Here is a 144,179-nt window from a genome sequence, read left to right on the forward strand (position 1 = left end):
AAGGGCAATATGAAGAAAGCCCAAGAGGTTTAAAGGCTAATGCAGATGAGCATAAGCATGATGTTAATATTTAAGAAGGAGATTATATACTCTTTAACCTACCAAAGAGCTACCACAACACTTTCAAGGGTTCCACTAGTCCCAAGTTTGCTCATAGTACTATGGTCTATACTTGGTACACAAAAGGGTTGGTGATTTTTCCTGCAAGCTTAGCCTCCCTCATTCTACAATAATCCATGATGTATTTCATTCATATAATCCCAAGAAGTATATAGGTTCAATCCCTGGATAAGTGGCAGAGTTTCCACCTATGGGTGAAGAGGGAGAAAACATTTATGAGCCAGAGAGGATTGTGGGGAAGAAGGACAAGAGAGTTAAGGAATAGAAGCATAGAGGAGTCCCTCATCAAATGAAAGTATTTTTCCTTGGGGATGATGTCATCATTGGTCACACCACTCATCTTATCATGTCGCATGTTTAGATATTCAGTGTTGTGCTCGATATGACATCATTTAGAAAATGAGTGCCACGATCTGAAACCAACTCAGAGGGAGTTTTAAAACTACAAATTGTTTTCTCAATTAAAAAATAAGTTGTTGTTTGGGCATTATCCTTTCTTACGGCACAAGCCTTATACTATTCTCAGTAAAATAATCAGTTGCAACTATAATGTAATTCGTTTGCCTACAAGCTTTCCTATGTGCGATAACAAGGTCTATCTATGGAGGATGTTTCTTGACCATGTCGTATGATTGATTGAAGGTTCACTCAATAATTTCTTTGGAGGCTTTATTCATGGGACCGTATGGAAATCAAGGATATTTATTTTCTCACACTTGGAGGATCTAGTTCTATATCGAGTATGAGCATGGTTATTTTTGGAGATCTTCCTATCTTTTTTCTGGTCTAATGGATATGATAAAAGCTTCACTTCTCATTGATGTATTTTACGATGGTATGAGTGGATGAGATTTTGGTAAGAACTAAATAAAATTCTTGGTATCCATTTAATATTTTTAATAGGATGATTCTTGAAAGTCACAAGATACTTGACATAAGTGCTGCATATGTGTGTGTAGTGATGGTCTCATGGTCAATGATAGACTCAGGCACAAGATGTTTTTCTTCATCTACTAACTCAGCAGGCTCTTCTAATATTGGATGAGAAGGGTAGATGTCCTCAAAATGGTCTCAAAAACATGAAAAGAATTGGAAGGTAGCTCCAACTTAAATGCACTATCATTGATCTTGGCAATAACCATCTTGAAAGGTACATAAAATCTAGGAGCTAACTTTACCATAGGGTTGGTCTCTATGGACTTAAGTCTCATTTTCTCAATATGAATAAGCAAATAGTTGCCTTCATTGAAGATAATATGTTTATGTTTACTATTTGCATACTTCATGTACTTCTGTCGAGCTTTTTGAATGTTCAATTTCACTAACTCGTGAATTTGGTCAAAGTCTCTACACAAAAGAATTTGTAGCCTCTATAGAATGTGAAAGACGAGCCGTAGGGGTCGGCAAAGCCTTACCATAGACTATCTTAAATGGTGTTGTCTTAGTAGTAGCCGTATGGACGGTTATTATATGCAAATTGCAAAATATGTAAATACTTATCCCACTGCTTTAGGCTGAGATGAAAGATAAGAAATAATAATAATTTACATAACTTTCTGAGTAAGGTCTCCCTTTTGGAGGGTAGATGTGATTGGCCATCTCATAGACTAAGTTTGAATCCCTTATATAGGGTTGCCCAAGGATCATCTTATATGATCCTACTGAAAGGCTCATCACCACAAAAGATAGGCACAAAATCAAGCCAAGGTTTTGATTTTCGCATTACATAATAGGACACCAAGTGACGTAGCATTGTTTTCATCAGTTAAACTTCACCGAGAGATTGGTATTATCTAGGTGAGGGTTTCCCCAAGTTTCCTGACAACTCCGTTGCTAATAATTCCAACTACAATGCCACCATCTAAGATTGCAATGAGTTGTTTGCCTTTGTAAGCAACATTGTGTTCATTTTCTCACTCTCAAAGTAGTGTCTTAACTTGTTTATGGAAACCTTGGGTAATCTTCATTTGGATTTTATCTTTCTCTAGCACCTCAAGGATTGATTGAATGGGCCTTAGAGATATGCTCTATTTTTTTTCTCTCTATGTGGGCTCTTAAAATTCCTTCCAGTTGTGTAAGATCTTGCTATAAAGTGGAATTATTTACAACAAAAGCTTATGGGCACTTGGACTTCATAGGATAGAAAAGCAATGAGATTAGTGATGTCTATCACTTACTAGTCATATCCACTAGGTGATGGGCTAGGACGTGGTATGGTAGGGACTCAAATTTTCCTTGTTCCAACAATTAGTAATAACAACACATCGAGTATGCAAAGGTGCAATGGCTGTTGGAGGTGATTGTTGGAAATGGGCTAGACTAGTTCAGCGTCTGTTGATGTTGGTAGCTATTATTAGAAATTTAGCAACCTATTGGCAGCCTTAGCAATGGAAGCATTGTATATGTAAGATCCCTGTTCCCACCGAGCAACGGATTTGGGGTACTGGCAGCGGAAGTAGCGCTTCTCGCGCGGGACAGGGGTCCCACACTCGGGGCCTCGCCCACGGATATCCGGATAAGAGACTAATCCGTCGGTTGTTCCAAAACCGAACTCGGAAAAACTTTCTTAACCGGAAGCACGGGCGATTCCACCAGGATAACTTTTTACTCTAACGTAGTCAAGATCATTTCTGATCGAGATGATCCAATTACATCTATAAGATACTTAGTCAGTTCAAGGAAGGAACTTGCACTTGGATCATTGGGATCAACGCTTTTTTCCCCATTCAAGAGGCACAGCCGTTGATTCCTATCCATAGAACAGTTACTGTCCGGGATTTTTTTTTTTTCCTATCGTAAAAACAAAAGTTTGAGTCTCGATTTACGGATCCATCAGTCCAGCCTAACCCCATCCGATCCCATGGGTTAGCCAACCGCCCAACCACTGTAGTGATGGGATCCAATTAAAAATTTGGTTAGGTTTTGTCCCGGGTACCAAGGAAAAGAGTTCCAAGGCCCCCTAGCCGGATGTTCATGCAAAATAAAACTAGTCACACCACTCACACACCCAATATGAAATTGCCTTTTTCAACCAGATTCAACCAGTTTAAAACAATCCTTTAATAAAACCATAGTATCATTGATCACCATCTTCCAATTTATCCAATTGATTCTTAATTCCCATCATTCCTTCATCAGAGTATCTATGGCATCATTGGCAACTAGAACGCTCAGGAGCCGTTTCGATAGTTCCTAGCCCATAATACTTGGCAATATAATCACTTAACAAGATGGACTCTCATTGAAGATCAGCAAGATCAACCAACAGATCCATATAAGGAGCCATGGACTCATCCATTGAAGACCAGCAAGGTCAATCAACCAAATCCATGCTCGATTTCAGAAAACAACTCCAACTCTGTTCCAATATCTTCCTCGACGCACGCGTGGGTATCCTAGGCGACCCAGAGCCCGAGCACCGTATGGTCAGCACCCTCTAGGATCCTTCGCAGGTAACCTAGCGCTTCACGCATAGGCCGCTTCCTTGGCCCCTCATCCACCGTACCGGAAGCTCACCATTTTAATCGCACCGAGGCTGGTCAAGACCTCGGCCGACCTTGCTACGCGAGACGTCCTTCATTGACTCCCCGTCAGCAGTTGCAACTTTCTCATCACGACCTTAATCACAAGACGGTCAAAATGCTCCCCCCAGCATTCTTGACATAAAACAATCATTTACAAACAGCATTTACAAACAGCTTACAATACAATTTCTATTTTAACTTTCATTTTTCCACATTATCCCTCCTCAATCTACATTACTTATTCCATATTCCATTTATATGTATACTCATCCCATCACATCATTTCCATCTCATCACTTCAGATTCCCTCACATCACAATCGTATATTCACATCCATACATCCACAACTATATGCGTACATTCACATCTACATGCATACATCTACATCCCTATGCATACATCCACATCCACATTCACATTCACCTCCATACATCTATATCTACATGCATACATCCACTCCACATTCACATCCACATCTATACATCTACATCTACATGCATACATCCACCTCTACATCCACATCTACGTCTATACACCTACATCTACATGCATACATCCACATCTCCATTCACATCTACATCTACATGTATACATCCACATCTCCATTCCCATCTACATCTATACATCTACATCTACATGTATACATCCACATCTCTATTCACATCTACATCTATACATCTACATCTACATGTATACATCCACATCTCCATTCTCACCTACACCTATACATCTACATCTACATGCATCCACCCACCTCCACATCCACATCTACATCTATACATCTACATCTACATGCATACATCCACCTCCACATCCACATCTACATCTATACATCTACATCTACCTGTATACATCCACCTCCACATTCACACTCACATCCATACCTCTACATCTACATGCAAACATCCATATCTCCATGCATAATAATATTCTTTTAATTAATCTAGGATGATAGTTCCTAGGATATGGTAGGAAGTCCTCTTTTTATGCTTTGAATGAATTTATTTTATGCGTGATTTCTATAAAAATTTTGCCATAGCTCCGCTACTATGACTGATAAATCTCAATTTTTTTTCTAAGGGATAAAGCTTATCATTAAGAAAATAATTAGAATGGTCTCTAATTGGATCATCAATCCGTAATGGTCTCTAATTGGATCATTAATAAAATAATTAGAATGGTCTCTAATTGGATCATCAATCCATAATGGTCTCTAATTGGATCATTAAGAAAATAATTAGAATGGTCTCTAATTGGATCATCAATCCCTAATAGATTGAATCATCAACTTACATAAACTAAAAGCATAGAAAAAAGCCATTAATTTGGCCTCAAGCATAGCTTAATCTTGGATTAAGGAAAAGCTTTATGAAAAGCTTCATTTGGACTGAGAATGGGTCATGAGTATGACCATTTCTTGAGTGAGAGAGAGAAATTACATAAAAACCATTAGAATTTAAATATAAATGAAAATTAACTTCTATAGCATTTATTAAATTATGTAACTCTTCACTACTATTCACCAATTAACTTCAATAGCATTTAAAAAACCATACCAATTAAACTTCTCAAGCTTGAGAGGGGTTGAGAAGAGAGAATCATTGAGAAATTATAGAAAAGATCAAAATTCAATATACTTACCTTATGATTTGCTTGATTCTTTATTCACGGTAGAGGCCCCCAACCAATCAATTGGTTTAGTGTGTTGATGGCGCCACCAATGGGGATTGAAGAAAGAGAGAAGTATCAAAAACTAGTGAATTATTAAAGAATTCACAGTTCTTGGCTTAGGTAGAGTAGAGTAACAATGCCTAAGACACTCTATATTTTGGCTTAGGTGGAGTAGAGTAATAAAGCATAAGACACTCTATATTTTGGCTTAGGTGGAGTAGAGTAACAAGGCATAAGACACTATATATTTTGGCTTAGGAGGAGTAGAGTAACAAGGCATAAGACACTATCTAATTTGGCTTAGGTGGAGTAGAGTAACAAAGCATAAGACACTATCTAATTTGGCTTAGGTGGAGTAGAGTAACAAAGCATAAGACTCTATCTAATTTGGCTTAGGTGGAGTAGAGTAACAAGCATAAGAGACTATATATTTTGGCTTAGGTGGAGTAGAGTAACAAAGCATAAGAGACTATCTAATTTGGCTTAGGTGGAGTAGAGTAACAAAGCATAAGAGACTATATATTTTGGCTTAGGTAGAGTAGAGTAACAAGGCATAAGAGACTATGTTTTTTTCAACAAGGAGAGGCTTCTATTTATAGGAAAATTTGAGCTCCTAACCAAACAAACTGATTCTAGAATTTTCCAAGTCAGTTTGGTCACTTTTTGACCATTTTTAGGTCAGTTAAGCTAACTTTTTGGAACTAGACTTGAATGAGGAGAGAGGAGAGATGAAATATCTCAATTTTTATGAGTTTAAAACTCATTCAAGCATGTGAAATATGCACCTCCTTTAAAGAATTCCCCTTCCTTACATATGTGTCAAAATTGTATTGCTCATAGTTTTTTACTAATAAACCTTGTACATTTTCAACTCTTCATCTTATGTGAAATATGCACCTCCTTTAAAGAACTCCTCTTCCTTACACATGTGTCATAGTTTTTTTTTACTAATAAGCCTTGTACATTTTCAACTCTTCATCTTATGTGAAATATGCACCTCCTTTAAAGAACTCCCCTTCCTTACATATGTGTTTATTTACTAATAAACCTTGTACATTTTCAACTCTTCATCTTATGTGAAATATGCACCTCCTTTAAAGAACTCCCCTTCCTTACATATGTGTTTATTTAGTAATAAACCTTGTACATTTTCAACTCTTCATCTTATGTGAAATATGCACCTCCTTTAAAGAACTCCCCTTCCTTACATATGTGTTTATTTACTAATAAACCTTGTACATTTTCAACTCTTCATCTTATGTGAGCATTTACTCATTTTTGGGTATCTTCTTTTACAATTTGGATTTATCTCCTCCCTACACATGGATTGATGCTATTGGCCCATAGGAACCTTAATTGGACCATAGTCTAAAGTTTTCTAAAAATCTAGACCCTTAGACTAAGGTTCTTTATACCTATTTCCAATTAATTCCAATTGCACATTGGAAAATTCTTTTTAAATTTCTGTTTCAGGGGAACTCATCTGAATTATAAGAGATATTTTTCTATCCAAAAATATTCAAAATCTGAATATTCTCTCTCTAGAATATTTTTCTCTCTCTAAGCTAAAACAGTTAGAAACAAGGTCTTTATATTTCTGAAGAGGGATTGATTACAGGGGAAGATACTAGACATCAAAAAGGGGTTGGGGGAGGAATCTTACATTCTACCCCACTTAAAAAACGCGAGATGTCCTCATCTCGCAGCTTGGAATAATTTCGCAAGATGCACGAATATGAGACTTAGAGAAAAATTTTAATCACGATTAACCACCAAGAAAAGTCTTAAAGAGAGCAAGATTCAAAATAAGAACAAGATTTAAACTTTATTCATTCACGGGACTTATACAGTAAAGATAGAAGAACTCTTTACACTTCCATAAGCCCGTCCATCATATGGTCACAAAAGCAGTCCTCACAAGCTGCACAAGTATAGGGTAACTCATCTATGGGAATGATTCTGCTGGTTATTTCCGCACCTATCTCAGTGGTATGAGGTGATCTAACAAAAGGACCTCTGAGAGGCAAGCCAAAAACGGGGTAAAGGCATATCTTCTCATGAGGAAGAAAACATGCCAGTAAGAAGACCCGCTCAAAAAACCCAAGATGCCTTGATCTCATGACACAGTAGTATCGGGGACCCAAACCCAAAGCTTCAATAACCATGGCCAAGCGGACATTGTTACGAAAGTGTTGCTGACCCCAGGGTGTTACCCTAGTTATGTTTTGATAGGTCCGCCATTTGGTCTGCGCTACAGAAGTTCCTAGGTGAGGAAAAAGTGAGCGCTCATACTGTTCTATAAAGTCTTTCTTCACAGACTCTCTTGCGTCTTGAAGGTGAGAAATCATCAGGGATAAAACTAGTTCTTGTTGCCAAGCCATGAAGGAGATTAAGAAAGAAAGGAGATTGATGGGAGTAAGATTACTGTGAGCGACAAGTAAAAGTTACGACTTATATAAAGGAAGGAGCTAGCGTAACCTAGAAGCCAACGGTAACTTGCCACTGAAGTTTTACCGTCTTTCCATGATTTGAGTTTGACACATTTTTCTATAGAAGGCATTAAGAATTTTGAGATGAGGAGATAAAAGAAACTTGTAGGCTAAGTCACCTACTTTCATTGAATTCAGATATAAGGATCACAATATCTGGGGGATAACTTCTTATACTCCCCAAGAGATAAAGAACTTCTTTTGGGCCATACTCGAATGAAAACCAAAACCTTGGTATCCAAAACACCGATTCTCACTTCTAAACTCATTGTTCTAAATCCTTAAAATAGGCGTGACTCCTGAGAAGTATTTTAGGAAAAGGGTATTCCTTTTTTAAACAGAAACTTTCTTTTATTTTAGAGAGGGAATAATTATAAGATCAGAAAGGGAGATTCTTACTCCTGTATACCTCGAAGGCTGGGGAAGAATCTTACATTCTACCCCACTTAAAAAGTGCGAGATGTCCTCATCTCGCAAGGTAGAGGACGGCTCTTTTTCTTAAGATCCAAATTTTATTCTGGGGTTCCTTATATTCTGGTCAACCCAACAGAACACTGGGATAATTATCCCTTATATAGAACTCATCATTAAATAACAATTTATTTAACATGATAATGGTCCATTAGACCGAAAAATTTCCTTCGGAACATTCCTCCACGGAAACTTCAGTCAAGCAAGTTCTCAATTTGACATCCCTTAACTTGATCTACCGGTCAAGTATTAATAGCAGCAATCTGACAGCACAACCCACTAATCTCATAGTGATTTGCTGAATTCATTATCATCATTCTAGTTATGAATATCATCACAGGGACTCGTCCCATACCCCCTCATTGTGGTTTCATTATATTTCAACTAATTTTTAAAAATCAACATTTTTCAATCAGCATTTTCAATCAGAATCCAAATCAATTCATTCATTCTCAAACAGAATTAAAAATCATATCAATCACATTCGAAATCATCATCTAGATAGCATTAACGCTTATAATTTCAAGTCTTAGATTTACTCGTATATACTGTCAGTAAAGAGCTGCAGTATACTCTCGGTATATACGGGTAGTCACGGCCCTTGGAATTATAAGGTAAATACTATCATGTCTAGGCCTCAAGCAAGTCAGGGTTTCTATATAATTGCGGTACTTCCATCTGAAGAACCAATTACCAAATTATGAATTTCAGTTTGAATATCAAATTGTATGAAGTATATCACACAATTATAACCTTTTTGTGTTTCTTGATAAATTTTTGACATATTTATCTTCTCAGTTGATCTTTATTAACCAAATGCTCTGATACCAACTGTAAGATCCCTGTTCCCACCGAGCAACGGATTTGGGGTACTGGCAGCGGAAGTAGCGCTTCTCGCGCGGGACAGGGGTCCCACACTCGGGGCCTCGCCCACGGATATCCGGATAAGAGACTAATCCGTCGGTTGTTCCAAAACCGAACCCGGAAAAACTTTCTTAACCGGAAGCACGGGCGATTCCACCAGGATAACTTTTTACTCTAACGTAGTCAAGATCATTTCTGATCGAGATGATCCAATTACATCTATAAGATACTTAGTCAGTTCAAGGAAGGAACTTGCACTTGGATCATTGGGATCAACGCTTTTTTCCCCATTCAAGAGGCACAGCCGTTGATTCCTATCCATAGAACAGTTACTGTCCGGGATTTTTTTTTTTTCCTATCGTAAAAACAAAAGTTTGAGTCTCGATTTACGGATCCATCAGTCCAGCCTAACCCCATCCGATCCCATGGGTTAGCCAACCGCCCAACCACTGTAGTGATGGGATCCAATTAAAAATTTGGTTAGGTTTTGTCCCGGGTACCAAGGAAAAGAGTTCCAAGGCCCCCTAGCCGGATGTTCATGCAAAATAAAACTAGTCACACCACTCACACACCCAATATGAAATTGCCTTTTTCAACCAGATTCAACCAGTTTAAAACAATCCTTTAATAAAACCATAGTATCATTGATCACCATCTTCCAATTTATCCAATTGATTCTTAATTCCCATCATTCCTTCATCAGAGTATCTATGGCATCATTGGCAACTAGAACGCTCAGGAGCCGTTTCGATAGTTCCTAGCCCATAATACTTGGCAATATAATCACTTAACAAGATGGACTCTCATTGAAGATCAGCAAGATCAACCAACAGATCCATATAAGGAGCCATGGACTCATCCATTGAAGACCAGCAAGGTCAATCAACCAAATCCATGCTCGATTTCAGAAAACAACTCCAACTCTGTTCCAATATCTTCCTCGACGCACGCGTGGGTATCCTAGGCGACCCAGAGCCCGAGCACCGTATGGTCAGCACCCTCTAGGATCCTTCGCAGGTAACCTAGCGCTTCACGCATAGGCCGCTTCCTTGGCCCCTCATCCACCGTACCGGAAGCTCACCATTTTAATCGCACCGAGGCTGGTCAAGACCTCGGCCGACCTTGCTACGCGAGACGTCCTTCATTGACTCCCCGTCAGCAGTTGCAACTTTCTCATCACGACCTTAATCACAAGACGGTCAAAATGCTCCCCCCAGCATTCTTGACATAAAACAATCATTTACAAACAGCATTTACAAACAGCTTACAATACAATTTCTATTTTAACTTTCATTTTTCCACATTATCCCTCCTCAATCTACATTACTTATTCCATATTCCATTTATATGTATACTCATCCCATCACATCATTTCCATCTCATCACTTCAGATTCCCTCACATCACAATCGTATATTCACATCCATACATCCACAACTATATGCGTACATTCACATCTACATGCATACATCTACATCCCTATGCATACATCCACATCCACATTCACATTCACCTCCATACATCTATATCTACATGCATACATCCACTCCACATTCACATCCACATCTATACATCTACATCTACATGCATACATCCACCTCTACATCCACATCTACGTCTATACACCTACATCTACATGCATACATCCACATCTCCATTCACATCTACATCTACATGTATACATCCACATCTCCATTCCCATCTACATCTATACATCTACATCTACATGTATACATCCACATCTCTATTCACATCTACATCTATACATCTACATCTACATGTATACATCCACATCTCCATTCTCACCTACACCTATACATCTACATCTACATGCATCCACCCACCTCCACATCCACATCTACATCTATACATCTACATCTACATGCATACATCCACCTCCACATCCACATCTACATCTATACATCTACATCTACCTGTATACATCCACCTCCACATTCACACTCACATCCATACCTCTACATCTACATGCAAACATCCATATCTCCATGCATAATAATATTCTTTTAATTAATCTAGGATGATAGTTCCTAGGATATGGTAGGAAGTCCTCTTTTTATGCTTTGAATGAATTTATTTTATGCGTGATTTCTATAAAAATTTTGCCATAGCTCCGCTACTATGACTGATAAATCTCAATTTTTTTTCTAAGGGATAAAGCTTATCATTAAGGAAATAATTAGAATGGTCTCTAATTGGATCATCAATCCGTAATGGTCTCTAATTGGATCATTAATAAAATAATTAGAATGGTCTCTAATTGGATCATCAATCCATAATGGTCTCTAATTGGATCATTAAGAAAATAATTAGAATGGTCTCTAATTGGATCATCAATCCCTAATAGATTGAATCATCAACTTACATAAACTAAAAGCATAGAAAAAAGCCATTAATTTGGCCTCAAGCATAGCTTAATCTTGGATTAAGGAAAAGCTTTATGAAAAGCTTCATTTGGACTGAGAATGGGTCATGAGTATGACCATTTCTTGAGTGAGAGAGAGAAATTACATAAAAACCATTAGAATTTAAATATAAATGAAAATTAACTTCTATAGCATTTATTAAATTATGTAACTCTTCACTACTATTCACCAATTAACTTCAATAGCATTTAAAAAACCATACCAATTAAACTTCTCAAGCTTGAGAGGGGTTGAGAAGAGAGAATCATTGAGAAATTATAGAAAAGATCAAAATTCAATATACTTACCTTATGATTTGCTTGATTCTTTATTCACGGTAGAGGCCCCCAACCAATCAATTGGTTTAGTGTGTTGATGGCGCCACCAATGGGGATTGAAGAAAGAGAGAAGTATCAAAAACTAGTGAATTATTAAAGAATTCACAGTTCTTGGCTTAGGTAGAGTAGAGTAACAATGCCTAAGACACTCTATATTTTGGCTTAGGTGGAGTAGAGTAATAAAGCATAAGACACTCTATATTTTGGCTTAGGTGGAGTAGAGTAACAAGGCATAAGACACTATATATTTTGGCTTAGGAGGAGTAGAGTAACAAGGCATAAGACACTATCTAATTTGGCTTAGGTGGAGTAGAGTAACAAAGCATAAGACACTATCTAATTTGGCTTAGGTGGAGTAGAGTAACAAAGCATAAGACTCTATCTAATTTGGCTTAGGTGGAGTAGAGTAACAAGCATAAGAGACTATATATTTTGGCTTAGGTGGAGTAGAGTAACAAAGCATAAGAGACTATCTAATTTGGCTTAGGTGGAGTAGAGTAACAAAGCATAAGAGACTATATATTTTGGCTTAGGTAGAGTAGAGTAACAAGGCATAAGAGACTATGTTTTTTTCAACAAGGAGAGGCTTCTATTTATAGGAAAATTTGAGCTCCTAACCAAACAAACTGATTCTAGAATTTTCCAAGTCAGTTTGGTCACTTTTTGACCATTTTTAGGTCAGTTAAGCTAACTTTTTGGAACTAGACTTGAATGAGGAGAGAGGAGAGATGAAATATCTCAATTTTTATGAGTTTAAAACTCATTCAAGCATGTGAAATATGCACCTCCTTTAAAGAATTCCCCTTCCTTACATATGTGTCAAAATTGTATTGCTCATAGTTTTTTACTAATAAACCTTGTACATTTTCAACTCTTCATCTTATGTGAAATATGCACCTCCTTTAAAGAACTCCTCTTCCTTACACATGTGTCATAGTTTTTTTTTACTAATAAGCCTTGTACATTTTCAACTCTTCATCTTATGTGAAATATGCACCTCCTTTAAAGAACTCCCCTTCCTTACATATGTGTTTATTTACTAATAAACCTTGTACATTTTCAACTCTTCATCTTATGTGAAATATGCACCTCCTTTAAAGAACTCCCCTTCCTTACATATGTGTTTATTTAGTAATAAACCTTGTACATTTTCAACTCTTCATCTTATGTGAAATATGCACCTCCTTTAAAGAACTCCCCTTCCTTACATATGTGTTTATTTACTAATAAACCTTGTACATTTTCAACTCTTCATCTTATGTGAGCATTTACTCATTTTTGGGTATCTTCTTTTACAATTTGGATTTATCTCCTCCCTACACATGGATTGATGCTATTGGCCCATAGGAACCTTAATTGGACCATAGTCTAAAGTTTTCTAAAAATCTAGACCCTTAGACTAAGGTTCTTTATACCTATTTCCAATTAATTCCAATTGCACATTGGAAAATTCTTTTTAAATTTCTGTTTCAGGGGAACTCATCTGAATTATAAGAGATATTTTTCTATCCAAAAATATTCAAAATCTGAATATTCTCTCTCTAGAATATTTTTCTCTCTCTAAGCTAAAACAGTTAGAAACAAGGTCTTTATATTTCTGAAGAGGGATTGATTACAGGGGAAGATACTAGACATCAAAAAGGGGTTGGGGGAGGAATCTTACAGTATAGGGCCTGTTGTTGTAGCTGGGGTTATTTATGTCTTGAGCCTTGAGCCTTTGGTATGTTGGCTATTATAGCTTAGGGTTATTTATTTCTTGAGCCTTTGTGGTATAGCTATACATGGTTATTCATGTCTTGATCCTTTGGTATGTTGGCTATTATAGCTTAGGGTTATTTATTTCTTGAGGCTTTGGTATAGCTATACATGGTTATTCATGTCTTGATCCTTTGGTATAGCTACATAAGTTTGGTAATAAATGGTTATTTATGTCTTGATCCTTTGGTATAGCCATACATGGTATTTATGTCTTCATCCTTTATAGTATAGCTACATAAGTTTGGTAATAAATTGTGATGGGCTCAAACTCAAACTCCACACATACTTGCATACAGTGTAGTAGTAGCTAATGGCTCACCATCTAACAGCTCTTTAATTGTAAAACAATAGGGTTCAAGGGGGCTATTCTTGAAACAAAGGGGTTAAGAAGGTACAAGGGTAGGTTCGGAGCTTAGTACTATTGGAGAGGCATTTGATCAATGCTCCACCCTTGGATGTGCTCTATTTTGTAAGGCCCCTTTATGAGGAGTAGCCATTGTGGTGGGGTGAGCACCCGAGCACCTCGAACAATTCCCACTTTAGACACTAGATGGTGGCCAAATGGTTAGGAGATGACATAGGTAGGCTTAACACTCTGCCACGTAGGATGCATGCTTGTAAGGTCTATGCGATTGCATTATTAGTGAGTGCTCATATATTAAGTTCCTATTAGGCTTAGTTGTAATCTAATATGGTCCTACTCAAATGATATGGTCAGTTGGTCCTTGTGGACAAAGTTCCCATGACATGGCCAACCTACGTCCATGACCTACGTCCATACTGACCTTGGGTACTATATATAGACTAGTTTGGCAACCTTAGTTTATTATCAAGCTCATTGTGTTTGAGGACTCTTTTGAGAAATGACATCCTCCTTAAAAGCTCCTTATCTAGCACATGGGTGGATGGATGTCATCAGCTTGTAATCAAGTTTGCAAGCCAAAATATTATTTACTCCCCACTTCTTCTTGTACTTCAGTGTTTTGTATTGTGTTGATGGCTTTACTTTCAATATTGTGCATTCTTCTATAGACACGCCCTTGAGGATTGGATTTGGAGCTCCTTGAGTTGTATTGTCAACTTGGGGTTGAGTGTTAGGTGGTATAGGTAGCACTAAGGCTACTTTCACGGGGGAAGAAGAAAGTGATGCTACCTAGGATTAGATGCTTGGTTGTTTCTTTAGCAATCATGATTAACATATTTTAGGAAATGGGCACAATATAAGAGAACACATGGTTATGAGTGGGGACACCACAAACCAAACCATATTTCTTTGAGAGGATATAGATGTCGGTATCTAATGGGGGGGGTTGTTAAGTATTATCATGCTCTGCCGAGTATTAGCTAAGTTTATTCAATGAGATTTTTAACGATTGAGGGTATAACAAGATTCTACTACTATGGCAGAGGGCCACTGTATAAAACTAGCATCGTTTCCCATTTTTGCTAAGGCACACTTGGGGATTCGTTGGCTTGCATGGTGCTATTATGGGCTTTTGTTCCCAAACGAGGTACTAAAAGTTGCTTTAACACTTGCATCACATGGATCAAACACGAAGCTTATCATAGATTTGCTTCATGTATTAATTGACGCCAAGAATAGATCTCTTCAATCGGGAATAGATTATTATAGATATGCCTCATGCGTAGTAGTTGAGGCCAATAATAGATCTGTTCGATTGGGAAGCAAGTGATAGTGTGTAAGTGGTTGAGGTGGCCTCATAAGTTTGCTTCTTTCATGGATTATTTAGAATAGCATATAAGTGTGTCTCCTTGGTCACTTTCACACAAGCACAATTTGCGATGTATGCACACAAAAACTGCAATGCTATTTTCAAGCACTACTTAATAAAAAAGCATGGATGTATAGTGAGCCACATGGTACTAGATTTCTCGTTCTTTGATAACACATTCAGTGAAATCTTGTGATAAGTAAGCTCCTTTAAGCCCTTATTTTTTTTGCATAATCCACACATATTTTGATTGGTGAATGAAACCCTTTACTAATGATAGCTTTATGCTATGTGTAGTGACCCAATAAAGCTGTCATCGGTTCCTATGGTCATGTTAGTATACATAGGAAATGTTCTCAGCATGTCAAATACAATTATTTCCTTGAGACTCTGTATTTTCTTTGGGTTTAACATCTCCAACATTTGCTACTAGTCTCCCCATGGCAATATTCGGCTCCTATTATATCTGAAAATTTTTTAAGGTTTTTAGGCTTTGTGGCTTCACATATAGTTTTTTTTTTCTTGTAATGATTCACCCGGAGGATAGAAACTTATTTGGTAAACATTTTCCTCTGCATGTTGAAGATGGGCTTGGAGAGCATTGGTTGATAGAGGTAGTGCATAGAGTTTCGCTATTCTAGCCCAAAAGCTTCAAATAACTAGAGATCATGCCCTGTTTATGTTCTTGAATGCCATCATTGACTCCCATTTTGTCGTCTTGTTTTCATGGATCTAATGGTCTCTTTCCTTTAGTGCCATATGGAGGAAACTTGTTGTAAGGCAACCTTAGGAATTTTGTATGTATTTTTGAACATGTACATAAGGAGGATTATCTTAACTTTTCCCTCTTATTTAGAGACCTACATTCTTCTTCTTCAAACTAGGTCTTGCTGAAACGATCAGAATAGCTTTCAAGCTTTTTATAGCTTTAATATATTCCCTTTATAGAGGTTATAATTCTTATCCTCAATTCCACACATTAATTATTAAAGTTTTGAAGTTCTCTTTTTATGTAGGAGTTGGATTTTATGGTTTTTGCCTTGTTTGATGTCATTTTTTTAGAAGACGCATCATAATTTGGTATATATTTTTCACACAAAACCTCACAAATAAACCCTTGCCTTTCAATCATATGTTGTTTCCCTTTTCATATGTAGGAGTTGGTGGATTTTATGGTTTTGCCTTGTTTAAGAGAGGTGTCTTCATCTGTGACATATTTTGCGCACCAAAAAGTAGAGATTTTCCTCTCCCTTTGGATCATCTACTGTAAAAATGAGCCCCTACTTAGGTCCCTTTTCTTAAGGAAAAAAATAAAAGCTCACTTACTCATCACTTGGTTGTTCTGATCTTTGAATGCTACAATGATGATACATGTGTTATTGTTGAAGAAGCAGGTGAAACCTACTAAAAAGTATGGTGTCATAATGTTTGAGGCCTTTGGATGTACTTACGTCGAAGTTTGCAAGGTCTGGATGGAACCTACTAAAAAGAGTGGTGTCATAATGCGTCGAAGTTTGCAAGGTCTGGATGGATTTTTACGAGTTTAGAGGAAAATTCTTTTTGAAGCAAAAAATGAGTCACACTTGGTCAAGAGTTGGTGATTTTCACATGCCAATTTTTTTATAATTATGAACTCTAGTCTTAGTGTGTTAGAATTGTTAGAATTGCAACATGTTGTTACTACTTTCTTCAAGGGTGGCTTTACCAAGAGGCTACAACAGTTAGTCATATTAAAACAACAAGTGTGAGCCTACCACAACAAGCTCAGTATCCTCACGAGTTAAAGGTCAACAATGACTACTTTGAAAAGCTGTCCCTCCAAATTGCTCTCCTTATTTACACCGCTAGGACGTTCACATGCACCCACAAGGACTCTCACTCTTGCTCACTCTCACATAATAAACAAGAGGCACATTCACCAAGAATCCTACAGTTTACTCTCAACTCTCTCTCTCTCTCTCTCTCTCTCTCTCTCTCTCTCTCTCTAACACACAAGAAACTCAAATTGGCACAAAGTGGGACTGTTCCTTAGATGCGAAAAAATCACTTATATACGATTGGCCCTTATTCACCCGATAACCTTATTGTAAGCTTGGTTATTGGCCACCAAGAATCCTACGTCTCTCTAACATATTTGGCCCCTTGATCACCAAAAAACCTACATCTTGCTAAATTTTACCGTAATTCTAGTAAGCATTTAAGCATTGAGATATCTCCCTTTGAGGCTCTTTATGGGTATCAAGTGCTTGTGTGTTTAATAGCTTTCCAAGAAGACAAGGTGGTAAACCCATTAGCTAAAAGAAGAGTTGGAAAAAATGAAACAACTTCTTCAACTTATGCAAGGGCAATATGAAGAAAGCCCAAGAGGTTTAAAGGCTAATGCAGATGAGCATAAGCATGATGTTAATATTTAAGAAGGAGATTATATACTCTTTAACCTACCAAAGAGCTACCACAACACTTTCAAGGGTTCCACTAGTCCCAAGTTTGCTCATAGTACTATGGTCTATACTTGGTACACAAAAGGGTTGGTGATTTTTCCTGCAAGCTTAGCCTCCCTCATTCTACAATAATCCATGATGTATTTCATTCATATAATCCCAAGAAGTATATAGGTTCAATCCCTGGATAAGTGGCAGAGTTTCCACCTATGGGTGAAGAGGGAGAAAACATTTATGAGCCAGAGAGGATTGTGGGGAAGAAGGACAAGAGAGTTAAGGAATAGAAGCATAGAGGAGTCCCTCATCAAATGAAAGTATTTTTCCTTGGGGATGATGTCATCATTGGTCACACCACTCATCTTATCATGTCGTATGTTTAGATATTCAGTGTTGTGCTCGATATGACATCATTTAGAAAATGAGTGCCACGATCTGAAACCAACTCAGAGGGAGTTTTAAAACTACAAATTGTTTTCTCAATTAAAAAATAAGTTGTTGTTTGGGCATTATCCTTTCTTACGGCACAAGCCTTATACTATTCTCAGTAAAATAATCAGTTGCAACTATAATGTAATTCGTTTGCCTACAAGCTTTCCTATGTGCGATAACAAGGTCTATCTATGGAGGATGTTTCTTGACCATGTCGTATGATTGATTGAAGGTTCACTCAATAATTTCTTTGGAGGCTTTATTCATGGGACCGTATGGAAATCAAGGATATTTATTTTCTCACACTTGGAGGATCTAGTTCTATATCGAGTATGAGCATGGTTATTTTTGGAGATCTTCCTATCTTTTTTCTGGTCTAATGGATATGATAAAAGCTTCACTTCTCATTGATGTATTTTACGATGGTATGAGTGGATGAGATTTTGGTAAGAACTAAATAAAATTCTTGGTATCCATTTAATATTTTTAATAGGATGATTCTTGAAAGTCACAAGATACTTGACATAAGTGCTGCATATGTGTGTGTAGTGATGGTCTCATGGTCAATGATAGACTCAGGCACAAGATGTTTTTCTTCATCTACTAACTCAGCAGGCTCTTCTAATATTGGATGAGAAGGGTAGATGTCCTCAAAATGGTCTCAAAAACATGAAAAGAATTGGAAGGTAGCTCCAACTTAAATGCACTATCATTGATCTTGGCAATAACCATCTTGAAAGGTACATAAAATCTAGGAGCTAACTTTACCATAGGGTTGGTCTCTATGGACTTAAGTCTCATTTTCTCAATATGAATAAGCAAATAGTTGCCTTCATTGAAGATAATATGTTTATGTTTACTATTTGCATACTTCATGTACTTCTGTCGAGCTTTTTGAATGTTCAATTTCACTAACTCGTGAATTTGGTCAAAGTCTCTACACAAAAGAATTTGTAGCCTCTATAGAATGTGAAAGACGAGCCGTAGGGGTCGGCAAAGCCTTACCATAGACTATCTTAAATGGTGTTGTCTTAGTAGTAGCCGTATGGACGGTTATTATATGCAAATTGCAAAATATGTAAATACTTATCCCACTGCTTTAGGCTGAGATGAAAGATAAGAAATAATAATAATTTACATAACTTTCTGAGTAAGGTCTCCCTTTTGGAGGGTAGATGTGATTGGCCATCTCATAGACTAAGTTTGAATCCCTTATATAGGGTTGCCCAAGGATCATCTTATATGATCCTATTGAAAGGCTCATCACCACAAAAGATAGGCAAAAAATCAAGCCAAGGTTTTGATTTTCGCATTACATAATAGGACACCAAGTGACGTAGCATTGTTTTCATCAGTTAAACTTCACCGAGAGATTGGTATTATCTAGGTGAGGGTTTCCCCAAGTTTCCTGACAACTCCGTTGCTAATAATTCCAACTACAATGCCACCATCTAAGATTGCAATGAGTTGTTTGCCTTTGTAAGCAACATTGTGTTCATTTTCTCACTCTCAAAGTAGTGTCTTAACTTGTTTATGGAAACCTTGGGTAATCTTCATTTGGATTTTATCTTTCTCTAGCACCTCAAGGATTGATTGAATGGGCCTTAGAGATATGCTCTATTTTTTTTCTCTCTATGTGGGCTCTTAAAATTCCTTCCAGTTGTGTAAGATCTTGCTATAAAGTGGAATTATTTACAACAAAAGCTTATGGGCACTTGGACTTCATAGGATAGAAAAGCAATGAGATTAGTGATGTCTATCACTTACTAGTCATATCCACTAGGTGATGGGCTAGGACGCGGTATGGTAGGGACTCAAATTTTCCTTGTTCCAACAATTAGTAATAACAACACATCGAGTATGCAAAGGTGCAATGGCTGTTGGAGGTGATTGTTGGAAATGGGCTAGACTAGTTCAGCGTCTGTTGATGTTGGTAGCTATTATTAGAAATTTAGCAACCTATTGGCAGCCTTAGCAATGGAAGCATTGTATAGGGCCTGTTGTTGTAGCTGGGGTTATTTATGTCTTGAGCCTTGAGCCTTTGGTATGTTGGCTATTATAGCTTAGGGTTATTTATTTCTTGAGCCTTTGTGGTATAGCTATACATGGTTATTCATGTCTTGATCCTTTGGTATGTTGGCTATTATAGCTTAGGGTTATTTATTTCTTGAGGCTTTGGTATAGCTATACATGGTTATTCATGTCTTGATCCTTTGGTATAGCTACATAAGTTTGGTAATAAATGGTTATTTATGTCTTGATCCTTTGGTATAGCCATACATGGTATTTATGTCTTCATCCTTTATAGTATAGCTACATAAGTTTGGTAATAAATTGTGATGGGCTCAAACTCAAACTCCACACATACTTGCATACAGTGTAGTAGTAGCTAATGGCTCACCATCTAACAGCTCTTTAATTGTAAAACAATAGGGTTCAAGGGGGCTATTCTTGAAACAAAGGGGTTAAGAAGGTACAAGGGTAGGTTCGGAGCTTAGTACTATTGGAGAGGCATTTGATCAATGCTCCACCCTTGGATGTGCTCTATTTTGTAAGGCCCCTTTATGAGGAGTAGCCATTGTGGTGGGGTGAGCACCCGAGCACCTCGAACAATTCCCACTTTAGACACTAGATGGTGGCCAAATGGTTAGGAGATGACATAGGTAGGCTTAACACTCTGCCACGTAGGATGCATGCTTGTAAGGTCTATGCGATTGCATTATTAGTGAGTGCTCATATATTAAGTTCCTATTAGGCTTAGTTGTAATCTAATATGGTCCTACTCAAATGATATGGTCAGTTGGTCCTTGTGGACAAAGTTCCCATGACATGGCCAACCTACGTCCATGACCTACGTCCATACTGACCTTGGGTACTATATATAGACTAGTTTGGCAACCTTAGTTTATTATCAAGCTCATTGTGTTTGAGGACTCTTTTGAGAAATGACATCCTCCTTAAAAGCTCCTTATCTAGCACATGGGTGGATGGATGTCATCAGCTTGTAATCAAGTTTGCAAGCCAAAATATTATTTACTCCCCACTTCTTCTTGTACTTCAGTGTTTTGTATTGTGTTGATGGCTTTACTTTCAATATTGTGCATTCTTCTATAGACACGCCCTTGAGGATTGGATTTGGAGCTCCTTGAGTTGTATTGTCAACTTGGGGTTGAGTGTTAGGTGGTATAGGTAGCACTAAGGCTACTTTCACGGGGAAGAAGAAAGTGATGCTACCTAGGATTAGATGCTTGGTTGTTTCTTTAGCAATCATGATTAACATATTTTAGGAAATGGGCACAATATAAGAGAACACATGGTTATGAGTGGGGACACCACAAACCAAACCATATTTCTTTGAGAGGATATAGATGTCGGTATCTAATGGGGGGGGTTGTTAAGTATTATCATGCTCTGCCGAGTATTAGCTAAGTTTATTCAATGAGATTTTTAACGATTGAGGGTATAACAAGATTCTACTACTATGGCAGAGGGCCACTGTATAAAACTAGCATCGTTTCCCATTTTTGCTAAGGCACACTTGGGGATTCGTTGGCTTGCATGGTGCTATTATGGGCTTTTGTTCCCAAACGAGGTACTAAAAGTTGCTTTAACACTTGCATCACATGGATCAAACACGAAGCTTATCATAGATTTGCTTCATGTATTAATTGACGCCAAGAATAGATCTCTTCAATCGGGAATAGATTATTATAGATATGCCTCATGCGTAGTAGTTGAGGCCAATAATAGATCTGTTCGATTGGGAAGCAAGTGATAGTGTGTAAGTGGTTGAGGTGGCCTCATAAGTTTGCTTCTTTCATGGATTATTTAGAATAGCATATAAGTGTGTCTCCTTGGTCACTTTCACACAAGCACAATTTGCGATGTATGCACACAAAAACTGCAATGCTATTTTCAAGCACTACTTAATAAAAAAGCATGGATGTATAGTGAGCCACATGGTACTAGATTTCTCGTTCTTTGATAACACATTCAGTGAAATCTTGTGATAAGTAAGCTCCTTTAAGCCCTTATTTTTTTTGCATAATCCACACATATTTTGATTGGTGAATGAAACCCTTTACTAATGATAGCTTTATGCTATGTGTAGTGACCCAATAAAGCTGTCATCGGTTCCTATGGTCATGTTAGTATACATAGGAAATGTTCTCAGCATGTCAAATACAATTATTTCCTTGAGACTCTGTATTTTCTTTGGGTTTAACATCTCCAACATTTGCTACTAGTCTCCCCATGGCAATATTCGGCTCCTATTATATCTGAAAATTTTTTAAGGTTTTTAGGCTTTGTGGCTTCACATATAGTTTTTTTTTTCTTGTAATGATTCACCCGGAGGATAGAAACTTATTTGGTAAACATTTTCCTCTGCATGTTGAAGATGGGCTTGGAGAGCATTGGTTGATAGAGGTAGTGCATAGAGTTTCGCTATTCTAGCCCAAAAGCTTCAAATAACTAGAGATCATGCCCTGTTTATGTTCTTGAATGCCATCATTGACTCCCATTTTGTCGTCTTGTTTTCATGGATCTAATGGTCTCTTTCCTTTAGTGCCATATGGAGGAAACTTGTTGTAAGGCAACCTTAGGAATTTTGTATGTATTTTTGAACATGTACATAAGGAGGATTATCTTAACTTTTCCCTCTTATTTAGAGACCTACATTCTTCTTCTTCAAACTAGGTCTTGCTGAAACGATCAGAATAGCTTTCAAGCTTTTTATAGCTTTAATATATTCCCTTTATAGAGGTTATAATTCTTATCCTCAATTCCACACATTAATTATTAAAGTTTTGAAGTTCTCTTTTTATGTAGGAGTTGGATTTTATGGTTTTTGCCTTGTTTGATGTCATTTTTTTAGAAGACGCATCATAATTTGGTGTATATTTTTCACACAAAACCTCACAAATAAACCCTTGCCTTTCAATCATATGTTGTTTCCCTTTTCATATGTAGGAGTTGGTGGATTTTATGGTTTTGCCTTGTTTAAGAGAGGTGTCTTCATCTGTGACATATTTTGCGCACCAAAAAGTAGAGATTTTCCTCTCCCTTTGGATCATCTACTGTAAAAATGAGCCCCTACTTAGGTCCCTTTTCTTAAGGAAAAAAATAAAAGCTCACTTACTCATCACTTGGTTGTTCTGATCTTTGAATGCTACAATGATGATACATGTGTTATTGTTGAAGAAGCAGGTGAAACCTACTAAAAAGTATGGTGTCATAATGTTTGAGGCCTTTGGATGTACTTACGTCGAAGTTTGCAAGGTCTGGATGGAACCTACTAAAAAGAGTGGTGTCATAATGCGTCGAAGTTTGCAAGGTCTGGATGGATTTTTACGAGTTTAGAGGAAAATTCTTTTTGAAGCAAAAAATGAGTCACACTTGGTCAAGAGTTGGTGATTTTCACATGCCAATTTTTTTATAATTATGAACTCTAGTCTTAGTGTGTTAGAATTGTTAGAATTGCAACATGTTGTTACTACTTTCTTCAAGGGTGGCTTTACCAAGAGGCTACAACAGTTAGTCATATTAAAACAACAAGTGTGAGCCTACCACAACAAGCTCAGTATCCTCACGAGTTAAAGGTCAACAATGACTACTTTGAAAAGCTGTCCCTCCAAATTGCTCTCCTTATTTACACCGCTAGGAGGTTCACATGCACCCACAAGGACTCTCACTCTTGCTCACTCTCACATAATAAACAAGAGGCACATTCACCAAGAATCCTACAGTTTACTCTCAACTCTCTCTCTCTCTCTCTCTCTCTCTCTCTCTCTAACACACAAGAAACTCAAATTGGCACAAAGTGGGACTGTTCCTTAGATGCGAAAAAGTCACTTATATACGATTGGCCCTTATTCACCCGATAACCTTATTGTAAGCTTGGTTATTGGCCACCAAGAATCCTACGTCTCTCTAACATATTTGGCCCCTTGATCACCAAAAAACCTACATCTTGCTAAATTTTACCGTAATTCTAGTAAGCATTTAAGCATTGAGATATCTCCCTTTGAGGCTCTTTATGGGTATCAAGTGCTTGTGTGTTTAATAGCTTTCCAAGAAGACAAGGTGGTAAACCCATTAGCTAAAAGAAGAGTTGGAAAAAATGAAACAACTTCTTCAACTTATGCAAGGGCAATATGAAGAAAGCCCAAGAGGTTTAAAGGCTAATGCAGATGAGCATAAGCATGATGTTAATATTTAAGAAGGAGATTATATACTCTTTAACCTACCAAAGAGCTACCACAACACTTTCAAGGGTTCCACTAGTCCCAAGTTTGCTCATAGTACTATGGTCTATACTTGGTACACAAAAGGGTTGGTGATTTTTCCTGCAAGCTTAGCCTCCCTCATTCTACAATAATCCATGATGTATTTCATTCATATAATCCCAAGAAGTATATAGGTTCAATCCCTGGATAAGTGGCAGAGTTTCCACCTATGGGTGAAGAGGGAGAAAACATTTATGAGCCAGAGAGGATTGTGGGGAAGAAGGACAAGAGAGTTAAGGAATAGAAGCATAGAGGAGTCCCTCATCAAATGAAAGTATTTTTCCTTGGGGATGATGTCATCATTGGTCACACCACTCATCTTATCATGTCGTATGTTTAGATATTCAGTGTTGTGCTCGATATGACATCATTTAGAAAATGAGTGCCACGATCTGAAACCAACTCAGAGGGAGTTTTAAAACTACAAATTGTTTTCTCAATTAAAAAATAAGTTGTTGTTTGGGCATTATCCTTTCTTACGGCACAAGCCTTATACTATTCTCAGTAAAATAATCAGTTGCAACTATAATGTAATTCGTTTGCCTACAAGCTTTCCTATGTGCGATAACAAGGTCTATCTATGGAGGATGTTTCTTGACCATGTCGTATGATTGATTGAAGGTTCACTCAATAATTTCTTTGGAGGCTTTATTCATGGGACCGTATGGAAATCAAGGATATTTATTTTCTCACACTTGGAGGATCTAGTTCTATATCGAGTATGAGCATGGTTATTTTTGGAGATCTTCCTATCTTTTTTCTGGTCTAATGGATATGATAAAAGCTTCACTTCTCATTGATGTATTTTACGATGGTATGAGTGGATGAGATTTTGGTAAGAACTAAATAAAATTCTTGGTATCCATTTAATATTTTTAATAGGATGATTCTTGAAAGTCACAAGATACTTGACATAAGTGCTGCATATGTATGTGTAGTGATGGTCTCATGGTCAATGATAGACTCAGGCACAAGATGTTTTTCTTCATCTACTAACTCAGCAGGCTCTTCTAATATTGGATGAGAAGGGTAGATGTCCTCAAAATGGTCTCAAAAACATGAAAAGAATTGGAAGGTAGCTCCAACTTAAATGCACTATCATTGATCTTGGCAATAACCATCTTGAAAGGTACATAAAATCTAGGAGCTAACTTTACCATAGGGTTGGTCTCTATGGACTTAAGTCTCATTTTCTCAATATGAATAAGCAAATAGTTGCCTTCATTGAAGATAATATGTTTATGTTTACTATTTGCATACTTCATGTACTTCTGTCGAGCTTTTTGAATGTTCAATTTCACTAACTCGTGAATTTGGTCAAAGTCTCTACACAAAAGAATTTGTAGCCTCTATAGAATGTGAAAGACGAGCCGTAGGGGTCGGTAAAGCCTTACCATAGACTATCTTAAATGGTGTTGTCTTAGTAGTAGCCGTATGGACGGTTATTATATGCAAATTGCAAAATATGTAAATACTTATCCCACTGCTTTAGGCTGAGAAGAAATAATAATAATTTACATAACTTTCTGAGTAAGGTCTCCCTTTTGGAGGGTAGATGTGATTGGCCATCTCATAGACTAAGTTTGAATCCCTTATATAGGGTTGCCCAAGGATCATCTTATATGATCCTATTGAAAGGCTCATCACCACAAAAGATAGGCAAAAAATCAAGCCAAGGTTTTGATTTTCGCATTACATAATAGGACACCAAGTGACGTAGCATTGTTTTCATCAGTTAAACTTCATCGAGAGATTGGTATTATCTAGGTGAGGGTTTCCCCAAGTTTCCTGACAACTCCGTTGCTAATAATTCCAACTACAATGCCACCATCTAAGATTGCAATGAGTTGTTTGCCTTTGTAAGCAACATTGTGTTCATTTTCTCACTCTCAAAGTAGTGTCTTAACTTGTTTATGGAAACCTTGGGTAATCTTCATTTGGATTTTATCTTTCTCTAGCACCTCAAGGATTGATTGAATGGGCCTTAGAGATATGCTCTATTTTTTTTCTCTCTATGTGGGCTCTTAAAATTCCTTCCAGTTGTGTAAGATCTTGCTATAAAGTGGAATTATTTACAACAAAAGCTTATGGGCACTTGGACTTCATAGGATAGAAAAGCAATGAGATTAGTGATGTCTATCACTTACTAGTCATATCCACTAGGTGATGGGCTAGGACGCGGTATGGTAGGGACTCAAATTTTCCTTGTTCCAACAATTAGTAATAACAACACATCGAGTATGCAAAGGTGCAATGGCTGTTGGAGGTGATTGTTGGAAATGGGCTAGACTAGTTCAGCGTCTGTTGATGTTGGTAGCTATTATTAGAAATTTAGCAACCTATTGGCAGCCTTAGCAATGGAAGCATTGTATAGGGCCTGTTGTTGTAGCTGGGGTTATTTATGTCTTGAGCCTTGAGCCTTTGGTATGTTGGCTATTATAGCTTAGGGTTATTTATTTCTTGAGCCTTTGTGGTATAGCTATACATGGTTATTCATGTCTTGATCCTTTGGTATGTTGGCTATTATAGCTTAGGGTTATTTATTTCTTGAGGCTTTGGTATAGCTATACATGGTTATTCATGTCTTGATCCTTTGGTATAGCTACATAAGTTTGGTAATAAATGGTTATTTATGTCTTGATCCTTTGGTATAGCCATACATGGTATTTATGTCTTCATCCTTTATAGTATAGCTACATAAGTTTGGTAATAAATTGTGATGGGCTCAAACTCAAACTCCACACATACTTGCATACAGTGTAGTAGTAGCTAATGGCTCACCATCTAACAGCTCTTTAATTGTAAAACAATAGGGTTCAAGGGGGCTATTCTTGAAACAAAGGGGTTAAGAAGGTACAAGGGTAGGTTCGGAGCTTAGTACTATTGGAGAGGCATTTGATCAATGCTCCACCCTTGGATGTGCTCTATTTTGTAAGGCCCCTTTATGAGGAGTAGCCATTGTGGTGGGGTGAGCACCCGAGCACCTCGAACAATTCCCACTTTAGACACTAGATGGTGGCCAAATGGTTAGGAGATGACATAGGTAGGCTTAACACTCTGCCACGTAGGATGCATGCTTGTAAGGTCTATGCGATTGCATTATTAGTGAGTGCTCATATATTAAGTTCCTATTAGGCTTAGTTGTAATCTAATATGGTCCTACTCAAATGATATGGTCAGTTGGTCCTTGTGGACAAAGTTCCCATGACATGGCCAACCTACGTCCATGACCTACGTCCATACTGACCTTGGGTACTATATATAGACTAGTTTGGCAACCTTAGTTTATTATCAAGCTCATTGTGTTTGAGGACTCTTTTGAGAAATGACATCCTCCTTAAAAGCTCCTTATCTAGCACATGGGTGGATGGATGTCATCAGCTTGTAATCAAGTTTGCAAGCCAAAATATTATTTACTCCCCACTTCTTCTTGTACTTCAGTGTTTTGTATTGTGTTGATGGCTTTACTTTCAATATTGTGCATTCTTCTATAGACACGCCCTTGAGGATTGGATTTGGAGCTCCTTGAGTTGTATTGTTAACTTGGGGTTGAGTGTTAGGTGGTATAGGTAGCACTAAGGCTACTTTCACGGGGGAAGAAGAAAGTGATGCTACCTAGGATTAGATGCTTGGTTGTTTCTTTAGCAATCATGATTAACATATTTTAGGAAATGGGCACAATATAAGAGAACACATGGTTATGAGTGGGGACACCACAAACCAAACCATATTTCTTTGAGAGGATATAGATGTCGGTATCTAATGGGGGGGGTTGTTAAGTATTATCATGCTCTGCCGAGTATTAGCTAAGTTTATTCAATGAGATTTTTAACGATTGAGGGTATAACAAGATTCTACTACTATGGCAGAGGGCCACTGTATAAAACTAGCATCGTTTCCCATTTTTGCTAAGGCACACTTGGGGATTCGTTGGCTTGCATGGTGCTATTATGGGCTTTTGTTCCCAAACGAGGTACTAAAAGTTGCTTTAACACTTGCATCACATGGATCAAACACGAAGCTTATCATAGATTTGCTTCATGTATTAATTGACGCCAAGAATAGATCTCTTCAATCGGGAATAGATTATTATAGATATGCCTCATGCGTAGTAGTTGAGGCCAATAATAGATCTGTTCGATTGGGAAGCAAGTGATAGTGTGTAAGTGGTTGAGGTGGCCTCATAAGTTTGCTTCTTTCATGGATTATTTAGAATAGCATATAAGTGTGTCTCCTTGGTCACTTTCACACAAGCACAATTTGCGATGTATGCACACAAAAACTGCAATGCTATTTTCAAGCACTACTTAATAAAAAAGCATGGATGTATAGTGAGCCACATGGTACTAGATTTCTCGTTCTTTGATAACACATTCAGTGAAATCTTGTGATAAGTAAGCTCCTTTAAGCCCTTATTTTTTTTGCATAATCCACACATATTTTGATTGGTGAATGAAACCCTTTACTAATGATAGCTTTATGCTATGTGTAGTGACCCAATAAAGCTGTCATCGGTTCCTATGGTCATGTTAGTATACATAGGAAATGTTCTCAGCATGTCAAATACAATTATTTCCTTGAGACTCTGTATTTTCTTTGGGTTTAACATCTCCAACATTTGCTACTAGTCTCCCCATGGCAATATTCGGCTCCTATTATATCTGAAAATTTTTTAAGGTTTTTAGGCTTTGTGGCTTCACATATAGTTTTTTTTTTCTTGTAATGATTCACCCGGAGGATAGAAACTTATTTGGTAAACATTTTCCTCTGCATGTTGAAGATGGGCTTGGAGAGCATTGGTTGATAGAGGTAGTGCATAGAGTTTCGCTATTCTAGCCCAAAAGCTTCAAATAACTAGAGATCATGCCCTGTTTATGTTCTTGAATGCCATCATTGACTCCCATTTTGTCGTCTTGTTTTCATGGATCTAATGGTCTCTTTCCTTTAGTGCCATATGGAGGAAACTTGTTGTAAGGCAACCTTAGGAATTTTGTATATATTTTTGAACATGTACATAAGGAGGATTATCTTAACTTTTCCCTCTTATTTAGAGACCTACATTCTTCTTCTTCAAACTAGGTCTTGCTGAAACGATCAGAATAGCTTTCAAGCTTTTTATAGCTTTAATATATTCCCTTTATAGAGGTTATAATTCTTATCCTCAATTCCACACATTAATTATTAAAGTTTTGAAGTTCTCTTTTTATGTAGGAGTTGGATTTTATGGTTTTTGCCTTGTTTGATGTCATTTTTTTAGAAGACGCATCATAATTTGGTATATATTTTTCACACAAAACCTCACAAATAAACCCTTGCCTTTCAATCATATGTTGTTTCCCTTTTCATATGTAGGAGTTGGTGGATTTTATGGTTTTGCCTTGTTTAAGAGAGGTGTCTTCATCTGTGACATATTTTGCGCACCAAAAAGTAGAGATTTTCCTCTCCCTTTGGATCATCTACTGTAAAAATGAGCCCCTACTTAGGTCCCTTTTCTTAAGGAAAAAAATAAAAGCTCACTTACTCATCACTTGGTTGTTCTGATCTTTGAATGCTACAATGATGATACATGTGTTATTGTTGAAGAAGCAGGTGAAACCTACTAAAAAGTATGGTGTCATAATGTTTGAGGCCTTTGGATGTACTTACGTCGAAGTTTGCAAGGTCTGGATGGAACCTACTAAAAAGAGTGGTGTCATAATGCGTCGAAGTTTGCAAGGTCTGGATGGATTTTTACGAGTTTAGAGGAAAATTCTTTTTGAAGCAAAAAATGAGTCACACTTGGTCAAGAGTTGGTGATTTTCACATGCCAATTTTTTTATAATTATGAACTCTAGTCTTAGTGTGTTAGAATTGTTAGAATTGCAACATGTTGTTACTACTTTCTTCAAGGGTGGCTTTACCAAGAGGCTACAACAGTTAGTCATATTAAAACAACAAGTGTGAGCCTACCACAACAAGCTCAGTATCCTCACGAGTTAAAGGTCAACAATGACTACTTTGAAAAGCTGTCCCTCCAAATTGCTCTCCTTATTTACACCGCTAGGAGGTTCACATGCACCCACAAGGACTCTCACTCTTGCTCACTCTCACATAATAAACAAGAGGCACATTCACCAAGAATCCTACAGTTTACTCTCAACTCTCTCTCTCTCTCTCTCTCTCTCTCTCTCTCTCACACACACAAGAAACTCAAATTGGCACAAAGTGGGACTGTTCCTTAGATGCGAAAAAGTCACTTATATACGATTGGCCCTTATTCACCCGATAACCTTATTGTAAGCTTGGTTATTGGCCACCAAGAATCCTACGTCTCTCTAACATATTTGGCCCCTTGATCACCAAAAAACCTACATCTTGCTACATTTTACCGTAATTCTAGTAAGCATTTAAGCATTGAGATATCTCCCTTTGAGGCTCTTTATGGGTATCAAGTGCTTGTGTGTTTAATAGCTTTCCAAGAAGACAAGGTGGTAAACCCATTAGCTAAAAGAAGAGTTGGAAAAAATGAAACAACTTCTTCAACTTATGCAAGGGCAATATGAAGAAAGCCCAAGAGGTTTAAAGGCTAATGCAGATGAGCATAAGCATGATGTTAATATTTAAGAAGGAGATTATATACTCTTTAACCTACCAAAGAGCTACCACAACACTTTCAAGGGTTCCACTAGTCCCAAGTTTGCTCATAGTACTATGGTCTATACTTGGTACACAAAAGGGTTGGTGATTTTTCCTGCAAGCTTAGCCTCCCTCATTCTACAATAATCCATGATGTATTTCATTCATATAATCCCAAGAAGAATATAGGTTCAATCCCTGGATAAGTGGCAGAGTTTCCACCTATGGGTGAAGAGGGAGAAAACATTTATGAGCCAGAGAGGATTGTGGGGAAGAAGGACAAGAGAGTTAAGGAATAGAAGCATAGAGGAGTCCCTCATCAAATGAAAGTATTTACCCTTGGGGATGATGTCATCATCGGTCACACCACTCATCTTATCTGTAGGATCCCTGTTTCCACCGAGCAACGGACTCAGGGTACTGGCAGCGGAAGTAGCACTTCTCGCGCGGGACAGGGGTCCCACACTCGGGGCCTCGCCCACGGATATCCGGATAAGAGACTAATCCGTCGGTTGTTCCAAAACCGAACCCGGAAAAACTTCCTTAACCGGAAAGTACGGGCGATTCCACCAGGATAACTTTTTACTCTAACGTAGTCAAGATCATTTCTGATCGAGATGATCCAATTACATCTATAAGATACTTAGTCAGTTCAAGGAAGAAACTTGCACTTGGATCATTGGGATCAACGCTTTTTTCCCCATTCAAGAGGCACAGCCGTTGATTCCTATCCATAGAACAGTTACTGTCCGGGATTTATTTTTTTTTTCTATCGTAAAAACAAAAGTTTGAGTCTCGATTTACGGATCCATCAGTCCAGCCTAACCCCATCCAATCCCATGGGTTAGCCAACCGCCCAACCACTGTAGTGATGGGATCCAATTAAAAATTTGGTTAGGTTTGTCCCGGGTACCAAGGAAAAGAGTTCCAAGGCCCCCTAGCCGGATGTTCATGCAAAATAAAACTAGTCACACCACTCACACACCCAATATGAAATTGCCTTTTTCAACCAGATTCAACCAGTTTAAAACAATCCTTTAATAAAACCATAGTATCATTGATCACCATCTTCCAATTTATCCAATTGATTCTTAATTTCCCATCATTCCTTCATCAGAGTATCTATGGCATCATTGGCAACTAGAACGCTCAGGAGCCGTTTCGATAGTTCCTAGCCCATAATACTTGGCAATATAATCACTTAACATGATGGACTCTCGTTGAAGATCAGCAAGATCAACCAACAGATCCATATAAGGAGCCATGGACTCATCCATTGAAGACCAGCAAGGTCAATCAACCAGATCCATGCTCGATTTCAGAAAACAACTCCAACTCTGTTCCAATATCTTCCTCGACGCACGCGTGGGTATCCTAGGCAACCCAGAGCCCGAGCACCGTATGGTCAGCACCCTCTAGGATCCTTCGCAGGTAACCTAGCGCTTCACGCATAGGCCGCTTCCTTGGCCCCTCATCCATCGTACCGGAAGCTCACCATTTTAATCGCACCGAGGCTGGTCAAGACCTCGGTCGACCTTGCTACGCGAGACGTCCTTCATTGACTCCCCGTCAGCAGTTGCAACTTTACCATCACGACTTTAATCACAAGACGGTCAAAATGCTCCCCCCAGCATTCTTGACATAAAACAATCATTTACAAACAGCATTTACAAACAGTATTTACAAACAGTTTACAACACAATTTCTATTTTAACTTTCATTTTTCCACATTATCCTTCATCAATCTACATTACCTATTCCATATTCCATTTATATGTATACTCATCCCATCACATCATTTCCATCTCATCACTTCAGATTCCCTCACATCACAATCGTATATTCACATCCATACATCCACAACTATATGCGTACATTCACATCTACATGCATACATCTACATCCCTATGCATACATCCACATCCACATTCACATTCACCTCCATACATCTACATCTACATCTACATGCATACATCCACCTCCACATTCACATCCACATCTATACATCTACATCTACATGCATACATCCACCTCTACATCTACATCTACATCTATACACCTACATCTACATGCATACATCCACATCTCCATTCACATCTACATCTATACATCTACATCTACATGTATATATCCACATCTCCATTCCCATCTACATCTATACATCTACATCTACATGTATACATCCACATCTCTATTCACATCTACATCTATACATCTACATCTACATATATACATCCACATCTCCATTCTCATCTACATCCATACATCTACATCTTCATGCATCCACCCACCTCCACATCCACATCTACATCTATACATCTACATCTACATGTATACATCCACATCTCTATTCACATCTACATCTATACATCTACATCTACATGTATACATCCACATCTCCATTGTCACCTACATCTATACATCTACATCTACATGCATCCACCCACCTCCACATCCACATCTACATCTATACATCTACATCTACATGCATACATCCACCTCCACATTCACACTCACATCCATACCTCTACATCTACATGCAAACATCCATATCTCCATGCATAATAATATTCTTTTAATTAATCTAGGATGATAGTTCCTAGAATATGGTAGGAATTCCTCTTTTTATACTTTGAATGAATTTATTTTATGCGTAATTTCTATAAAAATTTTGCCATAGCTCCGCTACTATGACTGATAAATCTCAATTTTTTTCTAAGGGATAAAGCTCATTATTAAAGAAATAATTAGAATGGTCTCTAATTGGATCATCAATCCATAATGGTCTCTAATTGGATCATCAATCCATAATGGTCTCTAATTGGATCATTAAGAAAACAATTAGAATGGTCTCTAATTGGGTCATCAATCCATAATGGATTGAATCATCAATGTGCATAAACTAAAAGCATAGCAAAAAGCCATTAATTTGGCCTCAAGCATAGCTTAATCTTGGATTAAGGAAAGGCTTTATGAAAAGCTTCATTTGGATTGAGAATGGTTCATGAGTATGACCATTTCTTGAGTGAGAGAGAGAAATTACATAAAAACCATTAGAATTTAAACATAAATGGAAATTAACTTCAATAACATTTATTAAATTATGTAACTCTTCACTACTATTCACCAATTAACTTCAATAGCATTTAAAAAACCATACCAATTAAACTTCTCAAGCTTGAGAGGGGTTGAGAAGAGAGAATCATTGGGTAATTATAGAAAAGATCAAAATTCAATATACTTACCTTATGATTTGCTTGATTCTTTATTCACGGTAGAGGCCCCCAACCAATCAATTGGTTTAGTATGTTGATGGAGCCACCAATGGGGATTGAAGAAAGAGAGAAGTATCAAAAACTAGTGAATTATTAAAGAATTCACAGCTCTTGGCTTAGGTAGAGTAGAGTAACAAGGCATAAGAGACTATATATTTTGGCTTAGGTAGAGTAGAGTAACAAGGCATAAGAGACTATATATTTTGGCTTAGGTAGAGTAGAGTAACAAGGCATAAGAGACTATATATTTTGGCTTAGGTAGAGTAGAGTAACAAGGCATAAGAGACTATATATTTTGGCTTAGGTGGAGTAGAGTAACAAAGCATAAGAGATTATATTTTGGCTTAGGTGGAGTAGAGTAACAAAGCATAAGAGACTATATTTTGGCTTAGGTGGAGTAGAGTAACAATGCATAAGACATTATATTTTGGCTTAGGTGGAGTAGAGTAACAAAGCATAAGAGACTATATTTTGGCTTAGGTGGAGTAGAGTAACAATGCATAAGACATTATATTTTTTTCAACAAGGGGAGGCTTCTATTTATAGGAAAATTTGAGCTCCTAACCAAACAACTGATTCTAGAATTTTCCAAGTCAGTTTGGTTGAATTTGGACTAGATTTGGACCTAGTTTGGTTACTTTTTGATTCGGTTTGGTTCCATTTTGATTTGGTTTGGTTCAAGAGAGATGAGAGATAAAAATATCACATTATTTTTGAGTTTAAAACTCATTCAAGCATGTGAAATATGCACCTCCTTTAAAGAATTCCCCTTCCTTACATATGTGTCAAAATTTTATTGCTCATAGTTTTTTTACTAATAAACCTTGTACATTTTCAACTCTTCATCTTATGTGAAATGTGCACCTCCTTTAAAGAACTCCTCTTCCTTACATATGTGTCATAGTTTTTTTACTAATAAACCTTGTACATTTTCAACTCTTCATCTTATGTGAAATATGCACCTCCTTTAAAGAACTCCCCTTCCTTACATATGTGTTTATTTACTAATAAACCTTGTACATTTTCAACTCTTCATCTTATGTGAAATATGCACCTCCTTTAAAGAACTCCCCTTCCTTACATATGTGTTTATTTACTAATAAACCTTGTACATTTTCAACTCTTCATCTTATGTGAGCATTTACTCATTTTTGGATACCCAAAATATCTCATATTTTTAATATTGCTCATAGTTTTTTTTACTAATAAATCTTGTACATTTTCAGCTCTTCATCTTATGTGAGCATTTACTCCATTTTGGGTATCTTCTTTTACAAATTGGATTTATCTCCTCCCTACACATGGATTGATGCTATTGGCCCATAGGAACCTTAATTGGACCATAATCTAAAAATTTCTGAAAATCTAGACCCTTAGACTAAGGTTCTTTATACCTATTTCCAATTAATTCCAATTGCACATTGGAAAATTCTTTTTGAATTTCTGTTTCAGGGGAACTTATTTTAATAAGATGAGTTATTTTTCTATCCAAAAATATTCATAATCTGAATATTCTCTCTCTAGAATAATTTTCTCTCTCTAGGTTAAAACAGTTAGAAGCAAGGTCTTTATATTTCTGAAGAGTGATTGATTACAGGGGAAGATACTAGACATAAAAAAAAAAGGGGTTGGGGGGAGGAATCTTACATTCTACCCCACTTAAAAAACGCGAGATGTCCTCATCTCGCAACTTGGGATAATTTCGCAAGATGCACGAATATGAGACTTAGAGGAAAATTTTAATCAAGATTAACCACCAAGAAAAGTCTTAAAGAGGGCAAGATAAGAACAAGATTTAAACTTTATTCATTCTCGGAACTTATACAGTAAAGATAGAAGAACTCTTTACACTTCCATAAGCCCGTCCATCATATGGTCACCAAAAGCAATCCTCACAAGCTGCACAAGTATAGGGTAACTCATCTATGGGAATGATTCTACTGGTTATTGCCGCACCTATCTCAGTGGTATGAGATGATCCAACAAAAGGACCTCTGAGAGGCAAGCCAAAAACGGGGTAAAGGCATATCTTCTCATGAGGAAGAAAACACGCCAGTAAGAAGACCCGCTCAGAAAACCCAAGATGCCTTGATCTCATGACGCAGTAGTATCGGGGACCCAAACCCAAGGCTTCGATAACCATGGCCAAGCGGACATTGTTACGAAAGTGCTGCTGACCCCAGGGTGTTACCCTAGTTATGTTTTGATAGGTCCGCCATTTGGTATGCGCTACAGAAGTTCCTAGGTGAGGAAAAAGTGAGCGCTCATACTGTTCTATAAAGTCTTTCTTCACAGACTCTCTTGCATCTTGAAGGTGAGAAATCATCATGGATAAAACTAGTTCTTGTTGCCAAGCCATGAAGGAGATTAAGAAAGAAAGGAGATTGATGGGAGTAAGATTACTGTGAGCGACAAGTAAAAGTTACGACTTATATAAAGGAAGGAGCTAGCGTAACCTAGAAGCCAACGGTAACTTGCCACTGAAGCTTTACCGTCTTTCCATGATTTGAGTTTGACACATTTTTCTATAGAAGGCATTAAGAATTTTGAGATGAGGAGATAAAAGAATCTTGTAGGCTAAGTCACCTACTTTCATTGAATTCAGATATAAGGGTCACAATATCTGGGGGATAACTTCTTATACTCCCCAAGAGATAAAGAACTTCTTTTGGGCCGTACTCAAATGAAAACCAAAACCTTGGTATCCAAAACACCGGTTCTCACTTCTGAACTCATTGTTCTAAATCCTTAAAACAGGTGGGACACCTGAGAAGTATTCTAGGGAAAGGGTCTTCCTTTTTTTAAACAGAATCATTCTTTTATTTTAGAGAGGGAATAATTATAAGATCAAAAAGGGAGATTCTTACTCCTGTATACCTTGAAGGCTGGGGAGGAATCTTACATCCTACCCCACTTAAAAAGTGCGAGATGTCCTCATCTCGCAAGGTAGAGGACAACTCTTTTTCTTAAAATCCAATTTTATTCTGGGGTTGCTTATATTCTGGTCAACCCAACAGAACACTGGGATAAATATCCCTTATATCGAACTCATCATTAAATAACAATTCATTCAGATCATATCATTCATATCTTTAACATGATAATGGTCCATTAGACCAAAAGTTTCCTTCGGAACATTCCTCCATGGAAATTTCAGTTAAGCAAGTTCTCAATTTGACATCCCTTAACTTGATCTACCGGTCAAGTATTAACAGTAGTAATCTGACAGCACAACCCACTAATCTCATAGTGATTTGCTGAATTCGTTATCATCATTCTAGTTATGAATATCATCACAGGGACTCGTCCCATTCCCCCTCATTGTGGTTTCATTATATTTCAACTAATTTTTTAAAAATCAACATTTTTCAATCAACATTTTCAATCAGCATTTTCAATCAGAATCCAAATCAATTCATCAATTCTCAAACAGAATTAAAAATCATATCAATCACATTCGAAATCATCATCTAGATAGCATTAACGCTTATAATTTCAAGTCTTAGATTTACTCGTATATACTGTCAGTAAAGAGCTGCAGTATACTCTCGGTATATATGAGTAGTCACGGCCCTTAGAATTATAAGGTAAATACCATCATGTCTAGGCCTCAAGCAAGTCAGGGATTCTATATAATTGCGGTACTTCCATCTGAAGACCCAATTACCAAATTACGAATTTCAGTTTGAATATCAAATTGTATGAATTATCTCACACAATTATAACCTTTTTGTGTTTCTTGATAAATTTTTGATATATTTGTCTTCTCAGTTGATCTTTATTAACCAAATGCTCTGATACCAACTGTAGGATCCCTGTTTCCACCGAGCAACGGACTCAGGGTACTGGCAGCGGAAGTAGCACTTCTCGCGCGGGACAGGGGTCCCACACTCGGGGCCTCGCCCACGGATATCCGGATAAGAGACTAATCCGTCGGTTGTTCCAAAACCGAACCCGGAAAAACTTCCTTAACCGGAAAGTACGGGCGATTCCACCAGGATAACTTTTTACTCTAACGTAGTCAAGATCATTTCTGATCGAGATGATCCAATTACATCTATAAGATACTTAGTCAGTTCAAGGAAGAAACTTGCACTTGGATCATTGGGATCAACGCTTTTTTCCCCATTCAAGAGGCACAGCCGTTGATTCCTATCCATAGAACAGTTACTGTCCGGGATTTATTTTTTTTTTCTATCGTAAAAACAAAAGTTTGAGTCTCGATTTACGGATCCATCAGTCCAGCCTAACCCCATCCAATCCCATGGGTTAGCCAACCGCCCAACCACTGTAGTGATGGGACCCAATTAAAAATTTGGTTAGGTTTGTCCCGGGTACCAAGGAAAAGAGTTCCAAGGCCCCCTAGCCGGATGTTCATGCAAAATAAAACTAGTCACACCACTCACACACCCAATATGAAATTGCCTTTTTCAACCAGATTCAACCAGTTTAAAACAATCCTTTAATAAAACCATAGTATCATTGATCACCATCTTCCAATTTATCCAATTGATTCTTAATTTCCCATCATTCCTTCATCAGAGTATCTATGGCATCATTGGCAACTAGAACGCTCAGGAGCCGTTTCGATAGTTCCTAGCCCATAATACTTGGCAATATAATCACTTAACATGATGGACTCTCGTTGAAGATCAGCAAGATCAACCAACAGATCCATATAAGGAGCCATGGACTCATCCATTGAAGACCAGCAAGGTCAATCAACCAGATCCATGCTCGATTTCAGAAAACAACTCCAACTCTGTTCCAATATCTTCCTCGACGCACGCGTGGGTATCCTAGGCAACCCAGAGCCCGAGCACCGTATGGTCAGCACCCTCTAGGATCCTTCGCAGGTAACCTAGCGCTTCACGCATAGGCCGCTTCCTTGGCCCCTCATCCATCGTACCGGAAGCTCACCATTTTAATCGCACCGAGGCTGGTCAAGACCTCGGTCGACCTTGCTACGCGAGACGTCCTTCATTGACTCCCCGTCAGCAGTTGCAACTTTACCATCACGACTTTAATCACAAGACGGTCAAAATGCTCCCCCCAGCATTCTTGACATAAAACAATCATTTACAAACAGCATTTACAAACAGTATTTACAAACAGTTTACAACACAATTTCTATTTTAACTTTCATTTTTCCACATTATCCTTCATCAATCTACATTACCTATTCCATATTCCATTTATATGTATACTCATCCCATCACATCATTTCCATCTCATCACTTCAGATTCCCTCACATCACAATCGTATATTCACATCCATACATCCACAACTATATGCGTACATTCACATCTACATGCATACATCTACATCCCTATGCATACATCCACATCCACATTCACATTCACCTCCATACATCTACATCTACATGCATACATCCACCTCCACATTCACATCCACATCTATACATCTACATCTACATGCATACATCCACCTCTACATCTACATCTACATCTATACACCTACATCTACATGCATACATCCACATCTCCATTCACATCTACATCTATACATCTACATCTACATGTATATATCCACATCTCCATTCCCATCTACATCTATACATCTACATCTACATGTATACATCCACATCTCTATTCACATCTACATCTATACATCTACATCTACATATATACATCCACATCTCCATTCTCATCTACATCCATACATCTACATCTTCATGCATCCACCCACCTCCACATCCACATCTACATCTATACATCTACATCTACATGTATACATCCACATCTCTATTCACATCTACATCTATACATCTACATCTACATGTATACATCCACATCTCCATTGTCACCTACATCTATACATCTACATCTACATGCATCCACCCACCTCCACATCCACATCTACATCTATACATCTACATCTACATGCATACATCCACCTCCACATTCACACTCACATCCATACCTCTACATCTACATGCAAACATCCATATCTCCATGCATAATAATATTCTTTTAATTAATCTAGGATGATAGTTCCTAGAATATGGTAGGAATTCCTCTTTTTATACTTTGAATGAATTTATTTTATGCGTAATTTCTATAAAAATTTTGCCATAGCTCCGCTACTATGACTGATAAATCTCAATTTTTTTCTAAGGGATAAAGCTCATTATTAAAGAAATAATTAGAATGGTCTCTAATTGGATCATCAATCCATAATGGTCTCTAATTGGATCATCAATCCATAATGGTCTCTAATTGGATCATTAAGAAAACAATTAGAATGGTCTCTAATTGGGTCATCAATCCATAATGGATTGAATCATCAATGTGCATAAACTAAAAGCATAGCAAAAAGCCATTAATTTGGCCTCAAGCATAGCTTAATCTTGGATTAAGGAAAGGCTTTATGAAAAGCTTCATTTGGATTGAGAATGGTTCATGAGTATGACCATTTCTTGAGTGAGAGAGAGAAATTACATAAAAACCATTAGAATTTAAACATAAATGGAAATTAACTTCAATAACATTTATTAAATTATGTAACTCTTCACTACTATTCACCAATTAACTTCAATAGCATTTAAAAAACCATACCAATTAAACTTCTCAAGCTTGAGAGGGGTTGAGAAGAGAGAATCATTGGGTAATTATAGAAAAGATCAAAATTCAATATACTTACCTTATGATTTGCTTGATTCTTTATTCACGGTAGAGGCCCCCAACCAATCAATTGGTTTAGTATGTTGATGGAGCCACCAATGGGGATTGAAGAAAGAGAGAAGTATCAAAAACTAGTGAATTATTAAAGAATTCACAGCTCTTGGCTTAGGTAGAGTAGAGTAACAAGGCATAAGAGACTATATATTTTGGCTTAGGTAGAGTAGAGTAACAAGGCATAAGAGACTATATATTTTGGCTTAGGTAGAGTAGAGTAACAAGGCATAAGAGACTATATATTTTGGCTTAGGTGGAGTAGAGTAACAAAGCATAAGAGATTATATTTTGGCTTAGGTGGAGTAGAGTAACAAAGCATAAGAGACTATATTTTGGCTTAGGTGGAGTAGAGTAACAATGCATAAGACATTATATTTTGGCTTAGGTGGAGTAGAGTAACAAAGCATAAGAGACTATATTTTGGCTTAGGTGGAGTAGAGTAACAATGCATAAGACATTATATTTTTTTCAACAAGGGGAGGCTTCTATTTATAGGAAAATTTGAGCTCCTAACCAAACAACTGATTCTAGAATTTTCCAAGTCAGTTTGGTTGAATTTGGACTAGATTTGGACCTAGTTTGGTTACTTTTTGATTCGGTTTGGTTCCATTTTGATTTGGTTTGGTTCAAGAGAGATGAGAGATAAAAATATCACATTATTTTTGAGTTTAAAACTCATTCAAGCATGTGAAATATGCACCTCCTTTAAAGAATTCCCCTTCCTTACATATGTGTCAAAATTTTATTGCTCATAGTTTTTTTACTAATAAACCTTGTACATTTTCAACTCTTCATCTTATGTGAAATGTGCACCTCCTTTAAAGAACTCCTCTTCCTTACATATGTGTCATAGTTTTTTTACTAATAAACCTTGTACATTTTCAACTCTTCATCTTATGTGAAATATGCACCTCCTTTAAAGAACTCCCCTTCCTTACATATGTGTTTATTTACTAATAAACCTTGTACATTTTCAACTCTTCATCTTATGTGAAATATGCACCTCCTTTAAAGAACTCCCCTTCCTTACATATGTGTTTATTTACTAATAAACCTTGTACATTTTCAACTCTTCATCTTATGTGAGCATTTACTCATTTTTGGATACCCAAAATATCTCATATTTTTAATATTGCTCATAGTTTTTTTTACTAATAAATCTTGTACATTTTCAGCTCTTCATCTTATGTGAGCATTTACTCCATTTTGGGTATCTTCTTTTACAAATTGGATTTATCTCCTCCCTACACATGGATTGATGCTATTGGCCCATAGGAACCTTAATTGGACCATAATCTAAAAATTTCTGAAAATCTAGACCCTTAGACTAAGGTTCTTTATACCTATTTCCAATTAATTCCAATTGCACATTGGAAAATTCTTTTTGAATTTCTGTTTCAGGGGAACTTATTTTAATAAGATGAGTTATTTTTCTATCCAAAAATATTCATAATCTGAATATTCTCTCTCTAGAATAATTTTCTCTCTCTAGGTTAAAACAGTTAGAAGCAAGGTCTTTATATTTCTGAAGAGTGATTGATTACAGGGGAAGATACTAGACATAAAAAAAAAAGGGGTTGGGGGGAGGAATCTTACATTATCATGTCGTATGTTTAGATATTCAGTGTTGTGCTCGATATGACATCATTTAGAAAATGAGTGCCACGATCTGAAACCAACTCAGAGGGAGTTTTAAAACTACAAATTGTTTTCTCAATTAAAAAATAAGTTGTTGTTTGGGCATTATCCTTTCTTACGGCACAAGCCTTATACTATTCTCAGTAAAATAATCAGTTGCAACTATAATGTAATTCGTTTGCCTACAAGCTTTCCTATGTGCGATAACAAGGTCTATCTATGGAGGATGTTTCTTGACCATGTCGTATGATTGATTGAAGGTTCACTCAATAATTTCTTTGGAGGCTTTATTCATGGGACCGTATGGAAATCAAGGATATTTATTTTCTCACACTTGGAGGATCTAGTTCTATATCGAGTATGAGCATGGTTATTTTTGGAGATCTTCCTATCTTTTTTCTGGTCTAATGGATATGATAAAAGCTTCACTTCTCATTGATGTATTTTACGATGGTATGAGTGGATGAGATTTTGGTAAGAACTAAATAAAATTCTTGGTATCCATTTAATATTTTTAATAGGATGATTCTTGAAAGTCACAAGATACTTGACATAAGTGCTGCATATGTGTGTGTAGTGATGGTCTCATGGTCAATGATAGACTCAGGCACAAGATGTTTTTCTTCATCTACTAACTCAGCAGGCTCTTCTAATATTGGATGAGAAGGGTAGATGTCCTCAAAATGGTCTCAAAAACATGAAAAGAATTGGAAGGTAGCTCCAACTTAAATGCACTATCATTGATCTTGGCAATAACCATCTTGAAAGGTACATAAAATCTAGGAGCTAACTTTACCATAGGGTTGGTCTCTATGGACTTAAGTCTCATTTTCTCAATATGAATAAGCAAATAGTTGCCTTCATTGAAGATAATATGTTTATGTTTACTATTTGCATACTTCATGTACTTCTGTCGAGCTTTTTGAATGTTCAATTTCACTAACTCGTGAATTTGGTCAAAGTCTCTACACAAAAGAATTTGTAGCCTCTATAGAATGTGAAAGACGAGCCGTAGGGGTCGGCAAAGCCTTACCATAGACTATCTTAAATGGTGTTGTCTTAGTAGTAGCCGTATGGACGGTTATTATATGCAAATTGCAAAATATGTAAATACTTATCCCACTGCTTTAGGCTGAGATGAAAGATAAGAAATAATAATAATTTACATAACTTTCTGAGTAAGGTCTCCCTTTTGGAGGGTAGATGTGATTGGCCATCTCATAGACTAAGTTTGAATCCCTTATATAGGGTTGCCCAAGGATCATCTTATATGATCCTATTGAAAGGCTCATCACCACAAAAGATAGGCAAAAAATCAAGCCAAGGTTTTGATTTTCGCATTACATAATAGGACACCAAGTGACGTAGCATTGTTTTCATCAGTTAAACTTCACCGAGAGATTGGTATTATCTAGGTGAGGGTTTCCCCAAGTTTCCTGACAACTCCGTTGCTAATAATTCCAACTACAATGCCACCATCTAAGATTGCAATGAGTTGTTTGCCTTTGTAAGCAACATTGTGTTCATTTTCTCACTCTCAAAGTAGTGTCTTAACTTGTTTATGGAAACCTTGGGTAATCTTCATTTGGATTTTATCTTTCTCTAGCACCTCAAGGATTGATTGAATGGGCCTTAGAGATATGCTCTATTTTTTTTCTCTCTATGTGGGCTCTTAAAATTCCTTCCAGTTGTGTAAGATCTTGCTATAAAGTGGAATTATTGACAACAAAAGCTTATGGGCACTTGGACTTCATAGGATAGAAAAGCAATGAGATTAGTGATGTCTATCACTTACTAGTCATATCCACTAGGTGATGGGCTAGGACGCGGTATGGTAGGGACTCAAATTTTCCTTGTTCCAACAATTAGTAATGACAACACATCGAGTATGCAAAGGTGCAATGGCTGTTGGAGGTGATTGTTGGAAATGGGCTAGACTAGTTCAGCGTCTCCTGATGTTGGTAGCTATTATTAGAAATTTAGCAACCTATTGGCAGCCTTAGCAATGGAAGCATTGTATAGGGCCTGTTGTTGTAGCTGGGGTTATTTATGTCTTGAGCCTTGGTCCTTTGGTATGTTGGCTATTATAGCTTAGGGATATTTGTTTCTTGAGCCTTTGTGGTATAGCTATACATGGTTATTCATGTCTTGATCCTTTGGTATGTTGGCTATTATAGCTTAGGGTTATTTATTTCTTGAGGCCTTGGTATAGCTACACATGGTTATTCATGTCTTGATCCTTTGGTATAGCTACATAAGTTTGGTAATAAATGGTTATTTATGTCTTGATCCTTTGGTATAGCCATACATGGTATTTATGTCTTCATCCTTTATAGTATAGCTACATAAGTTTGGTAATAAATTGTGATGGGCTCAAACTCAAACTCCACACATACTTGCATACAGTGTAGTAGTAGCTAATGGCTCACCATCTAACAGCTCTTTAATTGTAAAACAATAGGGTTCAAGGGGGCTATTCTTGAAACAAAGGGGTTAAGAAGGTACAAGGGTAGGTTCGGAGCTTAGTACTATTGGAGAGGCATTTGATCAATGCTCCACCCTTGGATGTGCTCTATTTTGTAAGGCCCCTTTATGAGGAGTAGCCATTGTGGTGGGGTGAGCACCCGAGCACCTCGAACAATTCCCACTTTAGACACTAGATGGTGGCCAAATGGTTAGGAGATGACATAGGTAGGCTTAACACTCTGCCACGTAGGATGCATGCTTGTAAGGTCTATGCGATTGCATTATTAGTGAGTGCTCATATGTTAAGTTCCTATTAGGCTTAGTTGTAATCTAATATGGTCCTACTCAAATGATATGGTCAGTTGGTCCTTGTGGACAAAGTTCCCATGACATGGCCAACCTACGTCCATGACCTACGTCCATACTGACCTTGGGTACTATATATAGACTAGTTTGGCAACCTTAGTTTATTATCAAGCTCATTGTGTTTGAGGACTCTTTTGAGAAATGACATCCTCCTTAAAAGCTCCTTATCTAGCACATGGGTGGATGGATGTCATCAGCTTGTAATCAAGTTTGCAAGCCAAAATATTATTTACTCCCCACTTCTTCTTGTACTTCAGTGTTTTGTATTGTGTTGATGGCTTTACTTTCAATATTGTGCATTCTTCTATAGACACGCCCTTGAGGATTGGATTTGGAGCTCCTTGAGTTGTATTGTCAACTTGGGGTTGAGTGTTAGGTGGTATAGGTAGCACTAAGGCTACTTTCACGGGGGAAGAAGAAAGTGATGCTACCTAGGATTAGATGCTTGGTTGTTTCTTTAGCAATCATGATTAACATATTTTAGGAAATGGGCACAATATAAGAGAACACATGGTTATGAGTGGGGACACCACAAACCAAACCATATTTCTTTGAGAGGATATAGATGTCGGTATCTAATGGGGGGGGTTGTTAAGTATTATCATGCTCTGCCGAGTATTAGCTAAGTTTATTCAATGAGATTTTTAACGATTGAGGGTATAACAAGATTCTACTACTATGGCAGAGGGCCACTGTATAAAACTAGCATCGTTTCCCATTTTTGCTAAGGCACACTTGGGGATTCGTTGGCTTGCATGGTGCTATTATGGGCTTTTGTTCCCAAACGAGGTACTAAAAGTTGCTTTAACACTTGCATCACATGGATCAAACACGAAGCTTATCATAGATTTGCTTCATGTATTAATTGACGCCAAGAATAGATCTCTTCAATCGGGAATAGATTATTATAGATATGCCTCATGCGTAGTAGTTGAGGCCAATAATAGATCTGTTCGATTGGGAAGCAAGTGATAGTGTGTAAGTGGTTGAGGTGGCCTCATAAGTTTGCTTCTTTCATGGATTATTTAGAATAGCATATAAGTGTGTCTCCTTGGTCACTTTCACACAAGCACAATTTGCGATGTATGCACACAAAAACTGCAATGCTATTTTCAAGCACTACTTAATAAAAAAGCATGGATGTATAGTGAGCCACATGGTACTAGATTTCTCGTTCTTTGATAACACATTCAGTGAAATCTTGTGATAAGTAAGCTCCTTTAAGCCCTTATTTTTTTTGCATAATCCACACATATTTTGATTGGTGAATGAAACCCTTTACTAATGATAGCTTTATGCTATGTGTAGTGACCCAATAAAGCTGTCATCGGTTCCTATGGTCATGTTAGTATACATAGGAAATGTTCTCAGCATGTCAAATACAATTATTTCCTTGAGACTCTGTATTTTCTTTGGGTTTAACATCTCCAACATTTGCTACTAGTCTCCCCATGGCAATATTCGGCTCCTATTATATCTGAAAATTTTTTAAGGTTTTTAGGCTTTGTGGCTTCACATATAGTTTTTTTTTTCTTGTAATGATTCACCCGGAGGATAGAAACTTATTTGGTAAACATTTTCCTCTGCATGTTGAAGATGGGCTTGGAGAGCATTGGTTGATAGAGGTAGTGCATAGAGTTTCGCTATTCTAGCCCAAAAGCTTCAAATAACTAGAGATCATGCCCTGTTTATGTTCTTGAATGCCATCATTGACTCCCATTTTGTCGTCTTGTTTTCATGGATCTAATGGTCTCTTTCCTTTAGTGCCATATGGAGGAAACTTGTTGTAAGGCAACCTTAGGAATTTTGTATGTATTTTTGAACATGTACATAAGGAGGATTATCTTAACTTTTCCCTCTTATTTAGAGACCTACATTCTTCTTCTTCAAACTAGGTCTTGCTGAAACGATCAGAATAGCTTTCAAGCTTTTTATAGCTTTAATATATTCCCTTTATAGAGGTTATAATTCTTATCCTCAATTCCACACATTAATTATTAAAGTTTTGAAGTTCTCTTTTTATGTAGGAGTTGGATTTTATGGTTTTTGCCTTGTTTGATGTCATTTTTTTAGAAGACGCATCATAATTTGGTATATATTTTTCACACAAAACCTCACAAATAAACCCTTGCCTTTCAATCATATGTTGTTTCCCTTTTCATATGTAGGAGTTGGTGGATTTTATGGTTTTGCCTTGTTTAAGAGAGGTGTCTTCATCTGTGACATATTTTGCGCACCAAAAAGTAGAGATTTTCCTCTCCCTTTGGATCATCTACTGTAAAAATGAGCCCCTACTTAGGTCCCTTTTCTTAAGGAAAAAAATAAAAGCTCACTTACTCATCACTTGGTTGTTCTGATCTTTGAATGCTACAATGATGATACATGTGTTATTGTTGAAGAAGCAGGTGAAACCTACTAAAAAGTATGGTGTCATAATGTTTGAGGCCTTTGGATGTACTTACGTCGAAGTTTGCAAGGTCTGGATGGAACCTACTAAAAAGAGTGGTGTCATAATGCGTCGAAGTTTGCAAGGTCTGGATGGATTTTTACGAGTTTAGAGGAAAATTCTTTTTGAAGCAAAAAATGAGTCACACTTGGTCAAGAGTTGGTGATTTTCACATGCCAATTTTTTTATAATTATGAACTCTAGTCTTAGTGTGTTAGAATTGTTAGAATTGCAACATGTTGTTACTACTTTCTTCAAGGGTGGCTTTACCAAGAGGCTACAACAGTTAGTCATATTAAAACAACAAGTGTGAGCCTACCACAACAAGCTCAGTATCCTCACGAGTTAAAGGTCAACAATGACTACTTTGAAAAGCTGTCCCTCCAAATTGCTCTCCTTATTTACACCGCTAGGAGGTTCACATGCACCCACAAGGACTCTCACTCTTGCTCACTCTCACATAATAAACAAGAGGCACATTCACCAAGAATCCTACAGTTTACTCTCAACTCTCTCTCTCTCTCTCTCTCTCTCTCTCTCTCTCTCTCTCTCTCTCTCTAACACACAAGAAACTCAAATTGGCACAAAGTGGGACTGTTCCTTAGATGCGAAAAAGTCACTTATATACGATTGGCCCTTATTCACCCGATAACCTTATTGTAAGCTTGGTTATTGGCCACCAAGAATCCTACGTCTCTCTAACATATTTGGCCCCTTGATCACCAAAAAACCTACATCTTGCTAAATTTTACCGTAATTCTAGTAAGCATTTAAGCATTGAGATATCTCCCTTTGAGGCTCTTTATGGGTATCAAGTGCTTGTGTGTTTAATAGCTTTCCAAGAAGACAAGGTGGTAAACCCATTAGCTAAAAGAAGAGTTGGAAAAAATGAAACAACTTCTTCAACTTATGCAAGGGCAATATGAAGAAAGCCCAAGAGGTTTAAAGGCTAATGCAGATGAGCATAAGCATGATGTTAATATTTAAGAAGGAGATTATATACTCTTTAACCTACCAAAGAGCTACCACAACACTTTCAAGGGTTCCACTAGTCCCAAGTTTGCTCATAGTACTATGGTCTATACTTGGTACACAAAAGGGTTGGTGATTTTTCCTGCAAGCTTAGCCTCCCTCATTCTACAATAATCCATGATGTATTTCATTCATATAATCCCAAGAAGTATATAGGTTCAATCCCTGGATAAGTGGCAGAGTTTCCACCTATGGGTGAAGAGGGAGAAAACATTTATGAGCCAGAGAGGATTGTGGGGAAGAAGGACAAGAGAGTTAAGGAATAGAAGCATAGAGGAGTCCCTCATCAAATGAAAGTATTTTTCCTTGGGGATGATGTCATCATTGGTCACACCACTCATCTTATCATGTCGTATGTTTAGATATTCAGTGTTGTGCTCGATATGACATCATTTAGAAAATGAGTGCCACGATCTGAAACCAACTCAAAGGGAGTTTTGAAACTACAAATTGTTTTCTCAATTAAAAAATAAGTTGTTGTTTGGGCATTATCCTTTCTTACGGCACAAGCCTTATACTATTCTCAGTAAAATAATCAGTTGCAACTATAATGTAATTCGTTTGCCTACAAGCTTTCCTATGTGCGATAACAAGGTCTATCTATGGAGGATGTTTCTTGACCATGTCGTATGATTGATTGAAGGTTCACTCAATAATTTCTTTGGAGGCTTTATTCATGGGACCGTATGGAAATCAAGGATATTTATTTTCTCACACTTGGAGGATCTAGTTCTATATCGAGTATGAGCATGGTTATTTTTGGAGATCTTCCTATCTTTTTTCTGGTCTAATGGATATGATAAAAGCTTCACTTCTCATTGATGTATTTTACGATGGTATGAGTGGATGAGATTTTGGTAAGAACTAAATAAAATTCTTGGTATCCATTTAATATTTTTAATAGGATGATTCTTGAAAGTCACAAGATACTTGACATAAGTGCTGCATATGTGTGTGTAGTGATGGTCTCATGGTCAATGATAGACTCAGGCACAAGATGTTTTTCTTCATCTACTAACTCAACAGGCTCTTCTAATATTGGATGAGAAGGGTAGAGGTCCTCAAAATGGTCTCAAAAACATGAAAAGAATTGGAAGGTAGCTCCAACTTAAATGCACTATCATTGATCTTGGCAATAACCATCTTGAAAGGTACATAAAATCTAGGAGCTAACTTTACCATAGGGTTGGTCTCTATGGACTTAAGTCTCATTTTCTCAATATGAATAAGCAAATAGTTGCCTTCATTGAAGATAATATGTTTATGTTTACTATTTGCATACTTCATGTACTTCTGTCGAGCTTTTTGAATGTTCAATTTCACTAACTCGTGAATTTGGTCAAAGTCTCTACACAAAAGAATTTGTAGCCTCTATAGAATGTGAAAGACGAGCCGTAGGGGTCGGCAAAGCCTTACCATAGACTATCTTAAATGGTGTTGTCTTAGTAGTAGCCGTATGGACGGTTATTATATGCAAATTGCAAAATATGTAAATACTTATCCCACTGCTTTAGGCTGAGATGAAAGATAAGAAATAATAATAATTTACATAACTTTCTGAGTAAGGTCTCCCTTTTGGAGGGTAGATGTGATTGGCCATCTCATAGACTAAGTTTGAATCCCTTATATAGGGTTGCCCAAGGATCATCTTATATGATCCTATTGAAAGGCTCATCACCACAAAAGATAGGCAAAAAATCAAGCCAAGGTTTTGATTTTCGCATTACATAATAGGACACCAAGTGACGTAGCATTGTTTTCATCAGTTAAACTTCACCGAGAGACTGGTATTATCTAGGTGAGGGTTTCCCCAAGTTTCCTGACAACTCCGTTGCTAATAATTCCAACTACAATGCCACCATCTAAGATTGCAATGAGTTGTTTGCCTTTGTAAGCAACATTGTGTTCATTTTCTCACTCTCAAAGTAGTGTCTTAACTTGTTTATGGAAACCTTGGGTAATCCTCATTTGGATTTTATCTTTCTCTAGCACCTCAAGGATTGATTGAATGGGCCTTAGAGATATGCTCTATTTTTTTTCTCTCTATGTGGGCTCTTAAAATTCCTTCCAGGTGTGTAAGATCTTGCTATAAAGTGGAATTATTTACAACAAAAGCTTATGGGCACTTGGACTTCATAGGATAGAAAAGCAATGAGATTAGTGATGTCTATCACTTACTAGTCATATCCACTAGGTGATGGGCTAGGACGCGGTATGGTAGGGACTCAAATTTTCCTTGTTCCAACAATTAGTAATGACAACACATCGAGTATGCAAAGGTGCAATGGCTGTTGGAGGTGATTGTTGGAAATGGGCTAGACTAGTTCAGCGTCTCCTGATGTTGGTAGCTATTATTAGAAATTTAGCAACCTATTGGCAGCCTTAGCAATGGAAGCATTGTATAGGGCCTGTTGTTGTAGCTGGGGTTATTTATGTCTTGAGCCTTGGTCCTTTGGTATGTTGGCTATTATAGCTTAGGGATATTTGTTTCTTGAGCCTTTGTGGTATAGCTATACATGGTTATTCATGTCTTGATCCTTTGGTATGTTGGCTATTATAGCTTAGGGTTATTTATTTCTTGAGGCCTTGGTATAGCTACACATGGTTATTCATGTCTTGATCCTTTGGTATAGCTACATAAGTTTGGTAATAAATGGTTATTTATGTCTTGATCCTTTGGTATAGCCATACATGGTATTTATGTCTTCATCCTTTATAGTATAGCTACATAAGTTTGGTAATAAATTGTGATGGGCTCAAACTCAAACTCCACACATACTTGCATACAGTGTAGTAGTAGCTAATGGCTCACCATCTAACAGCTCTTTAATTGTAAAACAATAGGGTTCAAGGGGGCTATTCTTGAAACAAAGGGGTTAAGAAGGTACAAGGGTAGGTTTGGAGCTTAGTACTATTGGAGAGGCATTTGATCAATGCTCCACCCTTGGATGTGCTCTATTTTGTAAGGCCCCTTTATGAGGAGTAGCCATTGTGGTGGGGTGAGCACCCGAGCACCTCGAACAATTCCCACTTTAGACACTAGATGGTGGCCAGATGGTTAGGAGATGACATAGGTAGGCTTAACACTCTGCCACGTAGGATGCATGCTTGTAAGGTCTATGCGATTGCATTATTAGTGAGTGCTCTTATGTTAAGTTCCTATTAGGCTTAGTTGTAATCTAATATGGTCCTACTTAAATGATATGGTCAGTTGGTCCTTGTGGACAAAGTTCCCATGACATGGCCGACCTACGTCCATGACCTACGTCCATACCGACCTTGGGTACTATATATAGACTAGTTTGGCAACCTTAGTTTATTATCAAGCTCATTGTGTTTGAGGACTCTTTTGAGAAATGACATCCTCCTTAAAAGCTCCTTATCTAGCACATGGGTGCAAAGTTTGCAAGCCAAAATATTATTTACTCCCCATTTCTTCTTGTACTTCAGTGTTTTGTATTGTGTTGATGGCTTTACTTTCAATATTGTGCATTCTTCTATAGACACGCCCTTGAGGATTGGATTTGGAGCTCCTTGAGTTGTATTGTCAACTTGGGGTTAAGTGTTAGGTGGTATAGGTAGCACTAAGGCTACTTTCACGGGGGAAGAAGAAAGTGATGCTACCTAGGATTAGATGCTTGGTTGTTTCTTTAGCAATCACGATTAACATATTTTAGGAAATGGGCACAATATAAGAGAACACATGGTTATGAGTGGGGACACCACAAACCAAACCATATTTCTTTGAGAGGATATAGATGTCGGTATCTAATGGGGGGGGTTGTTAAGTATTATCCTGCTCTGCTGAGTATTAGCTAAGTTTATTCAATGAGATTTTTAACGATTGAGGGTATAACAAGATTCTACTACTATGGCAGAGGGCCATTGTATAAAACTAGCATCGTTTCCCATTTTGGCCAAGGCACACTTGGGGATTCGCTGGCTTGCATGGTGCTATTATGGGCTTTTGTTCCCAAAGGAGGTACTAAAAGTTGCTTTAACACTTGCATCACATGGATCAAACACGAAGCTTATCATAGATTTGCTTCATGTATTAGTTGACGCCAAGAATAGATCTCTTCAATCGGGAATAGATTATTATAGATATGCCTCATGCGTAGTAGTTGAGGCCAATAATAGATCTGTTCGATTGGGAAGCAAGTGATAGTGTGTAAGTGGTTGAGGTGGCCTCATAAGTTTGCTTCTTTCATGGATTATTTAGAATAGCATATAAGTGTGTCTCCTTGGTCACTTTCACACAAGCACAATTTGCGATGTATGCACACAAAAACTGCAATGCTATTTTCAAGCACTACTTAATAAAAAAGCATGGACGTATAGTGAGCCACATGGTACTAGATTTCTCGTTCTTTGATAACACATTCAGTGAAATCTTGTGATAAGTAAGCTCCTTTAAGCCCTTATTTTTTTGCATAATCCACACATATTTTGATTGGTGAATGAAACCCTTTACTAATGATAGCTTTATGCTATGTGTAGTGACCCAATAAAGCTGTCATCGGTTCCTATGGTCATGTTAGTATACATAGGAAATGTTCTCAGCATATCAAATACAATTATTTCCTTGAGACTCTGTATTTTCTTTGGGTTTAACATCTCCAACATTTGCTACTAGTCTCCCCATGGCAATATTCGGCTCCTATTATATCTGAAAATTTTTTAAGGTTTTTAGGCTTTGTGGCTTCACATATAGTTTTTTTTTTCTTGTAATGATTCACCTGGAGGATAGAAACTTATTTGGTAAACATTTTCCTCTGCATGTTGAAGATGGGCTTGGAGAGCATTGGTTGATAGAGGTAGTGCATAGAGTTTCGCTATTCTAGCCCAAAAGCTTCAAATAACTAGAGATCATGCCCTGTTTATGTTCTTGAATGCCATCATTGACTCCCATTTTGTCGTCTTGTTTTCATGGATCTAATGGTCTCTTTCCTTTAGTGCCATATGGAGGAAACTTGTTGTAAGGCAACCTTAGGAATTTTGTATGTATTTTTGAACATGTACATAAGGAGGATTATCTTAACTTTTCCCTCTTATTTAGAGACCTACATTCTTCTTCTTCAAACTAGGTCTTGCTGAAACGATCAGAATAGCTTTCAAGCTTTTTATAGCTTTAATATATTCCCTTTATAGAGGTTATAATTCTTATCCTCAATTCCACACATTAATTATTAAAGTTTTGAAGTTCTCTTTTTATGTAGGAGTTGGATTTTATGGTTTTTGCCTTGTTTGATGTCATTTTTTTAGAAGACGCATCATAATTTGGTATATATTTTTCACACAAAACCTCACAAATAAACCCTTGCCTTTCAATCATATGTTGTTTCCCTTTTCATATGTAGGAGTTGGTGGATTTTATGGTTTTGCCTTGTTTAAGAGAGGTGTCTTCATCTGTGACATATTTTGCATACCAAAAAGTAGAGATTTTCCTCTCCCTTTGGATCATCTACTGTAAAAATGAGCCCCTACTTAGGTCCCTTTTCTTAAGGAAAAAAAAAAAAGCTCACTTACTCATCACTTGGTTGTTCTGATCTTTGAATGCTACAATGATGATACATGTGTTATTGTTGAAGAAGCAGGTGAAACCTACTAAAAAGTATGGTGTCATAATGTTTGAAGCCTTTGGATGTGCTTACGTCGAAGTTTGCAAGGTCTGGATGGAACCTACTAAAAAGAGTGGTGTCATAATGCGTCGAAGTTTGCAAGGTCTGGATGGATTTTTAAGAGTTTAGAGGAAAATTCTTTTTGAAGCAAAAAATGAGTCACACTTGGTCAAGAGTTGGTGATTTTCACATGCCAATTTTTTTATAATTATGAACTCTAGTCTTAGTGTGTTAGAATTGTTAGAATTGCAACATGTTGTTACTACTTTCTTCAAGGGTGGCTTTACCAAGAGGCTACAACAGTTAGTCATATTAAAACAACAAGTGTGAGCCTACCACAACAAGCTCAGTATCCTCACGAGTTAAAGGTCAACAATGACTACTTTGAAAAGCTGTCCCTCCAAATTGCTCTCCTTATTTACACCGCTAGGACGTTCACATGCACCCACAAGGACTCTCACTCTTGCTCACTCTCACATAATAAACAAGAGGCACATTCACCAAGAATCCTACAGTTTACTCTCAACTCTCTCTCTCTCTCTCTCTCTCTCTCTCTCTCTCTCTAACACACAAGAAACTCAAATTGGCACAAAGTGGGACTGTTCCTTAGATGAGAAAAAGTCACTTATATACGATTGGCCCTTATTCACCCGATAACCTTATTGTAAGCTTGGTTATTGGCCACCAAGAATCCTACATCTCTCTAACATATTTGGCCCCTTGATCACCAAAAAACCTACATCTTGCTAAATTTTACCGTAATTCTAGTAAGCATTTAAGCATTGAGATATCTCCCTTTGAGGCTCTTTATGGGTATCAAGTGCTTGTGTGTTTAATAGCTTTCCAAGAAGACAAGGTGGTAAACCCATTAGCTAAAAGAAGAGTTGGAAAAAATGAAACAACTTCTTCAACTTATGCAAGGGCAATATGAAGAAAGCCCAAGAGGTTTAAAGGCTAATGCAGATGAGCATAAGCATGATGTTAATATTTAAGAAGGAGATTATATACTCTTTAACCTACCAAAGAGCTACCACAACACTTTCAAGGGTTCCACTAGTCCCAAGTTTGCTCATAGTACTATGGTCTATACTTGGTACACAAAAGGGTTGGTGATTTTTCCTGCAAGCTTAGCCTCCCTCATTCTACAATAATCCATGATGTATTTCATTCATATAATCCCAAGAAGTATATAGGTTCAATCCCTGGATAAGTGGCAGAGTTTCCACCTATGGGTGAAGAGGGAGAAAACATTTATGAGCCAGAGAGGATTGTGGGGAAGAAGGACAAGAGAGTTAAGGAATAGAAGCATAGAGGAGTCCCTCATCAAATGAAAGTATTTACCCTTGGGGATGATGTCATCATCGGTCACACCACTCATCTTATCATGTCGTATGTTTAGATATTCAGTGTTGTGCTCGATATGACATCATTTAGAAAATGAGTGCCACGATCTGAAACCAACTCAGAGGGAGTTTTAAAACTACAAATTGTTTTCTCAATTAAAAAATAAGTTGTTGTTTGGGCATTATCCTTTCTTACGGCACAAGCCTTATACTATTCTCAGTAAAATAATCAGTTGCAACTATAATGTAATTCGTTTGCCTACAAGCTTTCCTATGTGCGATAACAAGGTCTATCTATGGAGGATGTTTCTTGACCATGTCGTATGATTGATTGAAGGTTCACTCAATAATTTCTTTGGAGGCTTTATTCATGGGACCGTATGGAAATCAAGGATATTTATTTTCTCACACTTGGAGGATCTAGTTCTATATCGAGTATGAGCATGGTTATTTTTGGAGATCTTCCTATCTTTTTTCTGGTCTAATGGATATGATAAAAGCTTCACTTCTCATTGATGTATAATTATATATATAAATATATATATATTAGATTTTGAGGATAAAATCTTTGGCAGGGATGGCTCGTAATGAAGTAACAACTTCATTAGTTAGATTTACGATGGTATGAGTGGATGAGATTTTGGTAAGAACTAAATAAAATTCTTGGTATCCATTTAATATTTTTAATAGGATGATTCTTGAAAGTCACAAGATACTTGACATAAGTGCTGCATATGTGTGTGTAGTGATGGTCTCATGGTCAATGATAGACTCAGGCACAAGATGTTTTTCTTCATCTACTAACTCAGCAGGCTCTTCTAATATTGGATGAGAAGGGTAGATGTCCTCAAAATGGTCTCAAAAACATGAAAAGAATTGGAAGGTAGCTCCAACTTAAATGCACTATCATTGATCTTGGCAATAACCATCTTGAAAGGTACATAAAATCTAGGAGCTAACTTTACCATAGGGTTGGTCTCTATGGACTTAAGTCTCATTTTCTCAATATGAATAAGCAAATAGTTGCCTTCATTGAAGATAATATGTTTATGTTTACTATTTGCATACTTCATGTACTTCTGTCGAGCTTTTTGAATGTTCAATTTCACTAACTCGTGAATTTGGTCAAAGTCTCTACACAAAAGAATTTGTAGCCTCTATAGAATGTGAAAGACGAGCCGTAGGGGTCGGCAAAGCCTTACCATAGACTATCTTAAATGGTGTTGTCTTAGTAGTAGCCGTATGGACGGTTATTATATGCAAATTGCAAAATATGTAAATACTTATCCCACTGCTTTAGGCTGAGATGAAAGATAAGAAATAATAATAATTTACATAACTTTCTGAGTAAGGTCTCCCTTTTGGAGGGTAGATGTGATTGGCCATCTCATAGACTAAGTTTAAATCCCTTATATAGGGTTGCCCAAGGATCATCTTATATGATCCTATTGAAAGGCTCATCACCACAAAAGATAGGCAAAAAATCAAGCCAAGGTTTTGATTTTCGCATTACATAATAGGACACCAAGTGACGTAGCATTGTTTTCATCAGTTAAACTTCACCGAGAGACTGGTATTATCTAGGTGAGGGTTTCCCCAAGTTTCCTGACAACTCCGTTGCTAATAATTCCAACTACAATGCCACCATCTAAGATTGCAATGAGTTGTTTGCCTTTGTAAGCAACATTGTGTTCATTTTCTCACTCTCAAAGTAGTGTCTTAACTTGTTTATGGAAACCTTGGGTAATCCTCATTTGGATTTTATCTTTCTCTAGCACCTCAAGGATTGATTGAATGGGCCTTAGAGATATGCTCTATTTTTTTTCTCTCTATGTGGGCTCTTAAAATTCCTTCCAGGTGTGTAAGATCTTGCTATAAAGTGGAATTATTTACAACAAAAGCTTATGGGCACTTGGACTTCATAGGATAGAAAAGCAATGAGATTAGTGATGTCTATCACTTACTAGTCATATCCACTAGGTGATGGGCTAGGACGCGGTATGGTAGGGACTTAAATTTTCCTTGTTCCAACAATTAGTAATAACAACACATCGAGTATGCAAAGGTGCAATGGCTGTTGGAGGTGATTGTTGAAAATGGGCTAGACTAGTTCAGCGTCTGTTGATGTTGGTAGCTATTATTAGAAATTTAGCAACCTATTGGCAGCCTTAGCAATGGAAGCATTGTATAGGGCCTGTTGTTGTAGCTGGGGTTATTTATGTCTTGAGCCTTGAGCCTTTGGTATGTTGGCTATTATAGCTTAGGGTTATTTATTTCTTGAGCCTTTGTGGTATAGCTATACATGGTTATTCATGTCTTGATCCTTTGGTATGTTGGCTATTATAGCTTAGGGTTATTTATTTCTTGAGGCTTTGGTATAGCTATACATGGTTATTCATGTCTTGATCCTTTGGTATAGCTACATAAGTTTGGTAATAAATGGTTATTTATGTCTTGATCCTTTGGTATAGCCATACATGGTATTTATGTCTTCATCCTTTATAGTATAGCTACATAAGTTTGGTAATAAATTGTGATGGGCTCAAACTCAAACTCCACACATACTTGCATACAGTGTAGTAGTAGCTAATGGCTCACCATCTAACAGCTCTTTAATTGTAAAACAATAGGGTTCAAGGGGGCTATTCTTGAAACAAAGGGGTTAAGAAGGTACAAGGGTAGGTTCGGAGCTTAGTACTATTGGAGAGGCATTTGATCAATGCTCCACCCTTGGATGTGCTCTATTTTGTAAGGCCCCTTTATGAGGAGTAGCCATTGTGGTGGGGTGAGCGCCCGAGCACCTCGAACAATTCCCACTTTAGACACTAGATGGTGGCCAAATGGTTAGGAGATGACATAGGTAGGCTTAACACTCTGCCACGTAGGATGCATGCTTGTAAGGTCTATGCGATTGCATTATTAGTGAGTGCTCATATATTAAGTTCCTATTAGGCTTAGTTGTAATCTAATATGGTCCTACTCAAATGATATGGTCAGTTGGTCCTTGTGGACAAAGTTCCCATGACATGGCCAACCTGTTGAGATTCAAGCTCGATGTCAGTGTGAGCCAGCTATGCTATGTGCTGGCAGATTAGGTAGGAACATGTGTGAGACATAAATGACCGCGTGTCCAGCTGGTCATAGTGTGTGTGGACATTACATTAGGTTTACTTTGTAGTGTGGACATAACACTATGTTGTGTTCCCTTTTGTGTGTGAGAGAGATGGTGACTATGGCTTCTCTCCTTCTTTATGGTTGATGATTATGGATTAGGGTTTGCTTCTCTTGTGTGTGTTACATCCTGCTTCTGTTTTTTATCATGGTATCAGAGCCAAGAGCTCATTAGCTGAGTTGTGAGAGTGAGTGAGAGAAGAGGGAAGAAGAAGAAAAAGCTGTGAAGGAAGCCATTGGAGCTTGGAGCAAAGGAGAAGCTGTGGAGCACACATCAGCATCAGATCTGAGAGCTAAGGACCATTGGTGAGTGTAGCAAGACCCCCTCTGCGGATTGCAGGTATCAAAGAGCAAGTTCAGTGAAGATTGAAGTGCATAGAGCAAGTGAAAAATTCTGGTTTTTTCTCAAAGCTTCCATGGAAAGCTTGAAGTGAATGTATACTCTTGGCAAATGTATACACAAAGGCACATGTATTCGGGCTTGCAAATGTATTAACAAAGTGGACACAAACAACATACAGAATCTTGAAGCAGATTGATGCATACAGATTTGAGCAAAATCAAGTGAAAGTGAGTTTATGCAAAAATTTCTGGTTTTTCACAAAAACAGAAAACATACCCCCCGTGGAGGATCAATTGCAGGAGCTAGAGGCAAAATTGAGCTAAACCCTTCATACCCAAGGTAGATTAGGTCATTGCTAAGAGGCCTATCTATTCAATTGTGATTTCCCCTCTCTCTACAGCCCTCTGGAGCAGGCGGTGCATGAAGATGCAGAATTCTGGACAGTTTTCAAAGATTTCATCCTAATTCACTCATTTGGACACCAAATTGAATGCTTTAAAGCTTGGGGAGTTTAGCAAAGACATTGCTAAGGACTTATGATGCTTGGTTTCAGCTCATTTCATGGATTAGGAGCTCATTGAAGTGATTTATCAGAGGTGTGCAGGTTTACAGAAATTCTGTCCAGAAACAGAGCATTTTTAATCAAGGCATTAATCTTTGCCTATATCAAATTGGCCAAATTCCTCTGGTACAAGTAGAGTCCTATGAGTTGCTAAACTTTTGAATCAAAAAGTTTTGGATTTGGAGAAGATTTGAAGGAGATAGAGCAATTTTAGTGAGAGGTGGTACCTGACAGGTGCAGAAAAATTCAAACCAGAGGTTACAAAAATTGGTGGTTCTCATTCCCCTTGAAGAATTGGATCAAACCCTTCTAGGATATGTTGGAGCAATGTGTTGGGAAGCTAATGCAAGTTGAATCATTGCATTTGGACAAGATTTGAAGGATTTAGAGCATAATCTTCTCTGGTTACTGGCGAGAATTTACTGGCGAGAAAAAAAACCAGAAAATTTTTTGTGAAGGAGTTTCATTTGATTTCAACTTTGATCGAGTGTACATTGTTGGTGAACCATTGTGGGATGTTAATGCACACAATTTGCAAGCATTTGATGTGATTTGAAGAGATTTGGAGCATTACAGGTACTTCGTACATTGTGATCGAAAGGGTACATCTACTCTATTTTTTTTGCAACAATGGGAGATGGTCCGATACAGATTGTTGGAGAGAAGCTTGATCGCACTAACTTTCAAGTATGGAAGTTTCGAATGAAGAGTTTTTTGAAAGGAAAAGGGTTGTGGAGTCTTGTCTCGGAGGAAGACCCGGAGCCATACCTACCTCCTCAACCAAATAATGCTCAGTTACTGGCTCACAAGCAGTGGGTAGAGCGGTCCTCGAAGGTGTTGCATTATTTCTCAATATGTGTAACCGATGCCTTGCTTATTCACATCCAAGATGCAGATACACCGAAAGAAGCATGGGGTATCTTGTGCAGAATGTATGAGACAGACACTGGTGCCAGGAAGATACAACTAAAGCAACAGATTCACAGTGTAACACGAAGGAATCGGAGTATACATGAGTATGTTCAGGAAATCAAGGGTTATGCTGATTCCTTGTCATCAATCCATGCCCCAATGGATGATGATGATTTGGTTGCACTCACGTTGCGTGGTTTAGGCAAAGAATACAAATCTTTTGACACTTCCATCTCAGTAAGGTTGGGAGGAATGCCAGACTTTAATGAGCTTGTGTCATTGCTCATTGTGGAAGAATTGAAGCTTGGCCTTGGTGGTATGAGTGTTACAGGTGTTGCATCCTCGTCAAGCAATGATGAACATGCAAGAAATCAAGCTTTTTACTCATCTAGAGGCTTTCGAGGCAGGGGGAGATTCGCATCACGTGGACGTGGTGGTAATGGTCGTGGATGGCAGGATAGGCCTCCACAGCAGAATTTTCAGCCTTCATATGGTGCTCGAGGTGGTCGTGGTTATGCACCTCAGCGAGGCAGAGGTAACCCCCGTGGACGAGGACGTTGGCAAGGCCAACAAAATTCTATGCAAGATGTGGAATGCCATTATTGTGGCAAATATGGTCATATGGCGAGAGATTGCTTTCGCAAACAGAATGATTTGAGAGGGGGAAGAGCACAACGTGGTGGTCATTATGGTGGAAACTATGCACAACATGGTGGCAACTATGCATCAAGTAGCAATGATGGCACTGCAAATCATTTGTTTGCCATGAAGCATGTTGTGGGTTCTATGACAACAAATGCTGAGAATGATGATACATGGTACATGGACTCAGGAGCATCAAACCATATGACATGTCATGGAGAATGGTTTGAGCACATGAAGCCAATGGATGTGAAGGGCTATGTGGAAACAGGTGATGATACCCAGCATGTCATTACACATGTTGGAAGTGTACCATTGGTCATGCATAATGGTCAGACAAAGTCTATGTCAGATGTGCTGTATGTGCCTTCGATCACTAAAAGCTTGGCCTCAGTTGGTCAAATGGTAGAACAGGGATTACAGGTTAGATTCAATGAGCATGGATGCTTCGTTGAAGACTTTAAACATGGATGTAGAGTGATTGCTAAAGGCAAGAAAGAAGGAAGACTGTTTAAGCTGGATGCTGGAATTCCTGAACTAAAATCAGCCATGTTCTCAAAGAGCAGGAATGTGGTACAGGATATTGATATGTGGCACAAGAGGATTGGCCATGTAAATATACAGAGATTAAAGAACATGCAAACAAGAGGCATTGTCAATGGATTGCCTAGGTTCAAATATGATGGACATATGCATGTTTGTGAAGCCTGTCAGTTTGGGAAGCAGGCAAGATTGAGATTTCCTAGAGAAGGAAATATGAGTAACAGGCCACTTGAGATCGTGCACAGTGATGTATGGGGTCCTGCACAAAACCCATCTATCAAAGGCAGCTTATACTATGTTACATTCATTGATGACTTTAGCAGGATGACATGGATATATTTTCTCAGGGAGAAGAGTGAAGTATTGGAAAAATTCATGGATTTCAAAGCTTTTGCAGAAAAGCAATATGGCTGTTGGATTAAATGTCTGAGGACAGATGGAGGTGGTGAATACACCTCAAAGGCCTTTGAGCATTTCTTGAGGAAGCATGGAATAAGGAGACAATTGACATGCAGGTATACACCTCAGCAGAATGGTGTGGCTGAGAGGAAGAATAGAGTTATATGTGAAGTGGCAAGGGCGATGCTTAATGAAAAGAGCATGCCAGATTACTATTGGGCAGAAGCATGTGCTACTGCAGTTTATATATTGAACAAAACACCTACAGCAGCCATTCATGGAAGCACGCCAGAGATGCGGCTCACAGGTTATAGGCCAGACATTGGACATCTTAAAGTCTTTGGATGTGTAGCTTATGTTCATGTGCCTGATGAAAGAAGACGGAAATTGGATCCTAAGGCAGAGAAATGTGTATTTGTTGGATATGCACAGGATCGCAAAGCTTACAAATGCTATAACCCTCAAACTAGACAAGTAGTCATCTCACGAGATGTTGTATTCGATGAGCTTGCTAGTTGGTATAAAGCCAAAGATGAGGGAGTCATTGACACACTTGAGGCAAATGTGCCTGTGAACTTGCCATCACAAGCAAGTTCTAGTTCTACTACTATGTCTGGGCCAGCAGAAGCTGAGAGTAGTAGCAGTGTACGTCCATGGTCAGGATGTCTGAGACATGAGAGTGTGAGCACTGGGAGTAGTGCTATGGATAAAGGCAAGAAGAAAGTCGAAGGAATTGGGATCACAGGTTATGAGTCCTCTAGTTCTGAGAGTTTGGATGAGGAGCTCGGGATACCTGTTGTACGCACACCTGGTGTTAGGCAGGACAGATATGTGCCACCACATGCTCGTGTTACAGGTGTACAGAGTGACCCGCATGCATTGCGGAGATCCCAGAGAGTCAGATATCCTGTTGACAGGTTGACATACAGAGATTTTGCTATGCACTATGCATACATGACATCTATGGTGAAGCATGTGGAACCTACATGCTATACAGAGGCTGTTGGAGAGCATGTATGGGAAAAAGCAATGGATGTGGAAATGGACGCATTGGTCCATAATGATACATGGGACTTGGTTGCACTACCAAAGGATAAGAATGTTATTGGATGTAAATGGGTTTACAAAGTGAAGTGCAAATCTGATGGGTCTATTGAGAGACATAAGGCAAGATTGGTAGCAAAGGGTTATGCACAGACCCAAGGATTGGATTATGATGAGACGTTTAGCCCAGTGGCTAAGATGGGCACAGTGAGAGCAGTCATTGCTATGGCTGCAGCTAATGGCTGGGAAATGCATCAGATGGATGTTAAGAATGCATTTCTGAATGGAGATTTACAAGAGGAAGTATACATGGCACAGCCAGAAGGGTATGTACACCCTAGATATCCCACTCACGTATGCAGGTTGAAAAAGGCATTGTATGGTCTAAAGCAAGCACCTCGTGCTTGGAGTGATAAGATGAGCAGATATCTTATCTCACTTGGTTTTCAGACTTCTACAGCAGATTCTTCACTGTATGTGAAGAAGACACAGCATGGGATTGTTTTACTAGTCATCTATGTGGATGACTTGATTATCACAGGTGATCATAGTGCAGATGTGATGCATGTCAAGAAAGCTTTGAGTGGGCAATTTGACATGAAAGATCTTGGTGAATTGAGATACTTCCTTGGCATTGAAGTGGTGAAAGATCATGGAGGTACTTGGTTAGTACAGCGCCAATATGCCTTGGATATGTTGGCAAAGTATGGCATGACAGGGTGTAAGCCTATGAGTACACCATTGGAGCAAAATGTGAAATTGCGGGCTGATTATGGCGAGGAATTGGATGATCCTTCTATGTACAGGAAGATGGTTGGTAGTCTCATATACATGACTATCACACGCCCAGATTTGAGTTATGCAGTGGGGCTAGTGAGCCAGTTTATGCAGAGCCCCAGGAAACCACATTTGGATGCAGTGAGACGCATCATGAGATATGTGAAAACCACAGCACATTATGGTTTATTCTATGAGAGTGGTAAAAGCTTGGACATACATGGCTACACAGATGCTGATTGGGCAGGTAGCGCATATGACAGGAGGTCTACTAGTGGATATGCTTTTACACTTGGCAGTGCTGTGGTGAGTTGGAGTAGCAAAAAGCAACCTACAGTTGCTTTATCCAGTACAGAGGCTGAGTACAGAGGTGCAGCCATTGCTACTTGTGAGGCTATATGGTTAAAGAGTCTCTTGGCAGATTTATGTGAGCCTCTTGATGGCAAAGTTGTCATACATTGTGACAACATGAGCAGTATGCAGTTGGCAAAGAATCCAGTATTTCATGCGAGGACCAAACACATAGAGGTCCATTATCACTTTGTCAGAGAAAAGGTGCTGGATGGTACAGTTGATCTTCACTATGTGAAGACTGATGAGCAGGTGGCTGATATCTTCACGAAGCCACTTAGCAGGGAGAAGTTTGAGTACTTCCGGACTATGTTGGGAGTACATGGGATGAGCTTGACGGGGAGTGTTGAGAGTGTTGATATCCCAAGCTCATCTACATCTTCATCGGCAGTACATCATGAGCTTGAGAGGGGCTGTTGAGATTCAAGCTCGATGTCAGTGTGAGCCAGCTATGCTATGTGCTGGCAGATTAGGTAGGAACATGTGTGAGACATAAATGACCGCGTGTCCAGCTGGTCATAGTGTGTGTGGACATTACATTAGGTTTACTTTGTAGTGTGGACATAACACTATGTTGTGTTCCCTTTTGTGTGTGAGAGAGATGGTGACTATGGCTTCTCTCCTTCTTTATGGTTGATGATTATGGATTAGGGTTTGCTTCTCTTGTGTGTGTTACATCCTGCTTCTGTTTTTTATCACAACCTACGTCCATGACCCACGTCCATACTGACCTTGGGTACTATATATAGACTAGTTTGGCAACCTTAGTTTATTATCAAGCTCATTGTGTTTGAGGACTCTTTTGAGAAATGACATCCTCCTTAAAAGCTCCTTATCTAGCACATGGGTGGATGGATGTCATCAGCTTGTAATCAAGTTTGCAAGCCAAAATATTATTTACTCCCCACTTCTTCTTGTACTTCAGTGTTTTGTATTGTGTTGATGGCTTTACTTTCAATATTGTGCATTCTTCTATAGACACGCCCTTGAGGATTGGATTTGGAGCTCCTTGAGTTGTATTGTCAACTTGGGGTTGAGTGTTAGGTGGTATAGGTAGCACTAAGGCTACTTTCACGGGGAAGAAGAAAGTGATGCTACCTAGGATTAGATGCTTGGTTGTTTCTTTAGCAATCATGATTAACATATTTTAGGAAATGGGCACAATATAAGAGAACACATGGTTATGAGTGGGGACACCACAAACCAAACCATATTTCTTTGAGAGGATATAGATGTCGGTATCTAATGGGGGGGGTTGTTAAGTATTATCATGCTCTGCCGAGTATTAGCTAAGTTTATTCAATGAGATTTTTAACGATTGAGGGTATAACAAGATTCTACTACTATGGCAGAGGGCCACTGTATAAAACTAGCATCGTTTCCCATTTTTGCTAAGGCACACTTGGGGATTCGTTGGCTTGCATGGTGCTATTATGGGCTTTTGTTCCCAAACGAGGTACTAAAAGTTGCTTTAACACTTGCATCACATGGATCAAACACGAAGCTTATCATAGATTTGCTTCATGTATTAATTGACGCCAAGAATAGATCTCTTCAATCGGGAATAGATTATTATAGATATGCCTCATGCGTAGTAGTTGAGGCCAATAATAGATCTGTTCGATTGGGAAGCAAGTGATAGTGTGTAAGTGGTTGAGGTGGCCTCATAAGTTTGCTTCTTTCATGGATTATTTAGAATAGCATATAAGTGTGTCTCCTTGGTCACTTTCACACAAGCACAATTTGCGATGTATGCACACAAAAACTGCAATGCTATTTTCAAGCACTACTTAATAAAAAAGCATGGATGTATAGTGAGCCACATGGTACTAGATTTCTCGTTCTTTGATAACACATTCAGTGAAATCTTGTGATAAGTAAGCTCCTTTAAGCCCTTATTTTTTTTGCATAATCCACACATATTTTGATTGGTGAATGAAACCCTTTACTAATGATAGCTTTATGCTATGTGTAGTGACCCAATAAAGCTGTCATCGGTTCCTATGGTCATGTTAGTATACATAGGAAATGTTCTCAGCATGTCAAATACAATTATTTCCTTGAGACTCTGTATTTTCTTTGGGTTTAACATCTCCAACATTTGCTACTAGTCTCCCCATGGCAATATTCGGCTCCTATTATATCTGAAAATTTTTTAAGGTTTTTAGGCTTTGTGGCTTCACATATAGTTTTTTTTTTCTTGTAATGATTCACCCGGAGGATAGAAACTTATTTGGTAAACATTTTCCTCTGCATGTTGAAGATGGGCTTGGAGAGCATTGGTTGATAGAGGTAGTGCATAGAGTTTCGCTATTCTAGCCCAAAAGCTTCAAATAACTAGAGATCATGCCCTGTTTATGTTCTTGAATGCCATCATTGACTCCCATTTTGTCGTCTTGTTTTCATGGATCTAATGGTCTCTTTCCTTTAGTGCCATATGGAGGAAACTTGTTGTAAGGCAACCTTAGGAATTTTGTATGTATTTTTGAACATGTACATAAGGAGGATTATCTTAACTTTTCCCTCTTATTTAGAGACCTACATTCTTCTTCTTCAAACTAGGTCTTGCTGAAACGATCAGAATAGCTTTCAAGCTTTTTATAGCTTTAATATATTCCCTTTATAGAGGTTATAATTCTTATCCTCAATTCCACACATTAATTATTAAAGTTTTGAAGTTCTCTTTTTATGTAGGAGTTGGATTTTATGGTTTTTGCCTTGTTTGATGTCATTTTTTTAGAAGACGCATCATAATTTGGTATATATTTTTCACACAAAACCTCACAAATAAACCCTTGCCTTTCAATCATATGTTGTTTCCCTTTTCATATGTAGGAGTTGGTGGATTTTATGGTTTTGCCTTGTTTAAGAGAGGTGTCTTCATCTGTGACATATTTTGCGCACCAAAAAGTAGAGATTTTCCTCTCCCTTTGGATCATCTACTGTAAAAATGAGCCCCTACTTAGGTCCCTTTTCTTAAGGCAAAAAATAAAAGCTCACTTACTCATCACTTGGTTGTTCTGATCTTTGAATGCTACAATGATGATACATGTGTTATTGTTGAAGAAGCAGGTGAAACCTACTAAAAAGTATGGTGTCATAATGTTTGAGGCCTTTGGATGTACTTACGTCGAAGTTTGCAAGGTCTGGATGGAACCTACTAAAAAGAGTGGTGTCATAATGCGTCGAAGTTTGCAAGGTCTGGATGGATTTTTACGAGTTTAGAGGAAAATTCTTTTTGAAGCAAAAAATGAGTCACACTTGGTCAAGAGTTGGTGATTTTCACATGCCAATTTTTTTATAATTATGAACTCTAGTCTTAGTGTGTTAGAATTGTTAGAATTGCAACATGTTGTTACTACTTTCTTCAAGGGTGGCTTTACCAAGAGGCTACAACAGTTAGTCATATTAAAACAACAAGTGTGAGCCTACCACAACAAGCTCAGTATCCTCACGAGTTAAAGGTCAACAATGACTACTTTGAAAAGCTGTCCCTCCAAATTGCTCTCCTTATTTACACCGCTAGGACGTTCACATGCACCCACAAGGACTCTCACTCTTGCTCACTCTCACATAATAAACAAGAGGCACATTCACCAAGAATCCTACAGTTTACCCTCAACTCTCTCTCTCTCTCTCTCTCTCTCTCTCTCTCTCTCTCTCTCTAACACACAAGAAACTCAAATTGGCACAAAGTGGGACTGTTCCTTAGATGCGAAAAAGTCACTTATATACGATTGGCCCTTATTCACCCGATAACCTTATTGTAAGCTTGGTTATTGGCCACCAAGAATCCTACGTCTCTCTAACATATTTGGCCCCTTGATCACCAAAAAACCTACATCTTGCTAAATTTTACCGTAATTCTAGTAAGCATTTAAGCATTGAGATATCTCCCTTTGAGGCTCTTTATGGGTATCAAGTGCTTGTGTGTTTAATAGCTTTCCAAGAAGACAAGGTGGTAAACCCATTAGCTAAAAGAAGAGTTGGAAAAAATGAAACAACTTCTTCAACTTATGCAAGGGCAATATGAAGAAAGCCCAAGAGGTTTAAAGGCTAATGCAGATGAGCATAAGCATGATGTTAATATTTAAGAAGGAGATTATATACTCTTTAACCTACCAAAGAGCTACCACAACACTTTCAAGGGTTCCACTAGTCCCAAGTTTGCTCATAGTACTATGGTCTATACTTGGTACACAAAAGGGTTGGTGATTTTTCCTGCAAGCTTAGCCTCCCTCATTCTACAATAATCCATGATGTATTTCATTCATATAATCCCAAGAAGTATATAGGTTCAATCCCTGGATAAGTGGCAGAGTTTCCACCTATGGGTGAAGAGGGAGAAAACATTTATGAGCCAGAGAGGATTGTGGGGAAGAAGGACAAGAGAGTTAAGGAATAGAAGCATAGAGGAGTCCCTCATCAAATGAAAGTATTTTTCCTTGGGGATGATGTCATCATTGGTCACACCACTCATCTTATCATGTCGTATGTTTAGATATTCAGTGTTGTGCTCGATATGACATCATTTAGAAAATGAGTGCCACGATCTGAAACCAACTCAGAGGGAGTTTTAAAACTACAAATTGTTTTCTCAATTAAAAAATAAGTTGTTGTTTGGGCATTATCCTTTCTTACGGCACAAGCCTTATACTATTCTCAGTAAAATAATCAGTTGCAACTATAATGTAATTCGTTTGCCTACAAGCTTTCCTATGTGCGATAACAAGGTCTATCTATGGAGGATGTTTCTTGACCATGTCGTATGATTGATTGAAGGTTCACTCAATAATTTCTTTGGAGGCTTTATTCATGGGACCGTATGGAAATCAAGGATATTTATTTTCTCACACTTGGAGGATCTAGTTCTATATCGAGTATGAGCATGGTTATTTTTGGAGATCTTCCTATCTTTTTTCTGGTCTAATGGATATGATAAAAGCTTCACTTCTCATTGATGTATTTTACGATGGTATGAGTGGATGAGATTTTGGTAAGAACTAAATAAAATTCTTGGTATCCATTTAATATTTTTAATAGGATGATTCTTGAAAGTCACAAGATACTTGACATAAGTGCTGCATATGTGTGTGTAGTGATGGTCTCATGGTCAATGATAGACTCAGGCACAAGATGTTTTTCTTCATCTACTAACTCAGCAGGCTCTTCTAATATTGGATGAGAAGGGTAGAGGTCCTCAAAATGGTCTCAAAAACATGAAAAGAATTGGAAGGTAGCTCCAACTTAAATGCACTATCATTGATCTTGGCAATAACCATCTTGAAAGGTACATAAAATCTAGGAGCTAACTTTACCATAGGGTTGGTCTCTATGGACTTAAGTCTCATTTTCTCAATATGAATAAGCAAATAGTTGCCTTCATTGAAGATAATATGTTTATGTTTACTATTTGCATACTTCATGTACTTCTGTCGAGCTTTTTGAATGTTCAATTTCACTAACTCGTGAATTTGGTCAAAGTCTCTACACAAAAGAATTTGTAGCCTCTATAGAATGTGAAAGACGAGCCGTAGGGGTCGGCAAAGCCTTACCATAGACTATCTTAAATGGTGTTGTCTTAGTAGTAGCCGTATGGACGGTTATTATATGCAAATTGCAAAATATGTAAATACTTATCCCACTGCTTTAGGCTGAGATGAAAGATAAGAAATAATAATAATTTACATAACTTTCTGAGTAAGGTCTCCCTTTTGGAGGGTAGATGTGATTGGCCATCTCATAGACTAAGTTTGAATCCCTTATATAGGGTTGCCCAAGGATCATCTTATATGATCCTATTGAAAGGCTCATCACCACAAAAGATAGGCAAAAAATCAAGCCAAGGTTTTGATTTTCGCATTACATAATAGGACACCAAGTGACGTAGCATTGTTTTCATCAGTTAAACTTCACCGAGAGACTGGTATTATCTAGGTGAGGGTTTCCCCAAGTTTCCTGACAACTCCGTTGCTAATAATTCCAACTACAATGCCACCATCTAAGATTGCAATGAGTTGTTTGCCTTTGTAAGCAACATTGTGTTCATTTTCTCACTCTCAAAGTAGTGTCTTAACTTGTTTATGGAAACCTTGGGTAATCCTCATTTGGATTTTATCTTTCTCTAGCACCTCAAGGATTGATTGAATGGGCCTTAGAGATATGCTCTATTTTTTTTCTCTCTATGTGGGCTCTTAAAATTCCTTCCAGTTGTGTAAGATCTTGCTATAAAGTGGAATTATTTACAACAAAAGCTTATGGGCACTTGGACTTCATAGGATAGAAAAGCAATGAGATTAGTGATGTCTATCACTTACTAGTCATATCCACTAGGTGATGGGCTAGGACGCGGTATGGTAGGGACTCAAATTTTCCTTGTTCCAACAATTAGTAATAACAACACATCGAGTATGCAAAGGTGCAATGGCTGTTGGAGGTGATTGTTGAAAATGGGCTAGACTAGTTCAGCGTCTGTTGATGTTGGTAGCTATTATTAGAAATTTAGCAACCTATTGGCAGCCTTAGCAATGGAAGCATTGTATAGGGCCTGTTGTTGTAGCTGGGGTTATTTATGTCTTGAGCCTTGAGCCTTTGGTATGTTGGCTATTATAGCTTAGGGTTATTTATTTCTTGAGCCTTTGTGGTATAGCTATACATGGTTATTCATGTCTTGATCCTTTGGTATGTTGGCTATTATAGCTTAGGGTTATTTATTTCTTGAGGCTTTGGTATAGCTATACATGGTTATTCATGTCTTGATCCTTTGGTATAGCTACATAAGTTTGGTAATAAATGGTTATTTATGTCTTGATCCTTTGGTATAGCCATACATGGTATTTATGTCTTCATCCTTTATAGTATAGCTACATAAGTTTGGTAATAAATTGTGATGGGCTCAAACTCAAACTCCACACATACTTGCATACAGTGTAGTAGTAGCTAATGGCTCACCATCTAACAGCTCTTTAATTGTAAAACAATAGGGTTCAAGGGGGCTATTCTTGAAACAAAGGGGTTAAGAAGGTACAAGGGTAGGTTCGGAGCTTAGTACTATTGGAGAGGCATTTGATCAATGCTCCACCCTTGGATGTGCTCTATTTTGTAAGGCCCCTTTATGAGGAGTAGCCATTGTGGTGGGGTGAGCACCCGAGCACCTCGAACAATTCCCACTTTAGACACTAGATGGTGGCCAAATGGTTAGGAGATGACATAGGTAGGCTTAACACTCTGCCACGTAGGATGCATGCTTGTAAGGTCTATGCGATTGCATTATTAGTGAGTGCTCTTATGTTAAGTTCCTATTAGGCTTAGTTGTGATCTAATATGGTCCTACTCAAATGATATGGTCAGTTGGTCCTTGTGGACAAAGTTCCCATGACATGGCCAACCTACGTCCATGACCTACGTCCATACTGACCTTGGGTACTATATATAGACTAGTTTGGCAACCTTAGTTTATTATCAAGCTCATTGTGTTTGAGGACTCTTTTGAGAAATGACATCCTCCTTAAAAGCTCCTTATCTAGCACATGGGTGGATGGATGTCATCAGCTTGTAATCAAGTTTGCAAGCCAAAATATTATTTACTCCCCAATTCTTCTTGTACTTCAGTGTTTTGTATTGTGTTGATGGCTTTACTTTCAATATTGTGCATTCTTCTATAGACACGCCCTTGAGGATTGGATTTGGAGCTCCTTGAGTTGTATTGTCAACTTGGGGTTGAGTGTTAGGTGGTATAGGTAGCACTAAGGCTACTTTCACGGGGGAAGAAGAAAGTGATGCTACCTAGGATTAGATGCTTGGTTGTTTCTTTAGCAATCATGATTAACATATTTTAGGAAATGGGCACAATATAAGAGAACACATGGTTATGAGTGGGGACACCACAAACCAAACCATATTTCTTTGAGAGGATATAGATGTCGGTATCTAATGGGGGGGGTTGTTAAGTATTATCATGCTCTGCCGAGTATTAGCTAAGTTTATTCAATGAGATTTTTAACGATTGAGGGTATAACAAGATTCTACTACTATGGCAGAGGGCCACTGTATAAAACTAGCATCGTTTCCCATTTTTGCTAAGGCACACTTGGGGATTCGTTGGCTTGCATGGTGCTATTATGGGCTTTTGTTCCCAAACGAGGTACTAAAAGTTGCTTTAACACTTGCATCACATGGATCAAACACGAAGCTTATCATAGATTTGCTTCATGTATTAATTGACGCCAAGAATAGATCTCTTCAATCGGGAATAGATTATTATAGATATGCCTCATGCGTAGTAGTTGAGGCCAATAATAGATCTGTTCGATTGGGAAGCAAGTGATAGTGTGTAAGTGGTTGAGGTGGCCTCATAAGTTTGCTTCTTTCATGGATTATTTAGAATAGCATATAAGTGTGTCTCCTTGGTCACTTTCACACAAGCACAATTTGCGATGTATGCACACAAAAACTGCAATGCTATTTTCAAGCACTACTTAATAAAAAAGCATGGATGTATAGTGAGCCACATGGTACTAGATTTCTCGTTCTTTGATAACACATTCAGTGAAATCTTGTGATAAGTAAGCTCCTTTAAGCCCTTATTTTTTTTGCATAATCCACACATATTTTGATTGGTGAATGAAACCCTTTACTAATGATAGCTTTATGCTATGTGTAGTGACCCAATAAAGCTGTCATCGGTTCCTATGGTCATGTTAGTATACATAGGAAATGTTCTCAGCATGTCAAATACAATTATTTCCTTGAGACTCTGTATTTTCTTTGGGTTTAACATCTCCAACATTTGCTACTAGTCTCCCCATGGCAATATTCGGCTCCTATTATATCTGAAAATTTTTTAAGGTTTTTAGGCTTTGTGGCTTCACATATAGTTTTTTTTTTCTTGTAATGATTCACCCGGAGGATAGAAACTTATTTGGTAAACATTTTCCTCTGCATGTTGAAGATGGGCTTGGAGAGCATTGGTTGATAGAGGTAGTGCATAGAGTTTCGCTATTCTAGCCCAAAAGCTTCAAATAACTAGAGATCATGCCCTGTTTATGTTCTTGAATGCCATCATTGACTCCCATTTTGTCGTCTTGTTTTCATGGATCTAATGGTCTCTTTCCTTTAGTGCCATATGGAGGAAACTTGTTGTAAGGCAACCTTAGGAATTTTGTATGTATTTTTGAACATGTACATAAGGAGGATTATCTTAACTTTTCCCTCTTATTTAGAGACCTACATTCTTCTTCTTCAAACTAGGTCTTGCTGAAACGATCAGAATAGCTTTCAAGCTTTTTATAGCTTTAATATATTCCCTTTATAGAGGTTATAATTCTTATCCTCAATTCCACACATTAATTATTAAAGTTTTGAAGTTCTCTTTTTATGTAGGAGTTGGATTTTATGGTTTTTGCCTTGTTTGATGTCATTTTTTTAGAAGACGCATCATAATTTGGTATATATTTTTCACACAAAACCTCACAAATAAACCCTTGCCTTTCAATCATATGTTGTTTCCCTTTTCATATGTAGGAGTTGGTGGATTTTATGGTTTTGCCTTGTTTAAGAGAGGTGTCTTCATCTGTGACATATTTTGCGCACCAAAAAGTAGAGATTTTCCTCTCCCTTTGGATCATCTACTGTAAAAATGAGCCCCTACTTAGGTCCCTTTTCTTAAGGAAAAAAATAAAAGCTCACTTACTCATCACTTGGTTGTTCTGATCTTTGAATGCTACAATGATGATACATGTGTTATTGTTGAAGAAGCAGGTGAAACCTACTAAAAAGTATGGTGTCATAATGTTTGAGGCCTTTGGATGTACTTACGTCGAAGTTTGCAAGGTCTGGATGGAACCTACTAAAAAGAGTGGTGTCATAATGCGTCGAAGTTTGCAAGGTCTGGATGGATTTTTACGAGTTTAGAGGAAAATTCTTTTTGAAGCAAAAAATGAGTCACACTTGGTCAAGAGTTGGTGATTTTCACATGCCAATTTTTTTATAATTATGAACTCTAGTCTTAGTGTGTTAGAATTGTTAGAATTGCAACATGTTGTTACTACTTTCTTCAAGGGTGGCTTTACCAAGAGGCTACAACAGTTAGTCATATTAAAACAACAAGTGTGAGCCTACCACAACAAGCTCAGTATCCTCACGAGTTAAAGGTCAACAATGACTACTTTGAAAAGCTGTCCCTCCAAATTGCTCTCCTTATTTACACCGCTAGGACGTTCACATGCACCCACAAGGACTCTCACTCTTGCTCACTCTCACATAATAAACAAGAGGCACATTCACCAAGAATCCTACAGTTTACTCTCAACTCTCTCTCTCTCTCTCTCTCTCTCTCTCTCTCTCTCTCTCTCTCTCTAACACACAAGAAACTCAAATTGGCACAAAGTGGGACTGTTCCTTAGATGCGAAAAAGTCACTTATATACGATTGGCCCTTATTCACCCGATAACCTTATTGTAAGCTTGGTTATTGGCCACCAAGAATCCTACGTCTCTCTAACATATTTGGCCCCTTGATCACCAAAAAACCTACATCTTGCTAAATTTTACCGTAATTCTAGTAAGCATTTAAGCATTGAGATATCTCCCTTTGAGGCTCTTTATGGGTATCAAGTGCTTGTGTGTTTAATAGCTTTCCAAGAAGACAAGGTGGTAAACCCATTAGCTAAAAGAAGAGTTGGAAAAAATGAAACAACTTCTTCAACTTATGCAAGGGCAATATGAAGAAAGCCCAAGAGGTTTAAAGGCTAATGCAGATGAGCATAAGCATGATGTTAATATTTAAGAAGGAGATTATATACTCTTTAACCTACCAAAGAGCTACCACAACACTTTCAAGGGTTCCACTAGTCCCAAGTTTGCTCATAGTACTATGGTCTATACTTGGTACACAAAAGGGTTGGTGATTTTTCCTGCAAGCTTAGCCTCCCTCATTCTACAATAATCCATGATGTATTTCATTCATATAATCCCAAGAAGTATATAGGTTCAATCCCTGGATAAGTGGCAGAGTTTCCACCTATGGGTGAAGAGGGAGAAAACATTTATGAGCCAGAGAGGATTGTGGGGAAGAAGGACAAGAGAGTTAAGGAATAGAAGCATAGAGGAGTCCCTCATCAAATGAAAGTATTTTTCCTTGGGGATGATGTCATCATTGGTCACACCACTCATCTTATCATGTCGTATGTTTAGATATTCAGTGTTGTGCTCGATATGACATCATTTAGAAAATGAGTGCCACGATCTGAAACCAACTCAGAGGGAGTTTTAAAACTACAAATTGTTTTCTCAATTAAAAAATAAGTTGTTGTTTGGGCATTATCCTTTCTTACGGCACAAGCCTTATACTATTCTCAGTAAAATAATCAGTTGCAACTATAATGTAATTCGTTTGCCTACAAGCTTTCCTATGTGCGATAACAAGGTCTATCTATGGAGGATGTTTCTTGACCATGTCGTATGATTGATTGAAGGTTCACTCAATAATTTCTTTGGAGGCTTTATTCATGGGACCGTATGGAAATCAAGGATATTTATTTTCTCACACTTGGAGGATCTAGTTCTATATCGAGTATGAGCATGGTTATTTTTGGAGATCTTCCTATCTTTTTTCTGGTCTAATGGATATGATAAAAGCTTCACTTCTCATTGATGTATTTTACGATGGTATGAGTGGATGAGATTTTGGTAAGAACTAAATAAAATTCTTGGTATCCATTTAATATTTTTAATAGGATGATTCTTGAAAGTCACAAGATACTTGACATAAGTGCTGCATATGTGTGTGTAGTGATGGTCTCATGGTCAATGATAGACTCAGGCACAAGATGTTTTTCTTCATCTACTAACTCAACAGGCTCTTCTAATATTGGATGAGAAGGGTAGAGGTCCTCAAAATGGTCTCAAAAACATGAAAAGAATTGGAAGGTAGCTCCAACTTAAATGCACTATCATTGATCTTGGCAATAACCATCTTGAAAGGTACATAAAATCTAGGAGCTAACTTTACCATAGGGTTGGTCTCTATGGACTTAAGTCTCATTTTCTCAATATGAATAAGCAAATAGTTGCCTTCATTGAAGATAATATGTTTATGTTTACTATTTGCATACTTCATGTACTTCTGTCGAGCTTTTTGAATGTTCAATTTCACTAACTCCTGAATTTGGTCAAAGTCTCTACACAAAAGAATTTGTAGCCTCTATAGAATGTGAAAGACGAGCCGTAGGGGTCGGTAAAGCCTTACCATAGACTATCTTAAATGGTGTTGTCTTAGTAGTAGCCGTATGGACGGTTATTATATGCAAATTGCAAAATATGTAAATACTTATCCCACTGCTTTAGGCTGAGATGAAAGATAAGAAATAATAATAATTTACATAACTTTCTGAGTAAGGTCTCCCTTTTGGAGGGTAGATGTGATTGGCCATCTCATAGACTAAGTTTGAATCCCTTATATAGGGTTGCCCAAGGATCATCTTATATGATCCTATTGAAAGGCTCATCACCACAAAAGATAGGCAAAAAATCAAGCCAAGGTTTTGATTTTCGCATTACATAATAGGACACCAAGTGACGTAGCATTATTTTCATCAGTTAAACTTCACCGAGAGATTGGTATTATCTAGGTGAGGGTTTCCCCAAGTTTCCTGACAACTCCGTTGCTAATAATTCCAACTACAATGCCACCATCTAAGATTGCAACGAGTTGTTTGCCTTTGTAAGCAACATTGTGTTCATTTTCTCACTCTCAAAGTAGTGTCTTAACTTGTTTATGGAAACCTTGGGTGATCCTCATTTGGATTTTATCTTTCTCTAGCACCTCAAGGATTGATTGAATGGGCCTTAGAGATATGCTCTATTTTTTTTCTCTCTATGTGGGCTCTTAAAATTCCTTCCAGGTGTGTAAGATCTTGCTATAAAGTGGAATTATTTACAACAAAAGCTTATGGGCACTCGGACTTCATAGGATAAAAGCAATGAGATTAGTGATGTCTATCACTTACTAGTCATATCCACTAGGTGATGGGCTAGGACGCGGTATGGTAGGGACTCAAATTTTCCTTGTTCCAACAATTAGTAATGACAACACATGGAGTATGCAAAGGTGCAATGGCTTTGGAGGTGATTGTTGGAAATGGGCTAGACTAGTTCAGCGTCTGCTGATGTTGGTCGCTATTATTAGAAATTTAGCAACCTATTGGCAGCCTTAGCAATGGAAGCATTGTATAGGGCCTGTTGTTGTAGCTGGGGTTATTTATGTCTTGAGCCTTGAGCCTTTGGTATGTTGGCTATTATAGCTTAGGGTTATTTATTTCTTGAGCCTTTGCGGTATAGCTATACATGGTTATTCATGTCTTGATCCTTTGGTATGTTGGCTATTATAGCTTAGGGTTATTTATTTCTTGAGGCTTTGGTATAGCTACACATGGTTATTCATGTCTTGATCCTTTGGTATAGCTACATAAGTTTGGTAATAAATGGTTATTTATGTCTTGATCCTTTGGTATAGCCATACACGGTATTTATGTGTTCATCCTTTATAGTATAGCTACATAAGTTTGGTAATAAATTGTGATGGGCTCAAACTCAAACTCCACACATACTTGCATACAGTGTAGTAGTAGCTAATGGATCACCATCTAACAGCTCTTTAATTGTAAAACAATAGGGTTCAAGGGGGCTATTCTTGAAACAAAGGGGTTAAGAAGGTACAAGGGTAGGTTCGGAGCTTAGTACTATTGGAGAGGCATTTGATCAATGCTCCACCCCTGGATGTGCTCTATTTTGTAAGGCCCCTTTATGAGGAGTAGCCATTGTGGTGGGGTGAGCACCCGAGCACCTCGAACAATTCCCACTTTAGACACTAGATGGTGGCCAGATGGTTAGGAGATGACATAGGTAGGCTTAACACTCTGCCACGTAGGATGCATGCTTGTAAGGTCTATGCGATTGCATTATTAGTGAGTGCTCTTATGTTAAGTTCCTATTAGGCTTAGTTGTAATCTAATATGGTCCTACTCAAATGATATGGTCAGTTGATCCTTGTGGACAAAGTTCCCATGACATGGCGGACCTACGTCCATGACCTACGTCCATACCGACCTTGGGTACTATATATAGACTAGTTTGGAAACCTTAGTTTATTATCAAGCTTATTGTGTTTGAGGACTCTTTTGAGAAATGACATCCTCCTTAAAAGCTCCTTATCTAGCACATGGGTGCAGAGTTTGCAAGCCAAAATATTATTTACTCCCCATTTCTTCTTGTACTTCAGTGTTTTGTATTGTGTTGACGGCTTTACTTTCAATATTGTGCATTCTTCTATAGACACGCCCTTGAGGATTGGATTTGGAGCTCCTTGAGTTGTATTGTCAACTTGGGGTTAAGTGTTAGGTGGTATAGGTAGCACTAAGGCTACTTTCACGGGGGAAGAAGAAAGTGATGCTACCTAGGATTAGATGCTTGGTTGTTTCTTTAGCAATCACGATTAACATATTTTAGGAAATGGGCACAATATAAGAGAACACATGGTTACGAGTGGGGACACCACAAACCAAACCATATTTCTTTGAGAGGATATAGATGTCGGTATCTAATGGGGGGGGGTTGTTAAGTATTATCCTGCTCTGCCGAGTATTAGCTACGTTTATTCAATGAGATTTTTAACGATTGAGGGTATAACAAGATTCTACTACTATGGCAGAGGGCCACTGTATAAAACTAGCATCGTTTCCCATTTTTGCCAAGGCACACTTGGGGATTCGCTGGCTTGCATGGTGCTATTATGGGCTTTTGTTCCCAAAGGAGGTACTAAAAGTTGCTTTAACACTTGCATCACATGGATCAAACATGAAGCTTATCATAGATTTGCTTCATGTATTAGTTGACGCCAAGAATAGATCTCTTCAATCGGGAATAGATTATTATAGATATGCCTCATGCGTAGTAGTTGAGGCCAATAATAGATCTGTTCGATTGGGAAGCAAGTGATAGTGTGTAAGTGGTTGAGGTGGCCTCATAAGTTTGCTTCTTTCATGGATTATTTAGAATAGCATATAAGTGTGTCTCCTTGGTCACTTTTACACAAGCACAATTTGCGATGTATGCACACAAAAATTGCAATGCTATTTTCAAGCACTACTTAATAAAAAAGCATGGACGTATAGTGAGCCACATGGTACTAGATTTCTGGTTCTTTGATAACACATTCAGTGAAATCTTGTGATAAGTAAGCTCCTTTAAGCCCTTATTTTTTTGCATAATCCACACATATTTTGATTGGTGAATGAAACCCTCTACTAATGATAGCTTTATGCTATGTGTAGTGACCCAATAAAGGTTTTTAGGCTTTGTGGCCTCACATATAGTTTTTTTTTTCTTGTAATGATTCACCCGGAGGATAGAAACTTATTTGGTAAACATTTTCCTCTGCATGTTGAAGATGGGCTTGGAGAGCATTGGTTGATAGAGGTAGTGCATAGAGTTTCGCTATTCTAGCCCAAAAGCTTCAAATAACTAGAGATCATGCCCTGTTTATGTTCTTGAATGCCATCATTGACTCCCATTTTGTCGTCTTGTTTTCATGGATCTAATGGTCTCTTTCCTTTAGTGCCATATGGAGGAAACTTGTTGTAAGGCAACCTTAGGAATTTTGTATGTATTTTTGAACATGTACATAAGGAGGATTATCTTAACTTTTCCCTCTTATTTAGAGACCTACATTCTTCTTCTTCAAACTAGGTCTTGCTGAAACGATCAGAATAGCTTTCAAGCTTTTTATAGCTTTAATATATTCCCTTTATAGAGGTTATAATTCTTATCCTCAATTCCACACATTAATTATTAAAGTTTTGAAGTTCTCTTTTTATGTAGGAGTTGGATTTTATGGTTTTTGCCTTGTTTGATATCATTTTTTTAGAAGACGCATCATAATTTGGTATATATTTTTCACACAAAACCTCACAAATAAACCCTTGCCTTTCAATCATATGTTGTTTCCCTTTTCATATGTAGGAGTTGGTGGATTTTATGGTTTTGCCTTGTTTAAGAGAGGTGTCTTCATCTGTGACATATTTTGCGCACCAAAAAGTAGAGATTTTCCTCTCCCTTTGGATCATCTACTGTAAAAATGATCCCCTACTTAGGTCCCTTTTCTTAAGGAAAAAAATAAAAGCTCACTTACTCATCACTTGGTTGTTCTGATCTTTGAATGCTACAATGATGATACATGTGTTATTGTTGAAGAAGCAGGTGAAACCTACTAAAAAGTATGGTGTCATAATGTTTGAAGCCTTTGGATGTACTTACGTCGAAGTTTGCAAGGTCTGGATGGAACCTACTAAAAAGAGTGGTGTCATAATGCGTCGAAGTTTGCAAGGTCTGGATGGATTTTTAAGAGTTTAGAGGAAAATTCTTTTTGAAGCAAAAAATGAGTCACACTTGGTCAAGAGTTGGTGATTTTCACATGCCAATTTTTTTATAATTATGAACTCTAGTCTTAGTGTGTTAGAATTGTTAGAATTGCAACATGTTGTTACTACTTTCTTCAAGGGTGGCTTTACCAAGAGGCTACAACAGTTAGTCATATTAAAACAACAAGTGTGAGCCTACCACAACAAGCTCAGTATCCTCACGAGTTAAAGGTCAACAATGACTACTTTGAAAAGCTGTCCCTCCAAATTGCTCTCCTTATTTACACCGCTAGGAGGTTCACATGCACCCACAAGGACTCTCACTCTTGCTCACTCTCACATAATAAACAAGAGGCACATTCACCAAGAATCCTACAGTTTACTCTCAACTCTCTCTCTCTCTCTCTCTCTCTAACACACAAGAAACTCAAATTGGCACAAAGTGGGACTGTTCCTTAGATGAGAAAAAGTCACTTATATACGATTGGCCCTTATTCACCCGATAACCTTATTGTAAGCTTGGTTATTGGCCACCAAGAATCCTACGTCTCTCTAATATATTTGGCCCCTTGATCACCAAAAAACCTACATCTTGCTAAATTTTACCGTAATTCTAGTAAGCATTTAAGCATTGAGATATCTCCCTTTGAGGCTCTTTATGGGTATCAAGTGCTTGTGTGTTTAATAGCTTTCCAAGAAGACAAGGTGGTAAACCCATTAGCTAAAAGAAGAGTTGGAAAAAATGAAACAACTTCTTCAACTTATGCAAGGGCAATATGAAGAAAGCCCAAGAGGTTTAAAGGCTAATGCAGATGAGCATAAGCATGATGTTAATATTTAAGAAGGAGATTATATACTCTTTAACCTACCAAAGAGCTACCACAACACTTTCAAGGGTTCCACTAGTCCCAAGTTTGCTCATAGTACTATGGTCTATACTTGGTACACAAAAGGGTTGGTGATTTTTCCTGCAAGCTTAGCCTCCCTCATTCTACAATAATCCATGATGTATTTCATTCGTATAATCCCAAGAAGTATATAGGTTCAATCCCTGGATAAGTGGCAGAGTTTCCACCTATGGGTGAAGAGGGAGAAAACATTTATGAGCCAGAGAGGATTGTGGGGAAGAAGGACAAGAGAGTTAAGGAATAGAAGCATAGAGAAGTCCCTCATCAAATGAAAGTATTTACCCTTGGGGATGATGTCATCATCGGTCACACCACTCATCTTATCATGTCGTATGTTTAGATATTCAGTGTTGTGCTCGATATGACATCATTTAGAAAATGAGTGCCACGATTTGAAACCAACTCAGAGGGAGTTTTAAAACTACAAATTGTTTTCTCAATTAAAAAATAAGTTGTTGTTTGGGCATTATCCTTTCTTACGGCACAAGCCTTATACTATTCTCAGTAAAATAATCAGTTGCAACTATAATGTAATTCGTTTGCCTACAAGCTTTCCTATGTGCGATAACAAGGTCTATCTATGGAGGATGTTTCTTGACCATGTCGTATGATTGATTGAAGGTTCACTCAATAATTTCTTTGGAGGCTTTATTCATGGGACCGTATGGAAATCAAGGATATTTATTTTCTCACACTTGGAGGATCTAGTTCTATATCGAGTATGAGCATGGTTATTTTTGGAGATCTTCCTATCTTTTTTCTGGTCTAATGGATATGATAAAAGATTCACTTCTCATTGATGTATAATTATATATATAAATATATATATACTAGATTTTGAGGATAAAATCTTTGGGAAGGGATGGCTCGTAATGAAGTAACAACTTCATTAGTTAGATTTACGATGGTATGAGTGGATGAGATTTTGGTAAGAACTAAATAAAATTCTTGGTATCCATTTAATATTTTTAATAGGATGATTCTTGAAAGTCACAAGATACTTGACATAAGTGCTGCATATGTGTGTGTAGTGATGGTCTCATGGTCAATGATAGACTCAGGCACAAGATGTTTTTCTTCATCTACTAACTCAGCAGGCTCTTCTAATATTGGATGAGAAGGGTAGAGGTCCTCAAAATGGTCTCAAAAACATGAAAAGAATTGGAAGGTAGCTCCAACTTAAATGCACTATCATTGATCTTGGCAATAACCATCTTGAAAGGTACATACAATCTAGGAGCTAACTTTACCATAGGGTTGGTCTCTATGGACTTAAGTTTCATTTTCTTAATATGAATAAGCAAATAGTTGCCTTCATTGAAGATAATATGTTTATGTTTACTATTTGCATACTTCATGTACTTCTGTCGAGCTTTTTGAATGTTCAATTTCACTAACTCGTGAATTTGGTCAAAGTCTCTACACAAAAGAATTTGTAGCCTCTATAGAATGTGAAAGACGAGCCGTAGGGGTCGGCAAAGCCTTACCATAGACTATCTTAAATGGTGTTGTCTTAGTAGTAGCCGTATGGACGGTTATTATATGCAAATTGCAAAATATGTAAATACTTATCCCACTGCTTTAGGCTGAGATGAAAGATAAGAAATAATAATAATTTACATAACTTTCTGAGTAAGGTCTCCCTTTTGGAGGGTAGATGTGATTGGCCATCTCATAGACTAAGTTTGAATCCCTTATATAGGGTTGCCCAAGGATCATCTTATATGATCCTATTGAAAGGCTCATCACCACAAAAGATAGGCAAAAAATCAAGCCAAGGTTTTGATTTTCGCATTACATAATAGGACACCAAGTGACGTAGCATTATTTTCATCAGTTAAACTTCACCGAGAGATTGGTATTATCTAGGTGAGGGATTCCCCAAGTTTCCTGACAACTCCGTTGCTAATAATTCCAACTACAATGCCACCATCTAAGATTGCAATGAGTTGTTTGCCTTTGTAAGCAACATTGTGTTCATTTTCTCACTCTCAAAGTAGTGTCTTAACTTGTTTATGGAAACCTTGGGTAATCTTCATTTGGATTTTATCTTTCTCTAGCACCTCAAGGATTGATTGAATGGGCCTTAGAGATATGCTCTATTTTTTTCTCTCTATGTGGGCTCTTAAAATTCCTTCCAGGTGTGTAAGATCTTGCTATAAAGTGGAATTATTTACAACAAAAGCTTATGGACACTTGGACTTCATAGGATAGAAAAGCAATGAGATTAGTGATGTCTATCACTTACTAGTCATATCCACTAGGTGATGGGCTAGGACGCGGTATGGTAGGGACTCAAATTTTCCTTGTTCCAACAATTAGTAATAACAACACATCGAGTATGCAAAGGTGCAATGGCTGTTGGAGGTGATTGTTGGAAATGGGCTAGACTAGTTCAGCGTCTGTTGATGTTGGTAGCTATTATTAGAAATTTAGCAACCTATTGGCAGCCTTAGCAATGGAAGCATTGTATAGGGCCTGTTGTTGTAGCTGGGGTTATTTATGTCTTGAGCCTTGAGCCTTTGGTATGTTGGCTATTATAGCTTAGGGTTATTTATTTCTTGAGCCTTTGTGGTATAGCTATACATGGTTATTCATGTCTTGATCCTTTGGTATGTTGGCTATTATAGCTTAGGGTTATTTATTTCTTGAGGCTTTGGTATAGCTATACATGGTTATTCATGTCTTGATCCTTTGGTATAGCTACATAAGTTTGGTAATAAATGGTTATTTATGTCTTGATCCTTTGGTATAGCCATACATGGTATTTATGTCTTCATCCTTTATAGTATAGCTACATAAGTTTGGTAATAAATTGTGATGGGCTCAAACTCAAACTCCACACATACTTGCATACAGTGTAGTAGTAGCTAATGGCTCACCATCTAACAGCTCTTTAATTGTAAAACAATAGGGTTCAAGGGGGCTATTCTTGAAACAAAGGGGTTAAGAAGGTACAAGGGTAGGTTCGGAGCTTAGTACTATTGGAGAGGCATTTGATCAATGCTCCACCCTTGGATGTGCTCTATTTTGTAAGGCCCCTTTATGAGGAGTAGCCATTGTGGTGGGGTGAGCACCCGAGCACCTCGAACAATTCCCACTTTAGACACTAGATGGTGGCCAAATGGTTAGGAGATGACATAGGTAGGCTTAACACTCTGCCACGTAGGATGCATGCTTGTAAGGTCTATGCGATTGCATTATTAGTGAGTGCTCTTATGTTAAGTTCCTATTAGGCTTAGTTGTGATCTAATATGGTCCTACTCAAATGATATGGTCAGTTGGTCCTTGTGGACAAAGTTCCCATGACATGGCCAACCTACGTCCATGACCTACGTCCATACTGACCTTGGGTACTATATATAGACTAGTTTGGCAACCTTAGTTTATTATCAAGCTCATTGTGTTTGAGGACTCTTTTGAGAAATGACATCCTCCTTAAAAGCTCCTTATCTAGCACATGGGTGGATGGATGTCATCAGCTTGTAATCAAGTTTGCAAGCCAAAATATTATTTACTCCCCACTTCTTCTTGTACTTCAGTGTTTTGTATTGTGTTGATGGCTTTACTTTCAATATTGTGCATTCTTCTATAGACACGCCCTTGAGGATTGGATTTGGAGCTCCTTGAGTTGTATTGTCAACTTGGGGTTAAGTGTTACGTGGTATAGGTAGCACTAAGGCTACTTTCACGGGGGAAGAAGAAAGTGATGCTACCTAGGATTAGATGCTTGGTTGTTTCTTTAGCAATCACGATTAACATATTTTAGGAAATGGGCACAATATAAGAGAACACATGGTTATGAGTGGGGACACCACAAACCAAACCATATTTCTTTGAGAGGATATAGATGTCGGTATCTAATGGGGGGGGTTGTTAAGTATTATCATGCTCTGCCGAGTATTAGCTAAGTTTATTCAATGAGATTTTTAACGATTGAGGGTATAACAAGATTCTACTACTATGGCAGAGGGCCACTGTATAAAACTAGCATCGTTTCCCATTTTTGCTAAGGCACACTTGGGGATTCGCTAGCTTGCATGGTGCTATTATGGGCTTTTGTTCCCAAAGGAGGTACTAAAAGTTGCTTTAACACTTGCATCACATGGATCAAACACGAAGCTTATCATAGATTTGCTTCATGTATTAATTGACGCCAAGAATAGATCTCTTCAATCGGGAATAGATTATTATAGATATGCCTCATGCGTAGTAGTTGAGGCCAATAATAGATCTGTTCGATTGGGAAGCAAGTGATAGTGTGTAAGTGGTTGAGGTGGCCTCATAAGTTTGCTTCTTTCATGGATTATTTAGAATAGCATATAAGTGTGTCTCCTTGGTCACTTTCACACAAGCACAATTTGCGATGTATGCACACAAAAACTGCAATGCTATTTTCAAGCACTACTTAATGAAAAAGCATGGATGTATAGTGAGCCACATGGTACTAGATTTCTCGTTCTTTGATAACACATTCAGTGAAATCTTGTGATAAGTAAGCTCCTTTAAGCCCTTATTTTTTTTGCATAATCCACACATATTTTGATTGGTGAATGAAACCCTTTACTAATGATAGCTTTATGCTATGTGTAGAGACCCAATAAAGCTGTCATCGGTTCCTATGGTCATGTTAGTATACATAGGAAATGTTCTCAGCATGTCAAATACAATTATTTCCTTGAGACTCTGTATTTCCTTTGGGTTTAACATCTCCAACATTTGCTACTAGTCTCCCCATGGCAATATTCGGCTCCTATTATATCTGAAAATTTTTTAAGGTTTTTAGGCTTTGTGGCTTCACATATAGTTTTTTTTTTCTTGTAATGATTCACCCGGAGGATAGAAACTTATTTGGTAAACATTTTCCTCTGCATGTTGAAGATGGGCTTGGAGAGCATTGGTTGATAGAGGTAGTGCATAGAGTTTCGCTATTCTAGCCCAAAAGCTTCAAATAACTAGAGATCATGCCCTGTTTATGTTCTTGAATGCCATCATTGACTCCCATTTTGTCGTATTGTTTTCATGGATCTAATGGTCTCTTTCCTTTAGTGCCATATGGAGGAAACTTGTTGTAAGGCAACCTTAGGAATTTTGTATGTATTTTTGAACATGTACATAAGGAGGATTATCTTAACTTTTCCCTCTTATTTAGAGACCTACATTCTTCTTCTTCAAACTAGGTCTTGCTGAAACGATCAGAATAGCTTTCAAGCTTTTTATAGCTTTAATATATTCCCTTTATAGAGGTTATAATTCTTATCCTCAATTCCACACATCAATTATTAAAGTTTTGAAGTTCTCTTTTTATGTAGGAGTTGGATTTTATGGTTTTTGCCTTGTTTGATGTCATTTTTTTAGAAGACGCATCATAATTTGGTATATATTTTTCACACAAAACCTCACAAATAAACCCTTGCCTTTCAATCATATGTTGTTTCCCTTTTCATATGTAGGAGTTGGTGGATTTTATGGTTTTGCCTTGTTTAAGAGAGGTGTCTTCATCTGTGACATATTTTGCGCACCAAAAAGTAGAGATTTTCCTCTCCCTTTGGATCATCTACTGTAAAAATGATCCCCTACTTAGGTCCCTTTTCTTAAGGAAAAAAATAAAAGCTCACTTACTCATCACTTGGTTGTTCTGATCTTTGAATGCTACAATGATGATACATGTGTTATTGTTGAAGAAGCAGGTGAAACCTACTAAAAAGTATGGTGTCATAATGTTTGAAGCCTTTGGATGTACTTACGTCGAAGTTTGCAAGGTCTGGATGGAACCTACTAAAAAGAGTGGTGTCATAATGCGTCGAAGTTTGCAAGGTCTGGATGGATTTTTAAGAGTTTAGAGGAAAATTCTTTTTGAAGCAAAAAATGAGTCACACTTGGTCAAGAGTTGGTGATTTTCACATGCCAATTTTTTTATAATTATGAACTCTAGTCTTAGTGTGTTAGAATTGTTAGAATTGCAACATGTTGTTACTACTTTCTTCAAGGGTGGCTTTACCAAGAGGCTACAACAGTTAGTCATATTAAAACAACAAGTGTGAGCCTACCACAACAAGCTCAGTATCCTCACGAGTTAAAGGTCAACAATGACTACTTTGAAAAGCTGTCCCTCCAAATTGCTCTCCTTATTTACACCGCTAGGAGGTTCACATGCACCCACAAGGACTCTCACTCTTGCTCACTCTCACATAATAAACAAGAGGCACATTCACCAAGAATCCTACAGTTTACTCTCAACTCTCTCTCTCTCTCTCTCTCTCTCTCTCTAACACACAAGAAACTCAAATTGGCACAAAGGGGGACTATTCCTTAGATTAAAAAAAGGCACTTATATACGATTGGCCCTTATTCACCCGATAACCTTATTGTAAGCTTGGTTATTGGCCACCAAGAATCCTACGTCTCTCTAACATATTTGGCCCCTTGAGCACCAAAAAACCTACATCTTGCTAAATTTTACCGTAATTCTAGTAAGCATTTAAGCATTGAGATATCTCCCTTTGAGGCTCTTTATGGGTATCAAGTGCTTGTGTGTTTAATAGCTTTCCAAGAAGACAAGGTGGTAAACCCATTAGCTAAAAGAAGAGTTGGAAGAAATGAAACAACTTCTTCAACTTATGCAAGGGCAATATGAAGAAAGCCCAAGAGGTTTAAAGGCTAATGCAGATGAGCATAAGCATGATGTTAATATTTAAGAAGGAGATTATATACTCTTTAACCTACCAAAGAGCTACCACAACACTTTCAAGGGTTCCACTAGTCCCAAGTTTGCTCATAGTACTATGGTCTATACTTGGTACACAAAAGGGTTGGTGATTTTTCCTGCAAGCTTAGCCTCCCTCATTCTACAATAATCCATGATGTATTTCATTCGTATAATCCCAAGAAGTATATGGGTTCAATCCCTGGAGAAGTGGTAGAGTTTCCACCTATGGATGAAGAGGGAGAAAACATTTATGAGCCAGAGAGGATTGTGGGGAAGAAGGACAAGAGAGTTAAGGAATAGAAGCATAGAGGAGTCCCTCATCAAATGAAAGTATTTACCCTTGGGGATGATGTCATCATCGATCACACCACTCATCTTATCATGTCGTATGTTTAGATATTCAATGTTGTGTTCGATATGACATCATTTAGAAAATGAGTGCCACGATCTGAAACCAACTCAAAGGGAGTTTTGAAACTACAAATTGTTTTCTCAATTAAAAAATAAGTTGTTGTTTGGGCATTATCCTTTCTTACGGCACAAGCCTTATACTATTCTCAGTAAAATAATCAGTTGCAACTATAATGTAATTCGTTTGCCTACAAGCTTTCCTATGTGCGATAACAAGGTCTATCTATGGAGGATGTTTCTTGACCATGTCGTATGATTGATTGAAGGTTCACTCAATAATTTCTTTGGAGGCTTTATTCATGGGACCGTATGGAAATCAAGGATATTTATTTTCTCACACTTGGAGGATCTAGTTCTATATCGAGTATGAGCATGGTTATTTTTGGAGATCTTCCTATCTTTTTTTTGGTCTAATGGATATGATAAAAGCTTCACTTCTCATTGATGTATAATTATATATATAAATATATATATATTAGATTTTGAGGATAATATCTTTGGGAAGGGATGGCTCCTAATGAAGTAACAACTTCATTAGTTAGATTTACGATGGTATGAGTGGATGAGATTTTGGTAAGAACTAAATAAAATTCTTGGTATCCATTTAATATTTTTAATAGGATGATTCTTGAAAGTCACAAGATACTTGACATAAGTGCTGCATATGTGTGTGTAGTGATGGTCTCATGGTCAATGATAGACTCAGGCACAAGATGTTTTTCTTCATCTACTAACTCAGCACGCTCTTCTAATATTGGATGAGAAGGGTAGAGGTCCTCAAAATGGTCTCAAAAACATGAAAAGAATTGGAAGGTAGCTCCAACTTAAATGCACTATCATTGATCTTGGCAATAACCACCTTGAAAGGTACATAAAATCTAGGAGCTAACTTTACCATAGGGTTGGTCTCTATGGACTTAAGTCTCATTTTCTCAATATGAATAAGCAAATAGTTGCCTTCATTGAAGATAATATGTTTATGTTTACTATTTGCATACTTCATGTACTTCTGTCGAGCTTTTTGAATGTTCAATTTCACTAACTCGTGAATTTGGTCAAAGTCTCTACACAAAAGAATTTGTAGCCTCTATAGAATGTGAAAGACGAGCCGTAGGGGTCGGCAAAGCCTTACCATAGACTATCTTAAATGGTGTTGTCTTAGTAGTAGCCGTATGGACGGTTATTATATGCAAATTGCAAAATATGTAAATACTTATCCCACTGCTTTAGGCTGAGATGAAAGATAAGAAATAATAATAATTTACATAACTTTCTGAGTAAGGTCTCCCTTTTGGAGGGTAGATGTGATTGGCCATCTCATAGACTAAGTATGAATCCCTTATATAGGGTTGCCCAAGGATCATCTTATATGATCCTATTGAAAGGCTCATCACCACAAAAGATAGGCAAAAAATCAAGCCAAGGTTTTGATTTTCGCATTACATAATAGGACACCAAGTGACGTAGCATTATTTTCATCAGTTAAACTTCACCGAGAGATTGGTATTATCTAGGTGAGGGTTTCCCCAAGTTTCCTGACAACTCCGTTGTTGCTAATAATTCCAACTACAATGCCACCATCTAAGATTGCAATGAGTTGTTTGCCTTTGTAAGCAACATTGTGTTCATTTTCTCACTCTCAAAGTAGTGTCTTAACTTGTTTATGGAAACCTTGGGTAATCCTCATTTGGATTTTATCTTTCTCTAGCACCTCAAGGATTGATTGAATGGGCCTTAGAGATATGCTCTATTTTTTTCTCTCTATGTGGGCTCTTAAAATTCCTTCCAGGTGTGTAAGATCTTGCTATAAAGTGGAATTATTTACAACAAAAGCTTATGGGCACTTGGACTTCATAGGATAGAAAAGCAATGAGATTAGTGATGTCTATCACTTACTAGTCATATCCACTAGGTGATGGGCTAGGACGCGGTATGGTAGGGACTCAAATTTTCCTTGTTCCAACAATTAGTAATAACAACACATCGAGTATGCAAAGGTGCAATGGCTGTTGGAGGTGATTGTTGGAAATGGGCTAGACTAGTTCAGCGTCTGCTGATGGTGGTAGCTATTATTAGAAATTTAGCAACCTATTGGCAGCCTTAGCAATGGAAGCATTGTATAGGGCCTGTTGTTGTAGCAGGGGTTATTTATGTCTTGAGCCTTGAGCCTTTGGTATGTTGGCTATTATAGCTTAGGGTTATTTATTTCTTGGGCCTTTGTGGTATAACTATACATGGTTATTCATGTCTTGATCCTTTGGTATGTTGGCTATTATAGCTTAGGGTTATTTATTTCTTGAGGCTTTGGTATAGCTATACATGGTTATTCATGTCTTGATCCTTTGGTATAGCTACATAAGTTTGGTAATAAATGGTTATTTATGTCTTGATCCTTTGGTATAGCCATACATGGTATTTATGTCTTCATCCTTTATAGAATAGCTACATAAGTTTGGTAATAAATTGTGATGGGCTCAAACTTAAACTCCACACATACTTGCATACAGTGTAGTAGTAGCTAATGGCTCACCATATAACAGCTCTTTAATTGTAAAACAATAGGGTTCAAGGGGGCTATTCTTGAAACAAAGGGGTTAAGAAGGTACAAGGGTAGGTTCGGAGCTTAGTACTATTGGAGAGGCATTTGATCAATGCTCCACCCTTGGATGTGCTCTATTTTCTAAGGCCCCTTTATGAGGAGTAGCCATTGTGGTGGGGTGAGCACCCGAGCACCTCGAACAATTCCCACTTTAGACACTAGACGGTGGCCAGATGGTTAGGAGATGACATAGGTAGGCTTAACACTCTGCCACGTAGGATGCATGCTTGTAAGGTCTATGTGATTGCATTATTAGTGAGTGCTCTTATGTTAAGTTCCTATTAGGCTTAGTTGTAATCTAATATGGTCCTACTCAAATGATATGGTCAGTTGGTCCTTGTGGACAAAGTTTCCATGACATGGCCGACCTACGTCCATGACCTACGTCCATACCGACCTTGGGTACTATATATAGACTAGTTTGGCAACCTTAGTTTATTATCAAGCTCATTGTGTTTGAGGACTCTTTTGAGAAATGACATCCTCCTTAAAAGCTCCTTATCTAGCACATGGGTGGAAAGTTTGCAAGCCAAAATATTATTTACTCCCCATTTCTTCTTGTACTTCAGTGTTTTGTATTGTGTTGATGGCTTTACTTTCAATATTGTGCATTCTTCTATAGACACACCCTTGAGGATTGGATTTGGAGCTCCTTGAGTTGTATTGTCAACTTGGGGTTAAGTGTTAGGTGGTATAGGTAGCACTAAGGCTACTTTCACGGGGGAAGAAGAAAGTGATGCTACCTAGGATTAGATGCTTGGATGTTTCTTTAGCAATCACGATTAACATATTTTAGAAAATGGGCACAATATAAGAGAACACATGGTTATGAGTGGGGACACCACAAACCAAACCATATTTCTTTGAGAGGATATAGATGTCGGTATCTAATGGGGGGGGTTGTTAAGTATTATCCTGCTCTGCCGAGTATTAGCTAAGTTTATTCAATGAGATTTTTAACGATTGAGGGTATAACAAGATTCTACTACTATGGCAGAGGGCCACTGTATAAAACTAGCATCGTTTCCCATTTTTGCCAAGGCACACTTGGGGATTCGCTGGCTTGCATGGTGCTATTATGGGCTTTTGTTCCCAAAGGAGGTACTAAAAGTTGCTTTAACACTTGCATCACATGGATCAAACACGAAGCTTATCATAGATTTGCTTCATGTATTAGTTGACGCCAAGAATAGATCTCTTCAATCGGGAATAGATTATTATAGATATGCCTCATGCATAGTAGTTGAGGCCAATAATAGATCTGTTCGATTGGGAAGCAAGTGATAGTGTGTAAGTGGTTGAGGTGGCCTCATAAGTTTGCTTCTTTCATGGATTATTTAGAATAGCATATAAGTGTGTCTCCTTGGTCACTTTCACACAAGCACAATTTGCGATGTATGCACACAAAAATTGCAATGCTATTTTCAAGCACTACTTAATAAAAAAGCATGGAGGTATAGTGAGCCACATGGTACTAGATTTCTCGTTCTTTGATAACACATTCAGTGAAATCTTGTGATAAGTAAGCTCCTTTAAGCCCTTATTTTTTTGCATAATCCACACATATTTTGATTGGTGAATGAAACCCTTTACTAATGATAGCTTTATGCTATGTGTAGAGACCCAATAAAGCTGTCATCGGTTCCTATGGTCATGTTAGTATACATAGGAAATGTTCTCAGCATGTCAAATACAATTATTTCCTTGAGACTCTGTATTTCCTTTGGGTTTAACATCTCCAACATTTGCTACTAGTCTCCCCATGGCAATATTCGGCTCCTATTATATCTGAAAATTTTTTAAGGTTTTTAGGCTTTGTGGCTTCACATATAGTTTTTTTTTCTTGTAATGAATCACCCAGAGGATAGAAACTTATTTGGTAAACATTTTCCTCTGCATGTTGAAGATGGGCTTGGAGAACATTGGTTGATAGAGGTAGTGCATAGAGTTTCGCTATTCTAGCCCAAAAGCTTCAAATAACTAGAGATCATGCCCTGTTTATGTTCTTGAATGCCATCATTGACTCCCATTTTGTCGTCTTGTTTTCATGGATCTAATGGTCTCTTTCCTTTAGTGCCATATGGAGGAAACTTGTTGTAAGGCAACCTTAGGAATTTTGTATGTATTTTTGAACATGTACATAAGGAGGATTATCTTAACTTTTCCCTCTTATTTAGAGACTACATTCTTCTTCTTCAAACTAGGTCTTGCTGAAACGATCAGAATAGCTTTCAAGCTTTTTATAGCTTTAATATATTCCCTTTATAGAGGTTATAATTCTTATCCTCAATTCCACACATTAATTATTAAAGTTTTGAAGTTCTCTTTTTATGTAGGAGTTGGATTTTATGGTTTTTGCCTTGTTTGATGTCATTTTTTTAGAAGACGCATCATAATTTGGTATATATTTTTCACACAAAACCTCACAAATAAACCCTTGCCTTTCAATCATATGTTGTTTCCCTTTTCATATGTAGGAGTTGGTGGATTTTATGGTTTTGCCTTGTTTAAGAGAGGTGTCTTCATCTGACACATATTTTATGCACCAAAAAGTAGAGATTTTCCTCTCCCTTTGGATCATCTGCTGTAAAAATGAGCCCCTACTTAGGTCCCTTTTCTTAAGGAAAAAAATAAAAGCTCACTTACTCATCACTTGGTTGTTCTGATCTTTGAATGCTACAATGATGATACATGTGTTATTGTTGAAGAAGCAGGTGAAACCTACTAAAAAGTATGGTGTCATAATGTTTGAAGCCTTTGGATGTACTTACGTCAAAGTTTGCAAGGTCTGGATGGAACCTACTAAAAAGAGTGGTGTCATAATGCGTCGAAGTTTGCAAGGTCTGGATGGATTTTTAAGAGTTTAGAGGAAAATTCTTTTTGAAGCAAAAAATGAGTCACACTTGGTCAAGAGTTGGTGATTTTCACATGCCAATTTTTTTATAATTATGAACTCTAGTCTTAGTGTGTTAGAATTGTTAGAATTGCAACATGTTGTTACTACTTTCTTCAAGGGTGGCTTTACCAAGAGTCTACAACAGTTAGTCATATTAAAACAACAAGTGTGAGCCTACCACAACAAGCTCAGTATCCTCACGAGTTAAAGGTCAACAATGACTACTTTGAAAAGCTGTCCCTCCAAATTGCTCTCCTTATTTACACCGCTAGGAGGTTCACATGCACCCACAAGGACTCTCACTCTTGCTCACTCTCACATAATAAACAAGAGGCACATTCACCAAGAATCCTACAGTTTACTCTCAACTCTCTCTCTCTCTCTCTCTCTCTCTCTAACACACAAGAAACTCAAATTGGCACAAAGGGGGACTGTTCCTTAGATGAGAAAAAGTCACTTATATACGATTGGCCCTTATTCACCCGATAACCTTATTGTAAGCTTGGTTATTGGCCACCAAGAATCCTACGTCTCTCTAACATATTTGGCCCCTTGATCACCAAAAAACCTACATCTTGCTAAATTTTACCGTAATTCTAGTAAGCATTTAAGCATTGAGATATCTCCCTTTGAGGCTCCTTATGGGTATCAAGTGCTTGTGTGTTTAATAGCTTTCCAAGAAGACAAGGTGGTAAACCCATTAGCTAAAAGAAGAGTTGGAAAAAATGAAACAACTTCTTCAACTTATGCAAGGGCAATATGAAGAAAGCCCAAGAGGTTTAAAGGCTAATGCAGATGAGCATAAGCATGGTGTTAATATTTAAGAAGGAGATTATATACTCTTTAACCTACCAAAGAGCTACCACAACACTTTCAAGGGTTCCACTAGTCCCAAGTTTGCTCATAGTACTATGGTCTATACTTGGTACACAAAAGGGTTGGTGATTTTTCCTGCAAGCTTAGCCTCCCTCATTCTACAATAATCCATGATGTATTTCATTCGTATAATCCCAAGAAGTATATAGGTTCAATCCCTGAATAAGTGGTAGAGTTTCCACCTATGGGTGAAGAGGGAGAAAACATTTATGAGCCAGAGAGGATTGTAGGGAAGAAGGACAAGAGAGTTAAGGAATAGAAGCATAGAGGAGTCCCTCATCAAATGAAAGTATTTACCCTTGGGGATGATGTCATCATCGGTCACACCACTCATCTTATCATGTCGTTTGTTTAGATATTCAGTGTTGTGCTCGATATGACATCATTTAGAAAATGAGTGCCACGATCTGAAACCAACTCAGAGGGAGTTTTAAAACTACAAATTGTTTTCTCAATTAAAAAATAAGTTGTTGTTTGGGCATTATCCTTTCTTACGGCACAAGCCTTATACTATTCTCAGTAAAATAATCAGTTGCAACTATAATGTAATTCGTTTGCCTACAAGCTTTCCTATGTGCGATAACAAGGTCTATCTATGGAGGATGTTTCTTGACCATGTCGTATGATTGATTGAAGGTTCACTCAATAATTTCTTTGGAGGCTTTATTCATGGGACCGTATGGAAATCAAGGATATTTATTTTCTCACACTTGGAGGATCTAGTTCTATATCGAGTATGAGCATGGTTATTTTTGGAGATCTTCCTATCTTTTTTCTGGTCTAATGGATATGATAAAAGCTTCACTTCTCATTGATGTATAATTATATATATAAATATATATATATTAGATTTTGAGGATAAAATCTTTGGGAAGGGATGGCTCGTAATGAAGTAACAACTTCATTAGTTAGATTTACGATGGTATGAGTGGATGAGATTTTGGTAAGAACTAAATAAAATTCTTGGTATCCATTTAATATTTTTAATAGGATGATTCTTGAAAGTCACAAGATACTTGACATAAGTGCTGCATATGTGTGTGTAGTGATGGTCTCATGGTCAATGATAGACTCAGGCACAAGATGTTTTTCTTCATCTACTAACTCAGCAGGCTCTTCTAATATTGGATGAGAAGGGTAGATGTCCTCAAAATGGTCTCAAAAACATGAAAAGAATTGGAAGGTAGCTCCAACTTAAATGCACTATCATTGATCTTGGCAATAACCATCTTGAAAGGTACATAAAATCTAGGAGCTAACTTTACCATAGGGTTGGTCTCTATGGACTTAAGTCTCATTTTCTCAATATGAATAAGCAAATAGTTGCCTTCATTGAAGATAATATGTTTATGTTTACTATTTGCATACTTCATGTACTTCTGTCGAGCTTTTTGAATGTTCAATTTCACTAACTCGTGAATTTGGTCAAAGTCTCTACACAAAAGAATTTGTAGCCTCTATAGAATGTGAAAGACGAGCCGTAGGGGTCGGCAAAGCCTTACCATAGACTATCTTAAATGGTATTGTCTTAGTAGTAGCCGTATGGACGGTTATTATATGCAAATTGCAAAATATGTAAATACTTATCCCACTGCTTTAGGCTGAGATGAAAGATAAGAAATAATAATAATTTACATAACTTTCTGAGTAAGGTCTCCCTTTTGGAGGGTAGATGTGATTGGCCATCTCATAGACTAAGTTTGAATCCCTTATATAGGGTTGCCCAAGGATCATCTTATATGATCCTATTGAAAGGCTCATCACCACAAAAGATAGGCAAAAAATCAAGCCAAGGTTTTGATTTTCGCATTACATAATAGGACACCAAGTGACGTAGCATTGTTTTCATCAGTTAAACTTCACCGAGAGATTGGTATTATCTAGGTGAGGGTTTCCCCAAGTTTCCTGACAACTCCGTTGCTAATAATTCCAACTACAATGCCACCATCTAAGATTGCAATGAGTTGTTTGCCTTTGTAAGCAACATTGTGTTCATTTTCTCACTCTCAAAGTAGTGTCTTAACTTGTTTATGGAAACCTTGGGTAATCCTCATTTGGATTTTATCTTTCTCTAGCACCTCAAGGATTGATTGAATGGGCCTTAGAGATATGCTCTATTTTTTTTCTCTCTATGTGGGCTCTTAAAATTCCTTCCAAGTGTGTAAGATCTTGCTATAAAGTGGAATTATTTACAACAAAAGCTTATGGGCACTTGGACTTCATAGGATAGAAAAGCAATGAGATTAGTGATGTCTATCACTTACTAGTCATATCCACTAGGTGATGGGCTAGGACGCGGTATGGTAGGGACCCAAATTTTCCTTGTTCCAACAATTAGTAATGACAACACATCGAGTATGCAAAGGTGCAATGGCTGTTGGAGGTGATTGTTGGAAATGGGCTAGACTAGTTCAGCGTCTCCTGATGTTGGTAGCTATTATTAGAAATTTAGCAACCTATTGGCAGCCTTAGCAATGGAAGCATTGTATAGGGCCTGTTGTTGTAGCTGGGGTTATTTATGTCTTGAGCCTTGGTCCTTTGGTATGTTGGCTATTATAGCTTATGGTTATTTATTTCTTGAGCCTTTGTGGTATAGCTATACATGGTTATTCATGTCTTGATCCTTTGGTATGTTGGCTATTATAGCTTAGGGTTATTTATTTCTTGAGGCTTTGGTATAGCTACACATGGTTATTCATGTCTTGATCCTTTGGTATAGCTACATAAGTTTGGTAATAAATGGTTATTTATGTCTTGATCCTTTGGTATAGCCATACATGGTATTTATGTCTTCATCCTTTATAGTATAGCTACATAAGTTTGGTAATAAATTGTGATGGGCTCAAACTCAAACTCCACACATACTTGCATACAGTGTAGTAGTAGCTAATGGCTCACCATCTAACAGCTCTTTAATTGTAAAACAATAGGGTTCAAGGGGGCTATTCTTGAAACAAAGGGGTTAAGAAGGTACAAGGGTAGGTTTGGAGCTTAGTACTATTGGAGAGGCATTTGATCAATGCTCCACCCTTGGATGTGCTCTATTTTGTAAGGCCCCTTTATGAGGAGTAGCCATTGTGGTGGGGTGAGCACCCGAGCACCTCGAACAATTCCCACTTTAGACACTAGATGGTGGCCAGATGGTTAGGAGATGACATAGGTAGGCTTAACACTCTGCCACGTAGGATGCATGCTTGTAAGGTCTATGCGATTGCATTATTAGTGAGTGCTCTTATGTTAAGTTCCTATTAGGCTTAGTTGTAATCTAATATGGTCCTACTTAAATGATATGGTCAGTTGGTCCTTGTGGACAAAGTTCCCATGACATGGCCGACCTACGTCCATGACCTACGTCCATACCGACCTTGGGTACTATATATAGACTAGTTTGGCAACCTTAGTTTATTATCAAGCTCATTGTGTTTGAGGACTCTTTTGAGAAATGACATCCTCCTTAAAAGCTCCTTATCTAGCACATGGGTGGAAAGTTTGCAAGCCAAAATATTATTTACTCCCCATTTCTTCTTGTACTTCAGTGTTTTGTATTGTGTTGATGGCTTTACTTTCAATATTGTGCATTCTTCTATAGACACGCCCTTGAGGATTGGATTTGGAGCTCCTTGAGTTGTATTGTCAACTTGGGGTTAAGTGTTAGGTGGTATAGGTAGCACTAAGGCTACTTTCACGGGGGAAGAAGAAAGTGATGCTACCTAGGATTAGATGCTTGGTTGTTTCTTTAGCAATCACGATTAACATATTTTAGGAAATGGGCACAATATAAGAGAACACATGGTTATGAGTGGGGACACCACAAACCAAACCATATTTCTTTGAGAGGATATAGATGTCGGTATCTAATGGGGGGGGGGGGGTTGTTAAGTATTATCCTGCTCTGCCGAGTATTAGCTAAGTTTATTCAATGAGATTTTTAACGATTGAGGGTATAACAAGATTCTACTACTATGGCAGAGGGCCATTGTATAAAACTAGCATCGTTTCCCATTTTTGCCAAGGCACACTTGGGGATTCGCTGGCTTGCATGGTGCTATTATGGGCTTTTGTTCCCAAAGGAGGTACTAAAAGTTGCTTTAACACTTGCATCACATGGATCAAACACGAAGCTTATCATAGATTTGCTTCATGTATTAGTTGACGCCAAGAATAGATCTCTTCAATCGGGAATAGATTATTATAGATATGCCTCATGCGTAGTAGTTGAGGCCAATAATAGATCTGTTCGATTGGGAAGCAAGTGATAGTGTGTAAGTGGTTGAGGTGGCCTCATAAGTTTGCTTCTTTCATGGATTATTTAGAATAGCATATAAGTGTGTCTCCTTGGTCACTTTCACACAAGCACAATTTGCGATGTATGCACACAAAAATTGCAATGCTATTTTCAAGCACTACTTAATAAAAAAGCATGGACGTATAGTGAGCCACATGGTACTAGATTTCTCGTTCTTTGATAACACATTCAGTGAAATCTTGTGATAAGTAAGCTCCTTTAAGCCCTTATTTTTTTGCATAATCCACACATATTTTGATTGGTGAATGAAACCCTTTACTAATGATAGCTTTATGCTATGTGTAGTGACCCAATAAAGCTGTCATCGGTTCCTATGGTCATGTTAGTATACATAGGAAATGTTCTCAGCATATCAAATACAATTATTTCCTTGAGACTCTGTATTTTCTTTGGGTTTAACATCTCCAACATTTGCTACTAGTCTCCCCATGGCAATATTCGGCTCCTATTATATCTGAAAATTTTTTAAGGTTTTTAGGCTTTGTGGCTTCACATATAGTTTTTTTTTTCTTGTAATGATTCACCCGGAGGATAGAAACTTATTTGGTAAACATTTTCCTCTGCATGTTGAAGATGGGCTTGGAGAGCATTGGTTGATAGAGGTAGTGCATAGAGTTTCGCTATTCTAGCCCAAAAGCTTCAAATAACTAGAGATCATGCCCTGTTTATGTTCTTGAATGCCATCATTGACTCCCATTTTGTCGTCTTGTTTTCATGGATCTAATGGTCTCTTTCCTTTAGTGCCATATGGAGGAAACTTGTTGTAAGGCAACCTTAGGAATTTTGTATGTATTTTTGAACATGTACATAAGGAGGATTATCTTAACTTTTCCCTCTTATTTAGAGACCTACATTCTTCTTCTTCAAACTAGGTCTTGCTGAAACGATCAGAATAGCTTTCAAGCTTTTTATAGCTTTAATATATTCCCTTTATAGAGGTTATAATTCTTATCCTCAATTCCACACATTAATTATTAAAGTTTTGAAGTTCTCTTTTTATGTAGGAGTTGGATTTTATGGTTTTTGCCTTGTTTGATGTCATTTTTTTAGAAGACGCATCATAATTTGGTATATATTTTTCACACAAAACCTCACAAATAAACCCTTGCCTTTCAATCATATGTTGTTTCCCTTTTCATATGTAGGAGTTGGTGGATTTTATGGTTTTGCCTTGTTTAAGAGAGGTGTCTTCATCTGTGACATATTTTGCGTACCAAAAAGTAGAGATTTTCCTCTCCCTTTGGATCATCTACTGTAAAAATGAGCCCCTACTTAGGTCCCTTTTCTTAAGGAAAAAAAAAAAAGCTCACTTACTCATCACTTGGTTGTTCTGATCTTTGAATGCTACAATGATGATACATGTGTTATTGTTGAAGAAGCAGGTGAAACCTACTAAAAAGTATGGTGTCATAATGTTTGAAGCCTTTGGATGTACTTACGTCGAAGTTTGCAAGGTCTGGATGGAACCTACTAAAAAGAGTGGTGTCATAATGCGTCGAAGTTTGCAAGGTCTGGATGGATTTTTAAGAGTTTAGAGGAAAATTCTTTTTGAAGCAAAAAATGAGTCACACTTGGTCAAGAGTTGGTGATTTTCACATGCCAATTTTTTTATAATTATGAACTCTAGTCTTAGTGTGTTAGAATTGTTAGAATTGCAACATGTTGTTACTACTTTCTTCAAGGGTGGCTTTACCAAGAGGCTACAACAGTTAGTCATATTAAAACAACAAGTGTGAGCCTACCACAACAAGCTCAGTATCCTCACGAGTTAAAGGTCAACAATGACTACTTTGAAAAGCTGTCCCTCCAAATTGCTCTCCTTATTTACACCGCTAGGACGTTCACATGCACCCACAAGGACTCTCACTCTTGCTCACTCTCACATAATAAACAAGAGGCACATTCACCAAGAATCCTACAGTTTACTCTCAACTCTCTCTCTCTCTCTCTCTCTCTCTAACACACAAGAAACTCAAATTGGCACAAAGTGGGACTGTTCCTTAGATGAGAAAAAGTCACTTATATACGATTGGCCCTTATTCACCTGATAACCTTATTGTAAGCTTGGTTATTGGCCACCAAGAATCCTACGTCTCTCTAACATATTTGCCCCTTGATCACCAAAAAACCTACATCTTGATAAATTTTACCGTAATTCTAGTAAGCATTTAAGCATTGAGATATCTCCCTTTGAGGCTCTTTATGGGTATCAAGTGCTTGTGTGTTTAATAGCTTTCCAAGAAGACAAGGTGGTAAACCCATTAGCTAAAAGAAGAGTTGGAAAAAATGAAACAACTTCTTCAACTTATGCAAGGGCAATATGAAGAAAGCCCAAGAGGTTTAAAGGCTAATGCAGATGAGCATAAGCATGATGTTAATATTTAAGAAGGAGATTATATACTCTTTAACCTACCAAAGAGCTACCACAACACTTTCAAGGGTTCCACTAGTCCCAAGTTTGCTCATAGTACTATGGTCTATACTTGGTACACAAAAGGGTTGGTGATTTTTCCTGCAAGCTTAGCCTCCCTCATTCTACAATAATCCATGATGTATTTCATTCGTATAATCCCAAGAAGTATATAGGTTCAATCCCTGGATAAGTGGCAGAGTTTCCACCTATGGGTGAAGAGGGAGAAAACATTTATGAGCCAGAGAGGATTGTGGGGAAGAAGGACAAGAGAGTTAAGGAATAGAAGCATAGAGAAGTCCCTCATCAAATGAAAGTATTTACCCTTGGGGATGATGTCATCATCGGTCACACCACTCATCTTATCATGTCATATGTTTAGATATTCAGTGTTGTGCTCGATATGACATCATTTAGAAAATGAGTGCCACGATCTGAAACTAACTCAGAGGGAGTTTTAAAACTACAAATTGTTTTCTCAATTAAAAAATAAGTTGTTGTTTGGGCATTATCCTTTCTTACGGCACAAGCCTTATACTATTCTCAGTAAAATAATCAGTTGTAACTATAATGTAATTCGTTTGCCTACAAGCTTTCCTATGTGCGATAACAAGGTCTATCTATGGAGGATGTTTCTTGACCATGTCGTATGATTGATTGAAGGTTCACTCAATAATTTCTTTGGAGGCTTTATTCATGGGACCGTATGGAAATCAAGGATATTTATTTTCTCACACTTGGAGGATCTAGTTCTATATCGAGTATGAGCATGGTTATTTTTGGAGATCTTCCTATCTTTTTTCTGGTCTAATGGATATGATAAAAGCTTCACTTCTCATTGATGTATAATTATATATATAAATATATATATATTAGATTTTGAGGATAAAATCTTTGGGAAGGGATGGCTCGTAATGAAGTAACAACTTCATTAGTTAGATTTACGATGGTATGAGTGGATGAGATTTTGGTAAGAACTAAATAAAATTCTTGGTATCCATTTAATATTTTTAATAGGATGATTCTTGAAAGTCACAAGATACTTGACATAAGTGCTGCATATGTGTGTGTAGTGATGGTCTCATGGTCAATGATAGACTCAGGCACAAGATGTTTTTCTTCATCTACTAACTCAGCAGGCTCTTCTAATATTGGATGAGAAGGGTAGATGTCCTCAAAATGGTCTCAAAAACATGAAAAGAATTGGAAGGTAGCTCCAACTTAAATGCACTATCATTGATCTTGGCAATAACCATCTTGAAAGGTACATAAAATCTAGGAGCTAACTTTACCATAGGGTTGGTCTCTATGGACTTAAGTCTCATTTTCTCAATATGAATAAGCAAATAGTTGCCTTCATTGAAGATAATATGTTTATGTTTACTATTTGCATACTTCATGTACTTCTGTCGAGCTTTTTGAATGTTCAATTTCACTAACTCGTGAATTTGGTCAAAGTCTCTACACAAAAGAATTTGTAGCCTCTATAGAATGTGAAAGACGAGCCATAGGGGTCAGCAAAGCCTTACCATAGACTATCTTAAATGGTGTTGTCTTAGTAGTAGCCATATGGACGGTTATTATATGCAAATTGCAAAATATGTAAATACTTATCCCACTGCTTTAGGCTGAGATGAAAGATAAGAAATAATAATAATTTACATAACTTTCTGAGTAAGGTCTCCCTTTTGGAGGGTAGATGTGATTGGCCATCTCATAGACTAAGTTTGAATCCCTTATATAGGGTTGCCCAAGGATCATCTTATATGATCCTATTGAAAGGCTCATCACCACAAAAGATAGGCAAAAAATCAAGCCAAGGTTTTGATTTTCGCATTACATAATAGGACACCAAGTGACGTAGCATTGTTTTCATCAGTTAAACTTCACCGAGAGATTGGTATTATCTAGGTGAGGGTTTCCCCAAGTTTCCTGACAACTCCGTTGCTAATAATTCCAACTACAATGCCACCATCTAAGATTGCAATGAGTTGTTTGCCTTTGTAAGCAACATTGTGTTCATTTTCTCACTCTCAAAGTAGTGTCTTAACTTGTTTATGGAAACCTTGGGTAATCTTCATTTGGATTTTATCTTTCTCTAGCACCTCAAGGATTGATTGAATGGGCCTTAGAGATATGCTCTATTTTTTTTCTCTCTATGTGGGCTCTTAAAATTCCTTCCAGTTGTGTAAGATCTTGCTATAAAGTGGAATTATTTACAACAAAAGCTTATGGGCACTTGGACTTCATAGGATAGAAAAGCAATGAGATTAGTGATGTCTATCACTTACTAGTCATATCCACTAGGTGATGGGCTAGGACGCGGTATGGTAGGGACTCAAATTTTCCTTGTTCCAACAATTAGTAATAACAACACATCGAGTATGCAAAGGTGCAATGGCTGTTGGAGGTGATTGTTGGAAATGGGCTAGACTAGTTCAGCGTCTGTTGATGTTGGTAGCTATTATTAGAAATTTAGCAACCTATTGGCAGCCTTAGCAATGGAAGCATTGTATAGGGCCTGTTGTTGTAGCTGGGGTTATTTATGTCTTGAGCCTTGAGCCTTTGGTATGTTGGCTATTATAGCTTAGGGTTATTTATTTCTTGAGCCTTTGTGGTATAGCTATACATGGTTATTCATGTCTTGATCCTTTGGTATGTTGGCTATTATAGCTTAGGGTTATTTATTTCTTGAGGCTTTGGTATAGCTATACATGGTTATTCATGTCTTGATCCTTTGGTATAGCTACATAAGTTTGGTAATAAATGGTTATTTATGTCTTGATCCTTTGGTATAGCCATACATGGTATTTATGTGTTCATCCTTTATAGTATAGCTACATAAGTTTGGTAATAAATTGTGATGGGCTCAAACTCAAACTCCACACATACTTGCATACAGTGTAGTAGTAGCTAATGGCTCACCATCTAACAGCTCTTTAATTGTAAAACAATAGGGTTCAAGGGGGCTATTCTTGAAACAAAGGGGTTAAGAAGGTACAAGGGTAGGTTCGGAGCTTAGTACTATTGGAGAGGCATTTGATCAATGCTCCACCCTTGGATGTGCTCTATTTTGTAAGGCCCCTTTATGAGGAGTAGCCATTGTGGTGGGGTGAGCACCCGAGCACCTCGAACAATTCCCACTTTAGACACTAGATGGTGGCCAAATGGTTAGGAGATGACATAGGTAGGCTTAACACTCTGCCACGTAGGATGCATGCTTGTAAGGTCTATGCGATTGCATTATTAGTGAGTGCTCATATATTAAGTTCCTATTAGGCTTAGTTGTAATCTAATATGGTCCTACTCAAATGATATGGTCAGTTGGTCCTTGTGGACAAAGTTCCCATGACATGGCCAACCTACGTCCATGACCTACGTCCATACTGACCTTGGGTACTATATATAGACTAGTTTGGCAACCTTAGTTTATTATCAAGCTCATTGTGTTTGAGGACTCTTTTGAGAAATGACATCCTCCTTAAAAGCTCCTTATCTAGCACATGGGTGGATGGATGTCATCAGCTTGTAATCAAGTTTGCAAGCCAAAATATTATTTACTCCCCACTTCTTCTTGTACTTCAGTGTTTTGTATTGTGTTGATGGCTTTACTTTCAATATTGTGCATTCTTCTATAGACACGCCCTTGAGGATTGGATTTGGAGCTCCTTGAGTTGTATTGTCAACTTGGGGTTGAGTGTTAGGTGGTATAGGTAGCACTAAGGCTACTTTCACGGGGGAAGAAGAAAGTGATGCTACCTAGGATTAGATGCTTGGTTGTTTCTTTAGCAATCATGATTAACATATTTTAGGAAATGGGCACAATATAAGAGAACACATGGTTATGAGTGGGGACACCACAAACCAAACCATATTTCTTTGAGAGGATATAGATGTCGGTATCTAATGGGGGGGTTGTTAAGTATTATCATGCTCTGCCGAGTATTAGCTAAGTTTATTCAATGAGATTTTTAACGATTGAGGGTATAACAAGATTCTACTACTATGGCAGAGGGCCACTGTATAAAACTAGCATCGTTTCCCATTTTTGCTAAGGCACACTTGGGGATTCGTTGGCTTGCATGGTGCTATTATGGGCTTTTGTTCCCAAACGAGGTACTAAAAGTTGCTTTAACACTTGCATCACATGGATCAAACACGAAGCTTATCATAGATTTGCTTTATGTATTAATTGACGCCAAGAATAGATCTCTTCAATCGGGAATAGATTATTATAGATATGCCTCATGCGTAGTAGTTGAGGCCAATAATAGATCTGTTCGATTGGGAAGCAAGTGATAGTGTGTAAGTGGTTGAGGTGGCCTCATAAGTTTGCTTCTTTCATGGATTATTTAGAATAGCATATAAGTGTGTCTCCTTGGTCACTTTCACACAAGCACAATTTGCGATGTATGCACACAAAAACTGCAATGCTATTTTCAAGCACTACTTAATAAAAAAGCATGGATGTATAGTGAGCCACATGGTACTAGATTTCTCGTTCTTTGATAACACATTCAGTGAAATCTTGTGATAAGTAAGCTCCTTTAAGCCCTTATTTTTTTTGCATAATCCACACATATTTTGATTGGTGAATGAAACCCTTTACTAATGATAGCTTTATGCTATGTGTAGTGACCCAATAAAGCTGTCATCGGTTCCTATGGTCATGTTAGTATACATAGGAAATGTTCTCAGCATGTCAAATACAATTATTTCCTTGAGACTCTGTATTTTCTTTGGGTTTAACATCTCCAACATTTGCTACTAGTCTCCCCATGGCAATATTCGGCTCCTATTATATCTGAAAATTTTTTAAGGTTTTTAGGCTTTGTGGCTTCACATATAGTTTTTTTTTTCTTGTAATGATTCACCCGGAGGATAGAAACTTATTTGGTAAACATTTTCCTCTGCATGTTGAAGATGGGCTTGGAGAGCATTGGTTGATAGAGGTAGTGCATAGAGTTTCGCTATTCTAGCCCAAAAGCTTCAAATAACTAGAGATCATGCCCTGTTTATGTTCTTGAATGCCATCATTGACTCCCATTTTGTCATCTTGTTTTCATGGATCTAATGGTCTCTTTCCTTTAGTGCCATATGGAGGAAACTTGTTGTAAGGCAACCTTAGGAATTTTGTATGTATTTTTGAACATGTACATAAGGAGGATTATCTTAACTTTTCCCTCTTATTTAGAGACCTACATTCTTCTTCTTCAAACTAGGTCTTGCTGAAACGATCAGAATAGCTTTCAAGCTTTTTATAGCTTTAATATATTCCCTTTATAGAGGTTATAATTCTTATCCTCAATTCCACACATTAATTATTAAAGTTTTGAAGTTCTCTTTTTATGTAGGAGTTGGATTTTATGGTTTTTGCCTTGTTTGATGTCATTTTTTTAGAAGACACATCATAATTTGGTATATATTTTTCACACAAAACCTCACAAATAAACCCTTGCCTTTCAATCATATGTTGTTTCCCTTTTCATATGTAGGAGTTGGTGGATTTTATGGTTTTGCCTTGTTTAAGAGAGGTGTCTTCATCTGTGACATATTTTGCGCACCAAAAAGTAGAGATTTTCCTCTCCCTTTGGATCATCTACTGTAAAAATGAGCCCCTACTTAGGTCCCTTTTCTTAAGGAAAAAAATAAAAGCTCACTTACTCATCACTTGGTTGTTCTGATCTTTGAATGCTACAATGATGATACATGTGTTATTGTTGAAGAAGCAGGTGAAACCTACTAAAAAGTATGGTGTCATAATGTTTGAGGCCTTTGGATGTACTTACGTCGAAGTTTGCAAGGTCTGGATGGAACCTACTAAAAAGAGTGGTGTCATAATGCGTCGAAGTTTGCAAGGTCTGGATGGATTTTTAAGAGTTTAGAGGAAAATTCTTTTTGAAGCAAGAAATGAGTCACACTTGGTCAAGAGTTGGTGATTTTCACATGCCAATTTTTTTATAATTATGAACTCTAGTCTTAGTGTGTTAGAATTGTTAGAATTGCAACATGTTGTTACTACTTTCTTCAAGGGTGGCTTTACCAAGAGGCTACAACAGTTAGTCATATTAAAACAACAAGTGTGAGCCTACCACAACAAGCTCAGTATCCTCACGAGTTAAAGGTCAACAATGACTACTTTGAAAAGCTGTCCCTCCAAATTGCTCTCCTTATTTACACCGCTAGGAGGTTCACATGCACCCACAAGGACTCTCACTCTTGCTCACTCTCACATAATAAACAAGAGGCACATTCACCAAGAATCCTACAGTTTACTCTCAACTCTCTCTCTCTCTCTCTCTCTCTCTCTCTCTCTCTAACACACAAGAAACTCAAATTGGCAGAAAGTGGGACTGTTCCTTAGATGCGAAAAAGTCACTTATATACGATTGGCCCTTATTCACCCGATAACCTTATTGTAAGCTTGGTTATTGGCCACCAAGAATCCTACGTCTCTCTAACATATTTGGCCCCTTGATCACCAAAAAACCTACATCTTGCTAAATTTTACCGTAATTCTAGTAAGCATTTAAGCATTGAGATATCTCCCTTTGAGGCTCTTTATGGGTATCAAGTGCTTGTGTGTTTAATAGCTTTCCAAGAAGACAAGGTGGTAAACCCATTAGCTAAAAGAAGAGTTGGAAAAAATGAAACAACTTCTTCAACTTATGCAAGGGCAATATGAAGAAAGCCCAAGAGGTTTAAAGGCTAATGCAGATGAGCATAAGCATGATGTTAATATTTAAGAAGGAGATTATATACTCTTTAACCTACCAAAGAGCTACCACAACACTTTCAAGGGTTCCACTAGTCCCAAGTTTGCTCATAGTACTATGGTCTATACTTGGTACACAAAAGGGTTGGTGATTTTTCCTGCAAGCTTAGCCTCCCTCATTCTACAATAATCCATGATGTATTTCATTCATATAATCCCAAGAAGTATATAGGTTCAATCCCTGGATAAGTGGCAGAGTTTCCACCTATGGGTGAAGAGGGAGAAAACATTTATGAGCCAGAGAGGATTGTGGGGAAGAAGGACAAGAGAGTTAAGGAATAGAAGCATAGAGGAGTCCCTCATCAAATGAAAGTATTTTTCCTTGGGGATGATGTCATCATTGGTCACACCACTCATCTTATCATGTCGTATGTTTAGATATTCAGTGTTGTGCTCGATATGACATCATTTAGAAAATGAGTGCCACGATCTGAAACCAACTCAGAGGGAGTTTTAAAACTACAAATTGTTTTCTCAATTAAAAAATAAGTTGTTGTTTGGGCATTATCCTTTCTTACGGCACAAGCCTTATACTATTCTCAGTAAAATAATCAGTTGCAACTATAATGTAATTCGTTTGCCTACAAGCTTTCCTATGTGCGATAACAAGGTCTATCTATGGAGGATGTTTCTTGACCATGTCGTATGATTGATTGAAGGTTCACTCAATAATTTCTTTGGAGGCTTTATTCATGGGACCGTATGGAAATCAAGGATATTTATTTTCTCACACTTGGAGGATCTAGTTCTATATCGAGTATGAGCATGGTTATTTTTGGAGATCTTCCTATCTTTTTTCTGGTCTAATGGATATGATAAAAGCTTCACTTCTCATTGATGTATTTTACGATGGTATGAGTGGATGAGATTTTGGTAAGAACTAAATAAAATTCTTGGTATCCATTTAATATTTTTAATAGGATGATTCTTGAAAGTCACAAGATACTTGACATAAGTGCTGCATATGTGTGTGTAGTGATGGTCTCATGGTCAATGATAGACTCAGGCACAAGATGTTTTTCTTCATCTACTAACTCAACAGGCTCTTCTAATATTGGATGAGAAGGGTAGAGGTCCTCAAAATGGTCTAAAAAACATGAAAAGAATTGGAAGGTAGCTCCAACTTAAATGCACTATCATTGATTTTGGCAATAACCATCTTGAAAGGTACATAAAATCTAGGAGCTAACTTTACCATAGGGTTGGTCTCTATGGACTTAAGTCTCATTTTCTCAATATGAATAAGCAAATAGTTGCCTTCATTGAAGATAATATGTTTATGTTTACTATTTGCATACTTCATGTACTTCTGTCGAGCTTTTTGAATGTTCAATTTCACTAACTCGTGAGTTTGGTCAAAGTCTCTACACAAAAGAATTTGTAGCCTCTATAGAATGTGAAAGACGAGCCGTAGGGGTCGGCAAAGCCTTACCATAGACTATCTTAAATGGTGTTGTCTTAGTAGTAGCCGTATGGACGGTTATTATATGCAAATTGCAAAATATGTAAATACTTATCCCACTGCTTTAGGCTGAGATGAAAGATAAGAAATAATAATAATTTACATAACTTTCTGAGTAAGGTCTCCCTTTTGGAGGGTAGATGTGATTGGCCATCTCATAGACTAAGTTTGAATCCCTTATATAGGGTTGCCCAAGGATCATCTTATATGATCCTATTGAAAGGCTCATCACCACAAAAGATAGGCAAAAAATCAAGCCAAGGTTTTGATTTTCGCATTACATAATAGGACACCAAGTGACGTAGCATTATTTTCATCAGTTAAACTTCACCGAGAGATTGGTATTATCTAGGTGAGGGTTTCCCCAAGTTTCCTGATGTAAGGTTCCTCCCTTTAAAAATGGGAGAAACACTTAAGATAGTCCGCTAAGTCTTATTTTTGGAAAAATTTCCTATTCATCGACACCTTGACCCTGTAGAGATTCAAGGATACGATTTATAGGTATGACCTAGCTCTATCCCGCAGGGGGAGCGTGATTTCCTAAACATCAAATCACCCATAGGGCAATTGATCAAAAATTGGGTAACTACTAGACTTGATTTCTAGGGACAACGCTTTTTTCCTCATCTTATGCAAGGCACAGCCGCCGACTGGCCTAGTCTTCTTGAATAGAGTTGCCCAAGAACCTAACTATCTAACGTAGGGCTTTCACTTAATTTGTTGGAAAGCTACCCGACTAATCGGGTCCACCCATCCGTAGGATGGTGCCGTCAGGGCATTCCATCCTCCCACTTTCCACCCTACTCACGCATCAATTTGTTTTCTAATTAATACTACCACACTGTTTGACATAAAAAAGCATATTCCTTAATTAGGGCCCTTCTTCACAAGGTTCGTTATAACAACCTTCTTACACAATACAATCATACCAAAGACAAGATGCAATTATATAAAAAGTTTATACATGAATCCATTTCCATACAAGCCAATCCGGCTCTCTTATTCTTATTCTGCCGATGATCTAGAATTCGGCCTTCCAGCCTCTACATGCTGGGCAAAACCCTACGGGACCATACACCTCATCGTCGGCCGCTGGCGAGGACTCAAGCCGGCCTGTCGCCCTCTCAGGCTCCATCGCTCGATCCTCCCGCCCCTCAGAGGGATGTCTGCGCACTAGGGTGGGCTTATTTACCGCACTAGCCTGGGCCCTCAGAACTAGGTAGCCTCATAATCTCTCGCCTCAATCAGCGATCCTTATTCTCCCAAAGGTATGAGGTGGGCCATTCCCGGGCTTTGCTAATGACGCCGCCCGGCTACACAAGCACGGAACGGAGTTAGCGTTGAAGCCAAAAGAAATCTTGAATTCCAAAGATAACAACTTCAATGCAATTTTCTAAGTATAGCATTCACAATTCATGAAGATAGCGATTTCAACGCAATTTATCGAAAACAACATCACATAATTCGTAATTTCATATAACTTTTATGTCCTCGTTTTAAAAGAAGAAGACACCATTCATTAATACTAATTTAAGGAAAATTCTCTTCTTTTGAAAATTAACCGAGCTAACCTGGCCACCGTTTCCTTGAGGGACTTGAAAAGGGAGGACTGGAGCCGCATTGGGCGCATCTCCCTCCATCTCGTTGTTACGTGCGCCTCTTGAGGCAATATTTTGCCGTCTCTGGGATGAGGCCATATTAGGCGTCGCCTTGTAGAGCTCGTTGCTGCGATCGAAACGCTTCAGTCGGATCTGAATTCCGAGCTCGTTTGCTCACCGTATGAACCAAAGAATATGGCGCACGAATCCTCGCTTGAGCCAAAAATCCCTTACTAAAGTCTACGTAAATGGGGGGGGGGGGATTGTGAGATGTCCTTAAGGCCAAAGGCAAAAACGTGGAGAGGGCTGGGAGGGGTTGCTGCAAGCCTCTCTGTAAGTCTATTCACACGGGGGGGGGGGGGGGGGGGAGGGGAGAAGAGTTAAGGACACTGGTCCATGGCAAGAGGAGGATGGAGGAAAATTGGCTTATCTGAAAAGAGCCAAATGAGGGGGTGTGAGAGGGGTGGCTGCAAGGGCGGCTGTACTTGCAGCAAGTACGCTACGGCGGTACGGACGGCGGCACAACAGGGCATACGCTACACAGAAGTGCGTGCCGACTGAGGAGCACCCCGGGGGTTTATATAGCTGAGGGGTGAGGGTGCGGGCACTGCGCAAAGCAGGGACAAAAGGACGGTGTACCTTCAAAGGCTATGGATCAGTGGCCTGCATGGGTCTACCGGAAAGGTACGATGTCGGTTGTCTGGGAAAGGAGTGGTACGCATGTACCTTATCCGGTCTGGGTGTCCGCCCAAGGGTACGCGTGGACCAAACAGTGGGCGGCCGTCCTTTGGTTCTTGGGCGGCCATTGTACGGGCGCCCTAGTAAGTGTCTACGGACCAAATTTTTGGGGCGGGGTACCCAAATTTGGGGCGCCCGCCTCGATTTGCGTGCCGGACCGCCCCGGGGGGCGAAAATTTTTTTTGTCCGGGAGGTTCTCTTGGTCGCAGGGGTTCAGACCGTTCGTCAATCGGACGTGTGGTCGTGCATTTATTAAGGTTTAAAGGTCGCCGTTTTCTAACTAAAATGATTGAAATTAGCGTATAGGCTTGATCCGGTGTCCGTTTTGGATGCTGTAAAATCCTATATTAGGGTAAAATCGCACGCAGATTCCAAATTTGGGCTCAAAATTTGAAGATTCTAAGTGGAAATGACTCAAATAATAAAATTATTGATATCTATACCATAAAAACTCATAATTACATGGACATTTCTTTATTAGTGAAGATGGGTACGTTACATCCTTCCCCCCTTAAAGAAATCGAGATGTCCTCATCTCGTCATGAATTGGGGATAATCCTTTAAGAGTGTAGCTTCATCTTCCCAAGTTGCATCCTCTTCAGGGTAATCTTTCCACTGAACTAGATGTTCTATAAGAGTTCTATTTCGGAGTTGCCTTTCCCCAGAATCTATGATGCTATTGGGCTGTAATTCAAGGACTCCTTGAGTAGGGATTACAACTTGTTCATCATCAAGAATATGATCGAGACTGGGGACATATGGCTTTAACAAACTTACATGAAATACATTATGGACTTTGATATGGGCTGGAAGTTGGAGTTTATAGGCACTTTTACCTAGACACTTGATAACTGTATAAGGACCACAATACCTAGGGCTGAGCTTCTTATATTTCCCAAGTGATAGAGAACTTCGTTTGGGGCGCACTCGTAGAAGAACTTTGTCTCCTTCCTTGAAGATCCTTTCAGACCTCTTGTTGTCAGCATAATGCTTTTGTCGATCTTGGGTAGCTTTAATATCCCTTTGGATAGCTTTGGTTTGTTCCTCCATCTCTTCGAGCATTTTCCTGGATGCCTCAACTCTTATGGTCGGATCAGAGAAATTTAGAGGAGACAAGCATTCTTGCCCATAGAGTGCTTTGAATGGTGACATTCCTATGCTTTGATGATAAGACGCATTGTAGGCAAATTCTACCAGAGGAAGGTATTGAATCCACCTTCTGGGTTCCCGTCCACAGTATGCTCTGAGAATGTCTTCAATTACTTGATTGACTCTTTCAGTCTGGCCATCGGTCTCTGGGTGATAAGCTGTGCTAAAGCAAAGTTGAGTCCCCAGAGCTTGAAATAAAGACTGCCAAAATTTTGAAGTGAAGTCAGAATCCCGATCACTTACTATCCTTTTTGGGAGACCATGAAGTTTGAGGACTTCCTTGATGAATATTCGAGCAACATCAGAAGCTTTGAAGGTCTTTTTTGCTGGTATAAGGTGAGCTACTTTGGTAAGTAAGTCCACTACTACTAGAATGGAGTCATATCCTCCTTGAACAGTGGGAAGACTTGTGACAAAATCCATACTAATGCACTCCCACTTCATTTGGGGAATATCTAAGGGTTGAAGCTTTCCAGGCATCTTGACCCTTTCAGCCTTGATCCTTTGGCATGAGAGACATTGTTTCAAGTACCGAAGCACATCATTTTTCAAGCCTGCCCAATGAAAGCTCCTTCTTACCGCATTTAATGTTTTTGCATAACCTGGGTGTCCTGCAACAGGGCTATCATGAGCTTCATGGAGGATTAGTTTCTTTAAAGCAGGATCCTTAGGGATACATAGCCTGTGATTGAAGTAGAGGCTTCCTTCATGAGTGGAGTATCCCTTGATTAGATTCTTCTCTTTCTCTGAATGTCCCCCTTCTTCTACTAACTTTATCATCCTTTGATAATCTGGGTCATGAGATGAGACTTCTTCCACCTTGACCAGTATGGGATTATTTGGCATTGAAATTGCATTCAAGAAAGATTTGCGGCTAAGTGCATCAGCTACCACATTATCTTTCCCAGGGCGGAATTTGATGTCGAAATCATATTCTTGTAGAATTTCAATCCATCTCCTTTGCCGCATGTTGAGGTTAGGCTGGGTGAAGATCCACTTTAGACTTTTGTGGTCAGTTACAAGCTGGAATTTGCCTCCCAAGAGATAATGTCTCCATAATTTGAGGCAATGAACAACTGCTAAGAGTTCCAAATCATGGGTGGCATAGTTTGCTTCATATTGCTTCAGCTTGCGGGAAGTATAAGCGACTGGTCTTCCTTCTTGGCCTAAGACACCACCAAGTGCTAGACTACTAGCATCGGTAACCACTTCAAATTCCTTGGAGAAATCAGGAAGCTTTAAGACTGGGGCAGAAGTAATAATGACTTTCAGCTGATCAAAGCTGTTTTGATGGATTGGCAGCCACACTATTTTGCAATCCTTCTTAAGAAGATCTGTCAAGGGTGCAGCTACCAAGGCATAATCTTTGATAAAAATCCTATAACAACCCGTGATTCCCAAGAATCCACGAACTTCACGAACTGATTTAGGGGGTGGCCATTCTAGAATATCCTTGACTTTGGCAGGGTCTACTGAGATGCCATCTTTGGAGACGATGAATCCAAGATACTCAATTTGATGAGTAAAGAAGGTACATTTGCTCTTCTTGGCATAGAGTTTGTGTCTGCGCAGCAATTGCAGAACTCTATGCACATGCTCCTCATGCTCTTCCATTGATTTGGAGTAGATTAGGATGTCATCAAAGAAAACAAGCACAAACTCATCCAAGTACGGGCGGAATATATCTTGCATTAGGCGGTTGAAGGTTGCAGGAGCATTGGTTAACCCGAATGACATTACAGTAAACTCATAGTGGCCATAACGGGTATTAAAGGCTGTTTTGGGTATATTTGCTTCCTTGACTTTGATCTGATAGTAACCAGACCTCAAATCTATTTTTGAGAAGACTTTGGCCCCATGAAGCCTGTCAAGAAGTTCATCGATGCGAGGGATAGGATACTTATTCTTGACAGTGACTTGATTTAGCCCTCGATAATCTATGTAGAGGCGGAGAGTCCCGTCCTTCTTTTTTTGGAAAAGAACAGGTGCTCCCCACGGAGAGCTACTGGGGCGTACAAATCCTTGTTCAATGAGTTGGGAAAGTTGCTCCTTAAGTTCAATGGCTTCAGGAAGGGACATTTTATAGGGAGTTTTTGAGACGGGTTGAGCTCCAGGGATCACCTCGATTTCATGGTTGACTTCTCGAGGAGGCGGTAACCCTATAAGCTCGTTAGGGAAGATGTCAGAGAATTCTTGGAGCCAAGAGGGTTCTGTCTCCATACTAGGTTCAAAGACTTTGTTGAGTTTGACTAAGAAAACTTGCTGACCCTTATGTGTTCCCTTGAGAAGATGTTTTGCCTTGACTACCCTAGACTTAGGTTTTCCTGTGATCCCCTGAACAGATATTACTTGGCCATACTCATTTTCAAAAGTGATACTCCTCTGGTTACAATGAATGCTAGCTTTGTTCGCAATTAACCAATCCATCCCAAGGATTCCATCATAAATTCCTAGTGGCAAGACTCTAAAGTGACCATGAGTTTGCTCATTACCCAGCTCAAAATCAAGGTTTCCTATAGAGTGGCGAGATACTACTTCTTTCCCACTGGCTAACTCTACAATCATTTTTCTAGCTGATTTTTGACTCAAGTTTAATTTTTGCAAGCACCTAGGAGAAAGGAATGAATGGGTACTGCCACAATCAATCAAAAGCTGAAATGGCTTACCGTGATGAGTGGCAGGGGCTTGGATTACACCAAATTGTTTATTCGGACCTTGGTGTTCTACTGCCGCATGGACGATGGCGCGCTCTTCTTCAGCCTCTTCCAAGGTTGGTTCTTCACTTATAACACAGGCAGTTCTAGCAACTGTTCCTCCGCGGCCTCTGCCACGACCACTGCCTCTTGCACCTTGGTGGGTAGGGGTTCCACGGCCTTGATTTCCTCTGTTACCTTGGGGGAATGATGTTGCCATCTTGGGACAGTTGGCTCTAAAGTGTCCCGGCTCATTGCACTCAAAACACAGAGGGCCTTCTCTGGAAGAAGCAGCATACGAGCGGGGGGCAAAAGAGTTGCCTTGTCGCCCTCTGTTGTAGTAGGGGAAATTCTGTTGAGGTTTCTTGTAGGGTTGATCTCTAAGGTTTGCCTCAGGGTAAGATCTCTTTTGATTCTTCGGTTTATTAGCCTTCATTTCTTTCACAAGGGGCTTTGCTCGTATGAGAGCATCCTGTAAAGTGGTTGGCCTCATTGCTTCAAGGCGGGAATCTAGGGGTTCATTTAGCCCTTGGCAGAAACGAGCCACTTGCTGGGAAGTAGTCATAGCTGGGGCATACTTCCGAAGGGTAATGAATTTGGAATAGTAGTCCTCAAGAGTTAAGCTGCACTGTCTAAGACTAAAGAACTCATTCATCTTTATGGATTCATGGGATGAAGGAAGATATCTTTCCTTCACTGCCTGCTTGATGTCTTCCCACGTTTGAGAATGCTCGGTGACTTCCTTGTCACGGCACCACTGTTTCCACCAGAGTTTAGCATCTCCAGTGAGGCGAAACCGTGCGAGCATAGACTGATTTGCTACTCCAGTACCGGCAGCAGAGAAATAATCATCCATCGCCTCAATCCAGACTTCAGCATCCTTCTCAACCTTTGAACCTTCTCCTTTAAAGGAGGGAGGTTGCATTTGCTTGAGCAGGAGCTTCTTCTCCTGGGTATCGATATAAAGTGCATTGGGAAGTGGAGGGTGGTCATCCTGGCCATCATCGTAAAAACAATTTTTAAGATTACAAGATTCATATTTGCACAACGCTTAATTTTTGGAGAGCAAAACCATTGAAATTATTTTATTTCCAAATATTTACAAGGACAAGTTTTATTACAAAGATCTGAGACTAATATAATTAGTCTTATTTGACATCAAGGGAAATTCCTAGGCTTCACTGTGACATAAGGGTAGAGCGGTCCACATATGTGAAATATGGGGGTTCCGCTGTAGTTTCTAAGACTCTAAAAACTGATGGTAAGGGTGGTAAACTCTGGATTGGGGTGGGTCCCAACACTGCTACTCTATCAGCAGGTAAGACCTGCATCACTTTGTCATACACCCAACGATCTTGAGGTATGCGAACCCCATCTATAGTCATCGAGGTGTCGTCCCTGGGGGTACCGACGAACCAAAATAAGCGGACCATCTTCAGCTTCTCAATCCAACGAATCCGCTTAAGGTCGATGGTGAGGTTCCCAATCTGATCTGCTCGGATGATGAAGTATCTCGGCCCACGACTCCAGAAATCTCTACCCCATCCTCTCTGAATACGAGAGAAATGAGGGAGGGATATCTTCTCTAATATCTGCACCATGGTGTCGCGGAACTCGAAATTCGAGGAGTGACTAGCAGTCTCGAAGATGCATTGGAAAACTAGAAATTTGGAGTAGGCATCTTCCTCTTCCTACAATCATTCAAACATCAATTTAATTTATTTGTTTTAGTAGGATGTCTTTACTAATTATGTTAGGTAAAACATTTATTACAAAACAGTCCTTAAACTGCAATTCCTAGGAGCCAAACTTGCTCTGATACCAATTGTAAGGTTCCTCCCTTTAAAAATGGGAGAAACACTTAAGATAGTCCGCTAAGTCTTATTTTGGGAAAAATTTCCTATTCATCGACACCTTGACCCTGTAGAGATTCAAGGATACGATTTATAGGTATGACCTAGCTCTATCCCGCAGGGGGAGCGTGATTTCCTAAACATCAAATCACCCATAGGGTAATTGATCAAAAATTGGGCAACTACTAGACTTGATTTCTAGGGACAACGCTTTTTTCCTCATCTTATGCAAGGCACAGCCGCTGGCCTAGTCTTCTTGAATAGAGTTGCCCAAGAACCTAACTATCTAACGTAGGGCTTTCACTTAATTTGTTGGAAAGCGACCTGACTAATCGGGTCCACCCATCCGTAGGATGGTGCCGTCAGGGCATTCCATCCTCCCACTTTCCACCCTACTCACGCATCAATTTGTTTTCTAATTAATACTACCACACTGTTTGACATAAATAAGCATATTCCTTAATTAGGGCCCTTCTTCACAAGGTTCGTTATAACAACCTTCTTACACAATACAATCATACCAAAGACAAGATGCAATTATATAAAAAGTTTATACATGAATCCATTTCCATACAAGCCAATCCGGCTCTCTTATTCTTATTCTGTCGATGATCTAGAATTCGGCCTTCCAGCCTCTACATGCTGGGCAAAACCCTACGGGACCATACACCTCATCGTCGGCCGCTGGCGAAGACTCAAGCCGGCCTGTCGCCCTCTCAGGCTCCATCGCTCGATCCTCCCGCCCCTCAGAGGGATGTCTGCGCACTAGGGTGGGCTTATTTACCGCACTAGCCTGGGCCCTCAGAACTAGGCAGCCTCATAATCTCTCGCCTCAATCGGCGATCCTTATTCTCCCAAAGGTATGAGGGATACCTTGGGCCATTCCCGGGCTTTGCTAATGACGCCGCCCGGCTACACAATCACGGAACGGAGTTAGCGTTGAAGCCAAAAGAAATCTTGAATTCCAAAGATAACAACTTCAATGCAATTTTCTAAGTATAGCATTCACAATTCATGAAGATAGCAATTTCAACGCAATTTATCGAAAACAACATCACATATTCGTAATTTCATATAACTTTTATGTCCTCGTTTTAAAAGAAGAAGACACCATTCATTAATACTAATTTAAGGAAAATTCTCTTCTTTTGAAAATTAACCGAGCTAACCTGGCCACCGTTTCCTTGAGGGACTTGAAAAGGGAGGACTGGAGCCGCATTGGGCGCATCTCCCTCCATCTCGTTGTTACGTGCCCCTCTTGAGGCAATATTTTGCCGTCTCCGGGATGAGGCCATCTTAGGCGTCGCCTTGTAGAGCTCGCTGCTGCGATCGAAACGCTTCAGTCGGATCTGAATTCCGAGCTCGTTTGCTCACCGTATGAGCAAAAGAATATGGCGCACGAACCCTCGCTTGAGCCAAAAATCCCTTACTAAAGTCTACGCAAATGGGGGGGGGGATTGTGAGATGTCCTTAAGGCCAAAGGCAAAAACGTGGAGAGGGCTGGGAGGGGTTGCTGCAAGCCTCTCTGTAAGTCTATTCACACGGGGGGGGGAGAAGAGTTAAGGACACTGGTCCATGGCAAGAGGAGGATGGAGGAAAATTGGCTTATCTGAAAAGAGCCAAATGAGGGGGTGTGAGAGGGGTGGCTGCAAGGGCGGCTGTACTTGCAGCAAGTACGCTACGGCGGTACAACAGGGCATACGCTACACAGAAGTGCGTGCCGACTGAGGAGCACCCCGGGGGTTTATATAGCTGAGGGGTGAGGGTGCGGGCGCTGCGCAAAGCAGGGACGAAAGGACGGTGTACCTTCAAAGGCTATGGATCAGTGGCCTGCATGGGTCTACCGGAAAGGTACGGTGTCGGTTGTCTGGGAAAGGAGTGGTACGCATGTACCTTATCCAGTCTAGGTGTCCGCCCAAGGGTACGCGTGGACCAAACAGTGGGCGGCCGTCCTTTGGTTCTTGGGCGGCCATTGTACGGGCGCCCTAGTAAGTGTATACGGACCAAATTTTTGGGACGGGGTACCCAAATTTGGGGCGCCCGCCTCGATTTGGTACGTTACACCTGACAACTCCGTTGCTAATAATTCCAACTACAATGCCACCATCTAAGATTGCAATGAGTTGTTTGCCTTTGTAAGTGTAAGATCCCTGTTCCCACCGAGCAACGGGTTCGGGGTACTGGCAGCGGAAGTAGCGCTTCTCGCGCGGGACAGGGGTCCCACACTCGGGGCCTCGCCCACGGATATCCGGATAAGAGACTAATCCGTCGGTTGTTCCAAAACCGAACCCGGAAAAACTTCCTTTACCGGAAAGCACGGGCGATTCCACCAGGATAACTTTTTACTCTAACGTAGTCAAGATCATTTCTGATCGAGATGATCCGATTACATCTATAAGATACTTAGTCAGTTCAAGGAAGAAACTTGCACTTGGATCATTGGGATCAACGCTTTTTTCCCCATTCAAGAGGCACAGCCGTTGATTCCTATCCATAGAACAGTTTCTGTCCGGGATTTATATTTTTTTTTTCTATCGTAAAAACAAAAGTTTGAGTCTCGATTTACGGATCCATCAGTCCAGCCTAACCCCATCCAATCCCATGGGTTAGCCAACCGCCCAACCACTGTAGTGATGGGATCCAATTAAAAATTTGGTTAGGTTTTGTCCCGGGTACCAAGGAAAAGAGTTCCAAGGCCCCCTAGCCGGATGTTCACGCAAAATAAAACTAGTCACACCACTCACACACCCAATATGAAATTTCCTTTTTCAACCAGATTCAACCAGTTTAAAACAATCCTTTAATAAAACCATAGTATCATTGATCACCATCTTCCAATTTATCCAATTGATTCTTAATTTTCCATCATTCCTTCATCAGAGTATCTATGGCATCATTGGCAACTAGAACGCTCAGGAGCCGTTTCGATAGTTCCTAGCCCATAATACTTGGCAATATAATCACTTAACATGATGGACTCTCGTTGAAGATCAGCAAGATCAACCAACAGATCCATATAAGGAGCCATGGACTCATCCATTGAAGACCAGCAAGGTCAATCAACCAGATTCATGCTCGATTTCAGAAAACAACTCCAACTCTATTCCAATATCTTCCTCGACGCACGCGTGGGTATCCTAGGCAACCCAGAGCCCGAGCACCGTATGGTCAGCACCCTCTAGGATCCTTCGCAGGTAACCTAGCGCTTCACGCATAGGCCGCTTCCTTGGCCCCTCATCCACCGTACCGGAAGCTCACCATTTTAATCGCACCGAGGCTGGTCAAGACCTCGGCCGACCTTGCTACGCGAGACGTCCTTCATTGACTCCCCGTCAGCAGTTGCAACTTTACCATCACGACTTTAATCACAAGACGGTCAAAATGCTCCCCCCAGCATTCTTGACATAAAACAATCATTTACAAACAGCATTTACAAACAGTATTTACAAACAGTTTACAACACAATTTCTATTTTAACTTTCATTTTTCCACATTATCCCTCATCAATCTACATTACTTATTCCATATTCCATTTATATGTATACTCATCCCATCACATCATTTCTATCTCATCACTTCAGATTCCCTCACATCGCATATCGTATATTCACATCCATACATCCACATCTATATGCGTACATTCACATCTACATGCATACATCTACATCTCTATGCATACATCCACATCCACATTCACATTCACCTCCATACATCTACATCTACATGCATACATCCACATCTCCATTCACATCTACATCTATACATCTACATCTACATGCATCCATCCACCTCCACATCCACATCTACATCTATACATCTACATCTACATGCATACATCCATATCTCCATTCCCATCTACATCTATACATCTACATCTACATGCATCCATCTACCTCCACATCCACATCTACATCTATACATCTACATCTACATGTATACATCCACCTCCACATCCACATCCGTATCTATACATCTACATCTACATGTATACATCCACATCCACATCTATACATCTACATCTACATGCATACATCCACATCTCCATTCACATCTGTAAGATTCCTCCCCCATTCCCTTTTTGATGTCTAGTATCTTTTCCTGTAATCAATCCCTCTTCAGAAATATAAAGACCTTGTTTCTATCTGTTTTAGCCTAGAGAGAGAAAAATATTCTAGAGAGAGAATATTCAGATTTTGAATATTTTTGGATAGAAAAATATCTCTTCTAATTCAAATGAGTTCCCCTGAAACAGAAATTCAAAAAGAATTTTCCAATGTGCAATTGGAATTAATTGAAAATAGCTATAAAGAACCTTAGCCTAAGGGTCTAGATTTTCAGAAATCTTTAGACTATGGTCCAATTAAGGTTCCTATGGACCAATAGCATCAATCCATATGTAGGGAGGAGATAAATCCAACTTGTAAAAAGAAAATACCCAAAAATGAGTAAATGCTCACATGAGGTGAAGAGTTGAAAATGTACAAGGTTTATTAGTAAAAAACTATGAGCAATATTAAAAATATGACATATGTAAGGAAGGGGAATTCTTTAAAGGAGGTGCATATTTCACATAAGATGAAGAGTTGAAAATGTACAAGGTTTATTAGTAAAAAATTATGAGCAATATTAAAAGTATGACATATGTAAGGAAGAGGAGTTCTTTAAAGGAGGTGCATATTTCACATAAGATGAAGAGTTGAAAATGTACAAGGTTTATTAGTAAAAAAATTATGAGCAATATTAAAAGTATGACATATGTAAGGAAGGGGAGTTCTTTAAAGGAGGTGCATATTTCACATAAGATGAAGAGTTGAAAATGTACAAGGTTTATTAGTAAAAAAATTATGAGCAATATTAAAAATATGACATATGTAAGGAAGGGGAGTTCTTTAAAGGAGGTGCATATTTCACATGCTTGAATGAGTTTTAAACTCATAAAAATTGAGATATTTCATCTCTCCTCTCTCCTCATTCAAGTCTAGTTCCAAAAAGTTAGCTTAACTGACCTAAAAATGGTCAAATATTGACCAAACTGATTTAGAAAATTCTAGAATCAGTTTGTTTGGTTAGGAGCTCAATTTTTCCTATAAATAGAAGCCTCACCCTTGTTGAAAAATATATAGTGTTTATGCATCGTTACTCTACTCCACCTAAGCCAAGAACTGTGAATTCATTTAATAATTCACTAGTTTTTGGAGCTTCCCTCTTTCTTCAATCCCCATTAGTGGCTCCATCAACATACTTAACCAATTGATTGGTTGGGGGCCTCTACCGTGAACAAAGAATCAAGCAAGTTGTAAGGTAATTAGTGAATATTGATCTTTCTATAATTTCTCAATGTTTCTCTCTTCTCAACCCCTCTCAAGCTTGAGAAGTTTAATTGGTATGGTTTTTTTTAATGCTATTGAAGTTTGAATAGTAGTGAAGAGTTACATAATGCTATTGAAGTTAATTTTCATTTATGTTTAAATTCTAATGATTTTTATGTAAATTCTCTCTCTCACTCAAGAAATGGTCATACTCATGAACCGTTCTCAATCCAAATCAAGCTTTTCATAAAGCTTTTCCTTAACCCAAGATTAAGCTATGCTTGAGGCCAAATTAATGGCTTTTTTCTATGCTTTTAGTTTATGTATATTAATGATTCAATCCATTATGGATTGATAATCTAATTAGAGATTATTTTAATTATTTTCTTAATGATAAGCATTATCCCTTAGAAAAATTGAGATTTATCAGTCATAGCAGCGGAGCTATGGCAAAATTTTTATAAAAATTATGCATAAAATAATCTCATTCAAAGCATAAAAAGAGGACTTCCTACCATATTCTAGGAATTATCATCCTAGATTAATTGAAAGAATTTCATTACAATCATGGAGAAATTGAATTTTAATGCTAGGCATAATGGATAAATTTTTATATCAAAAGTGTTATTTTTACCATTTTTATTTCATGCATAGAAGTATGCATAAAGGATAATTTTTTTATATCAAAAGTGTTACTTTTATCATATTGGATTTCATGCATAGAGGTATGCATAAAAGTTGAATATTTTATTATAAAAGTGTTACTTTTAGCATAATTGAATTTCATGCATAGAGGTATGCATAAAAGATATGGGAAGTGATAAGATATGATAAGATGCATGTGGATATGGATATGGATGTGTATGTATGAATGTGGATATGGGATGTGGATGTATAAATGAGGATGTGAAAATGGAGATAAGCATGTAGATGTGGATGTATGGATGTGAATGTGGATGTGGATGTGGATGTATGAATGTGGATGTATGGATGTATGAATGTGGATGTATGGATGTGAATGAGGATGTAGATGTGGATGCATGGATGTAAATGTGGATGTGGATGTATGGATGTATGCATGTAGATGTGGATGCATGAATGCGGATGTATGGATGTGAATGAGCATATAGATGTGGATGTATGGATGTGAATGTGCATGTAGATATGGATGTATATATGTGAATGGGAATGTGTATGTGGATGTATGTATGCATGTGGATGTGGATATGGATGTGTATGTATGAATGTGGATATGGGATGTGGATGTATAAATGAGGATGTGAAAATGGAGATAAGCATGTAGATGTGGATGCATGAATGTGGATGTATGGATGTGAATGAGGATATAGATGTGGATGTATGGATGTGAATGTGCATGTAGATATGGATGTATATATGTGAATGGGAATGTGGATGTGGATGTATGTATGTATGTGGATGTGGATATGGATGTGTATGTATGAATGTGGATATGGGATGTGGATGTATAAATGAGGATGTGAAAATGGAGATAAGCATGTAGATGTGGATGTATGGATGTGAATGTGGATGTGGATGTGGATGTATGGATGTGAATGAGGATGTGGATGTGGATGCATGGATGTAAATGTGGATGTGTATGTATGGATGTATGCATGTAGATGTGGATACATGAATGCGGATGTATGGATGTGAATGAGGATATAGATGTGGATGTATGGATGTGAATGTGCATGTAGATATGGATGTATAGATGTGAATGGGAATGTGGATGTGGATGTATGTATGTATGTGGATGTGGATGTATGAATGAGGACGTGATAATGAATGTATGCATGTGGATGTGGATATGGATGTGTATGTATGAATGCGGATATGGATGTGGATATGGATGTGTATGTATGAATGTGGATATGGGATGTGGATGTATAAATGAGGATGTGAAAATGGAGATAAGCATGTAGATGTGGATGTATGGATGTGAATGTGGATGTGGATGTATGGATGTGGATATGGATGTGAATATATGATATGTGACGTGAGGGAATCTGAAGTGAAGAGATGGAAAATGATGTGATTGGATGAGTACACATATAAATGAAATGTGGAATAAGTAATGTGGATTGTATGAGGGATAATGTGGAAAAATGAGAGTTAACATAGAAATTGTAAACTGTTTGTAAATGCTGTTTGTAAATGGCTGTTTTATGTCAAGAATGCTGGGAAAGCATTTTGACCGTCTTGTGATTAAGGTCGTGGAGACCTAACTGATAAAGTTGCAACTGCTGACGGAGAGTCAATGGAGGACGTCTCACGTAGCAAGGTCGGCCGAGGTCTTGACCAGCCTCGGTTCGATTAAAATGGTGAGCTTCCGGTACGGTGGATGAGGGACCAAGGAAGCGGCCTATGAGTGAAGCGCTAGGTCACCTGCGAAGGATCCTAGAGGGTGCTGACCATACGGTGCTCGGGCTCTGGGTCGCCTAGGATACCCACGCGTGCGTCGAGGAAGATATTGGAACAAGGAGTAAGAGTTGTTTTGTGAAACCGGGCATGGATCTGGTTGACTGACCTTGCTGGTCCTCAACGGATGAGTCCATGGCTCTTTTATATGGATCTGTTGGTTGATCTTGCTGATCTTCAACGAGAGTCCATCTTGATAAATGATTATATTGCCGAGTATTATGGGCTAGGAACTATGGAAACGGCCTCTGAGTGGACAGGTGGTGAGCGTTCTAGTTGCCAATGATGCCATAGATACTCTGATGATGAAGGAATGATGGGAAAATTGAGAATCAACCGGATAATTTGGAAGACTGTGATCAGTGGTACTATGGTTTCATTAAAGGATTGTTTTAAAGTTAGCTGATGCTAAGAATAAGGCAATTTCATATTGGGTGTGTAAGTGGTGTGCCTAATTTTATGTTTGCATGAACTTCCGGCTAGGGGGCCTTGGAACTCTTTTCCTTGGTACCCGGGACAAAACCTAACCAAATTCCAAATTGGATCCCATCACTACAGTGGTTGGGCGGTTGGCTAACCCATGGGATCGGATGGGGTTAGGCTGGACTGATGGATCCGTAAATCGAGACTCAATTTCTGTTATTACGATAGATAAAGTAAATCCCGGATAGTAATTGTTCTATGGATAGGAATCAACGGCTGTGCCTCCTTGGTGGGGAAAAAAGCGTTGATCCCAATGATCCAAGTGCAAGTTTCTTCCTTGATCTGACCAAGTATCTTTATAGATGCAGTCGGATCTGTTTGATCAGTAAGGGTTTTGACTACGTTAGAGTAAAAATTATCCTGGTGGAATCGCCCGTGCTTTCCAGATAAGGGAAGTTTTTCCGGGTCTGGTTTTTGAAAAAACCGACGGATTAGTCTTTTGTCCGGATATCCGTGGACGAGGCCCCGAGTGTGGGACCCTGCCTCGCGCAAGAAGTGCTACTTCCGCTGCTAGTACCCCGAATCCGTTGCGCGGTGGGAACAGGGATCTCCCAGTTTGCGAGATGAGGGCATCTCGCGTTTTTTAAGTGGGGTAGAATGTAAGATTCCTCTCCCAACCCCTTTTTGATGTCTAGTATCTTCCCCTGTAATCAACCCCTCTTCAGAAATATAAAGACCTTGTTTCTAACTATTTTAGCCTAGAGAGAGAAAATATTATAGAGAGAGAATATTCAGATTTTGAATATTTTTGGATAGAAAAATATCTCTTATAATTCAGATGAGTTCCCTTGAAACAGAAATTCAAAAAGAATTTTCCAATGTGCAATTGGAATTAATTGGAAATAGGTATAAAGAACCTTAGTCTAAGGGTCTAGATTTTCAGAAATCTTTAGACTATGGTCCAATTAAGGTTCCTATGGGCCAATAGCATCAATCCATGTGTAGGGAGTAGATAAATCCAATTTGTAAAAAAGAAGATACCCAAAAATGAGTAAATGCTCACATAAGGTGAAGAGTTGAAAATGTACAAGGTTTATTAGTAAAAAACTATGAGCAATATTAAAAATATGAGATATTTTGGGAATAATGATTTTATTATGACACATATGTAAGGAAGGGGAGTCCCTTAAATGCTCACATAAGATGAAGAGTTGAAAATGTACAAGGTTTATTAGTAAAAAACTATGAGCAATATTAAAATGATTCCATTATGACACATATGTAAGGAAGGGGAGTTCTTTAAAGGATGTGCATATTTCACATAAGATGAAGAGTTGAAAATGTACAAGGTTTATTAGTAAAAAACTATGAGCAATATTAAAATGATTCCATTATGACACTTATGTAAGGAAAGAGAGTTCTTTAAAGGAGGTGCATATTTCACATGCTTGAATGAGTTTTAAACTCATAAAAATTGAGATATTTCATCTCTCCTCTCTCCTCATTCAAGTCTAGTTCCAAAAAGTTAGCTTAACCGACCTAAACATGGTCAAATATTGACCAAACTGATTTAGAAAATTCTAGAATCAGTTTGTTTGGTTAGGAGCTCAATTTTTCCTATAAATAGAAGCCTCCCTCTTGTTGAAAAATAGTTAGTGTTTATGCATCGTTACTCTACTCCACCTAAGCCAAGAACTGTGAATTCATTTAATAATTCACTAGTTTTTAGAGCTTCCCTCTTTCTTCAATCCCCATTAGTGGCTCCATCAACATACTTAACCAATTGATTGGTTGGGGGCCTCTACCGTGAACAAAGAATCAAGCAAGTTGTAAGGTAATTAGTGATTATTGATCTTTCTATAATTTCTCAATGTTTCTCTCTTCTCAACCCCTCTCAAGCTTGAGAAGTTTAATTGGTATGGTTTTTTTTAAAATGCTATTGAAGTTTGAATAGTAGTGAAGAGTTACATAATGCTATTGAAGTTAATTTTCATTTATGTTTAAATTCTAATGATTTTTATGTAAATTCTCTCTCTCACTCAAGAAATGGTCATACTCATGACCCATTCTCAATCCAAATCAAGCTTTTCATAAAGCTTTTCCTTAACCCAAGATTAAGCTATGCTTGAGGCCAAATTAATGGCTTTTTTCTATGCTTTTAGTTTATGTATATTAATGATTCAATCCATTATGGATTAATAATCCAATTAGAGATTATTTTAATTATTTCCTTAATGATAAGCATTATCCCTTAGAAAATTTGAGATTTATTAGTCATAGCAGCGGAGCTATGGCAAATTTTTTATAAAAATTATGCATAAAATAATCTCATTCAAAGCATAAAAAGAGGACTTCCTACCATATTCTAGGAATTATCATCCTAGATTAATTGAAAGAATTTCATTACAATCATGGAGAAATTGAATTTTAATATCATGCATAAAGGATAAGTTTTTATATCAAAAGTGTTATTTTTACCATTTTTATTTCATGCATAGAAGTATGCATAATGGATAAATTTTTATATCAAAAGTGTTATTTTCACCATTTTTATTTCATGCATAGAAGTATGCATAATGGATAAATTTTTATATCAAAAGTGTTATTTTTACCATTTTTATTTCATGCATAGAAGTATGCATAATGGATAAATTTTTATATCAAAAGTGTTATTTTTATCATTTTTAATTTTCATGCATAGAAGTATGCATAAAAGAAATTTTTTTATATCAAAAGTGTTACTTTTATCATTTTTAATTTTCATGCATAGAAGTATGCATAAGAGTTAATTATTTTATTATAAAAGTGTGACTTTTATCATAATTGAATTTCATGCATAGAGGTATGCATAAAAGTTGATTATTTTATTGTAAGAGTGTTACTTTTATCATATTGGATTTCATGCATATAGGTATGCATAAAAGATATTCTTTTTATACTAAAAGTGTGATTTTCCTCATAAATGGATTTTATGCTTAACTTAGAGGCATAAGAGAAATTCTTTTATTCTAAAAGTGTAATTTCCTACCAAACTGAATTTATGCATAAGAAGATGCATAAAAGATTGATTTTAATTTCGAAAGTGTTAGTCTCCTTAAATGGAATTTATGTATAAATAAATGTGTAGAGAAATCTTATATCAAATATAAGAATTCTCTTTTTTTAAAAAAAAAAGATATGAAATGTGATAAGAGGTGTATGAGATGTGATAAGAATTGATAAGATGCGTATGGAGAGTGATAGGATGTGATAAGATGTGTATGGGATGAGGTAAGAAGTGTATGTGATAGAATAGGATGTATATGGGTTGTGATAGGGCGAGAATGGATGTAATGTAAAAGATTAGATGTGAAGGCATATGGGGTTACATGAATGGGAGTGTGGAAATGGATGTATGTATGTGGATGTGTGGATGTGGAGATGGGAGTATGGATGTATGAATGTGAAAATGGATGTATGAACATGAAAATGGATGTATGCATGAAGATGTATATGCATAGATGTGAATGTGGATGTAGATGTGGATGTAAAGATGTGAATGGGAATGTGGATGTAGATGTGGATGTATAGATGTGAATGGGAATGTGGATGTGGATGTATGTATGTATGTGGATGTAGATGTGAATGTATAGATGTGAATGGGAATGTGGATGTGGATGTATATGAATGTGGATGTAGATGTGGATGTATAGATGTGAATGGGAATGTGGATGTGGATGTATGTATGAATGTGGATGTAGATGTGGATGTATAGATGTGAATGGGAATGTGGATGTGGATGTATGTATGTATGTGGATGTAGATGTGGATGTATAGATGTGAATGGGAATGTGGATGTGGATGTATGTATGTATGTGGATGTGGATGTATGAATGAGGACGTGATAATGGATGTATGCATGTAGATGTGGATATATGGATGTGAATATGAATGTGGATGTGGATGTGGATGTATGGATGTGGATATGGATGTGTATGTATGAATGTAGATAAGGGATGTGGATGTATAAATGAGGATGTGAATGTGGATGTGGATGTGGATGTGGATGTGGATGTATGGATGTGGATATGGATGTGTATGTATGAATGTGGATATGGGATATGGATGTATAAATGAGGATGTGAAAATGGATGTATCCATGTAAATGTGGATATATGGATGTGAATGTGAATTAATGTGTCGTCGATATGAGGAAATGGATGAGAATGAGTACACATTGAATGGAATGTGGAATAAGTAATGTGGACTAAGGAGAGAGAATGTGGAAAGACGAGAGTTCGATTTCGAAACTGTATTTTGTGACTGTTTGTAAATGACTGTTTTATGTCAAGAATGCTGGGGAAGCATTTTGACCATCTTGTGGATTAAGGTCATGAAGACCTAACTGTTAAAGTTGCAACTGCTGACGGAGAGTCAATGGAGGACGTCTCGCGTAGCAAGGTCGACCGAGGTCTTGACCAGCCTCGGTTCGATTTAAATGGTGAGCTTCCGGTACGGTGGATGAGGGACCAAGGAAGCGGCCTATGAGTGAAGCGCTAGGTCACCTGCGAAGGATCCTAGAGGGTGCTGACCATACGGTGCTCGGGCTCTGGGTCGCCCAGGATACCCACGCGTGCGTCGAGGAAGATATTGGAACAAGGAGTAAGAGTTGTTTTGTGAAACCGGGCATGGATCTGATTGATTGACCTTGCTGGTCTTCAATGGATGAGTCCATGGCTCTTTATATGGATCTGTTGGTTGATCTTGCTGATCTTCAACGAGAGTCCATCTTGATTTTTATAAGTGATTATATTGCCGAGTATTATGGGCTAGGAACTATTGAAAAGGCCCCTGTGTGGACAGGTGGTGAGCGTTCTAGTTGCCAATGATGCCATAGATACTCTGATGAAGGAATGATGGGAAATTATGAATCAACTGGATAAATTGGAAGATTATGATCAGTGGTACTATGGTTTCATTAAAGGATTGTTTTAAAAGTTAGCTGATGCTAAGAAAAAGGCAATTTCATATTGGGTGTGTAAGTGGTGTGGCTAGTTTTATGTTTGCATGAATTTCCGGCTAGGGGGCCTTGGAACTCTTTTCCTTGGTACCCGGGACAAAACCTAACCAAATTCCAAATTGGATCCCATCACTACAATGGTTGGGCGGTTGGCTAACCCATGGGATCGGATGGGGTTAGGCTGGATTGATGGATCCGTAAATCGAGATTTAATTTCTATTATTACGATAGATGAAGTAAATCCCGGATAGAAATTGTTCTATGGATAGGAATCAACGGCTGTGCCTCTTGATGGGGAAAAAAGCGTTGATCCCAATGATCCAAGTGCAAGTTCCTTCCTTGATTTGACCAAGTACCGTTAGAGGTGCAGTCAGATCAGTTGATCCGTAATGATCTTGACTACGTTAGAGTAAAGAGTTATCCTGGTGGAATCGCCCATGCTTTCCGGGTAAAGGAAGTTTTTTCGGTTTCGGTTTTGGACAAACCGACGGATTAGTCTCTTGTCCGGATATTCGTGGGCGAGGCCCCGAGTGTGAGACCCCTACCCGCGCATGATGTGTTACTTCCACTGCCAGTATCCTGAATCCGTTGCTCAGTGGGAACAGGGATCTCACAAACCACATGAAGCTTTTCATAAAGCTTTTCCTTAATCCAAGATTAAGCTATGCTTGAGGACAAATTAATGGCTTTTTCCTATGCTTTTAGTTTATGCATATTGATGATTCAATCCATTATAGATTAGTGATCCAATTAGAGATCATTTTAATTATTTCCTTAATGATAAGCTTTATCCCTTAGAAAAAATTGAGATTTATCAGTCATAGCAGCGGAGCTATGGCAAAATTTTTATAAAAATTATGCATAAAATAATTTCATTCAAAGCATAAAAAGAGGACTTCCTACCATATTCTAGGAATCATCATCCTAGATTAATTGAAAGAATTTCATTATAATCATGGAGAAATTGAATTTTAATATTATACATAAAGGATAAATTTTTATATCAAAAGTGTTATTTTTACCATTTTTATTTTCATGCATAGAAGTATGCATAATGGATAATTTTTTATATCAAAAGTGTTACTTTTATCATTTTTAATTTTCATGCATAGAAGTATGCATAAAGAAAAATTTTTATATCAAAAGTGTTACTTTTATCATTTATGTATGTGGATGTGGATGTATGAATGAGGACGTGATAATGAATGTATGCATGTGGATGTGGATATGGATGTGTATGTATGAATGCGGATATGGATGTGGATATGGATGTGTATGTATGAATGTGGATATGGGATGTGGATGTATAAATGAGGATGTGAAAATGGAGATAAGCATGTAGATGTGGATGTATGGATGTGAATGTGGATGTGGATGTATGGATGTGGATATGGATGTGAATATATGATATGTGACGTGAGGGAATCTGAAGTGAAGAGATGGAAAATGATGTGATTGGATGAGTACACATATAAATGAAATGTGGAATAAGTAATGTGGATTGTATGAGGGATAATGTGGAAAAATGAGAGTTAACATAGAAATTGTAAACTGTTTGTAAATGCTGTTTGTAAATGGCTGTTTTATGTCAAGAATGCTGGGAAAGCATTTTGACCGTCTTGTGATTAAGGTCGTGGAGACCTAACTGATAAAGTTGCAACTGCTGACGGAGAGTCAATGGAGGACGTCTCACGTAGCAAGGTCGGCCGAGGTCTTGACCAGCCTCGGTTCGATTAAAATGGTGAGCTTCCGGTACGGTGGATGAGGGACCAAGGAAGCGGCCTATGAGTGAAGCGCTAGGTCACCTGCGAAGGATCCTAGAGGGTGCTGACCATACGGTGCTCGGGCTCTGGGTCGCCTAGGATACCCACGCGTGCGTCGAGGAAGATATTGGAACAAGGAGTAAGAGTTGTTTTGTGAAACCGGGCATGGATCTGGTTGACTGACCTTGCTGGTCCTCAACGGATGAGTCCATGGCTCTTTTATATGGATCTGTTGGTTGATCTTGCTGATCTTCAACGAGAGTCCATCTTGATAAATGATTATATTGCCGAGTATTATGGGCTAGGAACTATGGAAACGGCCTCTGAGTGGACAGGTGGTGAGCGTTCTAGTTGCCAATGATGCCATAGATACTCTGATGATGAAGGAATGATGGGAAAATTGAGAATCAACCGGATAATTTGGAAGACTGTGATCAGTGGTACTATGGTTTCATTAAAGGATTGTTTTAAAGTTAGCTGATGCTAAGAATAAGGCAATTTCATATTGGGTGTGTAAGTGGTGTGCCTAATTTTATGTTTGCATGAACTTCCGGCTAGGGGGCCTTGGAACTCTTTTCCTTGGTACCCGGGACAAAACCTAACCAAATTCCAAATTGGATCCCATCACTACAGTGGTTGGGCGGTTGGCTAACCCATGGGATCGGATGGGGTTAGGCTGGACTGATGGATCCGTAAATCGAGACTCAATTTCTGTTATTACGATAGATAAAGTAAATCCCGGATAGTAATTGTTCTATGGATAGGAATCAACGGCTGTGCCTCCTTGGTGGGGAAAAAAGCGTTGATCCCAATGATCCAAGTGCAAGTTTCTTCCTTGATCTGACCAAGTATCTTTATAGATGCAGTCGGATCTGTTTGATCAGTAAGGGTTTTGACTACGTTAGAGTAAAAATTATCCTGGTGGAATCGCCCGTGCTTTCCAGATAAGGGAAGTTTTTCCGGGTCTGGTTTTGGAAAAAACCGACGGATTAGTCTTTTGTCCGGATATCCGTGGACGAGGCCCCGAGTGTGGGACCCTGCCTCGCGCAAGAAGTGCTACTTCCGCTGCTAGTACCCCGAATCCGTTGCGCGGTGGGAACAGGGATCTCACAGTTGGTATCAGAGCATTTGGTTAATAAAGATCAACTGAGAAGACAAATATGTCAAACATTTATCAAGAAACACAAAAAGGTTGTAATTGTGTGATATAAGTCATACAATTTGATATTCAAACTAAAATTTATAAATTGGTAATTGGGTTTTCAGATGGAAGTACCGCAATTATATAGAATCCCTGACTTGCTTGAGGCCTAGACATGATGGTATTTACCTTATAATTCCAAGGGCCGTGACTACCCGTATATACCGAGAGTATACTGCAGCTCTTTACTGACAGTATATACGAGTAAATCTAAGACTTGAAATTATAAGCGTTAATGCTATCCAGATGATGAATTCGAATGTGGTTGATATGATTTTTAATTCTGTTTGAGAATTGATGAATTGAATTGGATTCTGATTGAAAATTCTGATTGAAAAATGATGATTTCTGAAATTAGTTGAAATATAAAAATCTGAACAAAACCACAATGAGGATGAATGGGACGAGTCCCAGTGATGATATTCATAACTGGAATGATGATAATGAATTCAGCAAATCACTATGAGATTAGTGGATTGTGCTGTCAAATTGCTACTGTTAACACTTGACCGTTAGATCAAGTTAAGGGATGACAAATTGAGAACTTACTTGACTGAAATTCCCGTGGAGGAATGCTCAGAAGGAAATTTTTCGGTCTAATGAACCTTTATCATGTTAAAGATATGAATGATATGATCTGAATGAATTGTTATTTAATGATGAGTTCTAAGGGATATTTATCCCAGTATTCTGTTGGGTTGACCAGAATATAAGGAACCCCAGAATAAAATTGGATCTTAAGAAAAAGAGTTGTCCTCTACTTTATGAGATGAGGACATCTCGCACTTTTTAAGTGGGGTAGAATGTAAGATTCCTCCCCAGCCTTCGAGGTATACAGGAGTAAGAATCTCCCTTTCTGATCTTATAATTATTCCCTCTCTAAAATAAAAGAAAGTTCTGTTTAACAAAGGAAGACCCTTTTCCTAGAATACTTCTCAAGAGTCCCACCTGTTTTAAGGATTCAGAACAATGAGTTCAGAAGTGAGAATCGATGTTTTGGTGGATATCAAGGTTTTGGTCTTCATTCGAGTACGGCCCAAAAGAAGTTCTTTATCTCTTAGGAAGTATAAGAAGTTATTCCCAGATATTGTGGACCAAAGAAGGTAGGTAACTTAGCCTACGAACCTCTTTTATCCTCTCATCTCAAGGTTCTTAATACTTTCTATAGAAATATGTGCCAAACCCAAATCAGGGAAAGACGGTAAAACTTTAGTGGCAAGTTACCGTTGGCTTCTAAGTTACGCTAGCTCCTTCCTTTATATAAGTCGTAACTTTTACTTGTCGCTCACAGTAATCTTACTTCCATCGATCTCCTTTCTTCTTAATCTCCTTCATGGCTTGGCAACAAGAACTAGTTTTATCCATAATGATTCCTCACCTTCAAGACGCAAGTGAGTCTGTGAAGAAGGATTTTATAGAGCAGTATGAGCGCTCACTTTTCCCTCACTTGGGAACTTCTGTAGCGCAAACCAAATGGCGGACCTATCAAGACATAACTAGGGTAACACCCTGGGGTCAGCAACATTTTCGTAATAATGTCCGCTTGGCCATGGCTATTGAAGCTTTGGGATTGGGTCCCCGATACTACTGCGTCATGAGATCAAGGCATCTTGGGTTTTCTGAGCGGGTCTTCTTACTGGCGTGTTTTCTTCCTCATGAGAAGATATGTCTTTATCCCGTTTTTGGCTTGCCTCTCAGGGGTCCTTTTGTTAGATCGTCTCATACCACTGAGATAGGTGCGGCAATAACCAGCAGAATCATTCCCATAGATGAGTTACCCTATACTTGTGCAGCTTGTGAGGACTGCTTTTGTGACCATATGATGGACGGACTTATGGAAGTGTAAAGAGTTCTTCTATCTTTACTGTATAAGTTCCGAGAATGAATAAAGTTTAAATCTTGTTCTTATCTTGAATCTTGCTCTCTTTGAGACTTTTTCTTGGTGGTTAATCCTGATTTAAATTTTTCTCTAAGTCTCATAATTCGTGCATCTTGCGAAATTATCCCAGTTTGCGAGATGAGGACATCTCGCGTTTTTTTTAAGTGGGGTAGAATGTAAGATTCCTCCCCCATTCCCTTTTTGATGTCTAGTATCTTTTCGTGTAATCAATCCCTCTTCAGAAATATAAAGACCTTGTTTCTATCTGTTTTAGCCTAGAGAGAGAAAAATATTCTAGAGAGAGAATATTCAGATTTTGAATATTTTTGGATAGAAAAATATCTCTTCTAATTCAAATGAGTTCCCCTGAAACAGAAATTCAAAAAGAATTTTCCAATGTGCAATTGGAATTAATTGAAAATAGCTATAAAGAACCTTAGCCTAAGGGTCTAGATTTTCAGAAATCTTTAGACTATGGTCCAATTAAGGTTCCTATGGACCAATAGCATCAATCCATATGTAGGGAGGAGATAAATCCAACTTGTAAAAAGAAAATACCCAAAAATGAGTAAATGCTCACATGAGGTGAAGAGTTGAAAATGTACAAGGTTTATTAGTAAAAAACTATGAGCAATATTAAAAATATGACATATGTAAGGAAGGGGAATTCTTTAAAGGAGGTGCATATTTCACATAAGATGAAGAGTTGAAAATGTACAAGGTTTATTAGTAAAAAATTATGAGCAATATTAAAAGTATGACATATGTAAGGAAGAGGAGTTCTTTAAAGGAGGTGCATATTTCACATAAGATGAAGAGTTGAAAATGTACAAGGTTTATTAGTAAAAAAATTATGAGCAATATTAAAAGTATGACATATGTAAGGAAGGGGAGTTCTTTAAAGGAGGTGCATATTTCACATAAGATGAAGAGTTGAAAATGTACAAGGTTTATTAGTAAAAAAATTATGAGCAATATTAAAAATATGACATATGTAAGGAAGGGGAGTTCTTTAAAGGAGGTGCATATTTCACATGCTTGAATGAGTTTTAAACTCATAAAAATTGAGATATTTCATCTCTCCTCTCTCCTCATTCAAGTCTAGTTCCAAAAAGTTAGCTTAACTGACCTAAAAATGGTCAAATATTGACCAAACTGATTTAGAAAATTCTAGAATCAGTTTGTTTGGTTAGGAGCTCAATTTTTCCTATAAATAGAAGCCTCACCCTTGTTGAAAAATATATAGTGTTTATGCATCGTTACTCTACTCCACCTAAGCCAAGAACTGTGAATTCATTTAATAATTCACTAGTTTTTGGAGCTTCCCTCTTTCTTCAATCCCCATTAGTGGCTCCATCAACATACTTAACCAATTGATTGGTTGGGGGCCTCTACCGTGAACAAAGAATCAAGCAAGTTGTAAGGTAATTAGTGAATATTGATCTTTCTATAATTTCTCAATGTTTCTCTCTTCTCAACCCCTCTCAAGCTTGAGAAGTTTAATTGGTATGGTTTTTTTTTAATGCTATTGAAGTTTGAATAGTAGTGAAGAGTTACATAATGCTATTGAAGTTAATTTTTATTTATGTTTAAATTCTAATGATTTTTATGTAAATTCTCTCTCTCACTCAAGAAATGGTCATACTCATGAACCGTTCTCAATCCAAATCAAGCTTTTCATAAAGCTTTTCCTTAACCCAAGATTAAGCTATGCTTGAGGCCAAATTAATGGCTTTTTTCTATGCTTTTAGTTTATGTATATTAATGATTCAATCCATTATGGATTGATAATCTAATTAGAGATTATTTTAATTATTTTCTTAATGATAAGCATTATCCCTTAGAAAAATTGAGATTTATCAGTCATAGCAGCGGAGCTATGGCAAAATTTTTATAAAAATTATGCATAAAATAATCTCATTCAAAGCATAAAAAGAGGACTTCCTACCATATTCTAGGAATTATCATCCTAGATTAATTGAAAGAATTTCATTACAATCATGGAGAAATTGAATTTTAATGCTAGGCATAATGGATAAATTTTTATATCAAAAGTGTTATTTTTACCATTTTTATTTCATGCATAGAAGTATGCATAAAGGATAATTTTTTTATATCAAAAGTGTTACTTTTATCATATTGGATTTCATGCATAGAGGTATGCATAAAAGTTGAATATTTTATTATAAAAGTGTTACTTTTAGCATAATTGAATTTCATGCATAGAGGTATGCATAAAAGATATGGGAAGTGATAAGATATGATAAGATGCATGTGGATATGGATATGGATGTGTATGTATGAATGTGGATATGGGATGTGGATGTATAAATGAGGATGTGAAAATGGAGATAAGCATGTAGATGTGGATGTATGGATGTGAATGTGGATGTATGGATGTGAATGTGGATGTGGATGTGGATGTATGAATGTGGATGTATGGATGTATGAATGTGGATGTATGGATGTGAATGAGGATGTAGATGTGGATGCATGGATGTAAATGTGGATGTGGATGTATGGATGTATGCATGTAGATGTGGATGCATGAATGTGGATGTATGGATGTGAATGAGCATATAGATGTGGATGTATGGATGTGAATGTGCATGTAGATATGGATGTATATATGTGAATGGGAATGTGTATGTGGATGTATGTATGCATGTGGATGTGGATATGGATGTGTATGTATGAATGTGGATATGGGATGTGGATGTATAAATGAGGATGTGAAAATGGAGATAAGCATGTAGATGTGGATGCATGAATGTGGATGTATGGATGTGAATGAGGATATAGATGTGGATGTATGGATGTGAATGTGCATGTAGATATGGATGTATATATGTGAATGGGAATGTGGATGTGGATGTATGTATGTATGTGGATGTGGATATGGATGTGTATGTATGAATGTGGATATGGGATGTGGATGTATAAATGAGGATGTGAAAATGGAGATAAGCATGTAGATGTGGATGTATGGATGTGAATGTGGATGTGGATGTGGATGTATGGATGTGAATGAGGATGTGGATGTGGATGCATGGATGTAAATGTGGATGTGTATGTATGGATGTATGCATGTAGATGTGGATACATGAATGCGGATGTATGGATGTGAATGAGGATATAGATGTGGATGTATGGATGTGAATGTGCATGTAGATATGGATGTATAGATGTGAATGGGAATGTGGATGTGGATGTATGTATGTATGTGGATGTGGATGTATGAATGAGGACGTGATAATGAATGTATGCATGTGGATGTGGATATGGATGTGTATGTATGAATGCGGATATGGATGTGGATATGGATGTGTATGTATGAATGTGGATATGGGATGTGGATGTATAAATGAGGATGTGAAAATGGAGATAAGCATGTAGATGTGGATGTATGGATGTGAATGTGGATGTGGATGTATGGATGTGGATATGGATGTGAATATATGATATGTGACGTGAGGGAATCTGAAGTGAAGAGATGGAAAATGATGTGATTGGATGAGTACACATATAAATGAAATGTGGAATAAGTAATGTGGATTGTATGAGGGATAATGTGGAAAAATGAGAGTTAACATAGAAATTGTAAACTGTTTGTAAATGCTGTTTGTAAATGGCTGTTTTATGTCAAGAATGCTGGGAAAGCATTTTGACCGTCTTGTGATTAAGGTCGTGGAGACCTAACTGATAAAGTTGCAACTGCTGACGGAGAGTCAATGGAGGACGTCTCACGTAGCAAGGTCGGCCGAGGTCTTGACCAGCCTCGGTTCGATTAAAATGGTGAGCTTCCGGTACGGTGGATGAGGGACCAAGGAAGCGGCCTATGAGTGAAGCGCTAGGTCACCTGCGAAGGATCCTAGAGGGTGCTGACCATACGGTGCTCGGGCTCTGGGTCGCCTAGGATACCCACGCGTGCGTCGAGGAAGATATTGGAACAAGGAGTAAGAGTTGTTTTGTGAAACCGGGCATGGATCTGGTTGACTGACCTTGCTGGTCCTCAACGGATGAGTCCATGGCTCTTTTATATGGATCTGTTGGTTGATCTTGCTGATCTTCAACGAGAGTCCATCTTGATAAATGATTATATTGCCGAGTATTATGGGCTAGGAACTATGGAAACGGCCTCTGAGTGGACAGGTGGTGAGCGTTCTAGTTGCCAATGATGCCATAGATACTCTGATGATGAAGGAATGATGGGAAAATTGAGAATCAACCGGATAATTTGGAAGACTGTGATCAGTGGTACTATGGTTTCATTAAAGGATTGTTTTAAAGTTAGCTGATGCTAAGAATAAGGCAATTTCATATTGGGTGTGTAAGTGGTGTGCCTAATTTTATGTTTGCATGAACTTCCGGCTAGGGGGCCTTGGAACTCTTTTCCTTGGTACCCGGGACAAAACCTAACCAAATTCCAAATTGGATCCCATCACTACAGTGGTTGGGCGGTTGGCTAACCCATGGGATCGGATGGGGTTAGGCTGGACTGATGGATCCGTAAATCGAGACTCAATTTCTGTTATTACGATAGATAAAGTAAATCCCGGATAGTAATTGTTCTATGGATAGGAATCAACGGCTGTGCCTCCTTGGTGGGGAAAAAAGCGTTGATCCCAATGATCCAAGTGCAAGTTTCTTCCTTGATCTGACCAAGTATCTTTATAGATGCAGTCGGATCTGTTTGATCAGTAAGGGTTTTGACTACGTTAGAGTAAAAATTATCCTGGTGGAATCGCCCGTGCTTTCCAGATAAGGGAAGTTTTTCCGGGTCTGGTTTTGGAAAAAACCGACGGATTAGTCTTTTGTCCGGATATCCGTGGACGAGGCCCCGAGTGTGGGACCCTGCCTCGCGCAAGAAGTGCTACTTCCGCTGCTAGTACCCCGAATCCGTTGCGCGGTGGGAACAGGGATCTCACAACATCTACATCTATACATCTACATCTACATGCATCCATCCACCTCCACATCCACATCTACATCTATACATCTACATCTACATGCAAACATCCACATCTCCATGCATAATAAAATTCTTTTAATTAATCTAGGATGATAGTTCCTAGAATATGGTAGGAATTCCTCTTTTTATACTTTGAATGAATTTATTTTATGCGTAATTTCTATAAAAAATTTGCCATAGCTCCGCTACTATGACTGATAAATCTCAATTTTTTTCTAAGGGATAAAGCTCATTATTAAAGAAATAATTAGAATGGTCTCTAATTGGATCATCAATCCATAATGGTCTCTAATTGGATCATTAAGAAAACAATTAGAATGGTCTCTAATTGGGTCATCAATCCATAATGGATTGAATCATCAATGTGCATAAACTAAAAGCATAGAAAAAAGCCATTAATTTGGCCTCAAGCATAGCTTAATCTTGGATTAAGGAAAGGCTTTATGAAAAGCTTCATTTGGATTGAGAATGGTTCATGAGTATGACCATTTCTTGAGTGAGAGAGAGAAATTACATAAAAACCATTAGAATTTAAACATAAATGGAAATTAACTTCTATAGCATTTATTAAATTATGTAACTCTTCACTACTATTCACCAATTAACTTCAATAGCATTTAAAAAACCATACCAATTAAACTTCTCAAGCTTGAGAGGGGTTGAGAAGAGAGAATCATTGAGAAATTATAGAAAGATCAAAATTCAATATACTTACCTTATAATTTGCTTGATTCTTTATTCACGGTAGAGGCCCCCAACCAATCAATTGGTTTAGTATGTTGATGGAGCCACCAATGGGGATTGAAGAAAGAGAGAAGTATCAAAACTAGTGAATTATTAAAGAATTCACAACTCTTGGCTTAGGTAGAGTAGAGTAACAATGCATAAGACAGTCTATATTTTGGCTTAGGTGGAGTAGAGTAACAAGCATAAGACTCTATCTAATTTGGCTTAGGTGGAGTAGAGTAACAAGGCATAAGACTCTATCTAATTTGGCTTAGGTGGAGTAGAGTGACAAGGCATAAGACACTATCTAATTTGGCTTAGGTGGAGTAGAGTGACAAAGCATAAGACACTATCTAATTTGGCTTAGGTGGAGTAGAGTGACAAAGCATAAGACACTATATTTTTTTCAACAAGGGGAGGCTTCTATTTATAGGAAAATTTGAGCTCCTAACCAAACAAACTGATTCTAGAATTTTCCAAGTCAGTTTGGTTGAATTTGGACTAGATTTGGACCTAGTTTGGTTACCTTTTTGATTCGGTTTGGTTCCATTTTGATTTGGTTTGGTTCAAGAGAGATGAGAGATAAAAATATCACATTATTTTTGAGTTTAAAACTCATTCAAGCATGTGAAATATGCACCTCCTTTAAAGAATTCCCCTTCCTTACATATGTGTCAAAATTTTATTGCTCATAGTTTTTTACTAATAAACCTTGTACATTTTCAACTCTTCATCTTATGTGAAATATGCACCTCCTTTAAAGAACTCCTCTTCCTTACATATGTGTCATAGTTTTTTTACTAATAAGCCTTGTACATTTTCAACTCTTCATCTTATGTGAAATATGCACCTCCTTTAAAGAACTCCCCTTCCTTACATATGTGTTTATTTACTAATAAACCTTGTACATTTTCAACTCTTCATCTTATGTGAAATATGCACCTCCTTTAAAGAACTCCCCTTCCTTACATATGTGTTTATTTACTAATAAACCTTGTACATTTTCAACTCTTCATCTTATGTGAGCATTTACTCATTTTTGGATACCCAAAATATCTCATATTTTTAATATTGCTCATAGTTTTTTTACTAATAAATCTTGTACATTTTCAACTCTTCATCTTATGTGAGCATTTACTCATTTTTGGGTATCTTCTTTTACAAATTGGATTTATCTCCTCCCTACACATGGATTGATGCTATTGGCCCATAGGAACCTTAATTGGACCATAATCTAAAAATTTCTGAAAATCTAGACCCTTAGACTAAGGTTCTTTATACTTATTTCCATTTAATTCCAATTGCACATTGGAAAATTCTTTTTGAATTTCTATTTCAGGGGAACTCATTTTAATAAGATGAGTTAATTTTCTATCCAAAAATATTCATAATCTGAATATTCTCTCTCTAGCATATTTTCTCTCTCTAGGTTAAAACAGCCACAAACAAGATCTCTTATATTTCAGAAAAGGAATTGATTACAGGGGAATATACTAGACATCAAAAAGGGGTTGGGGGAGGAATCTTACAGTAAGCAACATTGTGTTCATTTTCTCACTCTCAAAGTAGTGTCTTAACTTGTTTATGGAAACCTTGGGTGATCCTCATTTGGATTTTATCTTTCTCTAGCACCTCAAGGATTGATTGAATGGGCCTTAGAGATATGCTCTATTTTTTTTCTCTCTATGTGGGCTCTTAAAATTCCTTCCAGGTGTGTAAGATCTTGCTATAAAGTGGAATTATTTACAACAAAAGCTTATGGGCACTTGGACTTCATAGGATAGAAAAGCAATGAGATTAGTGATGTCTATCACTTACTAGTCATATCCACTAGGTGATGGGCTAGGACGCGGTATGGTAGGGACTCAAATTTTCCTTG

Source organism: Cibotium barometz, chromosome 34 (assembly GCF_041138505.1).
Source record: "Cibotium barometz isolate CiBa-2024 chromosome 34, ASM4113850v1, whole genome shotgun sequence".
NCBI classification, from domain to species: Eukaryota; Viridiplantae; Streptophyta; class Polypodiopsida; order Cyatheales; family Cibotiaceae; genus Cibotium; species Cibotium barometz.